This window comes from Phalacrocorax carbo, chromosome 17 (assembly GCF_963921805.1).
Source record: "Phalacrocorax carbo chromosome 17, bPhaCar2.1, whole genome shotgun sequence".
NCBI lineage: Eukaryota > Metazoa > Chordata > Aves > Suliformes > Phalacrocoracidae > Phalacrocorax > Phalacrocorax carbo.
Genome location: NC_087529.1, coordinates 5586131 through 5700340, shown reverse-complemented (window position 1 = coordinate 5700340; position 114210 = coordinate 5586131). Strand labels below are relative to the sequence as shown.

Genomic DNA, 114210 nt, shown 5'->3' with positions numbered 1-114210 from the left:
ATTCCTGAACAGGATTGTCTTCCTGCTTTGTCATACTTAATCCAATTTGGAAATGGATCCTGGGTGTGTATACCTCATTTACAGCAGGGCACTGTTAATTGCTCTGCCTAAGTAGTGACTGTGAAGTTTTGTGAGAAACTGGTGAAGACTCTGCATCCTGTTTTGATTATTCCTGATCTAGGCTGAAGCTGAGTTCTTGCTTTGCTTGCAGAATTGCATCTTATATTTACATGATGCAGGAGCTAATGTCGTCATTTTGACATCTGTGAACAGATTTGCATGGATATTTTAATAGAAATGTAGTTGTATATTCAGATAAATACCCAGTTGCCTGCTGCATGATGCTGATCACAGATACGATGTGGAGTATCTTTAACAATTTGAGTGAGAAATTACCAATATTCACCTTTAAAGGCACTGCTTATTGCAATAGTGGTAGTGGGAGAGAACAGCTTTCAATCATCAGCATCTCTGTCTTGTGTAGCAGGGTCCTAGAAGATGGCTGCAGTTCACTTTTTGAGGGACTTAGTTTAAAACTGAGAGCTTAAATTTTGTTTAGCACTTTCTCTAAGGCTGGCTTTTATTTTAACGTGACTTCAGCCACTGATCAGTAGCTGAGTGAGATGTTTAAGCAGTGATCTTGCTCAGGATTTACTTCCCTGTGAAGTGCTGAAAAGCTGTCCCCCCGAACACCCTCTCTGCCCTGAGAACAACTTTGTCATGTATTTTAGCAAGCTTTGGCTGACCTTACGGAGAGAGGAGCTGCTTCTGCACAACTGCATGACTATCTAGTAAATCATTCCGCACCCCATCAGGAGCACTTATTTTACTATACTTCTTGAGGTTTTGGCTGGCACCGTTACTGCGTAGTAAAGCAATCGTTCCTGTGCCCTCAGCAGCAGCGGTGGGGGAGAGCCGCAGCTGGGTTTCAGGTCAGTCCTGGGGTGCATATCCCTGTGCCCCCTCGATGCTTGGGGTGGAAGGGCGGCACTTTTTCACGGAAAAGAGATTTATTTTGAAGTCCCTGAAGCTGACTTCAGCAACACCCAGCCTCGATTTTTCAGCACCACCCCCCCGCCCTCAGCCCGGGTGCTTTCCCGCCGTGGAGTGGCTATGGAGGGGCCGTGGGGCGGCCGTGGGGGACCGTGGGGCCGGGCCGTGGGCGGGACGCGGCTGGGCCCGGCCCCGGAAGGCGCCGCCGCTCAGCTGACAGCCGCTGCCGGGGCCGGTGAGGGAAGATGGCGCTGCGGCCGGGACCCGGCGCGGGGCCCGCCGGCGGGGCGGCGGGCGCCGGCGGGGGCGGAGCAGGGACCGCCAGGTCGGTGGTGGCGGGGGCGGCCGGGCCGGGGAGCGGGGCTGAGGGCTGCGGCCAGCGGGGGTGTGGGGCCGCAGGTGAGGGTCGAAGGGGGCGGAGGTGAGGGGGGGGACGTGTGGAGAGGAGGGGGACAGATGGGATAGAGGTGGGGGGGTAGAGTCTGGGGGGCGCCGGCGAGCGATGGGGGGCCGAGGGGGACACGGGGTGGGGGCAGAGATGGGGGGAGCCAGTGGCGATGAGGGGGCAGAGGTGAGGGGGAGACTTGTTGGATGGGGGCTTGGGGTACAGTTGGGACGTGGGGGTGGAGGGGTCAGGGCCCGGGTGGGGTGTGGGGGTCCTAGGTGGGTTATGTGGGGTCCCGGGTGGGGTGTGGGGAGCACAGCCCTTGTAGCTCCATAGTTTGCTGGGATTTATTTACGTTTTGGGATCCGCCTTATCCCCCGGCTCATCCAGCTTTTGTAGCCACTTGCCATCAGGCGCGGCAGCCGCAATCTCAAATATTAGGGTGGGAAGGGATTTGGGGATTTTACCAGCCCCTCTTGGGGCCACTGGTGTCGGCAGCGATAAACGTTGCTTATCGCCACCGGGCAGGTTTGTGGCTGCTGCAGGACGGAGCCTCTGCTCGCCTGCCGCTGCTGTGGGGAGTTTTCTTCTCCCCTCCATCCCACAAAGGGCACCTCAGCGAAGAGAGAAGACTGAGGAATGGTGTCAGGAGAAAGAAATAGTGGTAAAAGAGATGTGTGAATACACTGTGGTTTTCGAAAGGTTAGGAAGCTGTATTTTGCTACCTTTGAAGGCTTAGTAATTTTTTTTTAACATAGGCTTTTGCGTGCTATTTATCTGTTGTCCTACTTCTAGGGAGGCGGGGTAAATTTTGCGTTTGACAAATAAGTTATTTGAGTTGTCTTGGATATCTGAAGCCTACAGTTTTGTCAGTGTTGTGGGGAAGACCTTCACCTGCAAGGTGTGGGTCTGGGGTGCCCCGTCAGCTGTCTGAGCTGGTCCTTGCTCTGCACTGGGGAAGAGGCTCCCAAGGGGTCTGGAATACTTGGGAAGAGAAAAGCTGAAGCGTATATGCACAGCCTATGCATGTCGTGGAAGGGATGGGAGGCTATCTTTGTGTTTCCCCATGTATATAAATCTGAAACAGTCCTTACCAGGCTGGATAAACAGTCTAACCTCTTAGAGCAACACTGTCTGCTCAGCAATTTAATAGGAAAGTAACAGAAATGTTATAAGCGGACTATAGGTTTTGAAAAATAAAAGGATTTTAAAATAATTGTTTACTATTGTTAGTATTTTGGTTTCTTTGAGAATGAAGTTGAGGTAGAGGAAAAGTTCCGTTCCCTGAGTCTTTGTGTGTTCTTTTCCTTGTTTCACTTGAATTTTTGTGGATTTCTGCCATTCAAAAATACTAGGACAATCTATGTTGTGTTGATAAAGTTGTACTGATTGAGGATTAAGGGGTTTTAAAATCCACTTGTAGATAGGAAAACATTATATGTAGTCTGGAGCCTTTATAGTGAAGTATGAATACGGAGGAGGAGTTGCTTGTCCCCACGCTCCTGCATTTTGACTGAAGCTGTTGGTTTGTTTAGGGTTTTTTTTTAAGGTCCATAGTTAAAATACTTACCTGATAGGAGTTTACAGATTTATATGACTACTTTAAGAGTTCTGCTGTAGGGTAATTGCTGCATTTTCCTTATTTATTTTATTTTGTGCAGTGTATCGCATATATTTACTTGCTTACTGTGTTACCTGGAATATTATGGCTTGTTGCATGAACCTAGGTGGTAAAGTGCTTCTGCTGTTGAGAACAACAGAAATGTCTGCAGGCGCATTTAAATCCATTGTGGAAATAAAAAGGAGTAAGAAACTATATTAAAACAGCATGCTTAACAGTAGTTTAAAATATATAGATTTGCTGACATCTGGGGTCATAAAGGTTTCCATTGTCCAGAAAGTGCATTTGGTCATTTTAGAGCGTACAGGCAGCTAGCTATAAATGTCTTTTAGCCCCCAAGTAGTATATTGGCCCTTACAGACTGCTTAGTTTATCATGCCCATCTTTTTTTTTTTTTTTTTTTTTAAAAGAGACTTCTAATTTTGTCTGTTTATTCTTAATTCTCCTGTCAGTGTTGTTGTTTTGAGATAACTGGAATTAAGATGTTTTCTTTAAAAGGAAGTTACTTCTGCTGTTGCTCCTATCACTAAATGGTTATCAAGTTCAATGGTTTGCTGTAGTGCTTCAGTTAATCTCACAAACTACTGTGCCTTAACTTGCTTACTCAGCGCTGAGAATCAGCCGCTTTAACTAGATGTGTGCGGGCATTTCTTTTGTGTCTCTGGGAATTAGTTTAGAAATAAAGTTCCTGTTGCTTGTATAAAGAAGTTCATGGGGTTTATGTACGTGTGTGTGTGGCTGATGTTGGCAATTGCACAGCTAAATCTTGGAGCGAGCTCCGTGATGAATCCGAGCCGCACGTATGGCGTACTCCGCTGCAGGAGCTTGCTTTGCTACTTTTAACTAGCTCTTCTTCCAGTGCCCTCTAATTAGCTGCAGGTTTTTTTTGTTGATTAGTTTTTGGTTTTTTTTTCAACAGAGGCTTATAAATAAATCAGGAGCTCTGTAGAGAGGGATAAATATTTAATAGTCTGGCCTTTATTTGCTTCCAACAAGCAGTGGTACCTTGCTATGCTTGTTCAGTTTACATTACTTTTGCTGATTTGGAAGAATTTTTGTTGACCGGATTCCCCAATAAGAAGGGAAAACTTGAAGCTACAAACACTTTTCCATACTTGTGAGCTTTTCAAAAATAACTTTTGATATTTCATCATTCTGACTAAACTAAGAATTGCATATTTTTATGATGCCTAAAACTGCTGCATTTGCAGATCTGGCTAATGACAGACGCTCCACACATCTGAACTTGCACAGGTGTTATGGGGGTGCTCTGTACTGACAGCTGTTGCCATAGGTGAAACCAAATGCAGGCAAAATCCAGTTAATTCACTGGGCTTCAGCCTCTGAGCAGAGAAAACATCTTCTCTGACCAGCACAGGAGTCCAGCCATGGGTCCCTCTGTGATTTTTCAGTCAGCTGTTTGTCTTCATGATGTTAGTATTTGCGTGTGAAGAAGTGGATTAAAAATGACCAAACTGAACACGAGTCAGTTGGGCAGAGCTTTGCCACTGTGTGAACTGGACCCAATCCAGAGGAGCCCAGCACATGTTTTGAGATGAGGTAGCTTGCATCCGTGCAGTGCTTCAAAGAGAGAAACCAAAAATTGTGGTGATGGAGGATGGTAAGACGTGGACCCGGTGGAAGGCATAGGTGTGTGTTAGTTGTGGAAGGAGAAGTCGGCACATAGTGGTCAGGGTAAAAGAAGCTGCTTCGGTTTTAAGAAGATTCTGAGTTAGAGGAGGAAGTGAAGAGTAATATGGGTTGTCTTGGTGACCGTGTAACCTGCTGTCTGTATAGTGGGTAGGTGCAATTTGCTCCTGGATAAATGCATAATTTAAATTCCTTATTTTATCTTAGTTCTCATATTACACATCTCTTTTATATTTATAAACCAGGTTGGCTTTCAGAACTTCCTGCAGGTTTTGAAGAACTGTCTGCAGTCATTTGAGATAGCATTTTCTCCTTTACTCTTAGGCAGTTTCTTTTACATCCACCCTTGTGCTGAGGAATATTGAATATCTATAAGTGTGCTTCTCTTTCATGGTATTTTGATGTAATAGCTGCCTGGGACACTGAGTGAGGTTCTTGTTTGGTAAATTACTGCTGACGTGGGTTTCTGAGAGTTGCTTGCAAATGAGACTTTTAAACTGGGTACTTTTTTGCTGTTCGGCAGCACAGCACATGCTTCTGTTTGAAAGCAAGGGCTAGCAATTTCCATTATGATTTTACTTGAAATTTTAACAGTTCTTCCTCCAGGTGCACTTGGCACTTGATACGTGAATGAATATTATTTCCAAGGCACTATTTTTGTTGTAATTCGATGTCAATGAGAAAACAAACTCCATTATTTTGTGATAGTTAGTGTTTCAAAGGGGTGGAGAATGCAGAAGTGGTTGGGTTTCATGGATAGTTTGTTTCTCTGCAGAAAACTGTTACTAAGCAGCTGAGAACTATTTTCTGGTGCAGTTAATGGTCTTGCTGAATCAGATCCTTCCAACAGGAGATGCTTATTCATTCTGCGGTGCTTGAAGGCCTAGCCTACACTGACAAACTGACCTGGTACCAACCTGCGTAGGTGCCGAAACTCTGTTGTGGGTGATGTCGATGAGTCAAAGCCATTTTAGTGCTGCTGTGGAGGATAAGATCTATTTCTTTCTAGCTTTGCAGCCTGTGACCGCGCTGATGGTGCTGGTGGGACTCTGGTGCTTTGTGGGGATCCCTGGGAGGGGTGGCCTTTTCCCTGCAGTGGGGTTTGGGTTCTGCAAGACCTGCAGGAGCAGACAAATATGTTGACCAGAAGGTGGGAAGCTTTGGGTGGTGGTTCTGACGTGCCCGTTGAGGTAGCTTTTCACTCATTTATAATTGCACTAAAATGGTAGACCTTTGCGTACCCTTTTTTCTTCCTCCAGCTTCATGTTTCCTGTCGCAGGTGGTTTAGGCCCCCCTCAAGGTATGTATGAACTTAAAATTTTGAGCAAGAACTTCTTTGTTTAGATACATTAGACAGCTTAAAACAGTTGTGCACTGATGCTCAGAAGCATGATTATTAATTGAACGCCATAGCTATTTTTCCCTTTGAATTCAATGCTGGTAAGCTGACTCTTGCAACTCTATTTATAAAACTTTCTATGCAATGTTGAAGAAGCAGTGTTACCGGAATGCTAGATGAAAGATCTAGGAAAGCTGTATCTCCATTTTTAACCTGAATTTGCCTTTAAGATTTTTGTGTTATTTTGAGAGTGGCATTTAACTTCTTTATGCTTCATCTACCAGCTGTGTATACCCATATTATGTGGGTGTTGCAAGACCTGGTAAATATTTACAAAGCACAGCAAGACCCTGGGACAAGAGTCAGAACCTGTGTGGAAAATATTAATACAATAGGAGAGCCTCACTATTAAATTACCTTTGTTCTCATTCCTATTGCAGTGCTGTTTAATTAATGGAAAATACAGAGAGAACTTGTAGGGAGAGTAGGGAGTTTTCTTGTAAAAAGTCTCAGGGACTGATTTATGGATTATTCCTGATTGTGTCACGTCCCTCCTGGCGTGCTTTTGCGTGTGATGTTCGGTTATGCACAGTTACAATTTTCTTATGGTGTGCTGGAAACAAATGTGTGTTAGCATCTGTCTCCCAAGATAGCAAAATATGAGATAAGGAAATACTGACCCTTAATCCACTTGGCTTTATTGAGTGAATTAATACATTCCAGCTTGATTTGTCCAACTTTGTTGAAGTTTAGCTTTTACTGACAAATATTCTAACGATCCTAATATATCTAGCAGGCTAATTACCTTATAGACAAGATATCCAGCCAGATCAGAGTGTGAACTTGTGTTGTGAAATGATGAGTTCATTTTGCAAGACTTATTTTCAAAAGCTGCCAGTTTGTAAGTATTTCCTTTCAAGAGAAACGGACAATTGTCAGCTCTGGTCAAGCTGGTTAATTAAATCTTGTTAATTGGAAATGACCCTTCCAAAACTCACATGGGAAGAAACCCACAGAGAAGATGGTGGGAGAATTCATCGGCTTAGTTATCGGGAAAGACCCATAACACTTCTTCCCTTAGACTGACCAATATCTAAAATAAGGAAATTCTGTGGCTGCCTGCAGTGTAGCATGTTTTTAAGTTTTTTTAAGTAGTCCAGCAAGACTGAGAGTTTTCTTCCTTCGCTTTGCTAGTTTAGTTAAAAAACAAGGAAAAAAAGGGGAAAAAATGCAAACCAAAACCCCAAACCTTTAACACTAACTGGCAGCTTACCTTGTTTAATGTTTCATTGTAGGGATGATTCCTATGCAACAGCAAGGATTTCCAATGGTTCCTGTCATGCAGTCCAATATGCCAGGCATGATGGGAATGAATTATGGTTCTCAGATGCCTCCTGGACCCATGACCATGCAGGTGCGTGGCAATGAAATGTGGACTGAAATGAAATAGCTTGGGTATTAGTCCCTAGTGGGACATCATATTTTGTAGTATTCTCTTTGAAGATATTTCTGATTTAAATTTAAATAATTCTCCAGGTTTTGCTGGGATCTGGATAGAGAGTGTGGAGGAGTATGGCACCCATTACTCACTGTTGTAGAGTAGAGAGAAATGAGGGTGTAGTGCAAGGACAGCACCAGTAATATTTAAAGTAACTTGGATGTTATAGCCCACTCAAAGATGTCAGAATCTGAACTTTCATTTCATTATACGTGTTATGACACCAAAGTGTGGTAAGAGAAGCATGGTCTCTGAACAGGAAAGGAAACAAAAGCCTCAGCAAGATGTTGAAAAGATGCCACCTACTCCAAAGTGTGGTTAGTAATAGCATTGAATTGTTAAGTAACTATAAATCAAAACTCCCACAACTTACTTCTTCTGTCTTTTTAATTTTGCTTCATGCTTTTTCTTCTTCTGCTCTGGTTTTATGTACTTACCGTTAAGGTGGCGTATTGTGTAGTATTTTAAATGAGACCTTTATAAGCTGATAAGAAGTGACTGTGTGCACAATCTGATCGATCATGAGCAATTCAATGAATTGTTTTATCCTTTTGTAACTCAAATGCTGGAGTTAATAGAATTAAATTTCCTGAGCGTAGGTGGCAATTCATAAACTTTCTTTTCAAATAACTTGTCCTAGGGAGCAAGGAGCATTTTAAATGTGCTGTATTTTCACACATGACCAGTTTTCCCATTTGTCCTACTTCCTGTGTTTCATTCTCATTCTTTTTCTTGCTTAAAGTAACTTTGCCTTTAACTCTGCTGTTGCTAATTGAGGAAAATGAAGACTGAAATATAAGTAGCTAATATTATGTTTTTTAATCTTTTGTTTTCCCTTTAGCGCCATATGTGCTTATGTACAAATTTGCACTTTGCTGAAATTCAATGTTTTGACATGGCTTTGTAGCCAAATTGCTATGTGACAAATTTAATTTATTGTATCTTGCCATCTCCTTACACTCCCTTCCCTTCCCACCCTCACCTGGAATTTATTTTATTAATTTTGTAAAATATATGGTAGGAAGATGTTTTACTGAGAGCTGGTCTAAAAATAATAAACAACTTTATTCTTCTTCCTGTGTGTTCTGATACCAAAGAAAAAAGGAATGGTAAGAAAAGTAAAGTATTTTCTGGCCCCTTCTATATTAGGCAAGCTTTGCTGCTATGACTGTACCAGAATATATTTCTCAGCAAATGTTTCTGATACAGATGCGACTTATTCAGACAGATCTCCTCTTGGCCCTTGTCGTACACAGTCCCCCTCCTTTGGAGCCCTGGCTAAGCTGTGTTTGCAAAATGCCTAGACCATATTTTGCCAGCATCCATCATTTGTTAGGAGTATGTATGCACCTCCAGCAAGGAATTTAAAAGTATTATGCAATCAGTTAGAATAGGAAACAAAAAACCCAAGAAAACCCAAAAGCGTGGTACTGAACCATGTGTAGCGCTGCAGAATGCCTGTAACGTTCGTGCTCTTGAGGTAGGTTGTATGGATTTGAAGTCTTGATTTTTGCATTTGACCAGACCCTCCTGTCTTCTAAAATCCTTTAAGAATTGTAACTCATTATTGAGAGGGAAGAGTGCCATCTACTGAATGACCAGTGCTTTCTTCTGTAACAGCTAGGCTCAACCCGCTATACTTAATGCTCTCAATTTTAGGAGATCTGTCTGGTTCCCAATTTGGCAGGGTGTAATTGCCAGTGGTTTGGCTTTTTCTGTGAGGGGGGGGAAAAATCTTGGAGTTGTATTATTTATTTTGTTCTAGGGTGGCATGCCCTTAGGACCGATGCCAGCAACTGGAATGCCTTACATGGGACAGGCTTCTTTCTTGGGAATGCGTCCAGCAGCCCCGCAGTACACCCCTGACATGCAGAAGCAGTTTGCAGAGGAGCAACAGTAAGTGACGCATTACTGACTCTTGGGAAATTCTTCTTTTTCTAAGGGGGAGATGTGGTCTGGAGGGCTAGTCCACGCAGTAAAAATATTATTGGTTTCTCTAGAAAAGTAGTCCGTTTAGGACTGCAGAATATTGTTGAGATCATTCTATTGTATTTAAAGGGTATCTGTGAAATTAGTAGTGGCTGTCATACGGCTCTGAGGAAAAGTAGAAATGTGTATACCGAGCCTCTGAATCTGAGACAGAAGAAATGGAAAAATCAAGAAGTTTGACATGAACATTACTCAGTGATCTTAAAGGTCTTTTCCAACCTAAATGGTTCTATGATTCTATTGTAATGGAAAATTATTTTTAGATTTTTTTTTTTATCATTTTGCTTCAGGAAGAGGTTTGAGCACCAGCAGAAATTCTTAGAAGAAGAAAGAAAACGTCGCCAGTTTGAAGAGCAGAAACAAAAGCTGAGACTCCTAAGCAGTGTGAAACCTAAGGTATGTCCTAAATAATAAGTGGGGTGTTTCTTCCTTCACCTTTTTTTTTTTTTAATGGCTTTTAATAGAATGGTCTCTTTCAACAATCAGATAATTGGGAACTTTTATGAGACATTAGATTACATCTTGCAAAGCATCTGGAATAGTGAGTCCTTTACACACTCTCGGTGTAATGTAAACAAAGTCTGATGTTGAAAATGAAATCAGCTTTTGAAGAATAAACCAACCTACTGTGCAACATTTGAGAGCAGATTGAGTTTCTAGAATACAGAATGTCTGGTTGCTTGTTAACTTTGTCCAAAGTTTTGGACACTTGCAATGAGCTCGAAGGCTCTTATCTGCAAGAATGCACATAGCTGAGCAAGGTTTATATATTGTTCTTGTGCATAAAGCTATGTCTAAAGACTGAGAAACACTCTTTTGTGGTGTAGTCTGCAAAGTAAATGCTTTCTAAATATGGGAATTATTGTTGATATGCTTCACAAAAGCACTGTTGGAGAAAAAACTGTTTAATCTAACAGCAGGCATTGCTCATTTTTGTACTGAAAAAGTGTGGATATTGACAGAAAACTGAGCTGTTTTGTGAGTTTTTCAAAATATGTTCTATGGTGTTTCAGACAGGTGAAAAAAGCAGGGATGATGCTTTGGAAGCCATTAAAGGAAATTTAGATGGTTTTTCTAGAGATGCTAAAATGCACCCAACACCAGCATCACATCCAAAAAAAACAGGTTTGTAATTTTTCTCATCTTCCAACTGAAAATAAAACTCTGATGTTTGAAATCCTCAGCAGGGAGAACTAATTCCAAGAAGTATTTTTATTTGGTGGTACAAAGTGAGTGGATTACTGTTTTATAAAATAAAGTGTCATTCCAGCAACTGTTTGCTTGGTCAGGTGAAATATTAGGTATCATTTTTTACTAGAAGACTTGAAATCTTTAGAAGAAAGCCTAATGTTCTGTGCTTAACGTGAAATATCATGGAAATTGCTAATGAATTTGTTCTTTTCTAGTCACAGCATTAATTAATGTTCTGCAGAGTGCTTTTGAAGCTGAAAAGTGCTATAGGAGTGCTAAGAACGATCAAAGCATTGTATAATGACTTTGGTGTACTGAAGCAGTTTACTTGTGTACCACTGCCTGGGCATGGTCAAACTGAAGCCTTCTGTATTCTCTTCTCAGTAATTACTACATTTGTAACAATTGCTGCTAAAGATATCCTATGGGTTGTAGCACAGTTTGTTCTGTGTCTAGCCTGAAACAAAGCTTATCTAGACAAGCTTTTTTGTGTATAAAATCTTTATCTGTACTGTAGATTTGCTCTCTGATAATTTCAAAGTTACAGGTGGCTTCTGACAATTTTCTGTTGTCTGTAGATTTGCTCATCCTGTGTCAGTTCTGTTAAGATGGGTAACTATGTAAGGGATCAAACAGCAGATTGTCCAAATGAGTACACATTTCTTAACGTACCTTGTGATATGTTATTGAGCTTTTGAGGATAAAACACTCCTTTGAGGGAGAATGTCCTCTTGTGCACACCCCCACTATGTCCAGTTTGAAATATTACTTCTTGGTTTGTTTTGACCCAGTCTGTTTAAAACAAACAGAATACTTCCATAGCCAGTGTTAAGAATCAAGCACAGTCAAAGTGTTTACATCATGAAAATCTGGGAGAGAAGATGCATGGTTGGAAGTGGCTGCTCAGTGTTACCTTATGTGCTTGTTATGCTGAGAATAATAACACTACACATCTGTCAAATAATGCATCCACTGCTGTTTCCCCTCACCCATTTGCTGTGTATGCCTAGTATTTGCCACTTTTCCTACCTTCCACCTGTGAACCTCTTTCCTCATCGCTTTGCATTGTGTCTTCATTCCATTTTACAGATCATCCCACATCATCCCATTCTGCTGTATCTGTTTCCCACTCTGCTTTTCTCGATGACGAAGAATTTAGTGAATTTATACAAGGGCCTGTTGAAATTCCCAAACTGGTGCCTCAACCCACCTCTCAGCCTTTTCAGCCTTTCCATTCTGCTACTGAGGCTGGGCAACTGCTTTCAGAAAAGGCTGTGGTCCAACCTCTCCCTCCAGCCCAGGCTCCAGTGTTATCCATCCTGCATGGTACAACTGGGCAGGTTCCTTATTTTCCTACCTCTGCATCTTCACCCAATATCCATAAAACAGGTAACTCTAAAGTATCCTTTTTTTTTTTTTCCCCCCCCCCACATGTCACCTTCTGTCATAGAGCTACACAGAGTCTTTACTTATTTTGTTGAGTTTTTTTTCAGTCTGGCTGAAAGAAATAATATATAGACAATTAAGTAGAAACCTGGTGATCCAGGGGAAAAGGTGAAAGGTGATTTAAGTCCCCTTCTTTCTTCCCTTAGAACTGGATTGTAAAAGCAAGCCATGTATGGATCCAAAGATTGCTAAATATGATCTTAAGTGAAATAAGTCCTGTGTGCTAGCATCTTCATAAGTCTGTAGTAGGAGAAGATACAGTTGAGATGGTGGTAAAAAAAACCCAACTATTATGCTGATGCAGCACACTTGTGTGCTTCCTCTCTTGGAGGGTAAATGGATGTTGGTGAGATTAACGTGAAGAATTTTGCAGCTGTAAGCAGGTATTGGACACTTCTGCCACTGATGCCTAGATTATTATGTAACGGTCATCTTAATACAGAAAATAGTTTTGTGTATTCCTTCTCCTACTTGTTGCTTTTTGCTCATTGAATTTGTTGAGTACGCATGGTAAGTAAAGGGCAGAATCAGGCTCTAAAAGTGTTTGAATAGGGTGGTGCTGTTGATCTCAGCTGGGACAGATACTCATCGTGATAACTCATCAGTGGTACCAATAATAATTTTCCTTTGAAAGTGTGGAACTGTGATCTGGGTGGTTAATAACAAAATACAAATAATTCCTCCTACTGTTTATTCAGGCCCTTCCTTGGAGGAGAAAGTCTTAGATAATGGCTCAAATGAATCTGGACAAGAGCAAACCAAACTTAAAACATCCGAAGTTGGGCACAAAGCCTCGGCTGCGAGCCAAGTTAATCCCAGTCTAACCATCAATGACTGGGATATAGTAGGTGGACATGAAAGTGGTACCACTGCTGCAGAGGTGCACAAGGCTTCAGAACAAAACATAGCAGTTGAAGAGTGTGGTGAGCAAATGAAACATTTGACAGAATTTAAATCTAATAAAATGCTGCTTGAATGCTAACACTCTGTACACTAATTCTAAGGCCAATCCTGCATAATTTTGCTCTGAACGCCTGCTTGAATAATATATCAGTGCCTCCTGCTCCTTGCTAAAAGTATAACAACTATGATTTTGCTCTGAACTTTTTTCATGTGAATTTACTGCTGTAATCACTTTTAACATGTTTGTTTAATCAGGTCTGCTGTTTTAAAATGTTCTGTCCTCTTTCTTGGGAGAAAAAAATTATGTTCTCTCTAAAGATTTTTTTTTTTTTTTTTAATGACTTAAGGAAACATTACTAAAACGGTCAATGTCATGGTGGGTTTTCATCTTTTAACTTTGAGGGGATAAATTCTTGTTAAAATGGGTTAAAACCCTTAGCTAGTTAATACTTGTTTCCCAGACAATTTGCTGCTCATATGTGTTATGTCTAAAACTATCTGTGCTTTAGGCATCAAAATTTCAAAAGCTGAACAAGATAAAAACTCAAAGCAAGCTTTCCTTCCTGTTTGGATTTTATTAAAGCTGACTATTGACTGTTCGGTTTTGGTTTATTTCAACCAAAATAGATGCAAGGCCTGTGGTACACCTTGATTAGTGCTCTGATGTTGTACTTAAGGATTATATGAAACGTGGGCTCCACTGCAGTCAAGTGTGATAAAAATAAATGTAGCCCTTTGTGTGATCTTACTGGGAGGTGAGAGGAGATAGAGAAGTGGGAGAAGGCTCCTGGTCTGTAGATAATTGAATTGGGCGCTTTCTCAAGCAGTTATTTCTTTCCTAGAAGTACCATAACTTTTTATTAATAAAACTCATGTGTTCCTCTCCTCAGTGATTGGATATGTTGCTTTCAAGTGTTTTCTTATCCAGTTTATTTAAAAAGCATTATTGGATTAAATTAGATTATCTGAATGGACATTTTTAATAAGTGGAGGGCTTTGTAATAGGCAGTAAATTGCTAAAAGGGACTTAACTTTAAAGAATATACAGCATGAAAATAGAAGCTGTTAATGTATTAATAGTTCAGTCAGTTGCATTGTTCATTTTGTACATATCCAACAGAATCTGATGCCTGTTTAAACAAGAAAAAAACAAAGGGGGTGGGCAGGGGGAGGCAGGACACTACCCTCTCTTAAGAATGTGAGGCACAGTGAGTATAAATACAGCCTGCAGATGAAGGTGGTGTTGGAAGTGATTATGTAGAGCAACAATAGTTAACAGTAGTTCCAAATGTTAAGGGTGCTTTTAAGGATGAGCTGAAACACTTTGTGAGGAACAAAAGTAGTTAAGTGATAACGCTGAAAAATGGCAGACCCTTGGTCACCTGGATGTGATAAAAGTTTTGGTCACCTGGATGTGATAAAAGTTTTGAGTAAGACTTCCCTATCTATCAACTAAATGTGGCTGAGAATTCCTTTTCACAGCCTATATTATTTGATTTTTAAGGGGCTGAATTTTATCAGAGATATTCAAGGGTGAGAAGCAAGAACTGGTAGGATGCAGAAGTGCATGGAAGGGTGGTTAAAGCTGAAGAATAATGAGATGGAGGAAGTAGCAAATTTATTTTACTTGGCTGGTGAAATGGAAGGAATTGCTTATGTTAAAATGTGCTTGGAGTTGTGGGATGATTAGAAATTAGACCGCAGTCAGGAGAGAATCCATGTGGAAGACGAGGAGGTGCAAGGGCACTAGGGAAGACAATAAAATCTGAAATTATTCTAATTTTTTTCATTGCTCCATCCAAGATGAGCATGAAGTCTGCTTTAGAGGGAGCTAGCTAGGAAGTAAAACCATGAGACTGAGGGGAAGAGTCCACACAGTGGAGAAGGAGATAACCACTTTGCAGGGAGTAAAGGGAGTAAAAGGCAGATCATACGAAAGCCTGGAGTAGTGAAGGTGGCTCTGATGTCTTCTGGATCTGAAGGCTAGGAGCAATGGGGCAATGGATACATTTTCGTGAACATGGGGTAAGATCTTGCTGAGATTCAGTCTAATAGGCTGTTTGTGGTTTTCCCCGATAAGGATGTTTTGGTGGAACATTGTGTTTCTTATGGTAGGTATGAATTAATTTATTCTACAAGTAGCCCTAATAACATATACTTGATGGGAAGACTACATTTGATATGGCACAGAACTGCCGCTATGAAATTTTAAGAGGCAGTGAGACTTGAGCTTCTCAACTAGAAGTTAAGAGGGAGGCAAATGAGGAGCTCCTCATTTCGTTATGTATATAACTACATTCTTGCGGTTACTGCCAAATCATTCTAGTTATGTTGAAATACATATTCCTGCAGTAGCTATTTTTCCTCTGAGCACAGTGATTCCTATCTGAAATCTTTGCCTGAAATGCTAAATTATACTGACCAGCTATGAACTAGTCTCCAAGATCTTTATAGACTGAATCTGTATATCCTAATACAACTATCTCTCTTGTTCTTACTGAACGGAATACATTTAGGAGTTGGAGTATTCCCTTCACAGGACCCGATTCAGCAGATGATGCCTCCTTGGATTTACAACGATAGCTTGGTCCCAGGTAAACAAGAAAGTGGGCATTTAGCCAAGTGGGCAATGTAAGGTGTGAATATACGTGTGCTTACGTTGCCATTTATTGATCAAAGCATTATTCTTCAGTCATCAAATGAATCCTGTATCTGTGATAAGTTACATATTTATGGTGGCTTTATCTGCATTTGAAGAAGTATGGATTTTATTCAAGCATGTTAAATGTTTAATCTAGAATTTGTTACGGCAGCAGATTTAGAGGTTGCATTGCTGATAATGCTTTCATGGGTAGTCTGGTTTTTGGCATGTCTTGTAATTAAGCAGGCTCATTTCTTAAGGCTATTTGTCTTATATATGCAAATAACAGTAAACAGAAAACAAAACGCTGTAGTAAATATTGATGACGCTGAGGTTTAAATACATAAAGCTGTTATAACTATCTTTTTATATGGATTATCCTGTATTTTCATTAAAGAAACATGTTTTGAAAGGGAGCACTGAATTTTACGTAAGATATTTATTTGCTTGTGTTAAACTTGTCCATAAAGACCATCCAATAATGAATTTAGATGAAGCATGATACAATACAATGCCAGAATGCTGTTGCCTTACCTTACACTTTGAGTGTTCCTAATTTGATATAATGTTAAGTTTGAGACAAAATAGAAAAGCAGTCTTATATTCACTTGAAAACTGAAGTTGTCGCTGTCTAATACTGAGTCCCTCTTAACAGACTTATATAAGAAAATTTTAGAAACCACTTTGACTCCTACTGGAATAGATACGGCTAAACTCTATCCCATACTGATGTCGTCTGGATTGCCCAGAGAGACTCTTGGACAGATATGGGCTTTAGCCAACCGTACCACCCCTGGGAAGCTCACAAAAGAAGAGCTCTACACTGTCCTGGCCATGATCGCAGTAACTCAGGTATGACTAACGCTTTGGAGATTAGTGCAAAAAGGCAGTTCACTTAACTAATCTGCCATGGATCGCATGTTGGCACAAGTGGCTGGGATACCACACCTGTAGTAAAATACCACTTCTGTTGAAGCCCAGAGGAGAAGCTCTCCTCGTAACTTCAGTGGGATTATAATTTCATCCCCTGCATTTATATTTCAGTTACTCCTTTCTTTAGTGTCAATTGAAGATAGTTCTTAGATACACCTACCAAACACATGTATGTATTTCTAATAGAAAATACTGGCTGTGTTTCTTCTGTTGTGTACACATCTGTTTTCCTCAGACTATATGGTTCCTGTATCTCTTAGTCCGCAAATATCTAGGCTTGCTACCTCTCTCCTGAACCAGCGGAGTGTTAATTTGGGGCTTCCATTTTTTGTCAGCGTAGTGTTACCTCTTAGCGGTTTATTTCCTGATAGCAGCCCTGTATGAAAACTAAGGCAAGAATATCTCAAGCGATGAAGATTGAAGCTGAGGTACCTTATTGGAATGGTTGTGTGGGGAAGATGATATAGCACACAAGGTTCAGCGTAGCTTTGCTTGCCAGTGCTTACTTGATTGGTTTGCTAAAAGCCAAACAGGAATGCTGTCAAATGTCTCTGCCCACCCAGGTGGGTATTGGCACCTTCTGTGTACCTCCAGCAGTCAGGGTGTTGAATATGATTCACTTATACAGACTCTTCATAGCACGTTTTGCTTTGGAAGGTTTACTTGAAGCTTGACCTGCTCTTTCATGGTTTCAATAATACAAGCTGGAAACTGGAGTGAGAATGCACTATGCCTTTTTGTTGATGTATGCATGTGTATATGGGTGTCTTTTGCTTTTCTGCCTTTGCAGAGAGGAATACCTGCATTGAGTCCTGACGTGTTAAACCAGTTTCCAGCTGCCCCTGTTCCTACTTTAACTGGATTTCCAATGCCACTGCCTGCCACAGTGAGCCAGCAGCCTCTGATGCCCTCCGCGCCGCCGGTCTCCATGCCGCTTAGCATCGGGCCAGCCGTGATGGGAATGAACATCACGGCACCAGCGGGCGGAGCTGCAGCACAGCCTTCGGGAGGATTCGTGCCATCCTACCCGCCGAGTCAGGTTAGCTCGCTCTTGTTGCGAAGCGAATCTCCGTTGTCCTGGAAAGAGAATTAGCCCGACTCTTTCAAGCCGTGTACTGACAACAGACTTTCGTTAAACAGAAAAAAATGGAGCTGAAATCTAGCATGTGACGTGTGAAGACATAGTCATGCCACTAAGGATGTTCTTTTATTTTTTCTGTTTCTTTCTGGTGTCATTAGAAGCGGTACAAAAGCATTCTCCATTACAAACTAATTGCATTGAAAGAGGATTTTAGTTAGGATGGAACTTTAGGTTAAACTGTACAACCGAATCTGGTAGCTGGTAAAATAAGTCAGAGTTTTCAGGAGAAGCTGGGAACTATAAAAACCTTTGGTTTACAACACTGTAAATCTGTGTAAGGGATAAATTTTGCTGTTTGCAAATACGGTTCATCCTTCTTCAGAAAATATTTCTTTGATGCTTTTGCTGTGTGTATCGATTTTTCAGTTATTGATTGATTTAAATTATTTGTCCTGTGTTAAAAGACTACATGGCTATGATCCATAATACATTTAATGTGAAAGGGTTAGAGTTCCTTATTCATCTGTTCTTCATCCATACTACTTGTAATCCTGTATACTTTGTGTGTGTTTTGCGTTGGGTGAGGCGCAGGTGAAGCAGAAAAGGTGACTATGCTAATTTTGTGTGCTAACATTGAAAGGTTTTTTCCATCATTTGCTTTTTTTTTTTCCTTTTAAGTTGATCACGCTACTCTGAACTGCTTTCATGCTGTATGGCAATTTGAAAAGACAACAGTATAACAATTTACATGTTGTTTGTAATTCAGGTAGTAAAACCAGAAGATGATGACTTCCAGGAGTTTCAAGATGCGTCAAAGTCTGGCTCACTTGATGACTCTTTCACTGATTTCCAAGGAGATGTAGCTGGCTCCTCCAAAGCGGCCAGTTCACAGCACCGGAGCAGGTAGTAGATCTTTGTTTTCCACCCCTTTGGTATTTTATAACTCTTGTAAGAAATGAAATGTTTTCCACTTTTGGGGGTAGCTGCATAGCCTATAATTTTCTTCCATCACCTGACTTCTACTCTGACAGGTTCTTTTGAAGGTTGTTACGACTGCAATTAGGCTTTCTGAATCAAAAATGGCATTTGACGTGCCATAGGTGGTTGGCCATTCTTTAGCATTCCAGTCATCATGCTGAGGTAAACTGCATTTATGAGGTATGGGGATAGGTTTTCAAGTGTTTATGCTACTGCACAGGCAATTGAAAGTTACTTCATACTGTGCATTCTGGCGAAAATCTTACATAAAGCTGTTCAGAAAAAATACACTGGGACAGAGGGGTTCTGCATTCAGTGCTATGTGCTTCCATTAAAAGTATGACCCCATGTTTGTTGGAGTTGATAGAAACCATTTGCTGACACCAAGGTCTATCTTCAGGCCCTGAACATGAACCCCAAAATTCATGCAAAGAGCATGATGTCGTACTCTTAAACGTCTGAGAACTCCAGTGGACAGGGTTTTTATTATTTCTGTTGTTTCTCTGGCCAGTGCTTAAACTTTCGATAACTAACTATAAATCTCAATTTGAAATCTCATTCAGACTTCAGCAGTCTTGGCTTTTCATTTGGGAGACTGCCAAAATGTAATTCCGGATCAGGCAAATTTTGTATAACAAAATGAGTAGGCTTGTTTACTCCCTTTGAGAGTTTACAATTAATCTTTCAAAGTCCTGTGATTACAAAATTTCAGTGTTGTTTCCTTTTTCTACACGTGGCAAACTTTGATGTACCTCCCAGGTGTCTAACTGTAGACGTATAAATTTTCTGTGCGTTGAACTGGCTGCTTGTAGTTGCAAATCGAACTACCACTTTCCAGGTAAGCAGTGATTACCAGCTGCTTCCTCAACAGTGACGTCAAATGGGGACACTAAAACAAATTGTTCTGTTACACCGTGCCTGACGGCATTCCATGTAAGAAATTAAATTTTGCTGATGTCAGTCAATGCAACTGAAGATGCTCTGTTTTAAATATATCTTAATTTGTTAGGCATCATTTTGCAGTTAAAGCTACTCTGTTACTGAAAGTTTTAACAGAAACATTGTTCGTAAATGCCACAAGGGGAACTGGGGGATCATTAAAATAAAATTTAAAAGTGGTGTTTCTTTTTCACTGCAGCGGTTCTCTTTATTCAGTTGTAAAAGCGTTCAGTTTTGAACAGAATGTTACAATGAGCTATAATCTAATTGCTTATGGAGCTTTATTTTAAAAAAGCCATCTGTAGAGTACAGATGATTAACCATTACATTGGCCAGGATTGCATACCTAATAGCCTGTTTTGCAGTGATGTGAAATTTAATTATATTACCATAAGCTATATTTTTTTTGACATTGCACTGTCTGCCTGCAAGCATCGCAGACCATCATTAGCACGTGTGTGCAAGTGCTAGGTTTGTATGTTGCTTGTAGGCTGCTGATAAGGAGATTTAAATGGCTCTGGAAAGATTCTTGCTTCAGGCCAAAGAACGCCATAGAAATTCATTCACGTTTTCAACGTGCGTAGTATTGAATGACATAAACTAGAGGTAAAATGCATCATTCATATGTAAAGGATGTTGTTCTGTAGAGCTGCCAAGGTCTGATAAGGGGGCTTGTGTGGAGGGCAAGCAAAGCTTTCGCAGAATGTCTTCCAAATCTTACAGCAGTTGCTAACATGGTGTTAGGTGGTTATGGCAGTTCTACTATGTGAAGTAGTGTGTTTATGTGCAAAAAGATTTGCTTGTGTAACTGTGGACTAATCCTTACTTTGCCGATTAGATAGCTACCTACGTAACCTCGCTGATTTGCACTGACAGAAATTCAAAGTTATCCTTTCCTTCCTTTTGAACAGTGGTTCCACTTTATTCTCTTATTTCATTACATATTGCAAAATTCTAATCAAAAGTAGATAAGCTGAAAGTATGGAGCTGGCAAAATCTCATGCAGTTTTAACTCTTTACTATGTCTAGTTCTATCAGGGAGAATTGTCCTTATGCTGCCCTGGGCAAAGTCATAAATTAAACAGCAGTGATTCCTGGGGTATGTCTGTGTGCTTATTGTCTCCTGGGCTAGGAATTCCTGTGGTGTAAAGTTCTGGAGTGTTGTGTTCGTGTTTTGGTACAAATTAAAATCAAGAAGGGTGAAAATTGACTTCTGGCCTAAAGAAATATACTTAGGTGAGATAAAGTACAAATTCACCCGTCAGTTACCCAGGTGCCTGTTTACCTGCTCTTATTCTTAATAGAAATTGAGGTAGTTTTTATCAGGTTCTTGATTAAGAACTCTTTAGTGATCCAAATTGTCTAGTCGTAATAAGAGGCTCCTTTAAATAAAACCTGGAAATGTAGATTTCTCATGGATAAATTAAGGAACTTTGCTTTTATCTCTTTTGTTTTTAGTGTTCCTTCTTTACTAATGCCACTCCCAGGTAATAAGACACTCTCATCAACTGATAAGTATGCTGTGTTTAAAGGAATCGCAGCCGAGAAGCCTTCTGAAAGTACAGCTACTTTTGGAGGTAAAAGGAAAAATATATAACCGCTATGAGCAATTTATTGCAATATTTCATATAGCTTGTTTTTGGCATTGATGAAATACTAATATTTAAAAAATCAGATCAATTATGTCAACATAAAATTTATTATATGAATTCCTAATATCTTTATGTAAAATTATTCCTTTTCTCATATTCATTAGATTGTGGAGACAAGTATAGTGCTTTCCGTGAATTAGAACAACCATCAGAGAGCAAATACTTAGGTAAGTGGTATGGTTTTTTGGAGCTGTTTTAACATGTCTTCATGATTATTTTTATGAGCTGCAGAATTTCTATTGCTAGAATTATTGAATAATAGTGCTTCTGCTCCTCTAAACAATTTAGCAGGAAGCATCCTGAAAAAATAGTGTAATATGCTTTTGGAACAATCTACAAATTGTATTTCTAGACGATTGGCATCTCTTTTGGATGCTTCTGAGTTTTATTTTAAAATAACAATATGGCTGGAACTTTCTCATTTTAACTAAGGAGTCATGTATTCTTGGAAGACAGAATAAGATGCTTTTGGACAAAATTGCAACTTTTTTTCTATTGTTAGGGCAGAATTTAAACCTTTCATCGTCTCTGGTGCTGTAAGAATAAGTCTGATCACTTATTTTGAAATCTGTGCTTAACTGGTTTTAACTGGGAAGGTAAAACCTAGATGGCATTTGAGGTGCAGCATCTGTGCAATTACGAAACAGAGTCTCCCTAAGCCTTTTCCACAACCATCTATGCCTAACTCATTTATTCAATATAAGTGGTAACCTCATCGTTTTAATCAGATAGGGAAAACTTTTGTATATTATGAGTAGACAGATCAGAAGAGATAGATATTACTAACTTAACCTGACTTCCACAGAGTTATGTTATACCCAGCATTTTGTTTCATTATTAGAAGACAACCTTAGATTCTAGGATTAAACTGCTTACCTGAGTTCACTCCTACTCCTTATTTTTCAAAGCCAGAAGTGGTTGGGGTTTTTTTCAGACACTGAGTTTCTGAAACACCTGTAATGTTTTGTGAGGTTTTCATGCTCAGTACCTCTTCAGGATTAAATGCATGCAATGAAATTAAATAACATTTTATCTCTTTCCGTACATGTTCTAAAATATAGAAAATTACTATATCTGCCTGCTATCCAGGTCTGACCACTCTTAACCCTTTCACCAGCTTACATTTCTAATGGAAAAGTTTGCAATTCATCAGTAAGTTTAGTTTGCTGTGATGTTTTAGCTTTGAGCCATGAATAGCATTTTCACAAATATTTGTGGTGTTGCTGGGCCAAGTGAATTGATTTGGAGGGGAGGGAGAATGAAAGAATGTGTCAGATATAGTCGTGGTCCTTTACTGCCATTATAACGAGTATTCTTTTAAGCTTCGGTTAAACTAATTTAAAGTATGACGCTGTGTGGTAGCTTAAAAATTAAATGTTAATGGTGTACTTCTAAAATAGAACAAAATTTGTTTATTGGACACTTAAAGTATGCATCAATACTTTATCTTTACAAGTAGTTTAAGTACGTATGTGCTGGTGAATGGGTTAAACAACTCAACATTTTCCATGTTCACGTGAAATTGCTTTATAAAAAAAATTGTGTATGAACAGGAAGAAACTTATAAAATTAGTACACCAAGATATTTAACGTAAATTCAATGAAAACATAGTTTCCTAATGCTAAATCAGGTTTAAATTATAATCCTTAGGTACTACTATCTTACATTAAGTATTTAGTTGGACTAGAGATCCACACATCTTGCAATTAATCATGCTGACCTTCATGTGAAAGTCTGTCTCCTAGCTTCCTAGTAAAACTGTAATCAGTCTTAGCAGAAGCCAGAAGATGCCCGCGTTATTACATTTACTGAAATTCCAATCATTTAACCCTTTTGTATGTTTAGGTGAACGTGACAGAAGGAAAACATGAGAGCTTAAAAATGTTCCAAAACACGACGTTAGGATCACTGCCTTGCATTCTTCTATGTTTGGGGCTTTGACTCTTCCACCCGTTGGGCTCCCCGTGATGCCCAGTTGGATAAGCTTGTTGGCTGGCTGCCTTCTTTCAAGTGAACTTTTTTCAAAAGTACTTTCAGCCAGCAGGCAAGTCCAGCTGGTCTCTACTATGTTCCACTTTCAGCTTATCAGCAAGATTGCTTTTGTCTCAACCCTCTGCTAACACCCCACGAATAAACTGTATTTAGGCAATATTTTGAAGGGAGGGAGGGGGAGAATTGCTTCTGTAAGAAGGCAAATACTATATTGGTATAAGTGAAATTCAAGATTACATTCATTGCTTGGCAAATATGGGAAGGATGAGGTCGGAAAAAGAACTTAGGTGGAAGCTGAATGAGACAGTACTGATCACCTTTGGAATCTACTGGTCATGGTTTGTTTTGATATTAACTCAGTGTAAAGGGAATTTAATATGACTTTGAGGCTATTTGAAAGACTTAAGTGTTTGCTGGAATGAATATTAGAATCGCTGACCTTGAAACTTGTGTGGTTTGTAGAAGTTGAGTTTGCAGTTCTGTGTGCATCCTGAGGTCTTAATTTAAATAGTTTGCATAAAAACTTCTGACATTGCATGAAATAATTTGCTCGCTTGCATGGTGTGAGTATGATGTATTTGTTGTCACTGGAGTGTCTTACTGGGTTTTTTTTTTGTTTTTATTCCCAGGAGATAACCTTGCAGAATTCAAGCCTGCAGGAACCGATGATGGTTTCACAGATTTCAAAACCGCTGACAGTATCTCACCATTAGAGCCACCTACAAAAGACAAAAGTTTTCCTACATCCTTCCCTTCTCTGCCTGTTCAGTCAAAACAGCAAACACAAGCAAAGACCTCTTTGAATCTAGCAGACTTGGATCTCTTTTCCTCTACTGGAGAAAACAAGCAGCCGTCCTTTCCACCTACATTTAGTACATCAAAATCGGGCTCCTTTCCTCCACCACCCCTTCCATCTACCACCACCCAACCAGCACCCAGCAAAAGTTCAAGCTTAGCTGATGAGTTTGGAGAGTTCAACCTTTTTGGGGAATTTTCTAATTGCGCATCAGCCAGCGGACAAGATGACTTTGCAGATTTTATGGCTTTCAACAATAGCAGTGGATTTTCCGAACAAAAAACAGATGACAAATACAATGCACTTAAGCTGGAGGCCAGTCCTGTTCCTCAGTCTGGCTCATCTGCCGCGGTGAAGAGTGGGCAGAGTTCTGCCACTGCTGCTACGCCCACCAAATACGATATCTTCAAACAGCTTTCTTTGGAAGGCTCTGGAGCAGGCTTTGAGGAAGCGAAGGACAGCACGCTTTCTTCAGCAAAGAGCGATGATGATTTTGCCGACTTTCACTCTAACAAGTTTTCTTCCACGTGCAACAGCGTGGATAAGTCCCTGGTGGACAAAGTCGCAGCTTTCAAGCAGGCCAAAGAAGACTCTGCTTCGGTGAAGTCTCTGGATCTCCCTTCTATTGGTGGCAGCAGTGTCGGCAAGGAGGATTCTGAAGACGCATTGTCTGTTCAGTTTGACATGAAACTGGCTGATGTGGGAGGAGATCTTAAGCATGTCATGTCTGATAGCTCTTTGGATTTGCCAACAGTTAGTGGCCAGCATCCGCCAGCAGCAGGTGAGGAACTGGTTAGATTGCTCTGGTAACGTAGGTGATGGAGATTTTGGTGGTGTTCTGTGTGCTAAATTACAGTGTTATGCACTAGTCTTTCAGTGGTGAAAGACTACTGACCCTGTGCACCCGCTAGCCCACAGCCCCTTAGCAGGGCACTGTTTATTTTTTGTCTTAGATGACTATAAATAGATCAAACAGTTTGAACTCCATGCCAGTTTATTTTTGAGATTTGACAACGTCATATTGCTGGTACCTGTTAGCTATTGTCACTTAGGGGATTCAAGTGGAAAATTTTCTAATGCAAACAATGTCATTCCATTTATATTAGCAAGATGAATGGCAGAGCGCCTCACTTTAATCTCTTGGTTTCAACAAAGCATTTGGCTTGGGGACTTAACCCGCTCTGTGCTTCTGAAAGGGTAGGCAGAACACTAATTTGTGCTGTTAATGAAAAGCTGTCTAATCAACACTAGTATGTTCCTGTTACAGTGGGGCTTAATCTGTGTAGCCAGTATTTTGCAGGACTACAAGCAGAAGTATTGCATACACTTTTTAGAGTTAACACCCTCATTCGAATAATTGTGCAAAGGGCCTTAAATGCTAGGCTCATGATCGATCACTTTTGGACCTAAATTTTAAAACCATGGGACTTTTACTTTACCCTGATCAGGGTTTCACCGTCTTCAGTTTCCCTTTACGAAAGTACTCCTGAGAGAGTGAATTGACCATCTCCAATCTGATCGCATATCATAAAAAAAAAATAATCTCCTGAGTGTCCTGCTTTCTCTTTTCATATGTACGTAGGAAGATGAGATGTAGTTAAATGTTCTGTGGCCTTCAATAATACGGGAACCATTACTCTGTTCTAGCGACAAGTATTATGCAGTCAAAGGCTTTTCTGAACAGGGAGGAGCATACAAACTGTAATCGTAAAAGCTGTTACTGCAAGAATTGGTTATTTCCATATGAAATATTTCTTCCATTTTTGCAGATATGGGTAGAGAAAATATACAGTACTGTAATTTTGCATTATATGATATTTTTAAGTAGGGGAGAGAACTAAGTTGGCAACTTTGACATGGAAGATACTCTATAACAGGGTACAAAATATCAGGAATAATTTATTAGCAAAGACATTTAATTTTCATATTTACTGCTTGGTAGAATTCCAAGTTGAGTGAGCTGTCAAAAACGTAGCACCTACAGTGTATTCTTGAATGTTTACTTTGGTTTTGAAAGCACTTTTTCCTAATATTTTTCTAGCCTCTTTTGGTGGTAGTTTGACTTATGTAGCTCTTCTACAGGATGTGAGCTTTTGCCACAGAAATCGGTGATTAATAATTGCCATTTGTGGCAGGAAAGACTCTCTTGGTTTGTTTAAAGGGGTTAGCCGATCATGTGCTTGTTGCTAAACTTTTGAACTCTGAAGTATTAATTAGAAGCTATTTTTATTAAACTTAAACAAGTCTGTATTCTCCTATGGTGCCAAGCTAGGTGTTTTTCCACAGGGAGAGTTTTACTCCATTTAACTCTGTTTGGATTTCGTAGCGGAGCGTGCTCTGGACGATCTGTTACGAATACTTCTGTGCTCATGTGTTCCTTTATGTGTGTTTGATGCATTTCAAGCTATGAACTGCTGATGTTCAAGTCCTTTTTTTCAGTTTACATAAGTTAAAGAGCAGATTTTTTTTTTCTCTTAATTTCCTTCAATCTGTAAATCTAATGTCAAAAAGGGACAGTATCCCTTTGTTGTCCTCACTGCTGTGAAATGGGGGACTAGTCACTGAGAACTGTAGGTTTGCAAGCACCGTGTAACACCTCCAGTGAAAAGCAGCGGGACAGAGGTGCTGATAAATGATTTGACTTTTCGGACATACCAATACAGGGATCTCGATCCTTTGGCTATTGAGATTTCACGTTGCATAGCTTCCAGGTATGGGCAGGTAGGTTGCTCACGCTGGGAATCAGAAAGAAATCATTGAGTTGCTTCCCATACAACAAAATTCGGTCTCTGAGGGAAGAAAGGTTTTCAGTTTTGCTCTCTCCAAAGGGGATACTGTCTCTTTAAACTTTGCTATAATTCTTTGTGTGGAAGGTAGATTATACTAATGTTGCCTGATTTCTCTTGCATTTACTTCGTATAACCCTTTGAGCACTGGCTGCATGCTGTTAGTTTCAACCAGGCTGCTTCTTTTAACCCAAATTTACGTTTCACTCCAAGACGAAAGCATTTTAATTAGCACCTAGTCATGTTATCTGAACCTAATTTGTTCTGCGTCCTGCCAAACGTTGCAGCGAGAGCATACCCTTGCCCGGGTATTCTCAAAGGGTTATCCATTTGCTGCACTTACAAATCTGTAAAGTACCTTTTTCTTTGGCATTATTGGAGATCTCTGTATATTTTAATCAACTTCAGGTTTTTTGCTGCTTTTCTAATGTCTAATTTCAATGAAACATTTCCTGTGTGAATGTGCCTTCTCAGATCTGCTTTGATATCTCTCTTCTGCAAGTATTTACCTGCATGCTTTATTCTGATAACGCCCTTACGAGCTCCTATGTATCACTATCTTTTGTGATCTGTAAGTCCTGCTGTGTTAATAAATATTATCTTGGCGTATTTTGAAAATGTGGGGATGTGTGTGATTTGTTGCAAACCAGCAATGTATCTCTTTTTCCTGAAAAATACAAAGTTTAAAGTTATAGTATCCCCTTAAGCTGGCGGGCACCTTTCTCTCGCAGAGCAGCGTGTGAGTGAGCTTCTTTCTCCTCTTCCAATGCTTTGACCTCGTTCCCTCTGTACTTCTGAAACTACATATCAGGCAAAACAGTATTTTTTATAGGAGCAGTCTTTGAGAGGGATTGGTTAGAGGAGATGTGTGGATGGCAGGGTTGTTTCTGTGAGTTGGTTTTGAGGTGGTAGTTCAGACTGAAGACAGAAATACTGTTTTCTCTGTCCCGTTGTCTCCTCATCTGGATTTCCCTGCTGACAGCCAAGGTTATGATACGCCTTTGTGAAGTGGACCAACTGGAAAACGTGTCGCTATCTAGGCCTTTATGAGTAGGAGCCCATTAAACAATATTCTGATATTTATTTAGCTAATCTAGAGTGCCCCAAAGTAAAGGGCCCTGCTTCCTTTTTCTGTTTGGGAAGTCCTGGCTTACTAAATATTGAAGCTTTCAAACGTGAATAACAGCTGCAAATTTGTGTCACATAATCACGTCACTTCAAATTCCTCCAAATCCTGGGCCACTAACAGTTTGGGATTAATGTCAATTTAGCAGACAAGGTAAAAAGCTAAAAATAATTGAGATGTGGAATAAAGCTAAAGCGTTACGCCAGTGCACCCAGTACGCCAGGGCTTTGTGATTCTTTGCCACAAGAGCAAAAACCAGACTAGAAACCAGAATGTTTTTCTCATCTTTATGCCAGTCTTGAGAGACTTTAAAAGGAGAGAGGAAAAAAAAAACGAGAAAGAAAAAAACCTGAAACACCACCCCTCTCTCATTCTGGAGAACCAGTAAGTAAATTATGCCTAGCCCTAAAGCTTTTTAAACTGAAGGCTTGGACATAAACCTGAGAGACTTAATTCTGCAGGGCTTGTGCTATTAGTATTTTTTCAGTTAATCATACCTGGAGGAGGGAGAGTAATGTTCATGGCTCTATACTTTATTACATTTTTGTCTAGACTTGACAGTCAAATTCACTCACTTGTTCTCATTTAGTATAATTCTGCAAATAGAAGAGTTTAACAACACTTATTTATCCTGCGAAGGCCTCTAACAGCGGAGGGCGCGTACGTGTTCTCTGAACGCCTTCCAAGCTGAGCCAAAGGGCGCAGAGACACCGCAGCTGCCCTGGGCTTCTGCAGGACCTAGCTGAGCCGCCTCTCCGCTTCCAGGGCAAGTTCAGGGGCTCTTTATTGTGCTGAGAAATGTTGTTTATCATGATAATGAAAAAATAATTAGCAAATTCTTTAATTCCACAAGGTTTGAAGAGTTTTCTCTCCTTTTTCCTTCATTTTAACTTACCTTACAGTCAGCATTCTTGACGGTTTCTGCCTTAGCAGTGCTAGGTACCACAGTCTTCAGCAAAAGTAAATTGGAGTAACTCCCTTATCATTCACACTGTTCCATACTTCACCGACTGAGAAATTGGCTTTGAATTTTACTGATTGCTGATAAGCATGATACAGATGGCAGCAGTACATACAAGCCTCTGTATTTTTCCAGTTTCCTCTTTGCCTTTATCAGGTGAAGCCCTGCTGGAAGTGGTAAGAAAGGTGGTGCCTGTCCCCATTCAGTCTCTGGACTTCTTGCTCAGACTGCTGGTGGCGTTCCCAGTGTAACAGCTCTGGCTTTGGAGCATTGATGCTCTTCCACTAGGAACAGAACCAGCTACCACCTGCATCACCCTAACAACCAAAAAATGGCACAGAAGTTATATTTATTCATCATAATCTTATATAAACTGAAATATAAAACCTTGGAAGTCTCCTATGTTGGTTAAAATAACTAAATATATTAGTCTTCTGAATTGTCTTTTTCAGTTTTGTTTAGAATATCACTAAGCTGTCAAGGGTTTTCCTTAAATGATAAAACTGTTGACATTGAAGACTCCAGCTTGTAAATTGCCTCCAGCCATAACTTAATCCTTGGTAGTTGAAATAAATTGTTATAGTTGGCTCAAATGAAGGATGTCATGTTTTTCTGTAGATGAGATAACAGTGGGAAACAGTGTTTTAACTGTATTTCATCCTCTGTCAGTATTCTCCTGTACATTCCTTGGCAGCTATTGCTCTGCCCCTCTCTGGCAGCTGCGTGGCTGGCTTGTATGGCTGTAGCTCTCCCCAGGTGATGAGCAGGCAGGCTGGACTATGGTTTTGGTAGTCTGAAATGGATGGAGAGTACATGGTAAATATTTCAAACCTTTTGCTTTGGAAGAAATACAAATTGGGTTTGGTTTCTGAAGCTTTCGGAAACTTACTGCGCTCCAGCACAACACTGTGTAGATAACTTTTCCATTCTTGGTTCACTAGAAAATATTCTTAAGGGGGAAAAAATGTGGTTACACGATATTTGAATGGATCTGACTCTTATTTTTACAGACATGCACCCTTCCCACCCCGCTCCCATCTTCAGGTGATTTAAGAATTTCTATGCACTGCATTTAATCTGGGGTGTGCCTTGTGGTCTCACCAGTGCCAACGACACGTGGCTTCAATATATTGGGCGTGAGTGCTTTTGGGCTTTCAGAACAAAACCAAACTCAAATATGCTGTGTCGTTTCTGGAGGACACCACAGAACTGCTCCTGAGATTACTAAGGAATACCGTTTTATGATGATATATTTCACTGAAATCTATTGATACGTCTCTTGTGGTAGGAATATAGGATTCCAAACGCATGATCAATTTAAGATTTTTCCTGCTTTGATGGGGAATTTGCTATATGGTCTCCAAATATTTCTAAGAAATCACTTTTAACCTTACAAAAAAAGATTGTGTATCCCCAAAACAAAGTATTTTTGTAGAATTTTGAATGGATTTAGTCTTTGCTCATTTTTTGATAAAATGCGATGCTTCTTACCAGTTCAGATTCTGTTCTTACTAGAATTGTCCTCCAGGAGGAAATGGCTGGAGCGCCGTAGCATCTGTCTTCGCTAAGTGTGATGCTTAGTTAGAAGTAATTGATTTTTTTTTTTTCCCTGCTTAATCATCTCTTGCTTTGAAAAAAAATTACTACTGATACACTTGCTTATTTTAAAATTTTGAATTGCCATACCAGCAAAGCGAAGCTTTTATTACATCAGAGGGGATAACTGCAGCATTTTAACTGCATTTTTTTATTCATTAAACGTATCTGTGGCCTTTAAGAAAAAGGCTATTGGAGGAGCAGTTCTTAACACTGCTTAGTAAAACAATCTTTTTGCCAATAATAAAGATACCCACATGATGGAGAGTTCTCTAGGGTCAAGCAAGAAGTGCTTTTCACGTGTAAACTGCTTCTTCGCTTATTAGTCTGGTGGCAAGTTGCTCTGCTACCTGGTGGGGGAAAAATCCTCCTCTCTTCATTATGCAGCAAATGTGCTAAGAGCTCAGATAACCTTTGTCGTAGCTACGGCAAAACTAAAGGCTTATGATTTTACTTCCTCTATTGAAAAACATCTAACGTGGCAAATGATTCTCTGAAATGCAGTGTGTGGCACGGCGCTATGTTGGGTTTTTTGCAATAGAATAAAAATTCTTATAAAAGCTAGTTTACCTTGGATTGTGGACAGTTAAACATACATTCCTATTTTCATACTTTTCAAGAAATTGTTTTAGGACTGCTTTAGCTGTAAACACTTTGTCTCTGAACACAGTATTTTTCCTATAATATACTCTTAGGAAAGTTTATTCACCCAAGTAATCGTTTTGCAGCTATCCAAATAATATGTATAGAATTGAACTATTACATTTCATCTCGGCTCTTACACCTATGCAGATGGGTTTCGTGTCTGCATGAATTCACATCGAGAATCTTGAATCTTAGGTTGTGAATAATTAAAATATTGTTCTGCCTTCCCTGCCGTGACCTATTGATTGCAGGCGAAGCATGGGGAGTTCAGGATTCCCACCGAAGCCAGCTGCTCATTCTGCCTGTCCCTGAGCCAGGAGCAGATCAGGAGTACGCTGACCTGCTCCTTTAGGATGTGTTTTCAGCTCAAACTCTTACCAGTTATCAAAGAAATAATTCACAATAGATTGTGCAGATCTTCACGGTAGGATCATCACTCTTTCTTTTCATTTCCTGGTGAACACTGGAACAATAGCGATGCTTAAATCTTTCCTGGGTTTTGGAGTCAACATGAACTGAAAAAAAAGAGGTTGCCTAGTACACTGTGGTATTTTCAAGATCCCAGGATTAATTACAGTTGGCTAACATTTTGGAGGTTATTCTGGCACTCTCTTTAATGCTAGCAAAGCTTTCATTTAACTTCTTTAAACAAAACCGTGTGTTTGAGAGCACAAGGTGTGGTTTCTCGTGATAAATTACTGATCCCTTGCAAGTCAGCTCCTTTTCACCTCGGAGCCTTCTTTCTATTCAGTTTTGCCATAAGCAGGTGATTTCATCTCTCGTCTGTTTACTCTTCTGTAAACTGCTTGCTCTACAAATTTAATATTCAAACGGCACTTTGAAATCTTGCTGTCCGTATGCAAGATGCTAACGTCTGTTATTGAGATGCTGTCATGTGCAAATGCAGCAGCTGCAGGAAGAATATCCCGTAGGAAAATCTGATAGGTGACACACCATGCCTCGCTGACCCATTGCAAAGGGCCTTTTTGCTTTATTGTAGTAGCCGTTAAACTCTATCGTTAAATTGTATATTTGTTGGACTTTTTAATTAGCCATGTATGTGGGTCATGCCTGGAAAGCAGCCTAAAGCGTAGCGTGCTCTCCCCTTCCAGTAAAATTAATAAATGAGGGCAGAAATGTTTTGTTAAAATGGCTTAATCCTCAGGCTGGTGTGGCCAGATTGAATAAAGAGGGCGGCTGGAAAGTCAGCTTGTTCCCACCCTGGCTGTATTGAACCAAGTTGCTGTTACTGCGTGCCAGCCAGTTAAGACCATAATGTTTATCAGAAAAGTCTCAGCTAAAACAATGCTAAGAGAAATATATTTCCTGCTTTGCATTTGCTTTACCTTGAGCCCACTTGACCCCAGGCACTGAGCAGCGGCTAAATGTCTAATCCAAACTGACAATGGTTAATGCTGGAAAACAAATGCCAAATGTGGTATAGTAGGGCTTTTTTTTTTTTTTTAATGCTTTAATGAAAACTACCCAGCCCCTGGCTGTCTGTGCCTTCGCTATGGATCAATCTCAGTCTAAACGTGAAAGATCGGTTGAATGAGTAGCGGACAAAGCCCAGCCGACCCTAGTCACTGTGCAGGCTCCTTTGCTGGCTCTAATGTAAGCAACCAGCCTATATCTTATACCTGCTTATGGCAGCGAGGAGAACCTGTTGGCCCGTATAATTGCCGGGTGAGTATAAATGTTCGGAGCTTTCTGCAAAATAATTGGATTTTCTCTATACTTAATGGAATAAATAGTTTGTAAAAGCTAAAACACGATCTTTGCAATATTCATGTCGTTCCCGGAACCTGTAAGTTTGAAGAGTCAGCTGTGCGCCGCTGCGGTAACTGCCATAAGCTTAAACTGGATTTCTATTTTTTTAAAAATTCTTGCAGCACATTTTTATATATTATTTGTATCAAAGCATGAATATAAAATTAAAGTGTATTAATACTTCATTGGAGGGAATGGGAAAGTTAGCCCAGTTTTCTGTGTGGTTGGTTTTGATAAGATGAAATGATGCGATAAGATGTTTGAGTTGCTAATGTTTACATTTTAATTGTAGATTCTGCAGCCAGCATCAGAAAACTAAACTGGTGATCTCTGCAGTCTGTACTGTCTACAAACATTTATTTTTTTTAGTGTTTGTTCACTACCCGTAGTGGGATGGTGACTTTCAGCTTAAAATATAAGGCAATATTCAAAGGTCAAGGCTTACATTTATTAAATGGAGATTTTTTTTTTTTTATGAAATGCTTAGGTATTTTTCAGATTATTTTTGTGCAAACTCTAAGCTTCGTTGAAACAACAATTCACTGTGTGTGTTCTTGCAGTTCTTTGAGACTCTTAGCAAGTTGCTGTTGTTTTTACACAGTGTGGAGAGAGTAACGTTTGAACTTCAGCTTCTAATTGTAGGGGTTTGTTTTTCTCAGATATAGATGACTTAAAATGTGCCCCATTTGGAAGCTGTAACAGTGGGTCTGCAGCGAGCAGCCTGGCAAGCTATGACTGGCCTGACAAAGACGACATTCATCAGGGCAAGAAGCTCTCCTCCTTTGTCCAGTCTTCAGGAAGTGGATCCTCTGCGGCTACTTCTGTTCTTCAGAAGAAGGAGACCTTGTTTGGCAGTTCGGAAAACATTACCATGACAACAGTTTCCAAAGTGACAACCTTTTCTAGCGAGGATGCTTTACAGGATGTTGCCTTTGCAGCCTTTGCAAACTTTAAAGACTCTGGACCAATATCGAGCGGTCCAAGTGATGATGACATTGGAGGCTTTGGTGATTTTGCAAGACCTTCATCAGAAGCGCAGGATGCAGCAGCAGCAGCTGACACAAATCAAGAGGCAGACTTCCTTGCTAGTGATATCTCTTCTGAACTGCAGAGAGAATCTACAGATGACTTTGGGGAATTCCAGAGTGAAAAGCCAAAAATCAGCAAGTTTGACTTCTTGGTGGCAACTTCTCAAGGCAAGGTGAAATCTAGTGAGGAGATGATCAAGAGTGAACTGGCTACCTTTGACCTGTCTGTTCAAGGTAAGCCCGCTCAGGGTGCCCGAAGGTCATAATGCATGTGCTTATCAAAGCCTAATTTTTCTAATCAAATTATAAATTAGTCAGTGGCTAATAATTAGTTCCAAATGTTACTGGAAACAAGCTGAATCTTCTAACTGATTTCAACTGTGTTTGGAGCAGGTCTTGTCCTAGAATAAAATTTTGTGTCAAAAAATTGTAAGAATTGAGGAACCGGGGAAATTTGCACCAGTCACCAAGTAAATAGAAGGCTTTTTTCTTCTGGAGCAGTAGTGCATCCCTTACTACTATTTTATTCATTTTAAATAGTCTGTGCCTTCATGAGTAAAAGACTAACTTGTTTATATCCTAACTTTTTAGGGACTCATAAAAGGAGTTTAAGCCTAGGCGACCGGGAAATAAGTCGCTCTTCACCTTTACCAGTTTTGGAACAGCCATTTAGAGATCGTTCAAATACTCTAAGTGAGAAGCCTGCTTTGCCTGTCATCAGAGACAAATACAAAGACTTGACTGGGGAAGTTGAGGTAAGGAATTATCTGGCATACATGTAAATTGGCAATGACTTTCATCAGCGTGGTATCGAGGCTGTTCTGTATCCCAACTGTTTAGGACTTCAGCTGTTTGAAATTAGGGTATGATTCTAAGATGGCATCTGGGTAAGGTTAGATGTTTTGATTGGAAACTGCTCATAAAGGAGGTTTCTTCTTTCCTGTCTTTAAATTCTTGTGGAGTGGGGAAGGAAAGTCGGTCAGAATCACTTGACCTTGCAGTCTAAGCTTGTAACTGGAAATTAGTTACGGCTTAAGTCTAATCCCAGCTTTGGCGTTGAGACCATTGGCTTTGGGAAATGGCTTAACTTTTTTGGCTGTGTGGTAGTTATTTCTCTTGCTTATCTTGAGAATAGATGGTAAAAGGACTCAGATTAAATTCTGCTAATCCCCGTTTCTAGAACAGCAGACCTGTAACAAATGTGTCAGGAGTAGGTAGGTACAATGCAAACTTTTTACCTGTTCATATATGTTCTTCATTTTGAAACTAGTTCTAACTCCCAGCAATCAAATTTTAGAGTTCGGGTGCAAAGAGAATATTTAAAGAATGGGGGAAAACTAGGAATAGGTATGTTAAAAGTTTGCATAGCTAACCTGCAAATAGTCTCTTAAAATACCTGTCTACTGTATGTCTATTGTGATAGGAGAAAGGGAAATGTGGGTGGGAACAAGCTTCAGACTGTCCTTTTCTTTCAAATAGGAAAGTGAGAGGTATGCATACGAATGGCAAAGATGCTTGGAGAGTGCCCTGCAAGTAAGTGTACGGTCTCCACTGAAACCTTTTCCCCCTTCCTGTAGGTGCCACCTCATTCAGTGTTTAAGACCATATAGGCATAGAAAGGGTGTGAATCAGCCCAAGTGGATTACAATTTTTAAGCCAAAAGCTGTCACGCACTAGAAGCATTACCTCCTCAGTTAGAGATCCTGTACCAATCTCCCTGTCAGTTGTGGTTAGTTTGGCTTTTGCCTGAATTCTCAAATTAATGAGTTAATTTGGCGTTCCTGTGTTTGGGGTGCCCAGTAAGGCATGTTTTCGGGGCACTGATAGCAGCACCTGGCTCTTCAGAACTTCTTGAGAAACAGGCTTGTTTAATGTGCTGTGTGGAGGGGCCGTTAATTTTCTGGTAATGGCTATCAGATGTTTCACAGCCAGATCAGTTTTCCTTAAAAATTCTTTGCATTGGAGTACTAGACAGCCAAAACTGTGAATGTTATTATTAAACTCGATAGCAATGCATGCATACTCTTAAAACTATTATTCTGATAATGAAAATATTTGGGGGAATACATTAAGGTTTTAAATGTTCGTGCTTTTTCCCTGATCTACTTACAGTTACAGCATGAATGTAGAGAAACATGTGATGGAGTATGGCAATTATTTCTTATTTAATTTGCCTCCTTTTTTGTGTAACAGTTTCTGTTGGGGCCAGTCTTGTTCATAATAATTATTTTAAGGTAGATAACACCATCATTTTATGAAATTCATTTCCACCAGGTCATAAAGAAAGCAAATGATACCTTAAATGGAATAAGTAGTTCATCCGTCTGCACTGAAGTTATCCAGTCTGCTCAAGGCATGGAATATTTACTAGGTATGCTTTAATTTACCATGTCTCTTACATTGAAAGTTCTCCTCTGAAGAGCAGTAATATATAATCTCTCTTTCCAAAATGGTATTATTTTTTAGCTTAATCTTTGCCTGCACCGAAATAATGAACAACTCCTCTGCTAAATAAATGTAACTACTACTTTGAAATAACCATCCATGACCACCTTTCGTGTGCCATGCCTATTTTGTGCTATTTCTGAGTTAAAGTTTCAGGAATCTGTGCTTGCAGCGAATTCTCTGCAATCTTCCGCTGTGTTTTATATCAACAGGGGTTGTTGAAGTCTACAGAGTAACAAAGAGAGTTGAACTGGGTATCAAAGCAACTGCTGTTTGTAGTGAGAAACTCCAGCAGCTGCTGAAGGATATTGATAAAGTGTGGAACAACCTAATAAGCTTCATGTCACTTGCTGCTTTAACGGTAAGACCGAAAAATAAGCTATGTCTTTACTAAAAGAAATGTCATAATTATATGTAAAGTGACTTCATGGGGTGTCCTAATTTTACAGTTTGTATTTTCCTCTTGCAAAATGGAAATGCTCTTATTTGTGAAATCCAGTTTAAAGCTCTCTAAGAAAACTGTTATTTATGTACAAACCTGATGATGTCTTTCTTACTGTCTTAATGATTTAGGTGGTATCCTATGTGTCTCTCCAAAAAGGGAAATTTAGTAAAATTCAAATAAGCCATTTTATGAAGCCAGAATAGTGTGGACATATCTTGGTTTTGTAATATCCCTGCAATTAGTTTTAATGCTCACAATACAGGAGCACACAGTATAGCAACACAGGAATAACTAAACTGTTTTCCTTTCTCTCTGCATTTGGAAATGTCTAAGTTTGTTTTGGTCCCTGCAACAGACTAAATAGCGTTTCCTCCTCTGCATAGAACTGCCAGAAAAAGCTCAATTGCTCTGAGACAGTCTGGTAGGAGCTTGAGAGCTTTCTACATAACTGGGCGAGTGCTACAAGGAGAGATGGTGAGGGGCTGTCTGAGGGGTGGCCTTTAAGAGAAGGAGCACCCCATGGAAAGGGTCTGCAAAGGAATTGGGAAAAAGAGGGGCACGTTGGGGCCAGGTACAGAATACACACAGTTAGAAGGCAAGAAAATCACCTTGCCATTAAATACCTTGCACTGTTTTGTGTACTTACGTGCAAAATTACTTTCTTTAACCATGGTAAAACTCATATTTTTAGGGAATCATCCGTAAGTAGGTACCTGATATTGTCTTGCATAATGTATATATATATCCTATACCTGAGGAGTCTTCAACTCTTAGTATCAGTACATCACATCAAGCATCAATAAGCAGGTCATTACCATGGCTATGTTTTCACTCAACATTTTAATTTGTGGCTTCCTTCTTGCAATGCAACTATGGCCACTAAAGCATTTTGCTCCCTAATAATCACTTGTTTATAAGTAACGCCCAGAGTACTTGGATTCTGCTTGAAATATCTATTTCAGCTCACTGTTGTTCCCTGCAAAGCAGGTACTATAAATGATCAGTCCCTTTTTACACAACTTTTACACATTTTTAAACCTCTCCAGTACAAACAGCAGTGGCAAGCAGCTATTTTTGGTGATGTCCTGTGTTGCACAAAGCTTGTCATAATATGAAATTTATACTTTCAGTATTTTACTGCTTGTCAGATGAATTTGATAGACTGAGATTCATCTGTTTGAACTCTGGCATTGTTGATAGCAACAATCTAAAAAGCTATCAGGATCCTCTCCTGATTTAAGCAAGTGGATTAAAATTTAGTTCTTAAAGTGCTTTTCCTTGGAAGATTACAGGGATTACCTTAAAGTCCAAAGCTTGGCCACGTGTTCTCTGAGCTGCAGCGGCTCCTGGCTAGTAGCAGTCCAGCTAAATTTTAAGCATGCTAGGAGCTGCAAATAACGCCGTGTCATATATGCACAGTACCTCTGAAGTTAGCCAAGAGACAGGGCTCCTGACTCCTGTAGCTCTCAAAATCATCCCTTTTTGTTTCTCTCTCCACCCGCGTCACTGGAAGGTGTGGAACCGTACCTTCTTGCCCTGGTGTTGCGGTCACGTATCCCAAATGATGCAGAAGTGCCAATTAAGTGGAGAGAAGTATTCTAGCTTAGAGGCATGTGCTTGGAAAGGTTAATTTTATCTTTTAAAGGATTTTGTTACAAGGTAATTTTACGCATGGCCTTGTGGTTTTTCACTGCAAATTACAGGATGACCTTCTCATTTGCTTCATTCATGCATCTGGTAAACAAATATTAGAGTGCCTTTATTAATTTGATTGATCTACTTAAAGATTAAAGGGTGTTTTTTTCAGGATTCCAATTATTCTCCAGCCATTCAGCGGGGGAGCGTGATCAGCATACCTACAGTACGGATTAAGAAGAGTACACGTGTTCCATGATCACACCATTTTTCTTTATACTTTGTGCATTTCTAGTCACTGTTTTTATTTGCACTGCTATCTTCAAGCAAAACTTCCACAGTTTTGTACCATCCTTATGCAAAGTTTTAAATTATCATTTATCTTGTGGCTGAAAAGTAAGATTGTGCACTGGAAAAGCGACTATATCAATGTATTACTTATTTGCAGGCTTATTCTCCCATCCTTTGTCTCTCTTTAACCTGAGCTTGTGTATGGCTGGTGACCCTAATTCTTCTATGGTTTGGTTAACTTTAGTACCCCGTTTTGTACTGCTGTGCCATATTCTAGCTTCAGAAAAACCTTCAGAAAGAATAACAACTGCCTTTTTTTGATCAGGCAATAATACGGAATTCAGGACAATAAACACTGATACAGACACCACTTCAAATGCTAACTAGTGGAAGCTGTGCTGGCCGATGGCTCGTTTCCTTGCAGCTGCACAAATAGTTGTTGCATACCACTGTTTATCTTCGTCCAGTTCTTAATACGCTGCAGTTGAAATGTAGCAGCCGCCGCCTGGGCTCTTCCCTCAGAAGTTTCTTCCCCTTTTGATGTGGGAATGTGGAACTTAAAAATTCTTTCCTTTGTAGCCTAATCCTTTTTCAAGAGCTTGAGTTTTGTAAATTAATGCTGATGGAGATTGCATAGCAGAATTGCAAATACATACTAATGGCTTTGATTAAATCACACATCGGTTTATGAGAAAGTGTAGTATGTCATCCCCGCCAGGTTGCCGGTGTGATACTACGGCTCTCAGTAGCAACCAGATCAATGATTTCTATCATGATGTGTGAAACTTTTTCAGTCACTGAAAATGCCTAAATTTTATTGTCTTGTTTCTTTAGCCAGATGAAAACTCACTGGATTTCTCTTCTTGTATGCTGCGTCCAGGGATTAAAAATGCCCAAGATCTTGCCTGTGGAGTGTGCCTCCTAAATGTGGATTCAAGAAGTAAAGTAAGTATAATGGCCTCTACTGTTAAACTCCTTTTTAATTTACAGTTGGGAGTTTCATTTAGGTGTATTTGGGTGTATTTAAAAAAAAATTCATGGCTATAACTTGTAACCGGAAGTGGCAAAGGCAAAATCTGACCTATAGATGGGACTCAAATAGTCGATGTCCTGTATTCATTGGGCTTTGGGTATGACGCAGATGTGGATAAAGGGTTGAGTTAAATTCTTCATAATGGGGAAGAAGCTGGGATGCTAAGACTTAAAAAGTATATATATATTTTTTAAAACCAACATATTTTAATGACTTTTCTTTATGAAATGCATCTCTGAGGATCACCAAGAGGGGATTATTGCAATTAGCAGAGCTGGGAGGGAATCCCAGGATATGTACAGAGTAATGCCAACCAATTAAGAGATATCGGCAGTTTTGCTGACTTTTTGGTTTCAACATTATTTCAGAAAGAAGAGAAACCTGTGGAAGAGCTTCCTAGAAAAGTATGAATCTGTAAAAAACATATTCTTTATAGAATCATTCTTAGTTGAGTGTGGAAGGCTGAACTGCTCACTGGCCTTCAGCTGTCATTCTCAATTGTACCAATCATGAATCCTTTTCTTCTAGTCATTTTTGTGACCGTAACACTTGATCTGATCAACTAACATGCTCTAGAGCCTCCCCTTTGTCTTGTCTGCATGCTTGTACCTTGTGAATAGCTTTCTGGTTTTGTGCTACTTCTGCTGTGTGGTAGAGAATTCATTGCAGTGAGTTTTGGAATTTGTAGCTGCCTGTGTGTCTGTGCAGGAGGAGGGGGGGAACTGGGGGGGATTGCTACAAATATTGACTTTTGGCTGTATGTAGTAGGCAATGGCATTTTTAGAAATCTCTGCAGGAAATCCAGGGAGTGGGGGACAGGTTTAGAATATTTTTTTAAATAGGTAGCTGTGAAGCATTGGAAAGTATCTCCTAGCAACACACATCGAGACATTTTAAGCTTGTTCATGGCTTCATACGCTGTTCAGAAGCTCCTATTGTAAAGCAGATTCAGTTAACAGAAGATAGTAGATCAAATTCAACCTGAAATAACACTAATATCAAGAACTGCACCTGCCTAAACCACAGCAAAATTTGACCCAGTGCAATAAATGCAGTAGCTGTCTACTGGCTGGCAGAACGAGCATTTATCTTGCATGGATATGTAGCAGAAGATGCATGAAACAAGGTGAGTTAGTTGCCAGGTGTCAGATCAGGCAGCATGCTAATCAGATGGCTCCCTTAATACGGGGTGTAAGAGGCAAAGTATGCACCAGGTGCGATGGCTGGAGTTTTTGCTCACCTGCAAACGTTTTGCAGCCTAAAATAAAATATTGTTTGGTCTGTTCAGAGTGAGAGGGTCCTACCATGCCGTGCCATTCTGGGGTGATACCTGTGCAGTGTCCATTTTCCACTCTAGCTTCTAGATCCTGGAGTAGATAAGACTGTCACGCTTGTTTCAATTCTTGTTATTTTAGGCCTTTAATTCGGAAATGGATAACTTTAAGCTGGCGTATGGAGGGCACCAATACCATGCAAGCTGTGCAAATTTCTGGATCAACTGTGTGGAGCCAAAACCTCCAGGCCTCATTTTGCCAGACCTGCTCTGAAAGCAGTTGCACTGAAGATGGAGTATCGGGTCTGATAATGCAGGACACTCGGGGTGAATGGTGTGATAGGGTAAGCGGAAGGGCTTGAGGTGTGGTTAGTGTTTGAAATGTTTCGGTTCCATTTTTGTACCATAACGGGTTAAAGCCACTGTCACATACAAACTGCTCATGAAGAATTTCACTTGAAATGGCCAGGGTTTCAGAAATAGCCAGAAAAAAAATGTAGTGTGGCAAAAAATGCGGCATTTTAGTCTTCTCAAGATGAAAGCGGGTTAGTCTTTGTAAAAAGCAGTCTGCTAACCAAGTGCATAAACCTCTGAGAGAGGCCAGTACCTAGCTTCCAAGAAAAACTGAAATGTTAGACTGATTTACATAGAAGTGACCACTTAAATACTTGAAGTACGTATTTGCAAACAAATCTTTTCCTTAATGGTTTTGGTATATGGACCATGATGTTTTTCTTTAAATATTTGCTGCTATAATATTACAATGCATACAATGCATGAGTCACAGTAACTTTCAAGGCAAAATGAATTATTGACTTAGAAGGAATGAGACTGCGGAGAGCCATTGTATATTTATACTTCCACTGTTCTGTATTGTAAATTATACTGTATTCACATGCGTAACTGGTTAGTACTGGGGGATAAGGACTTGAAAAAATTGTTGAAATTTCCCCTATAATATCTGGATTCTTTAGTACAGGCAGCTAGATTTTAAAACTTGTAGTCTTTGCTACTCTGTTCTAAATGTAGATGAACTCCTTCCTTGGACTGGTTCTGAGCTACAGGTATGATTTGTTATGTCCCACCCTGACCCTTCGGTAGCTATGTGGCTGCATCACTGCTGAACTCCACTGATACAGCGTGTCTGCTCCCGTATATAGATATTTATATATATGTTACCTTTTTTGTACATTAATACGCTTTTCTTGATGGGATGCCTGCGTGTAACTTGTGCAGTCTAGTGCTATCTGTAGGAACGTGTTTCTCTGACTCAGAACAGGCAGCACAAGATGGCCCTTAGCTCCTGCTACAGGTGGGTGTGATCTAACACTGAAAGTTGCTCTTCCCAAGCAGGCTGGTTTTTTGAATCAGGCTATTGCACACCTGCCGTTTCGTTGCTTGTGCTGGGTACACCTCTCTGGGCAGAAGGAGGTTAGTATAATAGACTATCACAAAACGTTACCCGTACATCTAAAGTACCTGATTCTCTCCTCAGATACGATATCCAGACGATAGTGCAATCAGCTTTAGTGCTAGTTACAGAATTTTAAACCTAGTGGGAGCTTCACGGCATTATTATAAGAGCCTTATCACTCGACAGGCTTACTCAGTCTGCAGTGAACGAAGTGGGGTGTGTATCCTTTGGGTACAATTTGCTTCTTAATTCTTTGACTTCAAGTTTCTCAGATCTCTCAAAAATCTCCCTTCTCTCCAAAGATATCAACAGCTTTTCCAAGTTAATCTTGCCTCCATTATGAGTAGCTGACATTGGCCAGTGGTTATTTGCTGAAATAGATATTACAATGAGGAAAAACGATGCCTCGTGTTGTTTTTTTTTTAAAAAAAAAAAAACACAAAAAATGCTTAGTTATACTAAAATATTAATTATACCGAGTGAAACAACCTTGGCTAATAAGAGTGCTAGGTGTCTGGCCCCTTATTTACACAAATTAAAATAAATCTTCCTACTGCCTGAAATTAGCTCATTCATAAAATAAGCAACTTGTGCCTCCAGTCGCAAGCTCAAGCTAATCAAGCGGCCGATTTTCAATCCTGTGACAGTGACTGCCTGCCTTCTGCTGCCCAGTAATTATCAAAAAAAGGGCAGTCACTCGTTGCTTGTTCCCTTTCATTTATTAGGTGTGAAATAGTTACAGCAGTCAGCACCATAGCTTTTGACCACATGCGTTGTTTGCCATCGCAATTAGGGGCTGCGGCATACATCGCCCGTGCAAGTGCTCCTCTTGATGTTTGGGGTCTACTCAGCACAGTAAGCCAGAGTTCGCTTTTGCACGCTGAATTACAGAAGTGCTTAAGCATTGTCTGACTTCAAGCAAATGCCTCGTCTTGCTGCTAGCAAGGGGACTTCTCAAGTGGTTCTGAGTATCTGGCTGACGCAAAGGCTGTTGCTTATGAAACGCTATATTGGGAAAAGGGAGTTTATTGTTAGCGTGGGTTTCCACCACAGTTCCGGAACACTTAGCTAGATAGGATTTTTTTTTTCTAATTAATAGAGAATGCCACAAATAAAAGAGGCCACAATGTGAAACTTAAAGCAACCAGTACTTCAAATACAGTGCCAGCTATATTGTCATAGAAGCATTTTTCAGTGATGTTTTTCTTGTACTCGCTAATGTACTTGTTAAGCAAGTAAGTTCCCTCTCTGAGATGTATCCAGCGTGTGTTTTGGCCCATAAAAATAAGAAATCGACATTTACAATTATAATTGCAGCAGAGCTTACTGAAGTATGACACTACTGCTTGCTTGCTGCCTACAGAAGGGAAAGCAGCAGGCAATATTTACCATGTTTGTGGCAAGCAGAAAGCGTTCTTCTGAACACCTTTACGTCATGGGAATACACCAGATGTTTTGTGTGTAGATACCCTCGATAAAGGCATTGCACAATGAGGATCATCTCGCATACCCTAGTCATTAAAATGACTCATTGTTGCATTCAGCATCCTCTCAGATATTACGTTGCCAGCCAAAGCCCAGTGTCCTTGCAATCTGTATCCAAGGTTACAGTATTTTCTACAGTGCATTGTAAGAGACCACGTTCTTCTGCTTCCTTTGCATACAGGCTAATGGACACGCTGCCTTTTGCTTTTGTTGTGTTGAATTTTATAAACGTAACTCCTTTTTCTGCATGTATTCTTTCACTAGAAAAAAGTGAGAACATGGGTTTCCTTTTTTTTTTCATGTTCTCTGAAGCTGCCTTGGGGTTACCTATGGAAAGTGGTTTTTCTATATATCTGTGAATATTTGGAATTTTAACAGATTATTTGCTTGGTTATTTAATGTGTGTGACTTTGCCCAGTTGTACTCCTGATGCTTCTGTGCTGCCTTTGTGTGTTGCAGTTTCCCCTCGGTGGTAGGAGCGCTGGGGAGCAAACAGGCTGCTCCAGCCTATCCCCCGCCCCTCCGCTGCCGTGTTTGGGTTTGAGTATCTCCCCAGGCTTGCTGACCCGTATTGGCTGTAGCTGCTTGGAGGTTTTGTGGTGTGGGAATTGTTGCGTTCTGCACTTGACCGTTCGCTGGCTTTTCCTCTCTGGCAGCAGCTACTCTTCACCTGGGTTTGTTTTGAGCAGCTCCTTCCTTGAAAATTGTGCAGTATATATGTGAAGCGAGAGTGAAGCTCGACCTAAGGTTGAGAAGCAGCTCGTGAAAACCTAAGGAATGCTCTGATTTCTAGTTAGCCACATGTCAGATTAATTAAACTTGAAACAAAAACTGCCTTTTCAATAAAAGCTGCTATTGTACAAACTACTTTTTCTGAAAGATTTTTTTCTCTCTCTGGGCCTGTATTTAATTCCAGTTCTCAATATTAAATGTCATAATTTTATGAAGAAAAGTGGTCAGAAAACTGCTCTTTATATTGTGACTCTCTTCCCTCTGGGTGAATGTTATTTGTCTTCTAGAAGTGGTTTTGCGATTAGTAGTTGGAGCTGTTACGGTTTGTGCTATGCTGGAGTCACTGCTGATACTCTAAATCCATTGAGAATAAGCGTTATTAATTGACTTTAGTACATTGTTTACTCCCTTAATTCTTGCAATGCTTTATAAATCCTTTGTTGAGATTCAAACCTTGTTTTCAATAAAGACCTCATTTCATATCTGACCAACCTGTGAAGTGGCTTGTTCCAGGATGCAGCCAGGAAAAAATGCTGATTTGCTGCTCGCAGGTACCCAAAGGTGGTTGTCATCTCTGGGAAGAGCTCCGCGGGTGCTGGCCGGGGGCGTCCTGCACGGGCAGGGTGAAACCTTCCTGTGGCTCGGGAGAAGCCTTGAAAGGTTGACGAAAAGGGCTTTAAACATAATGAAGCCGTGTAAGTGAAACCTCCTTTGTGGCTAGTATTTGAAAGATGTATCACCAAGTAACACGCAAAATATTCTGCAAGCACTGAAGTGCTGTCCATTTGGAAAAGCCTGCGGGGAGCGGGAAGTCTGGTCCTCCCCTCCAGTCCAGCTGGTGTGCTCGCAGCACTCCGGAGCTCGCCCGGGGCTCTGTCCCCTCTGTGGTTTCTCTAGAGTTGGGGTCGCCTGAAAAACTGGATTTTGATTGGGGGGGGGGCGGGGGGAGCAAAAGAGACACTCGTGTAACATCCCTCCTCTCAGAATGCACACGAGATACTTCTGCAAAGAAACAACCTACAGGTGTTAATACCATTGTACTTCTTCATAATACAACCGCTAATGGGTGTTTCAAGTGAATTCTTTAGTTCATAATGTGCTTTATTAGGCAATTACCTTTTTTTTTTATAGGTCTAACATCCCTTTTTGTTTAAAAGTCAGTCTTGATGCCTTCTTGGCTGAACATTAGCGTCTTCCCCTCCCCTAAGTACTAGGGCAACGTGTGTATAAAGTATATACAGCTATTTAAAATGGAGAATTTTTACCTTCCAGTTTTTATGTAGAAAATACTGTGAAATTACACGTAGGCCATTTTTTAGGTAAAGTTTAATTTTGAAAGCAGATTTCAGTTTTTAGTATTTTTTCCCTTTGAAATGTCATGCTTTCAGAATATCTCCTGATATTCTCCTGAATATCTCCTGAGTAATGATTAGTCTTGATTCTTAGTCTAGTTCCCTTTCTTACTTACCATTTCCCTAGTGCAGTTTAACTCACGGTAAAAATAGTGATGAGTCGAGTCAGCCTGCTACGTCTGCTTGTTTGTCACTGAACCCGGGGGCCAAGAGACACAGCGTGAAACCTCAGCTTGCGCGGCCGACGGCAAAACTCACTCTTGGGCCGAGTGGGCCAAGTGGGCCAAGCCTTCATTCCTGCTGCTCTCCAAAAGCAGGAGGAGACCTCCCTCTGCCAGCGCAGGACTGTGCTTTGGGCTGGTGGTACCAAAGGACGCCGAGATCCACGTGCTTTTGTTGGAAAAAATGGTATTGAAGTATTTGGGGGTTTTTATGTGTGGTTTTGTCTAAGTGCATCCTGGGTAACAGATAAAAAAGGGTTTGCAGGAGGAATGGACTATACATATAAGTGCTGCCAGGAAACATCTTTTGGGCTTTGGTTGCCCTTGCAGTGTCGAGGGATTTGCCACACAGCAGCGTCTCCACGCGCGGGTTTGGCGTTAAGGTGTTTTGTCGAACCTATGGCCAACCTCATGACTTCCACGTCCAAAGGGGTTTAGAGCTCTCGCGTGCCCGTGTGCCACCGGCTCCCCCCAGTAACTGGCCTTGGGCCTAGGTTAAAGTCTGTGAACTACAGCAGTCCTTGCTGAACTTGCTGGACCCCCGACTAGAGCCTAGAAATCACTGAGCGCCGCTTCCTGCCCCTGGTGAGTAACTTCAAGCAAGCGGCATTTGCCCAGTCTGGTAAAACTCGTCCCTGCAGCAAACTTGAAACCTGACTTCTGGGTCAGAGCTGAGCAAAGCCTCCAAATAAAATTAACTCTGATCTAGACTTATTTCAACCGGGTCTGCTTTTACTCCTGATCCAAATGAGGTCAAGGCCATGTAGAATCATAGAACCGTATCATACCATCACTGGTGCAGGTTTGTATCGGTGATAACCGTATTTCAGCCCTAGTGGCTTTTAGTCTGGGGAAACCAGAAACCTCCTTGTGCTGCAGTCCTCACACAGTGTGGTTCAGCTGGGAGAAAACCTTTAACCAAGTCTACTGTTCCTTAAAACCTCAGCTAGGACTTTGGAAGATAACAATTTTGAAATAGGCCATATAAATTGCCTGGCTTTTGTGAGGAGGATCAGGAAAGGCGGGACACTCGGATGGATTGTGAACTGGTTAGCCAAGTGATGAGAACAGATTGCAGTGTTTTTCTCAAGACTGAGGTCCAGATTTGTTTAAAGCCACTGCTCAGTATTACAGTGTGTTCTTGCTGTTACTTGAGATAGGACAGTTCTGAATAGGAAACCAACACATGTTCTTGTTTAATCTTTATTGATTTTTTTTTTACAAGTATAGAATCTCATTTAAATCAGATAGCTATCTCGGCATCCAGCAATCTGCATATTCCTCCTTCAAAGATGCAACAGAGGACACAAATGTCTCAGGGAGGAACAGACTTGCCTTGCTCTCCTGGGGGTCCAGCTACGCTCTAACGAAACCAGTCCCTTCCCCTCCGCAGGGAGGGAAGCGACGTCCAGGAGGCAGCGGCTGCGCCACGGAAAGGCTCTTCCCACGTCTCGGGTTGGAATCGTTCTTGTCACATACAGAACAAGGCAAAGCCTTCTCCGTAAAGCCATCCTTGTCCGGGAGGTCGAACAGATCGCCGTTCTGCGCGGAATAATTCTAGAATGCAACATAACCTTGAGGACATAATGAAGTGATTTAGAAATGGGCTAAGGCAGATCACGACCGTACTTAGAGCTAAGTAATCAAGCGGTTTTACCTACTTCCAATTTACTGGTTGATTGAATATTAGAAAACACAGCCCAGCCCCTTCGGAAGGTGGCCATGCACAGTTTCCTAGATGTTTCTTTGGCTGCCCAGTGTGGGGAGGGTTAACCTCTCGCTTCTGTCTTGAGCCACATTTGGACAAGATCTCTGTTTACTTTCCACTCACAAAAAACACCGGCATCTTTTGGTAGTGTAAATGTATTCCAGGGCTATTGTCCTGGCATGGAATGAGTGAAAAAGGATCTTGTATTTATTTGATTTAAAAATTTCAAATTTTATTTGTCTTGTGGCCGACACGGACTGACTTCACTCTTTTTTTTTTTTTTTTTTTTTTTTTTTGACTTTTAATACAGATTAAGAGCTGACTAAAGATCTCAAACACTATATACTGAGGGTCACTACAGATGTTAAAGAAAACACCAGCACTAGCACCACAACCCTACATCCTGCCTTCCTGGCTCTCGGAAGAACCCACTGTCTCAGAGTAGGACGTCGCTCGTTCTGTGCTAGCACTGCTCCCTAGCCACTACGGGATTTTGCAAGAAAGCAAACAAGCTATTAACGAAATATCCAGGCTACCGCATCACAAAGCGCACTTTGTTCATTAACTCTGCCAAATGCCTTGTAGGCCTTTCCTCACAGGATACTAATAAAACTGACTAAAAAAGGGAGGGAGGCTTTATGACAGGAATAAACTTATAAGGAGACCTCATTCTGCTAAATCAGAGAAATGCGGATGGGGGAATCCCTGTAGAGAGAAATGCTTTGAAGGGAATCGTTGGCCTTACAGGTTAGTGAGGTGAGAATTAGTTGAGGTTCTGCTGTATGGTAAAGAACCAAAGTTGGCTGTAGAAGGAGAAGGGAATGTCTCCAGTCTGGTCGACTCAGAACAGCGCGTCCCTTCTGTTGTGCTTCCTGTCTGCAGTCACATTAAATTCCCCAGTAAGGCATCAGGGGTCTCCTCTCTCTCTCATAAACGTCTGGGATGATGCCATATGGTGTCTGTACCATTTTAACCGTTGTCTTCCCAAAGAGCTTCCTCTCGTAGTCTATCAGTTGCCTCCAGAAGCCCACGTTGGGGCGTATAACGGGGCGCCTCGATTTGACCCAGTTGTATGCCTCAAAGAGGGACACCTTGTGGTACTTCATCAGGTAGGCAATGCAGAGGGTGGCCGACCTGCTCACGCCGGCGGCACAATGGACTAAGGTGGCCCCGTGCTTCCGCGCCACGCTGTTTATCTTGTCGGCGACGCTGTCGAAGTACAGGGAGATGGGGGCGTTGGGCATGTCAGCCAAAGGCACTTTCACGTACTCAAACTGGGGCCAGTTAAAATTGGGAATCTCAATGGTGGCGTTGATTATGCAGGTGATTCCCCGGGAGAGGAGCAGGTGCCGGTTGGAGGCGACGCTGCCCCGGCTCAGGTACAGCGAGGGAGTGATTTGGGCGATGCCCCCGAGGGCACCTTCGGAAAGCATTCGTGGAGCCATCAGAGTTCTCGGCAAGGAGTTGTGGCTTCTGGAGGTCATGGAGGATCTTGGCACTCACGCTTCCATTATGGGAAGAGATCCAACGGGATCTTCAGCCAAGGGAAGGATTGTCTGGCCTGGTGGTGCTAGGACAGCAAGAGCTTCCTCCGCTTAGTCACTGCAAAACACAAGCAACGCTACGTGAGCAGGGCAGCTGTCCGATGAGACCATGTCTACGCGAGAGAACAGGAAAACCCAACTCACCCTGCTGTGGCCTGGACAACCTCCTGCTGGCAAACCTCCGTGGGGTAAAGTGGTTCTGGGTTTGCACAGTGCTTATTACCATGGGGCCCCCAGGCATTGCCTGGACAGATATTAACAAAAAAGTCTCTTAGCCTAATTAGCTCCAATTACTCGTCGAGGGTTTGGGTAGCCTACCTGTGGGCCTGGACAGCGTTTCACACGGATTAGCACGTGGAAGATTATCTACGCCTTCTCCATGCTCAAAAGCAGCAACTTCACAACTGGCCAGAGTCCAAGGGGATGGTGAGAAACAGCTCATGGGGCTGGATGCAGATGCCAGCAATGTAGATTACCCTGCCCTCTCCCCACTGCCACTCTTCTCCTTTTTTAGGTACATGAAAGGCCCCGCCCAAAGTGCATAAACAGAGGAAAGTTGCTCATTAGAAAAGGCAGTGAGTCATGTCCATCCAGATCAGCAATCGGCTCTCATCTAGGCTGGGGAAGTGTGGAAAGAGTGACCTGGTTATGTCAGAAGCTGCGAGTAAAACCGAAGCACAGGCTGGGACAAGGGAGGCTCTTTTCCTGCTGCTTTAATGACTGACTAACGCTTTGGAGAAAGGCACGCTCTGCACAGGCTTGGGTTCGCGGGTGTGAGCCGTGCATTCCCACCTACCTCTGCCATGGTCCCCAGGAAGGACCCCCCCCATTTTTATTTCCCCTGCTCCTTTAGGACTTCTCCGAAGCCAGTGGAGAAGCCAGAAGAAAGGGGATGAGCCCCGGACCATTAATCATTTGTAAGTCCCTTTTAGCTATGCAGTCTCCAGCTGGAGATGTGCCGTGGGAGACGCTCCGGTCAGCGCAGGGCTGGGGAGCCCCTGCTCTGCCCACGTACGTCTGAGCCCACCAGAAAGTCACCAGGCTTCACACAGAGGGTATCTGGGGGACACTCTGTGCCTTGGGTGTGAGGGCATCTGTCCCTCCAGCAGTTAACTCTCAGGGTCAGAGTCCTCAAAGGGCTGAGAGACCCTGACTGCAGCTCCCCCAGCCCTGACACGACAGTGCAGCCATCTGTCTGCATCCCGCACTCCGGGAAACACCGGCAGGTCTCAGCAGTGGCTGGTAACGCTGCCAGCGGATTTTTGGCATGGCTTTGCGGTATGGTAACTTAATGAGCATAACACAGTCTCCTCTGTGGCTTGTTCCCTGCTGGCAGCTACTTGAGCAGCTCCTGCAACCATGGGCCCAAAGTGCCGGCGCTGCAAGAGTTCATGCCCCAACAAGAAGATTTTTGCTGCAGCTGTGAGCGCTCAGTTTCCCCTGCGGACACCCCCACCACAGTCACCCAGCTGGAGCCGCAATGAAAGGCAAGGTTTTTCAAAGGAATAAAGTCCTTTGAGCAGGGGAAATCCCTGCTCTCACATAGCTGTTACTGACAATGAAAAGGATTCAGGCACTTACGCTCAGTAACAAACTGTCCTGCTCCAGCTCACCGAGCGGCACGCAGACACTGTGGGCTGCTGAAGCTGGGATGTCTTATAGAGATTGTCCAACGCTGCACTGCGGAGAGAAGAGAGCATGGGGTTTACTGGGATCTGTGCTGGACCCAAACAGGATACCAGCCAGCCCCCTCCGCTAAGGTATGTTTAAGCTACCCAATTTAGGCGCTGTTCAAGAACTGGTAAGGAAGACAACTCCCCAGGAAGAGACAGAGGCCTCGGGAAGGCACTTGCTGCCGACAGTGTAATGTCACCAATTGCTGCCAACACAGCATTCAAAATCACGTTCAGCCCAGAGGACTCTGAGGCTGGCACAGAAGTCATGACTTTAAAAAGTTTAATTAATTTGCTCTAACATCTCCTTTAGCAGTCACCAGGACTCTTGCCTAGTCCCACAAAGGTAGTGCAGGTCTGTATTTCTTTTGATGGTGCCCAAAGCACAGTCTCCTGGGAGACCCTCTGCAAGAGCTGGGCTACCTGGTCCTGCTCCCTGAGGCACTGCTGGAGTTAGAGGGACAAACGGGAAGGGGTAGAGCCAGTGCCGTGAGCCGCTCCTGGAAAGTCAAGGACAGAGGCAGCATCCCCTTCTTTTATTTCTCCAGCCAGACCAAAAATAACACCAGTCCCCGGAGTCCAGGTGAAGCGGCTGGGAAATGCTGCTGGACCATGGGAGAGTGAGAGTAACGCCTGCCCCCAAACCAGCTCTGAGCAAGTCTGACCCTCCCTCGCCCTCCCTGCCTTCCTGCAGCTCATCCATGAGCCATCTCTGGCACAGCAAGGGGCTGGCGGCTGCTCTGTGCCCCCCTCCCTGGGATGGGGTGTGCGGAGGGAGGATGCAGAAAAGGACTCAGTTTCCCTGTGCGTGGCCTTAAAATGAAGGAACCTGCACGCTGAGCTCTGGACCAGGAGCGAGGGGGAAATAGGCTGGCTTAGCTTTGGAGCCAGAATCAGAGAAGAGAGCTGCTGCACCAGGCAGGTCTCGGTGCTTTGGGAGGATGGCTTTGCAGAGAGGCCGCAGAGAGGCCCGTGCTGGCACGGCTAGGGCGCAGGGCTGCTGGGAGGCAGGGTGGGCTGGGAGGCTCTGGCAGGCGCTGGGGAGCTGAGACAAACCTGCCAGGGGCCAAATGACAAACCCAAACAGGATTTTTAATGCTGCACCTCCCTTGAGGATGGCTGGGAAACATTAGTGGAGGGTGACCTGCAAACGTGCTGTGGGACAGCGGGAGAGGCTGGTGGGTGCTGCCATGGCACCTCACCCTGCTCGCCTGCCAAGGGCCTGCTGGTGCCTCAGCACCTCTGGGAGCAGGGCAGCAGTGTCCCTGCCTTGCTCCCACAGACCGGAGCACCCAAATCTCTGCCCCAGTGGGGCTCGGACACACTGCTTGGGGTTGAGCATGCTCGCCTGCACCCCCAGCTCCTGCCAGCCCCACGTCCATGCTGCTGCACCTGGGCTCCGGCTGCTCCCCAGGGGCACTTGCAGTGCTGCTTGGGGTGGTTTGGGAAGGGTTTTGCTGCTTTCCATAAAGTGGTTCCTGTTTGCAGGCAGCAACTTATCCAGACATTTGCATGTGACAGGCTGGGCTCGCTCTGCAAACTCTGCCGCCGCTGGGCTGGCAGCAAGCTGCCTGCGCACCACGTGCAGCCCGCTCCCGAGCAGCCACCCGAGACGGCATCGCATGGCGGCCGAGACGGACGGTCAGTCGGACAAGCGGCTTCCTGCTATGGGACACGCTGCTCCCCCAGGAAGAGAGCAGCAGTGCAAGGGAGGTGCCTGTCTGTCCCACCTCTGCTTGCTGTCAGCAGCAGCAGGGGAATGGGGCGGATTTTGGGGCCAGCTGGGAATGCAGGTAGGTGCCCACAGTCCCATGCCCCAGTTTAACTCCATTCCCTGGAGCCTCAAATGGCCGACACCAGGCAGCACTGCCCTTGCTTGAACCAGAACAGCTCTCATCCAGAAAGAGTTAATGTTTTGGAGCGGAGTTCATTATATAAGCGAGAGATAAGGCTGCTGTGCTTGTCAGACCAAATCCCCGGTAGCTGAGGACGCTGCCCGGCCGGCTGCGGCAGGAGCAGGTGCTGGGGGAAAGGTGCTAAGGGAGAGGGGGCAGGTGCAAGTGGCCCTTCCCGTGTTTCACAGCGCTCACAGCAGGAGCTGGCTGGGATGCCACCGACTGCGACATGCTGTCTCAGGCATGTGACAAAGCCGCGGTCCTCCTGCCCACACATACCAGGCTGAGCAGCTGCTGGCTTGCAGGGAGCCTGAAAACGAAAAGGGCCTCCTCTGCCTCAGATGGCAGAGGCTGCGTGCTGGGTGCGGTGCCTTCGGCTGATGATCACGAGCTCCCACCAGGCTTGCAGCTGTGAGCCTTTATCTGTCCTGATAGCTGCACCTTCTCGTAACCCTCCTGCCTGTCCCCAGCCAGCTTCGGACAAAGGCTTGCCTGAAGTCTGCCGTTTCGCTCCCGTGAAACTCCATTTGCCTTTCTCAACACACCCGCTTTATCCTGCTGTGTCCCTGCTGTAATCCAACACTGTTGCTCTTCATGCAGTGGTTCCTGTCATTGTGCTGGGGCAGAGAGAGAGGAAAAGAATGAAAAGCCTCTTCCCAGCTATTGCTGTATGTAAAAAAAAAAAAAAAAAAAAAAAAGAAAGAAAAATAGCTGAAGATCAAATGAGGCATGCACACAGCCCAGCCCTGGCTGTGCCACCTGCGGTACCTGCAAAGGACGGCAGCAGAACAGGCCAGCACAGCGGCAAACGGGCTCCTTGCACAGGCATGGGGAGAGGTTCTCGCTGCAGGTCCAGCCGTGCCTCATTCAGCCTCTGCACAAAGGCAGGGACAGCTGCACTGATACAGCCAGTTTGTACCATCTCGTGTGAAAGAAAAACCCACATCGCCTCCCATTTCTTCTTGGTTTGAATTTCTGAGTGGTTGCATAGGCTGGGGTGGTCACACAAGCCTGAAGTTGATGTCCTCGGGGCGCTGGAGCCTGTTTCAGCTGCCTCGTTGCCGCACGTCACCCTGCGAAGGAGCCGTGGGTGCTCCCCGGTGCGCTGTGTCCGGGCTGCGGGACGGTGCTGGGGGGCGGCGTGGGCTGTTACACCGAGGGGTCAGAACCGGGGCTGCCTCTAAAGGAGCAGCTGAAAGCTGCCTCCCACAGGAGACGGGACGTGGTTGTGGTTTCCTGCAAAGGGCTGAAATTCCCAGAGGGTGCAGCATGGTCCTTCGGGCCCAGACTGGCAGGTGGTGGGCTGGTAGCAACGAGGTATTCCTGCCATCGCACCCTCATTTGCTGGGCTAACTCCAATTAATGGGTCAATTAATGTAACAGCCCTGACCCACAGCAAATCCGTTTCTAGACTGTGCCTTGGCCTCCCCTGTGCACAGACCAGCTGCTGCCAGGTGGTCACCCCACTGGGCTGCTGGGGAGGGCTGGGTGCCCCCAGGGTGGCAGGGGTCCCTGGGCCTGGTGACACAGGGGCGGGACCGGTGCAGCCTCCTCCCTCCCCGGCAGATTGGTGGGTTCTGCCATTTGTCTCATCTGCATAATCAGGGGTGGGGGAAGCAAGTGGGTAATTACAGCCTGGAGACGATTCTGGTCTTCAAAGCCTCCAGGTCCTTTCCACACAGCTCCCAGCTAGCACTGTCCTTGGGTGCAGGTTTATGGCGAGAGGATGCTTCTCTAGCACCCACCATGGCCAGGACCTCATCCTGCATCCACCAGCTCTCTGCAGACCCACCGCTCCCAGCCACGCTGCTCAGGTAAGCCTGGCTGGCTCGTATCGGGCTCTGCACATGTTTCTGCTGTACCTTGAGGCTAAGCTGTGTGGTTCATCTGCGGCTGGGTCCGCCAGGAGAAGGGGCAGGTGCTTTGCCCATGGCAGCTGCACCTATGGAAGGACGGTGCTGTGTGCCTTTGCAGGGTTGATCAGTTTGGTACTGGGTCGTATCTCACCTGGGCTGGATTTCCTGACATCAGAGCGGCTCCTCTCCACGCAAGGGGGTTTCAAAAGCAATACAACAACACTGATATAATGGCTTGCATATTGGGTGCTCCAGTCTCTCAGAAAGGTTGCTGCTGGCAATGCTTGTGGCTCTGTTCTTCTAGCTCTTGCTATAGCTAGAGTTTGTATCTCTTGCTTTTCTTCCTGGGAATGTAGTCCTGCTAATAAATGCTGAAATTCTTATAGCAAAGCATTCCTGGACCTCCTGAGAAAGACTTGAAAACACCTCTGAAAGCTCAAAAGACCAAGGCAAACACACGGATGTTAGTTAAATATGCTGTGGTCTCTAGGACAGGAGGGGAGAGCCTTGCTTGTCGGTCTCTAGACAATGAGTTGGCAAGTCTGAGTTTCTGGTTTCTTATTCCAGAGCTGCTGGGCGGTTTTTGCTGCTTTTTTTTTTTTTGTTGGTTGGTTTAGGGTTTTTTTAAGGGCTTCTCTGGCTTGAGAGCAGAGGTTGTAACTTGTTCCTGAGGGACTTGTGTAAGACTTGCAGTTGGTGTAGGACTGTATGTTAGTAACATGGCAACGTAGCTGGTACCTGGCAGAGATGAGAGCATCTTCCAGGCCCCTTTTCCCTCTAGATCACATGAAATTCTGCAGATGTGCTCACCAGGTGGGAAGGGACGACCAGTCCTGCTCCCAGCTTTGCTGCTGCCTGCTGGGTGCCCCAGCTTTCTGGCAGGCGTTCTGCTCCTCTTGCCCTAACCCTGCAGGGACCGTGGCTGAGCAGGGCATCCTCAGAGGGGTGTGGAGGGCAGCGCCTGAGAGGAACACGGCAAGTTTAGTATGTGGGGAGGACCAGGTGAGCTGTGGGTCCTGCTCTGCTGACAGAGCAAAGACACCAAAGCCCCTGATTTTATTCCCAGAGCATCATCTGTGACTTGAAGCAGGTTAGTGGGCTGGGTGTGTGAAATGTCAGTACTGAAGCAAGCCTTATCCCCCTTCCCAGGAGAGGAAAAGTTATTCATTTTAGAGATGACAAATGCTCTCTAACGCTGCAGTAAAGAGAAGAGTCAATATTGCAGGCGCTGAACGAATGAGCCTGCTCAGGGCTCTTCCTAGCCAGGCTGAACAGCAAATTGCTTCAGAAATGGTCTTAGAGAATGGCATTTAAAACAAAGAAGAGAGCACAAACTGCAGCCATTCTCAGGGTCAGGTCTTGCTCTGCCAAGTCCATGGGAGTTTGAATTGGGCTTGGGCCCTTCGGCAGGCCTGCCTCTGCCAGGTGTCACAGCAGCAATCACAGCTCACCCGGCAGAGCTGAGAGGGGAGAGGACATGTGGGAACTGCCGGCTTCTTGCTCTTCTCCCTGTCCCTTGTGCAGCCATTTGCTCTGCTGGGGTCTTTGCTTTCCTGCTTTCCGTTGCTGTGGATGTGCTCCTGAAGCTGTTAGAGACTCCTCTCAGGCGTGTGGTTCAGAGCCATCAGCACATCCCCATGACAGAAGGGACAAGCAGTTTGGTTTTTGAAACGGAAAAGAAGGAAGGAGAAGCAGGAGGGGACAGTGGGATGATTTGGGCTGTGACAGAGGATGCCTCAGCTAAACCCTGATTGATTCCTGCTTGCAGCCCGTGTTACTCTCTCAGGCGAGCATGGGATGGAAGCTGTCAGATGTTAAATCAAGATAATAATCTGTCTACCCGAAGCTCTGAGCAGGCCTGGCTGCTTGTGCAGCACCCAGCACAACTGGGTTCCCTGTGCTTGCAGAAACATGCTGGTAACTTCCCAAAGGTTTCATGGAGCATTTCAGGCACGACTCCCCTTTAGACAAGAAACTCACAGGGTACGGTCGCAAAAGGTCCCAGGTTTATCCTTGCTCAACAACCTCTGATCAAACACATTTAGTCCATAAGCACAAAGTCTTGTTTCCCCTGGTGCAGCATTGCCTCCTCCGCACACCTGGAATTCAGGCTGCTCCCATGACCTGAGCCAGCTCTCTAGGCTGCAGGGCTGACGAGCCCTAATTAGCCATCCCAGCCTGCTGCGATGCTGCCTTTGGAGGGGTGACAGCAGACACTCCTGCGTCACAGCTCATCTCCCTCCACAGGCCCCGATGGCACGCCTGGTGCTCTGGGCAGGCTTGGGTTGGCTCGGGTAAGGCCAGGACTTTGCAAGCCTCACCCAGCTGCCTCCTGCAGCCCAGGAGCAGCATCCTCCCTCCTGCAGCCAGTCTTTGCTCACACTGCAGGTGCATCACACCACTGAGCCCTGGTCTGTGACCAGGCTGCTGAGGTTAATACACTGAGCAAACTTATGAGGGGTTAACGAGCAATTGCAAAATGCACGGGTAGCATTGCAAGCGTTTACAGACCATCAGGGCATGCCTTACAGTTGGCTGTAAATCAGCCCAATGTGCCCAGCTGATGAGCTCCTAAACATCTAGCAGTGGCCCCTCCTCACTGCGCGAGCCAAAGCCTGGCTCCCTGATTTGCTATTCCCCCACCGCCAAATGAGCAGGAAAAAAATGCGTGGTGAGGTTTTTGGAATGATCTGTCTGAGGATGCTACTTGGTCCATCCGCTAAGGGGCTGCTCTCCTGCTGCCTGCGTGCCTCTCCCAGGCAGGGGGAGGCAGCTCCGTGGACTCGTTCTGCATGCTGCCACTATTTCCTCGGCGAGGCAGCAGAGCCTGCCCACGGGCATGATACGCGCTCCCTGCCACGCAACCACCCCCCTCCTTGCTGCTGTGGAGTGGGAACAGGCAGGGCTGCTTCCTCCCAGCTTGACAGCTGGATCCTGCCAGCTGTGAGCAAAACCCCTCACAACGGGGAGAGCGCCCAGCCAGCGTGCAGCAGCGGGGATGGAGCAAGACGGGGAGCAGGCACAGATGAAACCTAGAGCATGCTGAAATTTATAAACTCCTGCACAATACAGCTGCTTTGCTCTGAGGACAAGCTTCCCTCAGCAACCAGCAATAGGTTTTCATGCAAGAAAAACAAGCCACCTTTCATTTTAAAGTGTCTGTTATTTTGGAGCTGCTGGCTCCTGGCCGGCTCTAACACGCCATGCTCTGCATGCCAGTCGCTTGGAGAGAGCAGCAGGGGCACAGGGCTCACCTGCGGGGCCCCAGTACGAGCTAGTAGTGTGGCCATCTGCATCTTACTTAAAAACTCTGGTCGGGTGCATGAAACACTCTTTGAAAAACAGAATTAAGCCTTGAGGGGGGACAAATGGGATGTTACGGTTGTGTGCAGCCTCAGTTATGTAGTTGGCTGAACACCAAGGGCTGTTTTTGAACCCCAAGTGGAGATATCATCTGTTCTGAAGCACCACAGCTTATTTCAGTGCCAGCTGATGGCATCTGGATTGCAGGTAGAGTTTAGAAAAGCTCCCCTGCTCCCTGTGTCCGAGTGTGCGTGACCCTGGGGCGAGGTGGATGGAGAGGACCTGGCCATGGTCAGGGAGCAGACCCATGCCTGGCTCTGGCTGCTGGGGTGCTGCAAGATGGAGCCTTGTTCTTCCTGGGGAAGTGCCCTGGCAGTCACAGCTGACAGGAGGGACACAATCTCTTCCTTATTAGTTGAGCAAAACACAGGGACCTGGTGTGTTTGCTTGTGCGTGACCCTGCTCTCTGCTGGGGCCAGGGCTGCTCAGCTCATGCTGCCGGGGACTGTGCCTCTTGCTTATGTGACAGCGCTGCGCACTGGGGCAGCAGCTCTGGGCTCTGCCCTGTCCTTGCCAGCCCACCTCAAAACCTATAAAATCAAAGGCAGCTGCAAATTCACTGCAGTGTGTCCTGGAAGCTGCCTGGTGCTCCCATGCTGGTGCTCGCACGGACCTCTTCCGGAGGCACTGCCAACTGGTGCATGCTCTGAACGCAGCCCCGCTTCTCTGGGGGTCTCAAAGCCTGGCATCCCCCTGGTAAACCTGACTTGTGACATACCCCCACCGGAGGAATCGCCTGTGGGCAGGCAGGCAGGGGCTGTCCACACCTTCCAAGGCCCGGCAGTGTTTTATCATGGGGCAGTAAAAGTAGGAAGCAAGGGCTGAAGGGAAAGCAGCAAGAGAGCAGGATGGGAATGGGCTGGTCGGCTGTGCCCGGCTGCCCACCCGCAGCAGCTGTAAGGAATGAGGTCACCTTCTGAGCACATCGATGGGGTTGCTTAGGGTAACAGGAAGGGAGGCCAATTTTAATCAATTAGTTGGAAATCAAGTTTACATGCAGTAGCAAATGCTTCCCCTGCAAGCAGCACAGGGCCAGTGCCCCACACCTCCCAGTACGTAGCTCTGCTCAAGGCTTGGGGAAATTGTATTTTTGCTCAGCAGACAGACACTGAGCAAATTCAGATACCCTTTGCAAACTGGGACTCCTGCCCCTGTGAGCTGCTGCTCAGCATCCCCCCAATGGGAAGGGACCCGCAGCCACCCTCTGTGCTGCTGGGTGGGACGTTGACAGAGGGGAAAAATTGTCTCATCAGTCCAGGTACCCCAACCTGCCCAGCTGTAGGGCGCAGGGCTCGAGGGAGCACAGCAGCACCTGTTGAGCCTTCCTGCTGGGAAATTAAATCCTGACTTTTTTTTTTTTTAAATGGCAAGTAGCCATGTGAGACTAGTCCACAAGCTGTAGTACTGGCACTACAGAGTGCTCTGCAGGCACCACTGCTGGGGCAGCCACCCCCAGCCCTGCCGTACCCAAGGAAGGGTGGGCAGTGTGTTTGCCTTCTACTTTAAGACTCCACGTCCAAGCAGCTGAGGAGCTGGGGCTGCTGTTCAGAGATTTCTCAGCTATTTCCAAATGCCAGAGCCCTCTCTGCTAGATGCTCACATTTCTGTTTGCATTATGGTTACTCGGTGTCTTTTTTGAAGCAATAAATCAGCGTGCGTGTGGCGGGGGTTATGCATCTGGAAAGGAAAGGGGCTGGGAGAAGCATCTGTACCTGGTCCAAGGCATGACCCCCACCTTCTAGGGAAAACCACCCTGGCAGGCAGCCCCTGAAAGGAAGGTCCTGCAGCAGTGGCAGGAAGCCTGGAAGGCTCCTCCGCTGCCCTGGTGAATGGCCTTGTGTAGACAGCTCTTCTGGGGCCAGCACGTGGTGAGCAGGAGCAAAGCTGCTCCCGGTACCCGCTGCCTCACCCAGATGCCTTTTGCCTTCTCCTTATTCCTGACTTGTGCCTGGACGCCCAGATGTGCCATGTGGCTGATTCCCTGGGACAATGCTGGTACCGACTCTCAAAACAGAGGACTGTTTGAGACTTTCTTGTGCTGGCTTCTGCATTTCTTTCCTTCCTCCTGTAACATCTGGCTTAGATTACTCCACACACACACCCCCTCACACCCCCCGTATGTCTCTGAGCACTAGAGTGGCACGCGCTCTCTCCCCTTCCAGCTCTTGAGATTCCAGCTGGGGTCAGGTATTGAATTAAGCCATGCAAATTTCAATGTTGCCCCTACTGACAAGGAAGCGGTGCCAGAGCCCAGATCAGACCCTGCAGAGCTGCAAGGGCTTGGATGAAATGCCTGGGATTTCACCTTTGTTTCCAGAGAAGGGATGGGATGTGCATGCCCCTGTGAGGGACCCAGGTGAGCCCTCAGGGGCAGGAAGGACAGGCAGAGCTGTACGTTCACACTTTCTAGGTGTAAATCGATTCAAACCTTCTGCATTACTGCTCCCCTCCTGATGTACACCAGGGTCGCATTAGCCAAGTCGTGGCAGCAGATCTCTGCCGGTGGGGACCGGCACGCTCTCTCCAAACTGGGGGCTCTTGTTTTTCATTGCTTGGGAAGTGGAGTGCCACAGAGCCTGTCCCAGCCACGGCGAACATGGCACACACCAAGGTGGATGGAGAGGCCCAAGGGAGGAATCTTCTCCCTGCCAGAGCAGGGAGAGTTGATCCGGTGTATCATAAGGGAAAACAGTGTTTTGTCAGTGCTAATCCCTCCGCCATTCCTGTGGCAGTGGCATTAGGGATAAACTGAACTTGCAACATGATACTAGGACATCTGTCAATACTCAGAGCTTCAGAATAAAAGACTCATTTGCTGCCCAGTCGAACAGGTTATAATCCTTCCCAACCTCCCTACAGCCAAATGCCACTCATTCATTACTAGTGTTGCTCAAAGCAGCTACTCCGGAGCTGAGTCAAGGGCCGTGCATGCAACCGGTTTGGTTTTGAGGCCAGCCAGCCACAGGCACGCGCCAGGGTTTGCAGGCACCGGGGTGCCCCGCGAGCCGGGGGTGCCGAGGGCGTCCGGCACCCCGACGGGCAGCAGCCAGGGATGCACGCTCTGCTCCGGCAGCACGGTGTGGGCTAAGGCTCGTTTCCACGTCGAGGAAACACCCGACCTCTGTACTTGGCTATTCTGGTGCACATCTGAACCAACTCCCTCTCTCCAGCCAGGCTTTCTCGGGGTTTAACCGCCCGTGAGCAGGTTTTTTTTTGCCTTGTCCTGTTCTTTTTGGGCACCTTCTGGCAGAGCCGCCTTGGTGGTCCCCACTGTCCCACCGCAGCCAAGCGCCGTCTCAGGACATGCGGGGCCGCTCAGACCGCGGCGATGCCCGCGCCGCGGGCGGCCGGGGCCGCATCCAGCCCCTCTGCAGCGGGGGGCTGCCCCGGGGTCCCGCCACGGCCCAGCCCGAGCGCCCCGCTCGGGGGGGGGGCACCTCCCGGCACCCCCGCGGGACGGGGGGAGCGGTGCTGCCCCGCCTGTACGAGCAGCCCCGAGGCCAGGCCGGTGGTCCCGCAGGCAGGCAGCCCCCGAGCTGCCCTGCCTCCCGGGGAAGGCACTCGAAGGTACGTTTACCAGCGCGAGGTGTAAATAACGCAGCAGCGGGGGAAGGCGGCGGCCCCCGGAGCAGCCCCGGCCGGGGCCGGCCCGCCCGCCCGCCCCCCGCCGCCCCCTCCTCGCCCCCCGCCGCCCTTCCCCCGGCGGAGGGCCCGGGCGAGGCGCCTCATCCCCGGCCCCGCCGCCGTCCCCGCTCGGCAGGGCCCGGCGCGCTCTTACCATGGCTCCTCGGCGGCGGCTCCGCGCTCCCTCGCGGCCGTGGCGGGGCAGGACTTTTATCGGGCGGCAGCCGGGCTCGGTCTCTCGGGCTGCCACCTGACCGCGGCGCTGCCGGGGCCGCCCTCCGCCCGCCGAGCGGCGGTTACCAGGCTACGGCGGGGCCCGGCCCGCCCGGCTCTGCCCCCGGGCGGAGGCAGCTGGCGCCCGGCCCAGCCTTAAAGGCGCCGCTGCCCGCCGGGGCCGCGGGCCGAGCGGGGACCGCCTCCCGCGGCGGGGTGCTCCCCTCGGCCCGGGACCTCTCCCCGAGGGCCCTGGGGGGGATGTGACGAGCTGTGGGGCTGGGGACAAGTGAGGGTCCCTGGGGGGACGTGGCAGAGTCCCTGTGGGGATATGGCAGTGTGTGGGGACAAGTTGGGGGGGGGGCTGTGGGGCTGTGGACAAGTGAAGTGTCCCTGGGGGGACATGGTGGGCTCTCTGTGGGGATGTGACAGAGTGTGGGGACAAGTTGGGGGGGGGGGGGCTGTGGGGCTGGGGACAAGTGAAGTGTCCCTGGGGGGACATGGTGGGCTCTCTGTGGGGATGTGACAGAGTGTGGGGACAAGTTGGGGGGGGGGGGGGGCTGTGGGGCTGGGGACAAGTGAAGTGTCCCTGGGGGGACATGGTGGGCTCTCTGTGGGGATGTGACAGAGTGTGGGGACAAGTTTGGGGGGGCTGGGGACAAGTGAGGGTCCCTGTGAGGATCAGGCAGTGTGTTGTGGGGACAATTTCAGGGAGGCGTATGGGGCTGGGGACAAGTGATAGTCCTTGGGGGGTTATGGGAGCGTCCCTATGGGGATATGGCAGCATGTAGGGAGAAGCTGGAGGGCACTGTGGGGCTGGGGACAAGTGAAGGTCCCTGGGGGGACGTGGGAGGGTCCCTGTGGGCATGGCGATATGTCAGAGTCAGTGAAGGGATGTGGTGGAGCCTCTCTGGGGACATGAGAGGGTCCCGATGGGGATGTGGCAGGGTCCCCATGGGAACATGACAGCATGTGGGGATGTGGCCAGGTCCATGAAGGGGCGTGGTGGGGTCCCTGTTAGGGATGGGACATGTCATGTCCTCATGGGGACCCTGCCAGAGTGTGTGGGGACAAGGTGGGGTCCCTGTGGGGACAAAGCAGGTGCCCTGTGGGCAGGGGGACAGCCCTAGGAGAGGGAGCTGAGCTTGGCTTATGTAGATTCAGGACATCCCCAAGCCACAGCCACTGCTCTCTCTGTCCTGTGCTGGGAGCCAGGGGAGAGGAAGGAGGGTGGCCTACGGAGCCCCTTGCTCCTCGTGGGTGCTATGCTGGGGACCAGCCTGGTCCCTTGCCGTTGGCAGGGAGGGCTGGGGTCCCCACGGAGGGATGGTGTGGGCAGGGAGATCCGCATGGCAAAGGGAAGAGTTTGGCTTCAGCTGGAAACCGTAGGACTAAGGTGGAAGAGTCTGCTCCCATCCGCCTCACTACCATGGCAGGGATGGGACAAGGCTGCCTGGCACAGGGGAGAGGAGGAGGAGGAGGCAGTGGAGGGCAGCCTCCACTTTAACCCCCCAGCTGCTGGAGCAAAGTGTTGCCACCCCAGCCTGCTTTTGTTCAGTTTCTGGTTTTGTTGTCGCACGTTCAGACTGAAATAGCAAAAATCCCTAATAGGAAGCTTCCCCTACCCCGAGCCCTCTGGCTTGTATCTCACTTCAGCAGGTTTCATGACTCAGCAGCCCAGATGGAGCCATCCCTCACAGCCCTCAGCACCAAATCTGTTTATTGCTCCAGAGGCTGTTTTTCCAAGAGCCTCGCTGCTTTATAACAGCCAGCGCTCTTCCTTAAAACCCTGCCTCTCCAGCGAAGGCTCTCGTCACACTCAGCGCGGAGGTGGGCGAGGAGCAAAAATAGACAAATTAAGAAAACCTCAAAAGGCCAAAAAATGAAAATGTAAGGATTTCAGCTCTGCAAGCTCGAGGTTTGCTTTGCCTCCACGTTGCATCAGCTCTGCTCTGCTCTTCCTCTGCTGCCTTCCTCGGAGCTGCCCTGCCAGGGGCAGAGGTGACACTCCGGGCGATCTCAGGTCTTCCGAGAAGCTGAGAGACGGGCTGAACCTCTGGGGGTGTCTCCTCGGGAGCTGGGGTCATGGGACTGTGCCCTCAGCTCGGGGCTCGGAGCCCTTGCAGTGCAAGCCTGTGGTGGTTGGCCACGGGCAGCACAGGGAATGACGAGGATGGGTTTTGGGGTGGCAGCCTCAGCAACCTGTGGGGTTCCCTCCCCAGGAATCCAAACCCCTCATTTTCCCCTCCATTGGACTGTCATTAAATGAGAAAATAGGCTCTTGCACAGCCCTAGCCGCTTGTCCCGGGTGGTTCTTGACTACTCACACAACTGTGCACGGATGTTTTTAATGCTGGTGTAACTTGTGCTTTTAACCTTTGCCCTACTGGGAGCTTTATGTGTTTTTTAGTGTGGGTTAGAGGATGCAAAGAGGGAAACTTGGGAGGCCTTTAACCCAAGGACAGGGTAAATGCAGTGGGTATCGGAGCTGAGAGGGAATGTCAACTCCTCCCCACACTCAGCCCTGGCAAAGGGTTCACTCGCTGGTGGCTAGGAGTGAGAGCGGGGAAGGGGCACTTGGTGGGCAGGCTGGGTGCTGCTGAAAGGCTGGTGCCCTCCGCCCCTCCTGTAAAGAGCCAGTTTGGTCAGAACGGATGCGCAGAGGGGCTGGTGGGACCAAGAGGGTTTGCTCTTCAGCGCAGGGGAGGTGTCAGGCAGCGAGTGCTTTCTCAGATGTCTGCTTGCCCTCTACCCTGGCATGCGGGGGCCAGCGGTGCCTCCGTGGGACCCCCTGCCCCAGGAAGGCAGCCCACGCTCTCCTTGGGTACTGTCCAGGTTATGCAGGGCAGCAGCAGCTCTCCTGTAAGGCAGGCATCATGTTGTGGGCAGGTTTCCCCTGCTTCCCATAGGAACCTGTGTGTCTCTTCCAAGAGATACAAAGACCATGTTGGGAAAAAGATGCCTGAAGCGGGACCAGACCCTCTCAATTACACCCCACGGTGCCTTTGGGTCAATGGCATTGGAGGAGCTCAAACCCACCTTACCCAGCACAGGCTGGCAGATACGCACTGCCGTGCAGGGTGTGCTGGGGTGAGCACCGCACCGGGTGAGCACCGCACGGTGCAGTCCTGGGCACATTCCCGAAGGGTGTGTCTGGCCCGCAGTCCATTAGCTGGTCATTAGGGCTATTAGCTTAATCACCAGGGTGTTTTCCTGCCACGCTCTGTGATCAGCATGTGATCAGCAGCCGCAGGGTCACGCAGGCCGGCTGAGCGGGGAGCAGATGGCTGCTTTCTGCACGGCTGTGGCATGCGTGTGCAGGGATCCAGCGCCATCCATCCATCCTCTCCAGTTTCCATGGCTACGCCAGAGTTTACTCTTCCCCGCCTTCGGCTGCCTGCACGGGCATGATGCAAAAAAAGGTCCCCTCGTGATGCAGAAAGCCCAGGGATGCGGGACCTCCTGGGTTTTGGTAGTAACAACTGCATCGCAGGGTGGTCAAACCATGGAGCAACAGGCGCCGACCATCCCGGCAGCAGTGGTGTCCCAGCAGAAAGGCACCTTTATGATGTTTGGGAGAGCTGTGACACTGTTTAGGTGCTGCCTTCTCCTCCTCACCTCCCTCACAAGCAGCAGGGACCCAGGGGAGGCAGTGAGTGATCTTCTGGGGATAAATCCAGCCACGGAGCCATCGGCCACCTCTTGTTCAATGCGAGGTGACAGCGCGGAGCAGAGATCCCTGAGCCAGCGCTCAGGCTATGACTTGTTAATGGGGGAAAACCAAACCTGAGCTTTAGGTCACCATGTACAATTTAAGTGGCTGAATACTGGTCAGGTCACCGGAGGCCTCTCTGGGGAGGCAGGGGGATGTCAAAATGCAGGATTTTTGTTTGCTTTCCAGTGACACAAGGGACAGGGGTGGTGCATTGTAACCCAAGTTCCCCTGGGCAGGAGCAGAGTTTGGCTTAGGGGCTCCTGGGTCGCAGTCGGCTGCGAGGGTGTGTGACTCTTTCCAAATCCATGGGGTGCTCTGATTCACGGGGCCGGTGGGTGAAGCGGGAAGTGTTTACGTAGCCCCGGTGTGTTGCACCCAGCCGCGTTCAGCTGTGGGGAGCCACGCATGCCAGAGGCTTAGTCACCTCAGGGGCAATCCTTGTGTCTCACCTCCGCGTCCTGGGCATCCCTGACTGCTCCTGGCTGCCTGGCCAGGCTGCCTGCGCTGTGGGGAGGAAAGCACCATCCCCCCAGGCCAGTTTTCCCTCTGCTGTCCCACCTGATGGGCTGTAGGTGACTGTGGGCTCTATAGGGTCATGGGGAGCAGCTCTACTATGTTTGTTGTATTGAGGGGTCCTCTCTCATTGCATTGACCAGCCACTCGTTCGGGAGCTGGGGAGAAGGGATGGTGTGTTGTGCAGGGACCCCAGGGCATGGGCTGTGTTTTGGCAGCTCCCTTGGCAAGGCGCTGGGCACAGAGCGGTGCTAGGGTGCTGTTTGGGCTTGGGAGGGTAGGGTGAGCTTCGTCTGGGCGCTCGCCTGCTGAGTCACGGGGCTGTTCAGCTGCGAGAGCCAGAGCCATGGTGTGTGTGCCTCTGGCCTGGCTGACGGGTGATGCTCCGCGTCCTTCCCTGACCCCTCTCCCCACGCTGTGGGTTAAAGGCTCTGTGGCCAGGTGGGGAAGTGAGGGCTGATGGACTGACATGGCCTGGCAGCTAAGCACTGCCAAAGGTGCTTGCTGCTCCTTGTACCTCTCCCGCTGCGGCTCCCTCCCTCCCCATCCCAACCCATGCATCACTACCTGCCTCAGATGGGGTCTCTGCCCCATCGCAGGGACCTCAAACATCTCCTGCAAGCCCAGCCTGCAGCGTGCTCCTGCAGAGCCTGCCCTGCCAGTGCTGCGCAGGGGTTCTCCGAGCTCGTGTCCCCATCGCATTTAATGGGAAGGGCTGGGGAGTGCTTGTGCCTGCAGGTGCTGGTTCATGAAACACTGACTTTCCAGACAGACTTTGCAAAAGAAATGAGATGTTGGTGATTGTACAGAAAGCTCAAGGGATGACAGGTTGCTTTCACTAGTGCAAAAGGTGATCTTTGCTTGGGGCCAGCGGGGAGCCTGCGGTGGAGCAGACATTGCCTAACAGCTCCTGTGCTGCTGAGGCCCAAAACGCTGGGCACCCCACGTGCTCTGAGCTTGTGCTTGACCCCACGTCTGGGTTTCTCATGCTCGTTGCTACTCCATTGTTGCCTGCTGGGTTCCCGCACAGTCCTGACCCAGCGCTGCCGTGGCGTGCCGGCACATCTGGGATGTGTGGTCTGGCTTGTGGTTCCCCTGCGGACGCGTGTTTGGCTTTGTGGGGAGCAGCCAGGCGGGACAGGGGCACGGCAGGACCGGGGGCTGCCGGTGTGTGCGTGCGTGAGCCCGCGGATGGGTTTGCTCCCTGGCACCCTTCAGCAGCTCCGGTTGAAGGGAGCGGGGTGGAAACGTGTGTGCTTTTCCTGTGCCGCTGTACGCGCTTCCTCCGCACTCCCTAATAAATCCATGCTGGTTTTTCCCAGAAGGTCGCTGAACCAGTTTGTTGGAAGAGCAGAGGAGATTGCTATGGGGCATTGCCGAGTGGTTTGGATTTTTCCCTTTTCCATGTTGCACCGGCCAGGAGGGCGGCTCTGGTGTTTCTTTAACCGCAGCTGAGAAGCTGCCGTACCAGTGTGGTGGTGTTTGTCTCCAAAAGGAGGTGGTTTAGGTTTCACCAGCCCCACCTGACAGGAATTTGAGCAGGCGCTAAAACTAGGGCTTCTTGTGCCTTCGTTATCGGCATTATCTGCTCCGCTGCAGCGGCCGTGGGGAGCGGGGGAGCCTGGTGCTGCACTGGAGGCGGCGCGAGCCCCCGGGATCTGCTCCAGGCAGCCCCCACCTCCCAGGGCTGAGTCACAAACGGGCCGAGTGCGTTTGCTGCTGGTGTGACGGCAGCTGTGAGACCCAAAAAAAACCCAGCACTGATGCTTTTAATGACAGGCGAATAACACAGCCCCGAAGAAGATTCATACCGCACATACCTCATGCGACGGCTATTAGGGGTGACTAAGACCATGCTGGGATGGAGCAGCAACAGCCTCCCTGCATCGCCCGAGTCCTGGCGTAATTAATTCTGCAGGTACCTGTATCGGCACATTAACCCAAACTGGCCGTCTTCCTGCCTGTCCCCAGCCTTGTTCCGTATTTAATCTTTCATGTTCACCTGAGTCTCTAATTAAGCCAACTGCAATCCTTAGCTGAGAGCCCGCAGCGTACTAACGAGGTCTGGCATTCCTGGAGCGCCGTGCGTGCGAGACCTGCGCAGCAGCCCGCCAGAAACAACCCCTGGGCCAATGTTTTTCCCTTTGTTTTTTTCTTTTTTTTTTTTTCCTTCTTTCCTTTTCCCTTTTTTCAAAGATATTTTTCTTTTTTTTTTTTTTTTGTTTTTTCTTTCCCCCCCACCCCAGACTAACACTGGTCCCAAAGCAGGATCTGCAGTGAGGACCCGTTAGCAGCCAGGTTCTTAAAAACAGTGTGTGGGGACTGTCTCTTTTCCCCCCGCCCCTTCTTCTTACAGCAAAGCCATGACCAGTTAGTATGAGGTATCTGAAAAGTGCTTTTATTGGGTTTCTTTTCACCAGCAGCAGCTGCCCAGAGAGCTCATCTGTGTGAGGCAGGGCAGCACAGGAGCCCCACGTGCAGCTCCCCAAGCATCAGCGCGAGCAGCCGGCAGCTGGCGGAGGAGCTGGCCCGTGGCAGGGGCAGGAGCAGCCGCTGGCCGGCCCCTGACGTCCCGCCTGGCTGCCTTCCTATTACAGCATCCCAGTTAAAAATAAAACCACACGCCGAGGCAGTGAATGGGGTTCTGATTTCCCTCGCTTGCTGCGAGGGTCTGGGTGATGGGGAGAGATGCGTGTTGTAAATAGAACAGCATATCCATGGCAACCCCAACTTTTCATTATTGTTAATTACTTGCATAGTGCCAGAGCCGCGCATGGCGCTTCCCAGCATGGATAAAGATAGATCCCCCCTTTCAAAGCCTTTCCAAATGACATCGAGGCGACAGCTAGCTCTTGGGAGGCTGGAGCTGGGTCTGGCAGGCAGCGATGGAGACATTTTGTGAGGAGTCGAGAGGAGCCGGGATTTAAAGGAGGAGGGACTGGCGTGGCTGAGAGGCAGCCAGGAGCTCCGGGGGGGGTGGCTTTTCTCCTGAAAAACACCTTCCCTCTGTGTCAGGAAATGGTTTCAAGGGACCATAGCAGTGTGCATGCAGCTGGGAGGAGGGGGACAAAAGTGGTGGGGAGAGGGGCTGCCCTGTGCCTGAGCACTGCCTTTTCTTTCCTCTCTGTTTAATGGTGCTCGAGAGAGCATGGAGGGGAGGAAGCGCCAGCGGCGGCTGTCACTGAAGGGGCAGGGATCTGTTGGTGTGAGCCCTTGTGCCCTGGAGGAGCCTCCGGCAGAAAGCCTGCCCTGGTTAAAACCCAGTGCAGCTGAGCTTGCTTCTGAGAGGACGAGCTCAGCTGCAGCTGGCACCGTTTGGGTGGGTTTTGCTTGTCTATTCATGGGGTTTATATTTTATTGGAAGTAGTTTGAAAGTTCTTGGGTGAAGAGGTCCCCGTCCTGCCTCCCCACCATCAGCCAGTCTGGTCCCAGCCGGTGCTACAAGCGGTTAAGATTTGCACCCGAACCCCTGCTGTTGGGGTGTCTCTGGTGACTGATCGCTCGCCCGTCCGTGGACGGCGGGTGTAGGCAGCAGTGGTTCAGTCGTGCCTTGGTGGGCTGTGCGTGGCCACTGGCCACCCCCGCGTGCCTCCTCCAGCCCCTGGTCCCCACCTCACCCCGAGCCTGGCGCAGGCATGGGTAGAGCTTTTTAACCCAACAGCCTTTTCCCGATGTGGCTTTTCTGGCTTGCTTTCTGCAGCACAACAGTACATTGTGTTAGAGCCTGGCAATTAAAGGTAACAGGAGCAGCAAAGAGGTGCTGACCCTGGCACCGGTGTGCCGTAAGCCTCTTACCTTCCCTGCTTGGGAGATGCCCTGTGAAAGGGGAAAAATCCTGTTGGTTTTGTACTTCGATGCTACGTGAGGGAAACATCCCAGCCTCGCTTCCGCACTGCCTCGCACTCTTGTACTTACCTTGGAAAAGGAAAGTCTCTTTTCTGGTTCCCCTCCTGGCCAGTTAAAGGATCACAGTTTTCGCCTTTCCAAGATCTTTTCTCCCTGACATTTACCAGATGGCCAAATTATTTAGCGCTGCCCAAAGCACAGGGCTCGGTAACGGCTCCGATTTGGGTAGTTCTGTGTTTGGTCAAAGCAGGTCATGGTCCTGTTTGGGTTCCTTTGGGGCAAAGAAACGTCTCTGAAGCTTGTTGGGTGGGGATGTCGCTGACCTCGGGATGGTCACTGCTGGTACCACCGTATTCGGCTCAGCCACTGCTTTTTCTCGTGCCAGTCGTGGCATAGGAGACTGGGCAAGAGGAAAGGTAGTTTGGCTGTTTGTTTAATGTTAAAAGATAACTGGGAAAAACATTGCCAAGGATTTACAGCTTACTTTGTCCCTTCCCCTGGCATTCCCACTCTATACAATCTCAATTTCTACAGACTTTAATTTTCAACATGTGGTTTGATTGCTGCTTTTCTTTAAATAGTAATATTTTCTAGGTAATTTAGTGGTCACATCCATACAGCCACTGTTGTGCATTTCTCTGTCCTCTCTCATGGCAAGAAGCTGATGGATATAGATACAGGCAGTTGCATGACCTTTATGGTCTCACTTGGAGTCCAGGAACACAGATGTAAGATTGTTTCAAGTAATTCTGATTTTATTACAAACCAAAATACTTCACATTCAACGGCACCTCAGGTACACAGGATAATCACTCTTGGGGGAAAAAGAATATCAAACCCAAACCTGAACACCTTAAATAGGTATCAGTAGAGTGGTAGCTCAGTTAGGCTTTTCCACGTGAGATCCCGAAGTTGAGAGCATGCAACGTCCCACCTGCTTTCGCTGTTAGGTTGTTTATGGGACATTATTTCAGCATTATACGTTGGCAATGGAAGCTATTTGATGAAGACTTCATTGCCTAGTAAGCCATGCCAAGCTGCATTTGAAAAGAACCATCTTCATCATCCAATTGTATTTTCAAATACAGATGTTTTGTACTGAAGTCATACAGTGAATCATCTGATGTGACGGGGTTTGGGGAGCGTGTGTGTGTAGTAACTTGTTGCACCTCATCATTGCTTCGTTGGTCAACTGCGTAGGTTGCCGCTACCGCAGTAAGCTGAGAGGATAAGGCCCCACGAACAGGAGGGAGGAAGGGCTGAAGTGTGTCCTTTGGGCAGTTGGTCGTGCTCTTCACTTGTTCCCTTTTGTGAAAGAACGTCGGGGTACTGGGCGTCTCTTTATTTATGATCTGAAAGGCTGCTCCGGTTGTAACATCCAGCCCTTCCAACAAGCTGGAGCAACGAAGACTTAAACCGAGGGATTATATATAACTTCACAATCGCAAATCCAGTGGCAAGCAGATGAAGCTTATTGGTTTGTACAGTGCCCTCGTGCTGTGATATGTGCTAATATCACATAAAAGCAACAACTGTTGAGGAGCTTCCCTGCAATGTCCTTTTCCATCCTTTATCACAATTAAGTTAAAAAGACTGGACCACTGCAAGCTCTATTTTTATACCCTGGGGCATGTGCTATCTCTTTTGAAAGCTGACACTGTTTTAGGAAGGAGTACAAGAAGGGAGGGGACTGCGTTTCTACACCCCTGTACTCACACAAAGTCAAAGCGTGACTCCCAGTACGTGCTGCTCTTCTGTCCTTATTCTGTGTCACTGTCAGAATAAAAGTACCGTAATTCTCTTTTTAGTTACAAAAGGTGTTAGAAATGAATGCCCATTCACATTTAAAGATTAGCTTACATGGCATATGAGTCTTTCCAGCGCTACGTGGCAGCATAATTCTGACAACAGCAGTGTTAAACAGTGGAGTCAAAAGGAAACCAGACAAAGAAATGTCAGTATTCATACAATTTAACAAAGCTCCCTACTTGTTTTTACAAAAAAAAAAAAAGGCCCAAAAGATTTTAAATAAAAAGGAAAGGTCCTTCATTCAACACTGTTAAAATCTCTCAGCGCTGTCAAAGTGACTTCAAAGCTTCTCCACATCTGCCTGCTCCAGCCGAAGCGCTGATGTCTGTCCTCAGGCTTTTGTGATGTACCCTTCTCTGATAAGGAAGTCATAGATTTTCCTGGTTTTGTTCACATCGATCTTGATGAGTGCTCTAGCCTGTGCTAGTCTCAGGCCTCCTTGTTTGTTACACTCGTTCACTAAAGCAGCTTTATATTCTAAATAGGCTCCAGGGACCAACCTCACCATCTGACAGAGCTGGAAGACAAAAGGTGAAGTTAATAAACACTAACACTCGTCATGCTCTTTCATTCTGTGATCCCTGTTGGGGGAGTAACGTTGTGAATATTTTTCTGAAAACATTTTAAATGTTGGTTTGTGGATTTTTTTTTTTTGTATGGGGGAGGCATAGCGTAATTGCATTATGAGCTGTTTCGATCCACAGGTAGGGAGGGGAGGAGCTTGCTGGCTGCTGCATTCAAAAACATTCCTGACTAAAAAATAAACTAGGAGGATGAAAGCAAGCTCTCGGCTCACAGGAGCGTAACTATGAGTGTGTCCTGTGTGGGCGTTGTTCTCTACAAACCAAGGAAAGTACACATGCCAGAGACTTGCAACCAGCAATTCAGCATGCTGGACGAGAGCCAGGGAGGGCGTCTGTCTATTAATCCCCTGCAGACTAAGTCTTTAATACCTTTCTACAAAAGCAGCTATGCACACAACTCCTGCCCCCTCCGGAAGTCTAGGATGGAAACTGTGCAGGAAGGGCATTACGTGTTTGGAAGTTCGGTGAAAGGAATTGCTTTCGAAAGCCCCTGTGCTCTGCTGTTAGGTTGCGATGCTCCTATTTAGCTTCCAAATAGCAGCCGCCTTCTAGATGGTGCTCTGTGTTGCTCCCAATGGAGATACTGGCTGTCTCCTCCTTTTAATAAGGAAATGCTTAATGATTGTTCCTCAGTGATAGGAAATTGCAGAATTCAGAGGAACTCAGACTTTATGTCTCAGCTGATGAGGAAATCAGATTCCCCATATACACTAATGTCCTAGTCACAATTATTTATATGCTGAACGGAGCCAGAAATGCCATGTTCCATGGTGAATCTGTGATCTGATTTTCAATGCTGCCATCTCCAGTGAAGGGGAAACAGCTTCCACACAGAAGGAAAAGTCTGAAATACATCCGTGTTTCACATACACTGAAATCTGCCTTGTGGACAATCTAAGGACAGATTATGACTTCTATTAAAAAAAAATAATCTTTTATTTCAATAGTTTTCTAGTGTTGCCTTTCGCTGAATTAGAGGACAGGCCTTTACTGGGCTGCAGATGAACCTGAGCCATAAATACACGGCAGGCCCCTCGCTGCATTGTTTACCTCTCCTGGGGGTTGCTGCATGGGTTGCAGTCCTATTTCTGTCTGCTCTGTTGATCTTCCCTGGGCCCCTGATTGCTTTAGGTGACTGTGCAGAGCACTCTATATGGGACTGCAAACTCGCAGCACCAACCCATGGCTTAAAGAAAGCCCGATTCCATTCTCTGCCCCGTGTGCATACAAGAAGCTCAATATACGCACTGTGAAGCAGAAATATGGAAAAAACATGAAAAGAACAATGTATTGTCATCGCCTCCATGGTTCACATTAGTGTTGCTGTGAAAAACCCACCATAACTGGTTGACGTTTGGCTGTGAGATATTTGTAGTATAGAAATAGTTCCACTATTCAGGTTTAGTGATCTATTCAGTGAAGCCCTTGACAAAATCCTCTGCCAGTTTTAAAACCATTGTTCATTAAGAAAAAAGAACCCTTCTGCTCACCCCAGTCTCACAACGGCGGAAAAGGATGTCGTACTCTGGCTGTTATAATAGCATATAATAGCACCTTGGCACGCTCCACCTTTCTTTGCTAAATAAGCTAACTTCCTGCAGCTATGTTGTACGTATACTACAGTAACTGAAATTAAGAAGCCAACTGGAAAACCTGGATGATTTTTTTGTGAGCAGGAAAGAGTAGCCAGGCATATAGCTGTGGTGATATTCACAGCACCTGAGACAGACGGCGTGAGCACACCTGCGCTGTGAAGATAAAGTTTTATAGAGATTATCTTCCATTCCTTTCTCACCTCCTTCTCCTTCTCATTAAGTTTCTCTGTCCCTGGGAGACCTGTGAGGTTCAGTGGTGGGGCACTCCGTCTACCTGTGGAGACAAGACAGGAAAACACTGAAGAATGAGCAGTTTGGTGGTGGCTGTTCCTTAGGTGTGTTATCACAGAAGGCAATTAAATCCCCGTGATGTTAACCCAGTATGAAACAAGTGTTTATAGTCAGGGTTATTTAGGGCTTAACACAAAAACTGCACTGATTTGATAAAAGGTACGATTTTGCAACTGACATAGTTAAGCACTGTGAATACTTGCGTGAGGATTCTTATGCTGTTGATCCTGGCTCACTGGCTATTAGGAGGAACGGGAAGATGATGGCTTTCTGTCAAATTGGCACTGACTGTGGTTAAGCTGGGCTGTACCTCCTGACTAAACCGACTCCTCCAGCGGGGGTCAGGGAGGTCAGTGCTGCATGGAGGGTGTGCCCCGGGTGTGCGCAGCGTGCAGGACTAACTCCCAGCAGGTGTGAAACCAGCACCTTGCAAGGATGCTGAGATATTTATTGGTGGGATTAGCAGCCAATTTCCCTGGCATTACTGACAACTTCATGAAGCAGGGTTTTCTTTAAATGCCTTTAGATATGATGCAGATATTGTAAAGCAAACGCAGCTTGTGGATTTATTTTTGTCTGTTATGATAAACAGTACTGAAAAATATTAAAAGGTAGTCTGATAGTTCCCACTTTTGCTATTGTTTATAAATTTGCTGAACTTTAACTATGCAGCTTAAACTTTCACGAGGGCCATCTACTTGCAGGCTTTTTTTTTTCCTAATAGTATTTTTAACTTCCAGAGCTCAGAACAAAGCTAGGGTTATTTATTTACATTTTTAGAAAGCCTATTGCCCCTGGGCTGAGGGTTGCATATTTAGCACTGTTAGAGAGAGACAGATCTCTCTATCCCAGGACAGACTTCCCAAATTTGGCAAAGTGATGAGATCTCAGGAAATCTGCAGCTCCATTTTCCCAAGGACTGTGCTGGCCGCTGCTCCAGACCCTGCCCTGTCGGGGTCCTACCTCTGGGACTGGGGAGTCTCTCTTTTTCTCCTGTGCCTCTGTAAGAGGCAGATGGGACCCTTTCTGGGTGAGAGGAGCCTGATCAGAGAGAGAACTGAGGGACTAGAAAGAAGCTGGAGTAGTGAGTCTCTGGTAGATGTAGAGGAAGTTACTTCCCAGCTTGCTCCCTCTTTCTACGGCCTGGAACAAGCATGCTATGATGAGACGTGACAGAATTCGGTTTTACCCCCTTAAAAGCCTAGGAAATAACACACATGCACACGAACTACATTAAAGACAACATATTAAGGCAGCAAAATCAAGATCTCAAAATCTAGAAGTTAAGCAACATTAATTTGCTCTCTTGTATATTCAGTATGATACAGCCTTTAATTATATAGACACGTGGCAGTTTTTTCCGCAGTATCCTTGCCTTATTCAGTATGCAGGATGTTTGCTTAATTACTAACTATATGGTATTTTGTTTGGGTTTTGTTCAACAAGTGATACTGGTTGTAAACACTGCGTGCTATCTGAGTTCCATAGGCAAAACAATTCATGTTCTCTTGGCCTCTTCTCCCTCATTGACCACTGAATACTTGACAATTAATTTAATCCTTCATACTAGCCCTTCAGGGATACTGTCCCCATTTCATGGATTCTGGATGCCCAGTCTGAGATACCCGATGTTATCTTCTCTCCAAAACACCAGACCTTAGCTGTCACTAAATATGTTTAGAACATAATGCGTATTGACTTCTGCAATGACTAATTGCTTAGTATTCTGACCCAAATTTCCAGGGCTCCTGGCAGAAATGAGGAAGAACACATAGACTCAGTGGCCACCTCTGAGAAGTTTGGTTGAAGCGGTTTATTAGCGTCCGCATAGAACTGGAGAGCTAGAAGCCGGTTTTCCCTGGCAGCATTTAATAGCCTTATAGTAAAACTTTATCCTAGTCTCATTTATTGCATGCCATCCTGTGACCGCAACAAATGAGGATGGGATTTCATAGGTCTTGTTCATGAGGGCTTTGACTGATCCCTGCGTCTATCCTTACTGGGCACTGAAAGAAGTAGGGGTCCTCTTGGTGGAAAAAGCATAATGCGTGATTATAGAATTAAAGAATACAAAAGCATATTCATAGAAAAACAGAACTGAACTTGCACAGGCAACCTGTATAATCTCATTCAGTCACTCAGGAGCGCTTGATGCTGCAACCACTGCCTGCTTCTCGGGCAACTGTTTTTTCGTGTTCTTCCCTTGCAAAGCTGCTTTCTGTCAGGTTCATATTGCTACGGTGTGTGTGCTATACAGCTTCATTAAAAACTGGATTAACTTTATCTTTTAAAGCTAAAATTTTGTTCTCATGTGAAAATTATTTTTTCCTGCCTTGTTGATGTAGCTTTAGGATGGGTTTTCCATCTGTGTCCAGAAAAACCTAGAAATGCAGCAAAAACCCCTACAGGATTTGCATGTGGAATGAGTTGCAGATTGAGATAATGTTGACTTGAGCAGTGCTTAACCGTGAGGCTTGAGGACTGATGCTTTTGCACTGAAGCAAAAGAGTCACTCTCCAGCTGGCTGTCAGAATGGTATTACTGATGTATGGCTGGCTTTTTATCACAGACCATTGTCTAAGAGTTACCTGAATTTGAAGGAACTGGTACCGTGGGACTCAGGCCGGAATCACTGAAAAGAAAGGAAATTTTCAGATTGCCTCCATGTTTTTTTTTAAAGAATAACTGCATATATTGGCCCAGGAACTACCTTTCCCCCAACTTCCAATTATTATACAGTTCAACTTGCATAACTCAGGCCCTGATCTGAAATCAACAGGATTTCTAAAAGTTTAGCACTCCCAGATTAAAGACCATGTCTGAAACCTGTTTTTTTTTAAAAAAAGGGGGCAGTGGGGACAATAAAAAAATTCAGTGGTGACTGACTGGGGAAATGACAAATCATCTTCTCAGACGGTGTGGCATACAGGATGCACTTCCTTTGCATTGCAGCTTGCTCCTTAAATGCTTGTGCAGGGTGACTACACATTAATAATGCTGCTACATCTAAAATAATCTGAAACACTTCAAGTGTTATCTGTGCCCTTGCTAATATCCATAAAGACCTCATTTCCCTCCCTGACTTTATTAACAGCAGTTAAATTCCTGAAATACAAAATACGGAAAACTGAGATTTTGAGCGCCCTTAATAGTCACTTCCTTGTCTGCACTTCAACAAGGGCTATTATTGTTATCCACAGTTTCTTGCGCTTCTGAGTTTTGGGGACTGTTCCTACTGTAATAAACTGGGAATGCATTTGTTATTACCAGACAGAAAAATGTGATGCACCTGACTAAAGCATGGAAAGAATAATTTCAGTGAAGAAAAATTTCTTCATCGAAAGGGTTGTCAAGCTCTGGAACAGTTGAGTCACCATCCCTGGCGGTATTTAAAAGATGGGTAGATGTGGCACTTAGGGATGTGGTTTAGTGGTGGGCTTGGTGGTGTTAGGTTACGGTTGGACTCGATGGTCTTTTCCAACCTAAAAGATTCTGATTCTATACGTATGTAAAATGTACAGTCTTACTGTAACCGTACATATCGGCTTGCCGACTGAGCCACTGCTGGCAGGCACTGCTGTCCTGGATGTACTGCAGGACTTCAGAAAGCATAGTGCGCTTTAGGCGTTCCTCGTCTCTTGTCTTCTTCAGGTGATCATATGTTCTGGCACCTACGGCAAACAGATACCACGTTCTCAGCAGCTGCCTTGGTCAAAATTTTCAGACTGTTGTTTTTATACTTGGGGAAGTATGTGAGAAACTGTTCTCTAGCTCTGGACCAGACTCTGCTATTATCCCTCATGACAACTACTTGGCATCAGAATATATCAGATTCCACCCTGCACCCCTCCCCCCATTAATTTCGGGCCACAAACAAACAAAAAAGGTTTCCATGATCCAATTCCAGGATAAAATAGGCTATTTCGTTTATGCAGGGGTCTTAGTCCTCTCTCCAGATATCACACTTGTTGATAGCCGGTGAAAGCATCCACAGGTAAAGCATTGGAGACCATTGGTCCGTGACACATATTTTTTTGTTTCTGGATCTTTTGCAAAGTGGTGACTAAAGAAGAGCTCTGCTAGAGAGCGTGTTCTCCAAGCTGATGGCTCAAACTAGCTTTAAAAAAGCACAGCTGGACTGAAGCATTACTGCTAAAGCCTTGTTCAGTTAAAGAGCTAGGCAAATCCATTTCAAAAATAAGTGTCTTTTTATTCAATCCATCATAAATGTTGTAAAATCATCCTTCCACACCTTGATGAATGGGAATGGGCTGAATAATGCATCAGGTACTTACTACAGAAATTGGTGATTCCTGCTGCTCTGTATTCTTGTAGTCGCTTTATTTCCCTCCGCAGCTCAAATTCCACTGTTTTACCCCAACAGTAAGCAGAAGGGAAATGCAAAAAACAAACGTGGGTCAGTGGGGGTGGCAGTGAACTGTGGTATACGTAGCTATTCCTTATTTGTCTGCACAGTTCAGCCAGAAGTACCCAGAACCACAGACAGGGTAAACCTCTCTGCACAAGTCTGTATCACATCTCAAACTCGCTGTGTCCTAACACTTCTTGGTCACAGATTTAAGCTGGTTTCCAGCATTAGTGTGGTCAGAAAAGTTATTTTACCTTTATGCTTTTGACAGTTCCTTTGGCATACCTTGGACAAGGCAAACAAAAATAACATAGGATTTCTGGAAGGCATTTCAGTAGGTTTGAAAAACTACTCCATCCAGGCTCCTTATAGCATCTAATATTGTCTTTGAAGTACAATATTCATACCTGGACTTTCCCAAATTTTGCCTTGCAGGCAACTCTTTTTCTGCAGTAAGACTGAATACCCATGTTTCTTTTGCTCAGAGATATTTACAGCCTATAGGTTTTATCAGCTGGCTTCCAGGCATTGATTGGCTTTACAGTGAGCAAGTTTGCTTGTCTCGAATTTGTTTACTCATACTACTCAGGAGATCTGTATGATGTGCGTACTTGACTATCGGGTTAACTCGAGGACTTCGCTGTCGCTACAACAAAACTAGGTTCCAGGACTAGCACTTACATGTGGGAGTCATGATTTTGCAAGATCATAGTTTTGGTATTTCACACAGGGTGTCCCGAAAATACAGTTGCAACTGTTTAAATGCTTTGTTCCTTCTAATGAGCAACAATTTTCCCAGTTTAAGTCACGGAATTAAGCAGAATGTAATGACTCGTACTGGAATTTGACTAAATGCATGCTATGATTATGCATAAAGACTTGAGATGATTTGGTGATGGAACAATGCCTTTCCCTTTAAGGTAAGGGACATAATGACAGCTGTACTATATAATTATGTACACACGTAATAGTTTAACAGGTATCTTTCAAAGAATTCACAATTTGCTACCAGTTCCTGATCTCTCAGTACAGACATAAATTTTAGGGATTTTGTTCTTTTGGTGATACAGAGTCCCAGTAAACCAACAGAGGTCTTTTGATAAGAAAATACTACTTCTAACACATGACCAGAATGTTCAGTCAACTGAGAAATCAAACAAAGAACTCGGACACAGTTTAGTGGGAAAAAAACACTTGCGGCTCATTTAATGTATCAAACCACAAATGTATTTGTTTTTCTGAGGTAGGTAGATGGGGGAGGAGGAGAAAAACAGCCTCCTGCCCTCCGGGAGAGGTATATATTTAGGAAGGATTGTAGATGATGCAACCCGTAATTATGCCTATTGAAGAACATATATGCTAAAATCCTCAAAATACTTACACGCATGGCTTTCAATGAACTTATCATGCTCTACCGGTCCAAGAATTCGTGCAAACCGTCGCATTGTTTCATAAAGGTCTTGAACCTCCTTTGGATATCGCCTTTCCAAAACTAGAGGGGGGAAAAAGTGACACACCTTATCGCTCCTACTGTGAGAAGAAAATAAATTCAGCGGAACCTGAAGCAACTACCGACCTCTGTGAACTGCCCAAAGATTTGGTACATTTCTTGGCCATTTTGGTGTTACAGCTACAAATTGCGGAGTAAAATGCAACAAAATTATACAGCCCTTAAAATTTTAAAAGCATAAAGGATGATATTTAAATGTTGTTTGATCATTTCTTAGAACAGTGAGATGCACTTAAAAGGTCTAGATTTCACCTTCACCCTTCTCCCTACTCAGTGGAGCCCAAAATGCTCCTGAAGAGCAATTCTGAGGCAATAACCAAAACACTGAGCTGGGAGTAGTTAGAACCAGCAGGCTGGAAACAGTCAGGGTGGGAAATCTGCTGGAATTCAGACCATGTGAATATGGTCCAGTATGAATAAATCACACTGGTGCACTGGGAATAGTGAACATGCGAAGTTTTGCTTCCCAAGTAGAGGCCACTTTAAAGTTAAGCAGTTACACCTGATACTCACTCTGAAATTTTCTGAGATTGATTAGGCCATGATCTCGTATAATTCTGTAATTGAGAGCAAAATGGTATTAATAAAAGGGATTAACTTGTGTGTTACCTCACAAATAGAAAGGCTTCAGAAGAAACTTTAATTTAGACCATCAGAGGGGTCTAAAACTAAACACACATGAAATTCCCATAACCCTTGAGCTGGCTAGCTGGGGAACATGATGTAGTGATGCAGCACGGCTTTAATCGGGGTAAATTTGGGATAGCGGTGTGCTTTAGTCCAACTCTGACAGCCCTAAGCACAAAGGGAGCTACAGTCACTTTAAAGGCTTGAAATTGCTTCTTTAGGCACAGATTTTGCATCTACAGTGTCTTATAACTTGTCCCTCCAAAACTGGGGGTAAAGGAATGTCTCACGAAGCATGATTTCCAGCTTCAGAGAGAGACAAATGTCCTTCTACTAGAGCAAGGGTGAGGGATGGACTGTAAATTTCACCACTGGGAGCAGGATGAAGGAATTTTTCCATGACAGCTTAGATTTCAAGAGGAGGAAAATGATTTAGGTAACTCATAAGTTTGAAATGCTCCTGACAGGATCAGGGAAATGAGCAGAGTAAAAAGGCAGGTAAGATATTTACAAGTGCATGACAAATACATTTGTCACAGGTTTCAGCAAATGTCATGTGGTCATTGCTATGTGGCGATTCGATAAACACCCGACTTTTGCAAATGATAAGAGATACTACAAAGCTGGGCTCGTCAAGGTCAGGTTGGAATTTGTTCTATAAAATCCATTACACTTTCTTTAGTATGTATAAAAGAATATTCCTGTCCCGTGCCTTTCTGAGAATGCCATCAGAATTTTTATGTCATTTTCCAGGGTTTTGTCCCATCCTGCTGTAGAAACTTCACAAAAACTGACACCAATTTGAGTTATGTAACTGAGCCTTATGGCACTTCCTTTTAGTATGACATGATTTATCATAATGGAAATTATACCACATAAATATTTTTTATTTATGAATTATAAAGAACCAGGTCAATACATGTCAACTCTTACCTGTCATTCAGCGGAACTATGCTGTATTATGAGGAGACGGAATGGAGGAGTCTTACTCCAAATTACTAATTCTTCCAGCAGGAAGTAATACAGCATGATATAATTTTAAATATTGAACGAAGTATTTGAAAGTTATAATAAAATTGAATTTAATGACTAGATTGAGTCATTCTAAAAAGCTGTCAAATGAACTGAATAAATTATTCAAACTCACGTCAGCAATACAGTTATCTTCATTACATGTTGTGGAAAACTAACTTATGGACCACTAAGAATTAAAAATAATGATGCAAATGTTTCTGTGGATAAAGTGGGGGTCTAGCAGTCAGTCACAGGCAGGCAGCTTGCCCCCCCCCCAAGCAGAAAATGAATTATGTGCAGTCCATCGGCATTACATACGGAGCAAAAAGAACACAGTTGTGCCTCTTTTTTTCTGGTTCCTAGCCCTGGATCTGTGACCAGTTTCACAGATAGTATTTCAGTTTCTCATTCTGCAAAGTGGCTCTGTGATCTCATCAGGTGTGTTAGAAGCTTAGTTCTTTACGTATAACTGTATTTGGGATAGCAACATGAAGAGCACTGCTTACGTGACTTTCATGCACTAAAAAGGACTGGAAAACAGGCTTTTCACAATTAATGATTTGTTTTGAGAGTTTAAAGGAGAGTTGTGGTGTGTAGCGGTCCTTTGTTAACCATGTGTACAAATAAGTATCAGGGTCTGTTAATATGTGTTTTCTGGGCTGGTACCATTGCTAAAGCCACGGGCCTGGTCTTAATCTGTGCACAGAAGCAGAACCACACATCCCAGGATGAAGCCTGTCATGCAAGTCTCATAGCAGAAGGTCTCCATGCATGGGAATTGTCTGGAAGGATGCTACAGGAAATCAATTATGTTTAGTATTAGGACAACACTGGGAACCAAAACATGGTAATGAAGCAAAGGAACACAGTTATTGCCTGAAAACTCACTTTTTTCTTCTCTGTCTTTCCTTTAACCTGGAATGATAGATGTCTACAACTGCAATCTTCAGAGCTGCAAAATAATAATAAAAAAAGATTACAGAATACATAAGTAATCACTGTACTGGGGTAATTTTCAAGCCTTTATGTTCATGGAAGTCTGAAATGGCCACTCTGCTTTGCTGTTTTAAAAATCCTGTGGCAATTTTCCAGGGGCATAAACTCACCAGAGGTTAACCTCCTGGAGACTGTACACACTACCTGTAGAAGCTTTCTTTTGCCTACTCCTTCCAAATACATTATTGCCTGTAAATATGAACCCGGGTAGATCTTGAGAACTCTTTTCCTCTTCTTTCTTGCAATGTTTTACTATTAGCACTTATATGTTCCTCCATACACAGAATTGTTAAATATTCCTTCTCCTGAAAAGCAAACTTATCAGATGTAAGGATCTGAGGTATCATCTTTGGACAAAGGCTCCTTTGCACAGAACAAGGAACTCCAAAAAAATAGAAAGACACAATTCTGAACTGTGAGATTCAGAGTAGCCTCTGCTACAGTTATTAAAAACATCTACAAGATTTTAGCTTGTTAACTTCTAAACTTATCTGTCTGCCAGGCGAACAAAAAGAATAGTTCACGACAATGTGAAGCAGCACAGGAAAAAGCCATGCTCATTAGAAATCATATCCTCTTCAAAATCAAATCTGTCTGGCTGATCCACTTGGAGATCCCTCAGCTTCTTTTTCCTGTAACCATTAGGTTAAACTTTTTTGGAAAATTCTTGAAAGAAAAGATAGGGAGACCCCTATCAGCTTCCCTTCCCTCATTTTGTTAAATAATGCAAAAATTCTAGGTCATTAAATAGGCGTAGAGTTGGCTGATGTCTTGGTTGGCTTTTTTTCCTTTATGTTAATCATTTCAATATGCTCTCAGAAAGAGGAGGCTTAAGACTTGACAGTGGGTTTACAGGCTGTAGAGACAATATGCAGCTCTTTGAAACTAAGGAAGAGCACGTCCCCTTTCAGCCCACTGTGCTGTGTAATGGGGTGGCCGCTGTTTGTGACAGAATCCAGAACCCACTCCTCTCTGTGTAGTTACATGAAAAGAGCAAAACTGATACAGGCAGTTTATTGATTGCACTCTCCGATAAATAATTAATACTGCAATTAAGAAAGAATTGTGGTTATGTGACTATTTTAAAATAGGTATTTATATGTAAACACCAGGAAGCCCCTGGCCTCTCGGCAACTCATCTGTGCGGTCCTCTGGGTAATAAAATTTCTTATGAACAGGGACAGATAAAGCCCAAAGGCTGTGTGTATTAGCACAGGAGCCAACAGTTTTGAGTTACACTGCTGATCCTGTATTAGCAAAAAAGCCTTCAATTTATACAAAACTGATTTGGTGTTATTCTAGGAGCAAAAGATAACGTATGAAGATAGGAGGGATGGTACAATATTCTTACTTCTTTTCTCAAATTTCATTTCATCATGTATTTTCATACAGAGGTATTTGACTTTCCTAATTTAAGAACAAGCACAGGTAGCAAATTCTCCTTCTTGCTTAAATGTGGGGATGAGAATTGGGAAATGCAGCAAGTTAAACATGAATGAAATATATTACTAAGGGTTGGAATTGGTGCTAATTTATGGAAAATATTTTTATATTTTTGAACCCTCTGCAAGCTAAGCTAACATGTTATTTTCTGGGGTTTGTGTGGGCAGAACTTAATAAGTACATGCAGAAACTGTGTTGGAGAACCTCTATAAATATCACAAGTAATTATGCACCTATAACCATTGCATTTTGATGCTTTCACCTGAGAGCACAATATTCTGAAAGAAATTATGGTCAGCTGGGGAGCGGAAGGAACGTTCATGAGAACAAGTGAAGGGGAAAAATGGAGCTTCTGCTTACAGAAAAATTAGTATTTGCTGCCACATACACTTTTGGAGGGGCTTTTGTTTTTAATAGACATACTCACACAGGAACAGCCGATTACAAAACCTGGAATGCATGAATAACTCAGACTACTATACTGTTACATGCTGCATTGAAATGAGAGAAGAGATGCTGTACGAATAAGAATGATTTGCCTGTGCTTTTCCCCATGGATTATGCTAGGGAGGCAGTTGTTTGTACTGGCAACTTAAGATAATCCAACCTGACACTCTGTTCAAAGTGTCCATTTTGGGAACTGATAAGGTTCTTTGAGATGGTCACAGGAGCTTTGAAGGATCCAGTGATAGGCAGAAATTCAAGGCTCCTTTCTTCATTCCAAAAAAATCAAAATATTTTGGTTTCTTAAGAGTGTGTCCAAAACAGTTTCTTTACTTTTCATTCCTCTTCAGCCTCATTTGGTCTGCAGAAACATTTTTGAACACTAATGAGTGAGACCTTTGTTTCATGCTAGCTAACCTCTGTTTGGCATGCAAGGCCCAAATAATGGGAAGAATGCAAACTAATCAAAGTAAACAGGCTGTGTATCCAGTGTGTGCCTTGGTTGGTACAAACTTTATGGCTACAGCCCAAATTTACCCTCCCTAGAGGAAAGCGGGACGCTAGGCAAACAGGGTATCTGCCTTCAGAGCATGTCAGGGCTTTGCACAACAGAATAAACATCGTGTAATATTTAGAAGGACATTGACTGCCTTGTATCTTATAAAATGAAATTTCACTACTGTACAGCCAGAATTGCAGTCTATTTCCACTCACTTCTGAACTTGTGGTTTCAGCAACTACGTTCCAGTGTTAGAAGTAAAAATCATTTACATGAGAAGGAAAGGGGAGAAAAAAGCCTGGAAAAAGATAAACTACTAATGTTATAATTCAGTCTGATGAAAACTTGTAATTCATGAAATATTCAAGCACTCTGGGCTGAATTAGATTTGTAACTAGTTGTTTCTTTTGATATGTCCGTTACATTTTTGTTTAACTGCAATATATCTTTGTATGCACTTATTATATTGCAAGTACTGAATAAAATTTAACAGTTCAATAAGTTAATTGAAGTATGAGAGATTTCATACAATCTCACTAATATCAAGAAGTGACTGAACAATGCCTGTGACCTCCTGTGTGGTGGGAGGAGCTGGTGAGTCAGCAGGTACAGGCTTCTGTGTTCCTCATAAAAGGCTGCCTGGGAGTCTTTCCACCTTGTATTAAATCACACTTTTTCTTGTGGGAATACTGAGAACTTGCTTAGAGCGACACAGGAAAATGTAACAGGGAAAATGCAATGATATCAGGAAACAGAGGTCAAGCAGCTTAGATCTGGGACTTTGTATACAACTATTTTTACAGAATTTTTAAGAAAAGCAATGTGGAGGAAAGGGAAAGAAGGGGGAATTCCATTCCAACGAAAGCATCAAATATTCCTGTGTTATGTGCAATCTAGATATTGCAGCACTGATCTGCGACTTGTGAAACAAAAGAAAGAGAGACCATAGAAATTATTCTGGTCGGTGTGTTTTCAGGGTCTAGCTTGAGTAACTTTCAGGAAATGGAATATAAAAGTAGTTTTAAAAAATTAATCTTGAACCCAGTGATGTTTAATGTACGGCAGGAAGACAAAATGAGGATTTTTTCATAAACCTGATAATCTATGCTGCAAAACCCCATTTGGGCTTCTCTGGGCTATAAAATGTGTTAAAACCCTGGTTTACATCTTTACCTTTAAAAAAAAAAGTTTGCTGTTTGGCCAGCAAAAATTTGTCTTGAGCAGGTGTGGAAGGCAGCCACCGGGCTGCTTTTCATGGACATTGCTCTAAGATCTAGTGTAAGAAGTTTGCCAGTGGGCAGGGCTGGGGAAGAGAGGCACGTCAGAGCCACTGCCTGGAAGTAGTGGGACAGGCACCCTTGGGAGAGATTACAAGAACCTGGGCCTCCAGGGCTGCTTCACAACCTTCTCTGCTTGTTAAGTAGGAAGTACAAAGGTTTCTTAAACCATCCAAATGCCTGTCCCTGCCTTCAGATCCAAGCGTTGAGCCATTTTCTACGGTATGAAATCCTACAATTAGGTTGCAAAATATTCTCAAGCAATCAAGCGCAGGTCAGCATCTGAGATCTTTAGAACTGCAGGACAGGGAGGATGTGGCTCCTTCATTTTTTTGTATTAACTTGGAGAGAGGAAAGACCTAATTCCAAAGTTTTTAAGAAAATAATTCTTTCTCATGTAAAAGAAAAACAGCTGGCTAGACCCTGGGACTTCATATTTTAGAGGCATTCTCTCTCACGTGGGCAGATCTAGGACAGCTGTGGGAAGGAAGATGGCCAGAGTTCCTGAGCTAAGAGATCGAAAATGTAGTTGGTCACGCTCCATAACCTCTGCCAAGCAGTTTTCACAGGGAAAATGCCTGACATTCTATACTAAATACCGAAGACAACTGAAGAATGGACCAGAGAACATCCAATGAAATTATCAGGCAAAAGATTTGACAGACAGAAGGAAGTATTTTTTCACACAACACATAATTAAATTGTAGAACTCCTAACTCAATTGTGGAACTCACTGCTACAGGATGTTATGGGGGCAAAAGTACAAATATATATAGTTCTAACAGTAGTTAGCTAAGTTCATGGAGAACAGGTCCTTTGGTCAAAATGGTCTGAGCACAACCTATGGCTCAAGAAGTCCCTAAACTTATCACTGCAGGAAATGTGGAAGATATGCCAGGAAAAGTATCTGCCTATACTTACCTTTTCTTACATTCTTCTGCTGTGCATCTGCTATGGGGTACTAACAGGACACTGAGCTAGACGGACCAAAGGGTCTGGCCCTGCATAGCTTTATGATACTCTGAAGAGATGAGGAAAGCTGATCTTTGCATTCAGATTGACAATTTGAACAGGAGGCTGGTAGGAGCTATCTTACCTGAAGGCTGAACTGTGCAGTGGAGAAGGACAGGTGTGAGGGGTGTGGAAGACAGTGCTGGTAAAACAACTTGAATGAATATTAAGCTATCAATGAATGAACAGAAGCAGGAGGTTATTTTGCTTTTTCCATTTACCAGCACTCAGAATAGGACATTGAAGCAAGAAAATGTATCTTTTAATAGTAACAAAAAAGAAACAGTAGAGAGATGGCATGATGAATGTGATATGTCCACAAGGCAGTCCCCCTTTCAATAAACATTAAAAGGAAGAGAGACTGGCATAGGAGTCTTAGACGTTTTTTGAGCCAAGGGAGTTTGCATTCCTTAAAGCTCTGTGTACACTGCTACATTTCAAGCCGATTTTTTAAGTTTGGAAAGACTGTCTGTACGTAACAGGATTTGTCTGTCTCCAAGGAATGCTAAGGCTTTAGCTTAGAACTGCCTGACGTAGATGGGAGAATTCTGAAGCATAAACACAGTACTTTTAAACACTATATGTACTTATAAATGTGGAGAAAAGTACGATCTTTTCTTCTCTGTGGATTAAAACATCATTTTAATAATTCCTGTTATTTAGTATTATTAAGGCAGCTACGTTCACAGAAACTCAGTAGCAGTAATTGGAGTCGTACAACCACCACCCCCTTCACAACAAAAAAAGTTGTCACATACAGCTAATGCTACTGTATCTCACTGTGCGCGCTTAATGCATGAAAAACCAACAATCTCAAGAGTAGAACAATTTCAATGTATTACAGTCTTAAACAACATACTTCCTTGCTGCCTCTATTAATAGCTATGCTGATAGCAAATATCCTAACCTAAAGAGTAACTGACAGATCTCCTAAGAAACTAGATACAGTAGAGGAAAGGGGTATTAGCAACAAAGAAAAAAGTGTTCCTCTTTCTGAACCAGAACAGAAGTTTTGCCTTGCTACGATGCTCACAAACATTATGTAGATGGAAAGAATATATTTCAGATGGGGAGGGGAAGTAATATGAAGGCATTGATGTTTCTGTTTTTTAATAGGCCTATAGGTCTGTTTATTCAAACACTGATGTACTGCTAACTGTTTCCAGACAAATTGCTATTTCAGGTAATTTTCTTCTATTTTGGTAAATTTCTCTAGAGTTTATACTGGATATATATACTGGACATAATTTATGTATTCCTAAAGAGATGCCTACTACTGGTGGAGACTATTTGATTTCAGTCATGTTCTACTTTATAACTGGCTACATTTCAGTAGTGAGTGAAGTGCATTATTCTATATATAAGTACCGTTTGAATGTCAGTTAATTAAGAGCTTTAAAAAGAGATTTGAAAGTGAGGACCATAGATATGCCAGCGTTTAAATCCCAGTTCACAGAAGCGAGATCATTAAAAATCTATGTTCACTTTTAAAAAAGTGAGTAGAGAAAGAGAAACCCAGTGAAATGCTGTGCAGGCGCTCCGAAACACCGTTTTCAGACAATGTACAAAAATACGGGACTTACCATGCAAGATGTCTGAATCATCTTCTACAAAATCAATATCTCTCAAATCCCATTCAGCATAGTTGTCAAACTCCTGTTCAGAGGTGATTAATAAATTGTCACTAACTAGCACTTAAAAAGTGGTATCAAGTTTCAGTACACACAGAAGTACTGAAAACAGGTATTTACTCATACACAGTTGTATCAGGTTCCATCTTTGAGCAACAGACATCACAGGGAAGCTTTAACTAGGGAATGGATAACATGCACCCCCATGGCTGCAACTGGAACAGGATGCTGTGATAGGATAATGAGAATTAATCAGGTAATCTCCATGACTCCCACACTGTGGTGGAAATTCTGCTCAAATGTACAAAAACAATGAGCCCCTATATGGCCAAATTCATCACTTCATGTACAGGAGCTTGTTTTGCAACAGGAACTGGGGCCCTGGGCCCTCAGCTAGAAACACCGAAAACAATGCAGGTCTTTCAAGTCATCTTTGGATCAGGCTCATATGTGCTTCTCTAAGGCAAATGAAATAGAAGCATGCTGAAGCTGACCCCTTTTGCTAAGCATCTAATTCACAACATCAAGTCCGCTTACATAAGAGCCATTCATTACTGGACATCTGGTGGTAGCGGCGTGCCTTACAGCCCGTGTACACAAAGCCAGTGACTCACAGGCTGCCTGCTAGCAGCTGTGTAGGCCTGCAGCGCCACCTCTGTAGCTAAATCCTTGGTTTAATCACTGTCCTGTCCTCTCTTCTAATGCTTTTTATATGAAGAGTACCTACAGGCGGGGGCAAACTAGTGTGTGTTTGCTGATCTTGCATTCAGTAGCAAATTTAAAATAATGGGAGAAGAGAGAGTCTTACCTCAACAAAGTCAGCTCTTGCTGGCATGTACCCAGCCATATCCCTGGAGAGCAAGGAATCAAAAGCAGGCCGTGGGGGATCATCAGCAGCTGAAAAGATAAAGGGTTTTAGTTGTTGTGGAGGGCTTGGGGTCATTTTTTTCGCACAAAATGATCCATAAATAGGTGTTTCTTTTGCAGGAAAAGCGGGAATAATTAGTTGAAGAAAAACACCAATTGGACTTTTATTCAGCATTATATTCAGAAAAAGACTTGAGTTCTTCCAGAGAAAAATGGAGTAGTCTGAGATCTTCATAGTAATCTCAAAAGTCAAACACATAAATTCAAGGTAATAAATAGGTTATAAAACGTAAACTCTACATTTCAGAGCTCAGTATCCCCCCAGTAAACCTCTGCAGATCACTCGGTCTCAGCGTGCAGGTTCTTTTAGATAATAGCAACAGGGGTGTAAAATCTGCCACCTTCTGGGTGCCATTTACAGAGAGCTGCAATTAAAGCTATACAGCCTTTCCCAGCTGAGGAGCCCAGTGTTTCACAGACAATAATGGACCAAGGCTCACAACACACTTGTGAAGGAGCTAAGCATTTTAAGTCCCATGCTACAGATAAAGCAAGCTGAGGCACAGAGAATTTGTCTCGGCACAGGTCACGTGAAAAAATCAGTGACAGCAAGGAACAGAACCAAAACTGTCCGGTTCCTACTGCTTTAGCTCTAATCACTTTATTGTGAAATTTAGGCCTCCAGATACCAAGCACTCTTTTTACCCAGCCATTCTGGGGAGCTTTATAATGGAACAGCTGCTAGACTGGGGGAATTCTAAAGATGCCAAATTTAAGGAAAACCAGAAATTTGTTACATCACTGAAATTTAACATACATTTTTTTAAAAGGCAGTTTTAAAGAGAGAGGTGTGAAATCAGCATAGTTTAAAAGGCCTGATTTTATAATAAATCATGTCAGCAGTTAGGCCCGGTACACAGTGGATAATCAGATGAAATATTTTAAAGGTAGAGATCCCTTCTCAGGTAACATTGCTACACAGGGACTGGACAAGAGAAGTGTCCACCCCAGCATCAGGGCGAGAACTCACACTGGTATTTACCTTGAAGGACACGCTGTTGTATCGTGCCATGTGTGAAGTAGCTTTGAGGCAGCTTGTCCTTTAAATGAATATTCACACCCAGGGTTTTGCTGTGGTGATTTTTGTGAGTGACCATTTCCACTGGCTGTGCGGGAAATTCTGGTTTTGAGAACCTGATGTTTGTATCAGACCATGCAATTTCCTCTCTTTTCCCACTGAACTGGTAGTCTTGTTTATTTGATACACCAATGATTTAATACAGTGTGAAGAAAACCCTACTACTAACATTATGCAAGTTAGCCATCAGAACGAGATCTCCTTTTGGGAATGAAAGCAAACTGCATGTGTGGTGCATGCCTTTCTCCAAAGGCTGCTCATTCCAGTTTTGGAAGAGCAGAGACATTGTGGGAAACCTCCCTGCATGTCCTAGTGGGCAGGAGATACTCACGGTGGAAAGGAATGGCTGTTTCGTTGTGCTGTGCCTCTTCCGCCTGCTTCAGGTTCAGTAACGTAGATGCAAACAAGGGATTGTTGATAAAGTGCTTCATATAATGTTTCTCACACTCCTCCTTGGATTTTGTACACATCTGGTTGGCCACGTCCTGCCTGAAGTGGGGAGAGGGGGAGGCTTAATATGAAGAACACAGAAATGTTGAGGGTTTTTTCTTTCTCTACTGGGAAAAGATAATCTGGGGCAAGAGACTAATCACATTGTGTGCAGGGAACTGATCTGTGATGATGTCTGAATTCACATTTTGCGTACTAACACTGAGCCAATGCTTATACATTTGATGCTGTTCTAGGGAGCACTTCTTTGGTGGTCATGAGCCATGTAATTCACTGTCTGTAGAGGAGAAACTCCCTGGCTGATGGAATGTACTGAATCTTCTCCAAGTTTGAAAATTCAGTGTTGTTATTTGAGAGCTTTTTATACATTTTACTAACTTCAGATAATGGTAAGTTCGGAATTGCATTCTGCTTCTCAAGTTTCTCCTGTGGTTTTAACTGGATAGTGGCTTCCCCTTTCGTGCAGCGATGTTAAACAGGTTTTTTTAAAACACCGAAACAGTTGTACCAAACATATTCTAGAAATCTTTGCAAAACTTTCTTGGAAAAGTGGTTGACTAGAAACATGAAGTATTTTGTCTTAATAAAATGGCTGTGTCAGTTGAGGACTTAAAGGAAAAAAAAGAACCAGAAAAAAAAAATCCACCAGCACCAATCATTTTAATTTTTGTTGAACTAAAAACTGGATGCAAGGGATTCCAGGAAGTCAGTTTTTCCTTTATTTGCTAAAGGCTGAAAAAAGCCAAGTGTTTAAGGAAAAAGTCCAGATTACTTGTATTACTAAGTAGGGTAAAAATGTACTAGACAGCATACTTGCAGAACATAACTGCAATCACTTTTCAGTCTTAATTATGACAGCAAGGTACACATGAGACCTCACAGTTCTGTTTCAGTGAAGCCTGGAGTTCTATACTTTTAATACAGCTATTTTTCCATGACGGAGAAGAGAGAGAACTCATGACTACAGATCTCCTTTATTTACAAATGCATAAAAATCCTGTAGTAACTACAGAAATTAACTTAACAGAATATAGTGTAAAATATTAAATATATCCAGTGCTCTATCTGAAACGTGACAGAGAAGCAGGAAACCTCTAAAAATTACAGTACCCAGCTAGTCAACTGTAAGCAAACCGAAACCACACAAGAAATTCGATAGTTGGTTTTCACACAGGAGCAAACCGAGGCACAGAAAATCTTGTGCAATAGCTGAGCTCCTTCAAAACCTAGTGACTCTAATGCAAACTGAGGGAACTTTGTACTTCACTGGAGGTTCCCTGCATCTCACAAGAAGCCTTTAACAATTTTTTTGTATATCTAACAGCAGATTTGAAAACAGAATCCAATACCCCAGTCTTCCACTTTAGCTGCTGAACTAGTGTCTCACCCACAACAAGTCATGGAACATTCAATGTGCACTGATGTACTCAACAGTAAGATCCAGTGAAATGAAAGGAAAAACTACCCATCATTCACTGAAGTTGGCTGAACCACTAAATTCTCACCAGTTTCCAAATCCACAGTCCATCACAGCTTCTAGCAGTGCCATTTCCTCTTGAGCCGTCCAGTTAGGATCCAAGACAGGGAAATCGGAAGTCTAGAGAAGAAAAAGGCATGAAGAGCAAAGTTGTTCTAAATGACAGGGCAACATAGTACACAATACTGGTAGTTTAAAACTTTTGCTGTGTCCCAGGAAACCTGATCAAAATAATTGTTGAATTATTTAGGGCATTGGGTCATCAACTACCATAAAAACTAATTTGCACTACAGATCTCCTGATAATACTGTTACAGGTTGTAGCTAGCAGCTGTAATGCCACAATGTTATGCTATGAAACACAATAAAAATTACTGAAGACTTTTAAAATTAATAATTTTGGGGAAGAAAAAACAAGAATAGAGAAACACAAGTTGATTCACATGGTTTAAGAATTGGAAGTCTAGTGAGATGCATTGTGCTATCCAGGCACAATAAAAAAATGTAGCTTTAAATGTCTCCACTCTTTCATGATGTTCCAGGTGGGTATTTTTCTTTGCTCTCAAGGAAGACTTTTTGTTTTTTTAAAAAAGCCTCTGAATCAAAGAACTGTATCACTTAACTTTTCAACGTAATATTAGTAAGCGAGGGTCTAACTCCTGGGAAGTTAGGAAAGCTCAAGATTGAGTAGGTGTTATCTAGAAGGAATACTTACCATTATCTCGTAAGTGTGATCACTTTGATGTTTCTTGTATTCAAATCCTCGTGTGAAACACTGTAGAACAAAAGATTAGCATTATGTTAGTCACTTACTTCTGCCCTGAAAACATTTTAACTGGTCCCTTTTTCCTTTTATTCTCTGACCACCGGGTATCCAAAACTGACCACCTGGTATGCTGAAAAAAGATATTCAATTTTTCTGATTTCATTTTAGAAAAAACATAAAATGTATAAAAATCTTTGTTAAAATTGTGTTAAATCTGTCTTGGTATCTAACTTGTCTTTTGCACCGAGGCATAACTCCTGTGAATCAATGTATTTTTTTGTTGAGTATTTATGGCAAACTTAGGCAGGTGAAAGAAGCCTGGTGGTACGTTTTAAAGCGGATCATTCAAGGAAGAGAGCACAGAGAATTTCTTAAGTACTGAAAACATATTTTCCCTTTAATCTTGGTTTTCTGTTTAAAAAGCACTAGCATAGTTTGCAGCTATTTTCAACAGTTAAATTTCTGGGTTTTTAAGAACAGGTAAATGAACAAAACCACACACAATATAAAATACGGTTTTGTGTATTTTGTACAAATGTAGGCACAAGGCCAAGATCCTTTTTTCAGTTTTAGAGGTTATTGTCATTTTGTAATCATAAATAATGCAAACTTATTTAATAATTAAAACTAGCAGCACTTTCTGTGGTTATCAGATCACACCCATAATTTTTAAAGAACTATATCTGGTCACTAACAATTACTGTGAATATTGCAAACTTTCCCAAGTTTTCTTTTCCATTTGGGAGGAAAAAGCAATGTGTGGTGACAAGGAAAGGGTGTTTCTTGATGGCTTTTTTTTTCCATGCCCTAAAAAAGTGACAGAAGCGATACCTCTCCAGACATGCAGCTGCATGCTCCGTTACACAGTCAGGCTGACTGCATGTCTTTAGGTAGCTTTGGCTGCCTTCACAAAGGTCTCCTTCAGCTGCTCATGCCTCAATACTTCAGTCTCCAACATTTTCTTTGTTATTTCCCTGTCCCTGAGCAAATAAGTGTGTTGATACAAGTTTACAGAGACCAGTTATTAATGTGTTTATGGAACAGCTTGGCACCAGACAGGCCTTTGATGACTTTCTCAAAGAAATTAATGCCTTTGCTTTTATCCTTGCACTCACCTGCAAACACAGGAGAAAGGGAGGAGGCCCACACTCAGCACACTTAACGTAGGGCTCTGTGAGGTACGAAGAGCAACCTCGGCATGGAGGCTTATCAAAAGGGTCATCTGTGAAGCCAAAAGTAAATCTCATGCAACACAAGCAAGGCACTGGTTTTGCAATCGCCTAAATTCATTTGTGCCCAGTAATTTTAGGTGAACTCAACTCTCTGTAACCTCTTTCCTGCTGCAGCTTCTCCAAATACCTGTTAAAAGTTCTTTGTCAGCTAGAGTTGCAAGAGAGATGTTGGCACTGCATCCCTGCTAGACCTGATACACTGAGGGGTAAACTTAAACTTGTGCAGCGGACTCAAAAATCTTCTCTGTGGCAGCCTCCTGGTACGACTCATCAGTGCTGTTGAGCTGTACTAGTGGCTGCTTTGATCCAGCACCCATGCTCGTGCTCTGCACCGAAGACCAGACCCAAGACCTTATTTGTGGAGAATACTGCACAGACAGCTGCAGTCTCCCATCTGTCTACCTCATGTCATACTCGTAAAGCATATTGCCGTGGTGGCAAAGGCATCAACAAGATTTTTCTGTAACCTGTCCAGACCTCAGACTCTGCTCAGATTGCTGAACAAGGAATGAAACACCGCTCCGCAAGTTCTTCTTATTTTGTTTGTTGCAAAGTAGTCAAAATAAATAGACTGCCAAGTTATATGCGACATTTTTACAAGAAAATGGATTTGAACTAGCCCACCTATAAAATGCAGATTAAAAACCAGACCCAAATTCCCACTGAATCATTCATGTACTCACGCTCTTGAGAATTTGATCAAAGAAGTGACCCTGTGGACCAAATATTGCTAGTTTTCTGTCTCTCTCCCCCAGCTGGCTGGTAATGTCTTTAACCAATGGCAAACACTTCCCAGATGTCACCTTATGGTACTTACTACTGAAGGAGGCCAGGCGCTCCATTCCCCTCCCTCGGTGGTGTTCTCACTTCTCTGACTAAAACTCGACTTGCCTAAAAGCCCGTAGTGTGAGCCTTGCCCCGACCAGTATGTCCAAAAAGGGTATTCTCTCCCTGCAGATGTCTCTCATGCAGCCCTTGTAGATGAGATCCTCCCAGAGTGTCCTGAACGCAGAAGCAAAGGGCTGTCAGCTGCCTTCATAACAGGGGCCACTTGACATGGCTGAGAGTCTGTTTTCTGTGTAGGAGAAGAAATCAGAAGTGGAGATTCCGCATAAGAAAAGATGAGAAGTGATGGGGATATAAGCCAATCCTGAACTGAGGCTTTCAGTGGGCATGTATGTGCTGAGCAGAGAGTTATGAACCGTTGTTGTGCAAGAAAGTGTTTTGCACCTCCAAAAAGCACTGGGAAGGGAATAAACAGGTTAGAGGTGGCATGGACACAGAGGTCCAAAAATCTACCACACTGATGTCAACTACATTCTCAGCATTGATTGTGTGGCAGCTGTTATGAACAGGCCTGATTCACCAGCACCTGCATGGTGAGGTTCTACACTGCTGTCCACCACCAGGGAATTGAGTTGCTTTTCCTTGTGGGATCTCTAACATGTCTCACTTTTACAGGGCATTTTTGCTGGGAATGGCTCAGACTTCTCACTTACTGAAATGAATGTTTCTCTTTCTAGACTTTTCTCCTCCATGCACCACGTGAGGAGGCACAGTCCTGCATCCAGGGATGCCACTGAAGCTGTGCAGCCCCTCCGTGCAGATGGCAGCTGCTTCCACCCCAGCTACACATCTCTGCACCTCTGCTTGGATCCTCAGGCAACCAAGAGCAACTTCCAGGCTGGACTTTTTACCCCGTGGCTGTAAGTGACACTGCACAGCCGCCTCTGGGCACTCACTTCACTCTGTGAATGGCAAACCACTGTAGCGCTGTCTACAGTGCTGCTTGAACCCACCAGTGCAGTGCCAGCCCCAAGCGGAGCAGCACAGGCCATTTCTGCAACAGTCCCGTGCCCTCCCCCTATATCCCATTCCCCAGTCCCCACCTCATTCCCCCATATTCCACTCCCCATAACCCCGCTCCCGCTATATCCCAATCCCCAATGCCCATAACCCCACTCCCCACATCCCAGAACCCGTCCAGCCCTGGCGGACCCTTCTCCCCATCACCGCCAGGAGGCGCCCTCCGCCCCGCCAGGCCCCGCCCCCGGCCAGACCCCGCCCCCGGCGAGCACAAGCGCGGCCCCTGAGGCGGGTGCGGGAACCGCGCGGTCCCGGCATCCCGTTTCCCCCTCTCTCCCTCCCCGCCATGCTGCCGCCTGCCCGGACACCGCCCTCCCCGCTTCCCCCGCCCCGGAACCGGTTCCTCCCCGCTATGGTACGGTCCCGACTTGCCGCGGCCGGGCCGGGCCGGGGCGGCGCGCCGATCGCGCCCCCGCCGCCTCTCACCTCACAGGCGGGCGCGGCGGGCAGGCCCCGCGCGCCACGGGTTTCCGCGGCTGCGCCGTGCGCGTGCGCCAGCCCGTGCGTGCTCGCCCCCGCGTGGGCTCCGTGCGCGCCGCCGTGCCCGCCCCGCCCCTGGGCGGGTCTGCGGGCGCCCGTCCCGGCCGCGGGGCTGCGGTGCGTGGGGACCCGCGGGGGAGCGTGCGCGGGGGGAGGGAGCGTGTCGGAGCGCCGGAGGAGGTGGGTGAGGTGCAGCGTGCTCCCATCGCCCGCCCGCCCCGCGGCTGGTGCCCCTCAGCACCCCTCGCCTTCGAGGCCTTGTGCTGCGGGGTGTGAGGGAGAGGCCTCGACGGCCTCGGCTCGCCCTCGCGTGCAGATGCACCGGGAGGAACTGAGGCTCCTTCCCGTACCAGTTAATAAACCCAGCTTCCAGATGGCCCCTGCCAATGAAACCACTTTTTTGCGTTCATCCTTGAAGTTTCTGAGGCAGTGAAGGCAACTCTTGGCTGACTTTAACTTGAGAAAGGGCTCTCCAGTCCCTTCCCTGCCTGCCTGCAGGCAATATCCTTCTCGTGGCCGTCAGCTGTCTACGCTGTGGATGTCCTTGTGAACTACGCGCGCATGTGGGCTTGGGCTTGTTGAGAACATCGAGTCAGAGGGCTTTGAACAGGGCTTAATGAGTCTTGCATTGCATAATGCATTCCCTAAAGCTGGGGAATGATTTAGCTAGTTGCTTTGTTTAAAATAGTAATTTGTTTTCGTGTTAGATGGTCTGCACTGCCAACCTGGCACAGTGGCAAGGTGTACCCTATGGTATCTCTCGTCACCTCTGCGGTAGCCTTGTGTTGTGTTGTGTTTGTGTGGGGGCATGGTACTCATTCAAAGCCTGGTGCAATTGTAACAGCAAGGCTGACAATTAAAATGTGGTTTAACGCAGATATTAAGTAGATTCTCTGTATGTTTATGGTGCCCTGGTGCTGGCAAAGGTAACTGGTATTTCATGGATTTCAAATACTTGCTTATGCTTGGGTTCTGTTCTTGCAGTAAACTTGACCTGCCTGGAACACCCCTTATGGCCAGGGCTGCGTCTGCCCAGTATAGCTGAGTGACCCCGTACCCCATACCTCTTCTGCAAAACCCTCCTGTTTCTGTGCAACATTTCTTATGTTCTTTTAAGATACTGATTTTGTGTGAAATTCTTCTGGTGCACCTTAGAGCATACATGATGTTGATTTAGATGAACAGGACCTGCATCACTGGGGGGACGTGGTATTTGTTCACTGTGAGGCTCAAAGCCTGCTTCTGTTCAGTTATGCAGATTCTGAAGCATTTAATCCTTTGCGTGGGAACTTGAGGTGAGTGCTGTTCTCTGTAGCAGACAGATGTAGCCTTTGGCAGGTCATAAGTGAGAGCTGAAGATTGCATTAGATATTAAGTACATTGCAAATAGATGAGAGATTCATTTTTCATTAACACATGAAAATGTGCCCCTACTCAGACCCAGGCAAAGGCTGAAGCTCAATAATTAACACCTGCATTATTCCTGTTGAGGCTGAAGGAGAAGGTCCGGTATCCTAGGATGAGTATGCTACATGTATGCTCCTTGTCTGAACTATTTATCTGCAAGACTATTTCCCTTTCCTTTTGCTCAGGCCCCAAATGCATGTGAAAAAATTAAGAATTTCGGAGAGGCAGAGTTTGGAATGCCAATGAAATATTTATTGCTTATGCTAACAGATTTTTTTTTTCTATATCTGGGAATTAAAATAAGAACCTGGGTAGTTAACAGAAGGAATCAGCATATGGTTGTCTTCTCAAAAGTTGTTCTCTGCTGTTTCTAGTAAGTGGTGAGGGAAAGGTGATGCATCTTCATGGGTAAAAAGGGTGTTGGACAGCAATGAATTTGGATCTTTTTGCGTGAGGGCTTTGTCTGGCAAGGGAAGAAAAAAATACTCGTGAGGAATGTTAAACAATCCTACTCCTAGAGTCTTACACCAGTGCTCGTGTTTTTCACATCAGTAAGTTAGCGGTGCGACCTCCCCTGGCTGAACTGAACTCAAGAAGTTACAGCACGCCTTATGCCTCCTGGAGGGAGCAACGACAAAAAGTCTTTTGCCTTAAGTCTGCTCAAGTGGTTTTCAGCCGGGTAGAGGCCCAAAGGTGTCACCACACAGTGGCTCTTCAATGGCTTGTGTGAAATGGCTCTTCAAGGGCCTCAGTTCAATTTCCGAACCTCTCGCTATAGCACATTTCTCACTATAGTTACACTCCAAGAAGATCTAAGTGGATAATTTGTAATGAATAATGTGCTCACACGCTGCCTTCTTCTACTCAGAAGTTTTAACAAATGAGGTAATTTTCATTTGCTATTTGAAATTATTTACTGATAATTTCTGCAAATTAAATGCTCTCAAGTGGTTTGTTCTGTATGTGTGACATGTGGAGGGCTTCGTGTGTGTCGGCAGGGCTAAGCTCTCTAGTCTTGCTACAAGGCAGTTGTTGGAGCTGAGTGACAGACAAGTAACAGAATAAGCTGAAGTTAAGTGACTTGATCCCAAGTCACAGTGAGAGGTGGGAGTAAAGTATAACTGTTCAACCTCAGCAGTTCACTTAATGGGGTAGGAAGTACAAGTTTAAATCGTTTCTTCATTAAAAGGCACCTTAATATTTCAGGGTTATTTAATTTCTTGAGGGGGAAGGGATAGGTCTATCTTCAAGCACCGTTACTGTTGCTCAGATGCACCTAAAGCCAGGTTACCCTGTGAAGAGCAGAATGGATGAGCGCCGTCTGGCTCCACACATTTTCCCCAGGCTGACAGCCCCAGCCTCCCTCCTGTCTCACTTAGCTCCCTCCTGTCTCTGCTTGTGACCATGGGCACGATGGCACATGCTGTGTGTGCCCAGGAGGTACGTGGGGCTTGTCACATGGCTGCCAGCCAGCATGGGGATGGCTGAGCCCACCCAGGTTCCCCTAGGGACAGATTTGGCTGTCACCTTGCTACCTAAAGAGATCTTCACTTGGAAACTTGCTTGCATTGAGGCCTGCTATCCCTTGGTTAAATTTGGTTGACACTGAGCAGTACCTGCAGAAGGAAGGCTGAACGTCAGACAAAAGCTTCTGGTAGCTTCCGTTCCGTGCCCTTCAGAAATGGAGTTAGAAGTGTTGCTGTTCGGTCATGCGCTGAGGCACAGGCTGCAGACAGGCTTCTGCGGCTTTGCATGCTGTTGATCCAGTTGGGGCACAAGCACTTGGGAAAGAAGGCGAAGCAGTTAGGGGTGTGTAGGGGTTGGTGGGGGAATATCAACTGTTCAAAACAAAAAAAGGCTATGCGTTTCTGGAGGGGCCGTGGTGAATGCTGCTGGATTTTTAGGCATCAAGGTAATACAGCTTTACAGAAGGAAGTTGGCATATTGCAGCCCCTAATGTCTTTTGTTCTCAGTATCTCCCTCTTGTACATACACCCTCAACCAGCGTGCTTAGTTTATCTTGCAGTCTAGAAGACTAGAGAGGGATACTTGTCCTTTGAAAGTCTTATCTACTCTCTTCCACCCCTAAGCTGTTCCTTCTCTGGCATCAGGAGTACCTCTTGCAGCTGGCCAGCAGCTGCCTGTGCACAGGAGCACAAGGTTGTTCTGGGTTGCTTTTTGACAGAATTGCCTCACATTGACAGCAGTAATTTGGGGAGCAGATGACTGCAACCAAAAATCAGACATGCCCCCCATTAACCAGTAGCTGGGTTGACAGGGAGCTAGTGAATTACTGTGCTGCTCATCTCAGCTGAGAAGGAGGAACAAGGTTTCATCTAGGAAGAGCAGCGTCCTGATATATCATGAAGTTTGTGAGGGGGATGTGGTCATCATAGTACAGTGAATTCAGGAGGACTGCAAATCTCAGACGATGTATTCTTCTTGTCTCACTGTACCGAGCACAGTATCTGTCCATATTTGTAAAGACAGTCCTCCCTTCCCGAGAACTTGGTAAGCATGTTTCAACTCATCAGTCCCACTTACAAGGCTGTATTCAGGATGAGCGTGGGGGGTTGAGATGAGAAGCTATCATGTTCAAAAACTTACCAGGCAGGGAGTTTCATATATAACAAACACGATATAGGGTATTGCAAAGGCTAACAGGATGCAAGCGATGAACACTTTCATGATGATACTTAGTTTTTGTCTGTTCAGCATATCTTTGTCATTTGTGGATGGAATTGCTTCTAAAATGAGATAGAGAAGAATATTTAAAATGTGTTTATGCATCTTTGACAGTTCAAAATTTTCTTCCTTTTGGTTTGGTTAGGTTGGGCTAAGTTAGGTGGACCAGAGCAGAGGAACAATTCAGAGTCTCCTTTAGGGCTTTGCAGAAAGATGGAAATCTAGAATCTCGGCAAGTTTTTACTTTAAAGTATTTCAAATATCTTTCAGTTCTTGCCTGGTCCCCAGATTAAATTGGTGTGTAAGCCCAGTCACAGTAGTAAGGCTTGTGAGTTCCCGCTGAAGTCAGGTGGGGTTTTTGAGGGAGGCTACGAGCCCTTGTGGGGCACGCTTAAACACAGGTGTCTTCTTGTGAAAGTCACTGCTTAAATACTGTTTCCTCTTTAGAGCCATGGATTCATAAAGCTCCTGGGCCCATGCGTTTATTGGTAGAGGCAATGCTGCTATTCAAAGAAATTGCTGTTGGGGAGAACTTTGACAAAGTTGTGTGTGTGAAAGCCAGTATCTTTTTCTATGCTTTACATTTACCGCGATCCTACTTTTGTGACTCTGGAGGGAGAATTGGTACTTACTCTCTAAAGTTTTATTTTCTTGGTGCACATGTGGGACAGCCGAACCCTCTGCAGAAACTTTCAGCTTGGGTAGCTTTGCTGTTTTAACACAATTCGATATCCCAGCTAGAAGCACTGGAAATAAAAAGTAGTTTTAAAACCAAATGTTTGTTTCTGTTTAAACTGAAGAACCAGAAGCAATTGAAGGCTAGAATTACTTGCACGCTGACACATTTGGCAAGAGGTGGCAGCGTACCTGGCAATTTGCAGCAATGTACTAGAGACAGCTAGTTTTCCTGCTTGTATGCAGTTTCCCAATGTACAGAATATTCTATATGTATTAATACTGGAAACTATATTTGCCGAAACCTCCTGTGTCCTGTCCCCCCAAGAAGGGAAAACAACAGCACGGAATTGTTCCAAAATCGGAAACTTTCAGCAGTGTTAATTCTGGATCATCGCTTTTTCCTGCTTTTTTTTTTTTCTTTAATAGAAAGGTACAAACAGGTTGGGTTTTTTTAATAGCTGCTAAGGTATCAGCTATGTGAAAGTGAAGACTGCCATCCTCTGACATACCTAAACAGATATTTTCTACATTGAACTTTTTACCTTTTTCTTTAAGAAAAAATTTTCTCTGATACTTTTTTCGGTGGCGGGTTAGTAAAACACGGGTGTGGCCAAGAGCGGTCTTCGCGTCTGCACTGGTGAGGACTTTCAGGCTCTGCAGGGTATATTTCTCTACCGTCTGGTTTGTCAAATCTCCATGCATCTTCTCCAAATACAGCAGGTTTACTTGCACGGGCCTTTGAAGACTAAAGCATTCCAGAGTGATGACTTTTTGGGTTCTGATTAACTTCCCGTTGGTTGCTGCTTTCTGAGGGGCTGGAAAGTGATAAGAAACATTAGAAATGGCTTCTCTTAAATTATTTGCAATTCTTCTTGCAAAAGGTTTGGGCCAGCAGGGTTAGCTGTGAGGGATGTACTGCTGTAAAGGAACTTCAGAGACAGCTCGCTGTTGGTATTACAAGGAAAATTCAAGCAGGTTCTTTGTGTGTAATCCCTTTGGTGGTTCTTTTTTGTTGGACTGGCTGCATTCTTAATGCTCAAGCACAGTAAGTTGTTACATCTGGAGGAAAACATTCACACCGTCTAACATCATAGCAACGGAACTACCTATGGGCAACTCCCCGAGTAGTGGACAGACAGACCCCTCTGTTTGGGGTCCCTGGTGCCCTTGGGGACTCCAAAGGCTGTGTGGGAGCTGAGGCCCTTAATCGAGGTGCTCAGAAGCTCAAATCTGAAAGTTTCAGATTTTATGCATAATTGCTGATGGCAAGTGACACCGACCCATCAAAGGTTACTGTAATGGTCTCTTTGGTTTTTGGCAACACAGAGCTAAAATTTTGCGTGACCTCTTGCATCCTTTTTGGTCAGGCCGAGGAATAGCCGAGACAGCTGAAAACATTAACCACACCATTAGGAGCCCTGAGAGCTTTCCTCTCCCATCAACTCCCTTACCTTGCAGGAAGATGTTCAGGCTTCTCACACTGCCAGGTATTTCTGAGGCATTTTCCACATGAAATTTGTAGTCTCTGGGGTCTGGGGGAATGGAGTGAAGGATGAGCCACTTTTAATTACAATGCAGTTAAGTCAGTACTACCCTCTTTTTAGTAACTAATTTTAAATGTCAACGTTTTGCTGACAGCAAAGGTGCAAGAATTTGAGGTGAAGGCGTATGGATTAAAGACTTAGTTCGGCATATGGTAGAGGAGAAAAAGTTAACATACAAAGATATATTTATTACTAATATTACACAAGTTGGTCTCTTAGAGAAGCCTTAGTTTTATTCAGTTAGAACTTGCAAGTATGTGGACAACTCACCGTTGCTGCTGAGATTGTTGTGCGCAAACGCTAAGCCAAACAGTAATATTGTGAGCATAATTACATCTCCTCTTGACAATCTCGAAGCCCTTTTTATCTTTACTGCTTCCTTTGAGCAATGTTGTAACGGTGTTTAAGCAGATACCGAGCTGATTAGCAGAGATCCCCGAAGAGCTCTGTAATCATATATTCCGGTTCAAAACTCCTGCGCCTTTAACCTGGTCAACATATGGAGGGTTTAAAGTTAGAGCCTGAATTCGCTGGAGATTGTACTAATTTCTAGTTCTGATCCAATGAGGAGAAATGTGGACTTTGGTGAAAAAATGGACCTGAAAAAAAATTTTACCTGTCGGTCAAATCTCCTTTCGATAGGTATGTCACAGATTAACCCTGGTCCTGAACACGAGTCCCAGAGTTAAGCACAGACACGGGTGAAACTGGTAAATAAGACGTCTTGTGGGAGAGGCATCTGGGGCACACCAGGGTGCTGGTGTGGACTGGGGGCCACTGGTTGCCGTGGGGCTGAGCTCCTTCTAGAATGGGTCCCATGGCAGCCGCCCATTGCTGAGGGACAAACAGAACCCCTTCTTAAAGCCCCCTCCTCCAAAGAGAGGGTCCCCAGCAATCTCCTGAGAGCCATGGGGAGCTGCAGGCTTGAGGGCCTTGAGCCTGCCCTGAACACCCACGGGCCAAGGGCGAGCCTTGGTGCACAAGCGTGGCTAAATACGCCATGCCGCTTGGGTGAAGTCAATCCAACCCCGTGCAATCCCTCAGCTGGCATTGCCTGCCCTCACAGGTCTTTTGTAAAGATGAGCCTTCGCTTACTGCCACTTGCCTAGGGTGGCTCCCGCTGGGGCAAGGACTGTGCTGCAAAGGGTCACAAGCACTGGCAGGGTTTTCCACCGGAGCTCTGGCATGGGGAGAAGTGATGCCAGGCAGGCTGCTCCCAGGCCATTTCGGGCTTTTCAGATTATTGATAAAGGCTAAAACTGCTTAGGAAATGAAGGCAGCCTGTGATTACCTGCCAGCCTGGCACAGGTTGCCCCCAGGAGTTAGGAGGGAGCTCAGGCTGAGCACCACGTGCTGCTGAGTGAAATGCAAAAGCTCCGGGGGGCAGCTGTGCCCAGCAAGTTCAGAGGCAATACATAAAGGCAGCGTCCAGAAATAAGTGGGAGAATTATCAGGCTACTGTCTGCAGGTTTAATCAAAAAGTCCCGGTGAGATTTCTTTAGGCTGTTGGGTGTTTTTGGAGAATCGGCATTTTCTGTATTAGACACAAGGTGGCGATGGAAATCACTTTTTCCTCCAAAGCCTCTGGCCTTTCAATGCTGAATAACCACAGGTTTATGTCCCCGATTGCAGAGGAAGGATAGGGTATTGTTCAGTCTAAAATAACCCCTGATATTTCAAACAACTGATACTGTAGAGACTCAAGAAAATGTTTTCGTAAGCATTGATAATGCCAGAGGATGTTTAAGTTTAAAAAGAGAGCAAAAGGAGTGGCAGGAGCTTGCATGTCAATATTTTGCATGCGTATTTTGTTGAGATATTCATGGTGGGTAAGGATGGATTTTAGCATAAATATTTACTATTTACAATCTATCAGGTGGTATAAAAACCAAGATTCTCATTGCAGTTGCCTCTTCTGCAGGTACAGAGACTGTGCTTTTTATTCTAGTGTATTCAGCTGGTTTAGTTCAATTATTTTTTTCAATTAAAAATAAAAAGCCAATAGTAGAATTTAAAAACACTATGGTAAAGGTGTGAAAGGATAAGATAGTTCTAGAACCTCAGATAGCGTGGCTAGTGTGAGATGCATTGGATCTGCTCCACTCCTAGGAGGGCTTGCTGATAAACCGACCCTCATGTTTATGATTAAATGTTTTTCTGAAGTGCTGTGTTTGTTTGTAATTGACATCTAGTTACCATAAACTGCAACTTGACACCAACCATAAAGAATGAATGTAGAATAAGGATACCATTAACAATTTTCCAGTGTAAAAAAAAAAAAAAAAAAAAAAAAAGAATCTTCCTGAGAAGTATAAAACCCCACACAATCCCCCCCAAGTGCAGTACAAAGAATATATAGCTGCAAATGAACACATTTAAATGCTTATCCAGCTGAGTGAATCTTATATTTTGCAAATATTGTATTAATGCAAAATAAAAGAAAGTTCACTCACATTTCTCTGCTTGTGAAATACAGTTCATAGATCTCCAAGGGAGACCTATTAGGATCCTCTATAGAGGAGGACTTCATCGTCTTGTCAATAAGTGTGTTCTCAGTCAGCTGATCAGATACTCCTGTATCCTTTTTTTCAGTTCACTTCTGTATCCTTTTTTAAGCTATATTTCCATACTTAATAATTTTAATGCAACTTTCTCAAGACAGAACTCATTAGGAATCCAAAATTCCTCAGCCTATAAATAAAAACTCAAAAATATTGCAAAGAGAATTAGATTATAAATAATTTCAGGCAACTAAATGTTTATTTTTAATGCGGTTATTCAATACCGTTACTAAATGTTCACCATCCCATCTACAGTGCTCAGTTTCACTTTCTGGTTATTTCTGCTGCTTCTTTTCCTGGGCTGAGAATGCCAAGACAAGCCTAACTTTGCAGTTTTACAAGATGATTTAGGGCACTTCCTGAAGTTGTAAAAAAACTTAGGACCAATAAGAGCACGTCTTGTGGAGTGAGTTAGCAGTGGCAGCTAACCTGCTAACCGGAGAGAATGAGATATTTTGTTAGTGATTATTCTGGAAAACAGGCAGATATTGTCAGTGTTGCAAGGATTATTATTTCATTTCTGATGTTTAAAATCTTCTGTAACGTTTTCCAAATAGCTAAAACATGATTTTGCTTTAAAAAGCAGTCTGACCTTTCTCTCTTACTTGCCTGCCAGGGCCTGAGTTGTGCCAGGATGGATGGCGTCACTAACCCCCCTAACCTAGGATGATCTTTCTTGTGTTTGCACTGGTGATGTTATCAGAGCGTGAGGAAGAGACGAGGAACCCTAACCTGGTGTCATAAAAGGTAATAATGTTTTCCCTGTATTTTTTTTTGGAAATTATTTACTTGCATTATTAAGGCTTCACTTGCTTTTTTGAGAAAATGGGGGGGTGGTGTTTGCAAGTGTAAACAGTGCATGAGCTTGTAAGTCATGTAAGAGTAAATAATGTACTGTGTCCAATTTCTGAACGTGATAGAAAGAGGATGTGCATTTAACCAAACCCCCTCCCCTCAAAACAGAAATATGGTTACAATTAAAAATCTGATAAAACTATTGAAAGCGTGTCTGTACTTTGTGAACAACATGTTTGCATTAAACCACACATGATTGCTGCCACAATTTGAAGCCTGAACACTTTTTTAACCAGTCCTTTGTAACTACTTCAGTCTAGAATTGAGGGAAATTTGGAACCCATTTCTGCTCCTATGTAAGTCAGCAAAATTCACCAGGTATCCTAAATGTGGGATTTGATTCAGCATGGCCAATAATAATTGCTGGGTATTCCTTACCCTGCAGTGTGTTCCAAATGAGTTACTGTAATTCCTCCCAAATTGTCTTTCCTTGTAAAAAGCGTTCCACCAATGCTTGCTCACAAGGCGGTGAGATTTTCTTGCTGGCTTCAGTGGGCAAGAGCAAGTGTGAAAGATAGAAAGCCAGTGCTTTTATTTGCTTGTGTAAAATTCACAGAATGGAATATTTTGGGATCTATACTGTGCCGTATGCATATAGGCTATTATCAACTGTCCTTCTGTATGATGCGCACTAGGATCCATCTGTGAAAAAGCCCAACCATTAACATTGTAGTGATAAATGAAGTGTGGCTTTAAGGCCATCAAAGCTGAGGGTGGCCCAGGGATATTATTACTGTCTAATTTCAAAACCACCTTCTGAATCCATGCTTTATTTTTAAGGTTAATGTATTTCATTTGCTGTTTTCATGTATTCTTTTGTCTCTTTGCCCTTGAATGGGAGAGTTGCTACAGGATTTAATTACATGTAGCAATCACTCCTCCAGCAGTATTTGAATGGTATTTATTAACTGAATGGATGAAATGGGCAGGGCAGACAAGCAGCATGCAGGTTTTAGCATGACCGGAGTACTCGGAACACTACACAGGATGACCTAAGCAGCTGTCGTAATCTCCGATTTTGTAAATTCAGTATATAGTTATTATCAGTGATTTAGGACACAATCCCTGAGCATGCCAAGCACTCCCCCTCACTTCTGCGTGAGTTGGGATTTAGTACTGTGTATGATGAAGCTAACATTGACTAGCCTTCTCTCTTGGCTCCTTCATACAAATATTTAAATGGAGGAAGGCTCTTTATGTAAAAGACATATCTATAGAGATATAAATAAAAATTACCAGGCCCTGAACAATTTTCCAGTTTTAGTCCTGATGGAGGTGAGAACATGGTTTGTTCCCCCTAATAATATTATTAACCACAAAGCTACAAAGCGCCAAATAAGATTTTCCAGATATGTAACACTTGCCTGCAGGAGGCACAGATTCTGACATGTGCTCCCAAGTCAGCACATGACTGTCAACAGTCACTGCTGTTCCCTGCTAGAGCGCAGTCTCACATCCTGGTAACCATTGGCTCGGTCTTGAAACACATTTTGAAACAAAATTCCCTGCAGTTTTAAACAGAAGCCTGTGGCTGAGGAAATTTACTACTGTGTTACCGCTCCTGCTGTGGCAGTGAAGTTTCTGTGAGCCTGACACAGTTGCCCCAGCACAGTCTTGAGAACCAGGATGAGCTCTCTCAGAGCATCCTCTTAAACCTGGCATCACCCTTTATTCGAAGTGCAGGAATAAAGAGCCCTGAGCATGTATAAATTATCCAACAAAACCCTATTTCCCCGTGAAGGAGAGGAAGGTACAGTGACCTACCAGTCTTGGTTCTGTCCCTCTGAGCACTGCAGGAAGGTGTTCATAGTGACGAGCCCTGCTGAACACTGTTTGAATAGACCCCAAAACTGTGCAGATACTTATGCTTTTATATCCTCCTGGCACCACTGCTACTTCCAGAAGGAAAAGGATCTGCCTACATAGATGACCAGATCTGCAGCGTTAGGGATTATATTTGCATTGCTCATTCGATTTAAATTTCAACAATCCTGTAATGCAGCAGTCTTGAAACAAAACTTTAAAAAGTGAAAAAAGCAGAAGGGGTAATTCTTTAAACCATTGTCCATCTACAGAACAAGTGGCTAAAGGTCAAAGAACAAGTAGGAAACGCTGTGGTATGGCCTGGCTGGCTTTGCAGTGTCTGGGCCACGCGTTATCAGCTCTGCACCCCGGGAGGGGACAGGTCAGCCTGCCAGCCCAACGCGGTGCTCTCACGCACAGGGTGCTGAGGCGGGGGGCCTGGTGTGTGGCCTTGTGTGGCCGGGGTTGCTCCCACTGCACGGCCAACGGCCACTCTGGGCGTGGGTCTTACTGGGTGGGGGTCCTGCTGCCTGCGCCAGGCCCTGCTCCGGGCTGGTGGGCAGCCGTGGGTGTCGCTCTGCCCGGCGGGGTGCGCCCGGCCCCTGGAGCACACCAGGCCCTGCTGCCTGCACCGGGCCCATGCGTGGGCCAGGCTCTGCTGCAGGCTGGGCCCCGTTACCGGCCCTGCTGCCTGTCGCTCCTGCAGCCCCCACTGGGCAGTTTTCCCTCAAACGGAGCGATTTGGTGGCTCATAACTTGGACGGGTGTACTCTTTGCTGGGTAAAACACTGGCTGGATGGCTGAGCCAAGAGAGTTGTGGTGAACGGAGCTATAAAATTGGTGGCCGGTCACACACTCGTTCCCCAGGGCTCAGTTTTGGGGCCAGTCTTGTTTAATATCTTTATCAACGATCTGGATGAGGGGACTGAGTGCGCCTTCAGTAAGCTTGCAGATGACACCGAATTGGGTGGGAGTGTTGATCTGCTCAAGGGTAGGAAGGTTCTGCAGAGGGACCTGGACAGGCTGGATCAATGGGCCGGGGCCAATTGTATGAGGTTCAAGGCCAAGTGCTGGGTCCTGCGCCTGGGCCACAACAACCCCATGCAATGCTCTAGGCTGGGGCAGAGTGGCTGGAAAGGCCCTGGGGGTGCTGGAACAGCCGGCTGAGCATGAGCCAGCAGCGTGCCCAGGTGGCCAAGGAGGCCACCAGCCCCCGGGCTTGTGTCAGCACTGCTGTGGCCAGCAGGAGCCAGGCAGGGATGGGGCCCCTGTGCTCGGCCCTGGGGAGGCCCCACCTCAAATGCTGGGCTCAGGTTTGGGCCCCTCGGGACAAGAAGGGCCTGGAGGGGCTGGAGCGTGTCCAGAGAAGGGCAGCGGGGCTGGGGCAGGGTCTGGAGCACAAGTGTGCTGGGGGGCGGCTGGGGGAGCTGGGGGGGTTTAGCCTGGAGAAGAGGGGGCTGAGGGGAGACCTTCTCACTCTCTACAACTCCCTGAAAGGAGGTTGTAGCAAGGTGGGTGTTGGTCTCTTCTCCCAAGTAAGAAGCGATAGGACAAGAAGAAATGGCCTCAAGGTTCACCAGAGGAGGTTTAGATTAGATATTAGGAAAAATTTCTTCACTGAGAGTGGTCAGGCATTGGCACAGGCTGCCCAGAGAGGTGGGGGAGTCACCATCCCCGGAGGTGTTCAGTCAACGTGCAGACGTGGCGCTTCAGGACACGGCTTAGGAGGCCTGGGGGCGCTGGGCTGGCGGTTGGACTTGATGACCCGAGAAATCCTTCCCACCCTCAACAGTTCCTTGACCCCGGGACAGGACGGCCCGCGGGCCCTGAGGGCAGCCAGGGGACCCGGCCCCCTCACCGCCCCGCCCGGGCCGCGCCAACAGAGCCCGGGGGGGTGTGTGTGGGCCGAGGGGCGTGTGCGGGGGTGTGTGAGCGAGCCCAGCCAGCAGCGGCCCTCCCCCCCCCCCCGCGCCGGAGCCAGTGGGCGCGCCAAGCCGGCCGCTCAGACCATAGGCATCGCCTCATTGACCACGCCCCGCGCGCTCTGCCTGATTGGTCACGCCCCCCACTGCGTTTCCTCCCCCCCTCCCCCGAGAGCCAATGGGAACGGCGCCTGGCGGGGCGGGGTTAGAGGTGTCTGACCTGAGGTAACCTCTCGCATCACACCACCGCGGCGGCGGGGCCGCCGGGGGAGGCGGGGCCGGGGGCGTGGCCGCGCGGTGAGGGCGTGGCCGGGCGTGGCCGCACCGTACCGCACCGCGCCCCCGCCAGCTCCGCCGCCCAGCGCCAGGCCGGGGGCCCGCCGCGCCTCCGCAGTACCCGGCACCCTGAGGTGAGCGACCTGCACCGCACCGCCCTGAGGCTCGGGAGCCCGCGCGATGGGGGCCGCCGCGCTGAGAGGCGTGCGTGGGCCGGGGGCGGGAGCCCCCGGGGGCCGGCGGAGCCGGGGGAGCGCGGGCCGTGCCACACCATGCCGTACCGCCCCGCACCGCCGGCTTTGTCAGTGCCGGGCGGGCGGACGCGGTGCTCGGGGGCTGCCGGCGACCCGGGCCCTCCTTCGGCTGGGGAGCGGCCCGGAGCGGTCCCGCCCCGCATGCGGAGGGCGGGAAAGGGGGGATGGGGGGGGGTCCATCCGCGGGGATGCGGCGCGGGCAGGCGCCCGGCGCGGAGCCGCTCCTACCGACCGGAAGAGCCGGCCGGTTTCCTCCCGGTGCCTCGCTGCTGCCCGCGCCGGAGCGCCGCCCGCCCCGGGCCAGCCCCCGCGGTGCGGGGCGGCGGGAAGGCCGCCGGAGGGCCGCCGCGCGGCGAGCCGAGCCGAGCCGAGCCGTGCCATGCCGCGCCGCGCCGCGCCGCGGGCGTGCGGTTCCCCCGTGCGGCTGGTTTGATCGCGCGTGGGCCTCCCGGGGGTTCCCGGCCGCCTCGGCGGGGCCAGTGGTGGCCTTGGCCGCTGCTCTGGCGCGGAACAACAAGTTGGTTGTGGCTTCGCCTCGTGCGAGTGAGTTAATTCACAGAAAAAATATACCTTCGAGTGTGTTGGAGCCACCAAAGCAGCGTAGGGCTAAAGCACGAGGCGCTTGCTTTGCCAGCTCAGGCATCCCTCCTCTCTATCGTCATCCTCCTTCCATCTCTGGTGGGGTTTCACGCTCTTAAGGGAAGAGTTTGGGGCCTGGTTTTACAGAGGGGCTGAAAGGAGCCCTGGGAGTGCCTTCTGGAAGGTGCTGCAGGGTGCTCAAGAATAATAAAGTTTTAGAAAGTAGATTTACAGAGCAAATTATTATTCTCGCCTCTCCTTTCGTGGTGTCTCTTAAATCTTTTTGAGAAAGTTTTAAAATTAAATATACTGCGTAAAAAAAATCTGAAGTAAAATTTTAGTCTCTCACAATTTAGCAGGCTGTAAATACTCAGTGAACCATTTAAGTTGTGCCGAATGGGATAAGACAGTGGGATTTAGACGCAATCTTGAGTGTTTTAGACGACTAGGATAGCTCTAAAGATAGGCTTTTATTTTGTCTTTATGTACTTTTTGGAAGTGGCGCAGACATACTTTACCTGAGGAGGCCTAGGAAGCATGTATTCCACTTGTATATTCAGCTTTATATGTCTAATGTGATACAGTAAATCTGAAAACTAACTAGAACTTCCAACCTGTGGACGCAGAGTTTGTGAAGTACCTTCCAATACATCAGAAGCAAAGAACTTCGCAGGGTGTTTGATGTTGCTGAGAACGCTTTAGGATAGCAAGTGAGGCAATGCCCGGTTATTAAGCAGGAGGCATGGCCCAGGCGGAGCGGAGTCTGGCTAGTGGCACACCAGTTGTGTGGAGGCAGAGGCTGGACCTCTTTAAATGCGGCGGCAGCTGGCCTGACAGACCACAGGCATGGAGCTCTGCAGGTAAACGGTTTGGTGCTTGGTGGCCTGTCTTGGTGCAAAAAAATCATCTCTTCGCCCTCTCCTGATCTGGAAACTCACTTCCAGTCCTGGTATAGGTGAGCATGTTGCTGATTTTTTTTTTTGTTGTTGTTCAGTAAAAACTATTAAGGAGTCAACTTGTTACACAGATACCATCTATTTTTACTTTGTTTTTACCTTTTTTGTTCCTTTGTTTTCTATTACCTGTGTTCACTCAGTTAGGGTGGTGAAAGTACCCATCCATTTCATTGTTTAAAATTATTTGTATTCATTAGCAATACCACAGATCCCTTTCAATAAAACTAGGTTTGTTAATTTCTTTTTTATATGACTTACCAATACTGTAGAGGTGCTATTCTGAGTCTTTGAAAGAACCTACAACTCCTTTTCACTGAAATAATGTTCTTTTCAGTCGCGTAATTGTCTTCAGAGTGGGGTAGTTTGAAAAAAACTAGAAACTTAATTTCCAGCTGAAATTATGTAAGTTTCATACCTGGGTGTATTTTACAATAATAAAAATGATCTTGAAGTGAAGCTGTTACAAAAACTTCTAAAGTCTAATATTTTTACATGTGCATTTCACTGTCAAGCCAAAAATTTTACTAATGGTAGTAGCAGAGCTGTGGAGAAGTGAACTGGGTTTTGTTGCACCTCAGGCAAAACCAGGTACGTTACTTTTTGATTTCGGATTACAGGGTTTTCATTGCTTGTAGTGTAAATGCGATTTGGGTCTTAAACACCTTGATATCTGCAGAATTGGGGAGTTATAAATGTGCTGTGTGTCTTCAGACTTCTAACGTGAGCTGATTTCTTCAGGAGGAGGAGGACAGCGTGGCTCAGGTTCTGTAAAGATTCAACTGTGATTAAACATATTTATGTAACTGAGCAGGCTCAGAGAACATGATGTTACCCGTTCTCAAATCTTCGCAGGATCGAATTCTCAGTCTGTACCCTTCCGTAAATTGCAGGGCTTTGTGTCAGTCTCTCTGCAAAAGTTAGCCTGTTTGACAGGCTATTGACACCTGCAAAAGTGTAGGGGCTGTACGTAGTAGAGGATCCAGACGATTCTGGGTTTTAGGGTCTAGTTCAGCATTATTAAAACAAACAGTACGTCTGCTATGGTTAGTGGTGCACGAACATTGCCGCGGTGGTCAGCGGAGTTCAAGGTGCTTCTTG

At 45.1% G+C, this 114210-nt stretch overlaps 4 protein-coding genes across 10 annotated transcripts in view; 2 read left to right on the top strand and 2 right to left on the bottom strand.

The window, feature by feature from the left end:
* Positions 1 to 1199: 1199 nt before the first annotated feature.
* On the top strand, positions 1200 to 45180 carry SYNRG (synergin gamma). 4 transcript variants are annotated; one of them, XM_064468082.1, is made up of 23 exons: positions 1200 to 1318; positions 5909 to 5949; positions 7284 to 7402; positions 9252 to 9382; positions 9766 to 9871; positions 10489 to 10600; positions 11756 to 12055; positions 12811 to 13035; positions 15532 to 15609; positions 16312 to 16508; positions 17380 to 17628; positions 18437 to 18573; positions 21046 to 21164; positions 21344 to 21406; positions 23862 to 24809; positions 33572 to 34174; positions 34532 to 34695; positions 35420 to 35473; positions 36215 to 36311; positions 36598 to 36746; positions 39591 to 39701; positions 40158 to 40193; positions 41205 to 45180. In XM_064468082.1, the coding sequence occupies exons 1-23, from the start codon at positions 1239 to 1241 to the stop codon at positions 41334 to 41336; spliced, it is 4251 nt and encodes a 1416-aa protein (XP_064324152.1). In that variant the 5' UTR covers positions 1200 to 1238; the 3' UTR covers positions 41337 to 45180. The 4 variants fall into 4 exon arrangements, with proteins under 4 accessions (XP_064324152.1, XP_064324153.1, XP_064324154.1 ...); XM_064468083.1 differs by lacking the exon at positions 12811 to 13035; XM_064468084.1 differs by lacking the exon at positions 11756 to 12055 and having other exon boundaries at positions 1201 to 1318.
* Positions 45181 to 47455: 2275 nt separating this feature from the next.
* Positions 47456 to 62255, bottom strand: DUSP14 (dual specificity phosphatase 14). Its single transcript, XM_064467680.1, has 3 exons — positions 62084 to 62255; positions 51100 to 51198; positions 47456 to 49576 (listed from the first exon to the last, which is right to left on the bottom strand). The coding sequence occupies exon 3, from the start codon at positions 49456 to 49458 to the stop codon at positions 48862 to 48864; it is 597 nt and encodes a 198-aa protein (XP_064323750.1). The 5' UTR covers positions 49459 to 49576; positions 51100 to 51198; positions 62084 to 62255; the 3' UTR covers positions 47456 to 48861.
* Positions 62256 to 72171: 9916 nt separating this feature from the next.
* TADA2A (transcriptional adaptor 2A) lies at positions 72172 to 97626 on the bottom strand. 4 transcript variants are annotated; one of them, XM_064467727.1, is made up of 17 exons: positions 97539 to 97588; positions 96746 to 96994; positions 96064 to 96321; positions 95130 to 95236; positions 93964 to 94023; positions 93277 to 93368; positions 91653 to 91810; positions 90125 to 90213; positions 89269 to 89341; positions 82904 to 82967; positions 80888 to 80931; positions 80246 to 80356; positions 78791 to 78862; positions 78034 to 78166; positions 77084 to 77127; positions 74405 to 74478; positions 72172 to 72542 (listed from the first exon to the last, which is right to left on the bottom strand). In XM_064467727.1, the coding sequence occupies exons 3-17, from the start codon at positions 96086 to 96088 to the stop codon at positions 72357 to 72359; spliced, it is 1332 nt and encodes a 443-aa protein (XP_064323797.1). In that variant the 5' UTR covers positions 96089 to 96321; positions 96746 to 96994; positions 97539 to 97588; the 3' UTR covers positions 72172 to 72356. The 4 variants fall into 4 exon arrangements, with proteins under 4 accessions (XP_064323797.1, XP_064323799.1, XP_064323796.1 ...); XM_064467729.1 differs by having other exon boundaries at positions 96064 to 96248; XM_064467726.1 differs by lacking the exon at positions 96746 to 96994 and having other exon boundaries at positions 97539 to 97626.
* A 13705-nt stretch (positions 97627 to 111331) lies between these two features.
* The window catches only part of LOC135316135 (acetyl-CoA carboxylase-like), a 25291-nt gene continuing 22412 nt past the window's right edge, over positions 111332 to 114210 (top strand). Inside the window, exon 1 of the mRNA XM_064468217.1 lies at positions 111332 to 111457. The gene's annotated coding sequence lies outside the window, so the exon portion shown is untranslated. The remainder of the gene's footprint in view (positions 111458 to 114210) is intronic.

Excerpts from the sequence above, each read along its gene's own strand:
- SYNRG (XM_064468082.1), top strand. The coding sequence starts at position 1,239 with ATGGCGCTGCGGCCGGGACCCGGCGCGGGGCCCGCCGGCGGGGCGGCG. Across the intron at positions 13,036-15,531 it reads CATAGCAGTTGAAGAGTGTG|GAGTTGGAGTATTCCCTTCA; the intron begins GTGAGCAAATGA and ends GAATACATTTAG. Across the intron at positions 24,810-33,571 it reads CCAGCATCCGCCAGCAGCAG|ATATAGATGACTTAAAATGT; the intron begins GTGAGGAACTGG and ends TGTTTTTCTCAG.
- DUSP14 (XM_064467680.1), bottom strand. The coding sequence starts at position 49,458 with ATGACCTCCAGAAGCCACAACTCCTTGCCGAGAACTCTGATGGCTCCA.
- TADA2A (XM_064467726.1), bottom strand. The coding sequence starts at position 96,088 with ATGGAGCGCCTGGCCTCCTTCAGTA. Across the intron at positions 80,932-82,903 it reads GAAAGACAGAGAAGAAAAAA|AATTATACGAGATCATGGCC; the intron begins GTGAGTTTTCAG and ends TCTCAATTACAG. Across the intron at positions 78,167-78,790 it reads AGGAATCACCAATTTCTGTA|GTGCCAGAACATATGATCAC; the intron begins GTAAGTACCTGA and ends TGTTTGCCGTAG.